The sequence below is a fragment of the Drosophila pseudoobscura genome, chromosome 4 (genome assembly GCF_009870125.1).
Source record: "Drosophila pseudoobscura strain MV-25-SWS-2005 chromosome 4, UCI_Dpse_MV25, whole genome shotgun sequence".
Lineage (NCBI taxonomy): Eukaryota > Metazoa > Arthropoda > Insecta > Diptera > Drosophilidae > Drosophila > Drosophila pseudoobscura.
Window position 1 is genome coordinate 1,414,920 of NC_046681.1, and position 144,179 is coordinate 1,559,098.

The following is a 144,179-nucleotide window of genomic DNA, read 5'->3' on the forward strand; positions in this document are numbered from 1 at the left end:
CCGCACTCCTTCCTGTTAGATCTCACTATAAAACGTATAACTCAAAATTTCGCCCCACCCCCTTCCGCCCCCACAAAGGACGAAAATTTGTTGCATCCACAATATTGCAGATTTGAGAAAACTAAAAACGCAGAATCATAGATAATGACCATATCTATCAGATTTCTGAATCTGGATCAGATCAGATCATTTTTATAGCCAAAAGGAACAAATCAATTTGCAGTGGCTACGCAGCGCCCGACGTCACGCTCAGACTGATTTTCTGTCTCTCTCGCACGCACTCTTTGTCGTGTCGTTTAATATTAGCGGCGTCAGCCGGAGGAGAGCCATACTGACTAAGTATCGGGTATAACTGTAGAGTTGCGGTGTCCGCAGCAACTCACAACGTTCCCCCTCGTTTGATTTGTGTTGTTTGGTACAAGGATTGAGTTTTTCTTTCTCCAACTTTCACTTTAACGGCTATCGAGGCAGGACTGTAACTGTTAATGAAAGTTACATAGAAATAGAAGGGCTCAGAAGGAACCAAAAAAAAACAATGACAATTAAAGCCACACTATGCTACAACATCTTGGTTCGGATCCGTAGCGGCATTTTCTAAGACGTCGCAGAAAGCGAGCTAGCGGAGCATCCGGGCAGGGCCCTGGGCCTGGGTCTGCTCGGAGGTTGTGGATGGCGCAAGGATTGTGGCCGGTGGAGGTTATGTAACCGGGCAGGTGAACTGTCCAACGATTTCCAAAGGAGAAAAAATCTCGGCCCCACACCAAGGTCGGCTCCCGAAGAGTAATCCCTTCAAGGGTGGGAGTTTGGTGTGGGGGCAGAACTATGGATGAGCTGGGTGGGCTACCGCTCGTGGCCAGGGCCCTATGGGCGACACAGTAATAAAACCACAAGGGCTAAGATAAAAATCGCATTTTTCCCTACAGTGCACTTTAACATACCGTTTTCCGACTTTTCCACGGAGACGCGAGTGTTCAGGTCAGCAGTAAACAATTTCCGCGGACTGTGCCAACGCCGGGCGCTCCGGTCCCAACTCGTTCTCGCGCGCGAGGAGGGGCGCTCGGGAGATTTTACGATCCACGATCCACCCTGTGCTCAAGCCATCATAGAGTATAGATCATAAGGCTTAGCTTAGTTACGTTTCCACCCCCGATTCAAACGGTCGAACTACCGCGCCCCAGTACCAATCACGAAACACAGCTGCTTTTTATTTCTCGCGACGGCTTCTAAGAGGTTCACTGGATCAACGATTTTGACGTTTGGAGAATAGATCTTCGATCCGCCCCACTACAAACACTATGTACCTATATGTATATTGTGCCTATAAATACATTTTTATAGGCCAAGCGTTTAAAAAAATTAACAATAAGACTATAACATAAATTGAGAAACAAGAAAACAAAACAAATAAAATCGCAAAGTATACACAAAAAAACAAAAAGATAACATAAAACTTCCACAAAAAAACTGTAAAAAGTCAACTAAGCCGCCTTAGTTAAATGCATATAGCGCAAAAACGGGCACCTGATATTCATAGCTAAGAATATTGAAACAATACAACATTTGTCTGAACTAAGGCAGAGAAGGGGTTCCCAACTTTTACTTTAGCTAACGAAACAATATTAAGTTAACAACAACACAGACAATAACACTGGAAACAGTTAATTATTAAAACTAAACTACAGTACATTATATCGTAAACACAGTTGTATTGCATAGTAAATACATTTTTCAATATTCATTTTAAAACGCAATATTACCTGTCGCTTATATGTAGTTTTTTTATATTTTCAAATCGAGAGCTCACTTTGTAATAAATTCATCTGCACAAACTCCACATGCATTTTGGGTCTCTCTTTTCGAGCTTTTCGTTATTTGCACGAATGGAATAAAGCAAAAACGAAATCACCGATGAATAAAATATTCATTTCAGAAATAGTGAAGACACATTTGGAGGCAAAATTTCAACTTTTTGATTGATTTTTTTCCTAATGGCCTATGAAACCGTCCATTGTGCAACCGTTGGTTCCGCACCAGCCGACTCCAGAGCGCCTCATGGGCCGATTTCCGCCAGGAATTCCTAGCCTTTTTCTTGCCTCCCCGGTACTTCGAGCAATTGGAAGACCAGATCAGGGACCGCAAACAAGCTTAGGGCGAACCGTTCAAGAATTTCGTCATCGAGCTCCGGTTACTCATGCACCACGCCGGGTACGACGACGCCAAGGAGCTTAGCCGGATCTATGACAACACCCTCCCAGCGTACCAGCTGTACGTGCGAAGGCACGAACTGAGAAGTATGACGCATCTCGCTTCTAGCTCTTGCTTAAGCCGGTTGTGTTTTTTTCTTGCTCCCGCATTCTCCGCCCTTTGCCTAAATATCATACAACATTGTTGTGACTTTGTTTTGATACATTATCGCATCTCTTTAATTTGATTCTACTTTGTGTTAACCACCAGTGTTTTATTAGTAAACAAGTATTTAATATAAATTCAATATTGCAATCGTAACGCATCGGACACGTACAGGCAATTTGTTATTGTTTTTTTGCTCAGTCTGCTTTTCGTTATCGCTTCTGCGGTGTGCACTGTTCTCGCGCATCAGCGTTTGCATCGCCCACACTCTCTCGTGAGCATAAGCGGGCTGCTCGCATTGTTGCTCTCACTCTCTCTGGATTGCTTATACTCTCCCTCTCTGTGGACTTTTCTTTTGTGTCTCTGCTTTGGTGAGTTTACTGCTCGTTTTCTGCACTTCGTTGGATCATCTGCTTTGAATTATTGCTGCTGCAGCTGATTGTCTGGCTCGCTCTGCTGTCTGCTCTCCTACTTTACCTGCGATCTAACTCCGCTCTTTTATTATTCGTGCACAGTGATTCTACTGCTGTCAATAATGGCAATCGTTTGTAGTGCAAAGAAATGTGAATTCGGTGGTGTTATCATTGGTGATTCATTTCTTAGCTGCTGGTTGTGCGACAATTTTGCCCACATAAAATGTGCTGGTGGTGGAAATTTTGGCCGGCTGAATGATCTAATCTCGAAACGCATGGGCCTGTCTTGGTCATGTCTGGCTTGTCGGGAGATTGAGGCCGAAATGCGCACATTTATGAGACAGACTCGAACTGGGTTTCTGGATGTCCGGAAACAATTTGTTGCTCTCAACGAGAATTTTCTTGCCCTTGAATCACAGTTTCTTGGGCTCAAACTCTTGAGCGAATCGCCTAGACGGAAAATTCCGCATAATGATACCAATCTCTTGCAATCTAATCCGATTGGTACGCCTGCCTCCCACCTTTATCCATCGGCAGCATTTCCGCGTAGTCATGACACGCCGTTGTCTGTAAATCCGCCAACGGTGGCTCCGGAGTTCTTTACACCGAGCAATGTGGCCGTCACTTCTGACGCGGTGAGTGCTCCTAGTGCGGGTGTGCTGGTTGCTGACGACGTCTTGCCAACTCCTGCTCCAATTCCTGCTCCAATTCCTGCTCCAATTTCTGCTCCAATTCCTGCTACAACCATTGCTGCCAATTCCTCTGCCCTTGGACCGAGATCTCTTTTAGGAGTGGCTCCACCATCTCGATCTCGCTCGGGACTTCAACTTAGAGCAGTGGTCCCTCGGAAAGCAATATTTGTTTCTCGTCTTATTCCTGAGGCTACAACAGAGGATGTTAAACAACATCTTTCCTCTAAACTTAACACTTCGCCTGTTGATATAGTTGTGACTAAATTTACATTTAAACATAAGCGCAACATATCATCATTTAAAATTCTTCTCCCTGATTCTTTACTATCCAGTTCTCTATAACCGTCAATATGGCCTGAGCACACAATTGTGCATGAGTTCCTTCTCAAAGATTCGAACTCGAATCCAAGAATAACCGAACATGCTCCAAAAAACTGATGTACTATTTTTCCATGCACTATCAGAACGTTCGCAGTTTGCTGGGAAAGTGGCGTCAAATTTATACTAATAGCGCGTCCTTTGATTTCGATGCCATCGCGTTTACCGAAACCTGGCTTAACTCCTCTGTCAATGATCATGAAATTTTCATTGATAGTTACACTATTTATAGAATGGACCGCCCATCTTTTGCAGGTGGGGTTCTGATTGCAGTTAAATCTGTTTTCTCATCTGAGTTATTCCCATTTAATAACATTCACGGAATTGAATTTGTTGCAGTCAAAGTTCGTGTTGGCTCCGCATTTTTCTATTTAACCTGCTCTTACATTCCTCCCAGGTCTGATGCTGAGCTTTACTTACACCACCTCTCAGCAATTAATATTGTTGTTTCTGCATTAGGGTGCCATGATCGAATTATTGTCATGGGGGACTTTAACCTACCATTTCTTTCTTGGCTGCCTTGTGATGACGCTAACCTGTTGTTTCCCAATTGCGATAATGACTTTATCAATGGGCTAACGGATATTTCCCCTGTCCAAATTAATGCCGTTAAAAACATGAGGGACAGACTTCTTGACCTCGTTTTTGTTAACGATGGTTCTCTTGCTACGGTATCTAGAGCAAGTCCAATATCTCTATATATATCCATACTCTACAACACTACTGTATGCTGATGATGTCAAAATCTGTCTTTCTTACTCTGATTGGTATTTGCACACACGCCTTCAACTTGATCTAAATGAACTACTATTGTGGTGTTCAACTAATCTTCTTTTTCTGAACCTTTCCAAATGCAAACTTATGACATTTTACCGTCGCGCTCCTCATTTTGTCCCATATGTTCTAGGAAATCATGTCCTTGAGCGAATTTCGAGTTCAAATGACCTCGGAGTCCTTTTTGATCATAAGATGTGTTTTAACACCCATATAGCTGCAACTGTAAATAAAGCCAAGGGTGTTTTAGCGTTCATCAAGCGTTGGTGCAAGGAGTTTGACGACCCGTACGTTTCGAAACAACTGTACATCTCGTTAGTACGTCCTATATTGGAGTATTGTTCTTGTGTGTGGAGCCCGCAGTATAAAGAACAGCAGGCTGTTATTGAATCCGTGCAAAAGCAATTTTTAATTTTTGCCCTTCGGAACTTAAACTGGGACTCAGGTAGAATCTTGCCACCCTACCGGTCTAGGCTAAATCTTATTGACCTGCCGTCGTTGCACCATCGCAGAATACGCAATGGCGTAATGTTCGTGCACAAGCTCCTTCTTGGGACTGTTGACTCCCAAACTCTCTTGGGTCAGATTGACTTGGCCGTTCCATCTAGACCTACCCGTACTTTTAGGCCTATCCGTCTACCCATATGTAGAACTAATTATGCTGATCATGAATCTTTTAGGGTTTTATGCCATAATTATAACTCCCTCTGTCAAACCCTATCCCCTGAACTGTCTCTTAAAATAATTGCATGCAATATTTATAATCATTTAAATTTAGCTAACTTTTAACTTATCTTTTTCCGCCTTTAGTAACTAAGTACCATTATTAACAGATAATTGTTAATTTAATAAATACATAAATAAATAAATAAAAATTAACAATGTTGGCCCCAGAGTTCGAGAGTATCCAGGAACGAAACGTACCGGCGACCCTCATCCCCCCTCGACAACCACCCAGGTACACGCGGCCAACGGCGCAACAAGTGCAAAACGAAAGCGGGACGAATCGAGCCCAATTCCGAAAACCTTACTGGAACATCTCGGAACCCGCAAAGAAGCCGCACCAGGCCAGCGCTCCAGCACAGGAAGCGGCACATCGAATGATCACTACCGCATCGCCAACCCGCTCGCAGCCTGTCGACGCTGCGGAGAAGCTGAACATGTTTCTCGCGACTGCACCAACCCATCGATCCTCTTCTGTTGGGAATGCGGCAAGCGCGGAACGCACACCGTAGGCTCTTGGCGCCGGGACCCGTCGGGAAACGACTCGCGTCCCCAGCTGACACGGTAACAGCCGGGCACGATGCCTCCTCAGACAACCAACTAAGAAACTCGCTTAATGTACACGACGGCCGGATAATGTCGAGAGTGACCATCGGAGGACGGCGGACGGAAGCTACGGTGGACACCGAGGCGTCCCGAAGCTTCATCAACGCCGACCTCGCCCGGAAACTCGGCCGCGACAACGACCTGCGAGCCGCATGCGTCCCGATATGTTTAGCCGACGGCTCAGCTCGCGAAATAACTCAGATCTTGCTAGCGCACGTCAAACTAGACGAACAAGAGGCACAGATGCCACTCCTGGTACTACCCAATATGGTAGAACAAGCCATCATAGGGATGGATTTCCTGTGCGCCACTGAAACCACAATACAATGTGGTGCCTCCATCTCCAAAGCCCCCAACGCCCCATCCCAAACACGCCGATTATCACCGCGAGCCAAGTACACGCCCCCGGACCCACGAACTCGGGACCTCCGCCGCCAACGAATTCCCCGCCACGACACGAGACAAGAGCACAAAGATCAAGGAACACAGAAACCATGGCCACGACGAGGCACACCAGCCCACTCCAAAAAACCCAAAACTAAGCAAAGCAGCGAAGAAAGCGATCCGGTCTCCCGAGGGCACTGACGCGGTTCTACCAACGAAGGAAAAGGAACCCAGGACGCCCCTCTAGAAGACAACCCGGCCCCAGCAACAACGGCCGCCACGCAGCAGCCAGGCGCCCGACGTACCACCTCCGACCGCCACCCTGGCCCACGAACGCGTCGACACCGCCCTCGACGCGAAAACGACCCCTACGACACCGACCGACCCGCTACTCCCGCGTCCTCTCAGGCAGGAACCGGGAATGGCGATCACTGCCACACGAGGCACCCATCGGAACTTCGACGCACCATCGATCGTCCCCGACATTATGGAACGCCTCCCGGGCAACACCTCGTACGGCGCCGGCATGCGGCCCAGCAGCACGCCTGGAGCCATGTCGGTGACCTTCATCGCCCAAACTAGCCGTTGGTCAAACGCTACGATCGGCACCGAGTCCCGCACGTTCGTACATCACGCTGAGTATAACGTCGCGCTAGCACCCCCCTGGACACACACGAGCCCCCTACTCATGATCGAGGCACCCGCCGTCGTCGCCAGCATAAGCAAATATACTCGCGAAGTCGAACCACCAAGCGCATTCGACACAACGATCCTCCCCGAGAGCCCCGACCACACTTGCGACCCAGGAATCGACGACCCACCCGAGGACGGTTCGGAACGAATCTCCGACCCATGGCCTTCCGACATCGCGCCGAAAATACGGGAATTTCTAGACGAGGAACTGCCAACACTCGCAGGCATCCGGAACAACATCCAGGGAGCCAGTCAAGAGCAAGGGAGACATTACAACCTCCACCGGCGACTATGGTACTACTACGACAACACCACCTCTCAAACACCGCCGAGGGCTTTGCAGCAAAGCTAGCCCTGAAGTTCAACGGCCCCTACCTGGTCCAAAGTTTCCCATCGCCAAAATGCAACATTGCGAAAGCCGGAAACAGAAGACCGCAAATATCAATGACCTGAGAGAGTTCCACGACCACGAGTCCGAAGAATCCACTGATCTACCTGAGAATGCTGACATCGACGAGTAAAGCAACGAGACATTAACCCGACGCCCCAACCACGGCACCACAGAGTCAGCAAAACCCGGGATACCCGACCAAAAGACAGCAACGGCAAAAAGCGAGCCCGATGGCGCGACCACCAATTAATCGAACAGCGCTGACGCCAGCGAGAAAAGTAACGTAACGCTCAAGACCGCGCGACCCACAAATCCGCTGATGAAGCAAAGATAACGCGGAAACCCCAAGGCAGACCACAGAAGAAACCACAAGAGCCCGACCCACGAGTCCTCGTAACTCTCGCCGGGGAAGAAAGGGGAGGGTGTAACGAACCTATAAGGTTTCGATACAATCCTTCACCCAGTCTAACTAAGTCTAACTAAGTGGCTGACACGCCCCGTACGGTTCTCCCTCACCTCGATCGCTCCCGTCTTAGGGACTGCCTCCCCGACCCCATTGTCGGTTCCGGAATTCGGAGTCCCGGCAAATTATAAATATTACTGTAATTTCTGTAATTTCGACCCTGGAGTAGATTGAGAGATGTACCCCAGCCAAGATCGCTTCCTTACAGATGGCGCCCGAGCAGGGACTCCGGGATTCCGTTATGTTTTGGGGCACTAAGGGGAACTGTTGATCAGAAAAGTAAGTAGCCGAGGGCATCGGGACTGTACCACGCGCAAGCGCGGCCAGTCGGCATCATTAGGCAAAGAATAGCTGTATATGTAAGCTGTAAAACCGCGCGTAAGGTCGCCCATTATTCACGTACAGCCGAGGCTGGCTTCCCTAACCTCCCTAGAAATAGCGTCAGCACATGGCCGCCGCCCTACACGAGGAGGAGAACGTCGAGGCGGCAGAGAAAGAAAACCGGCAGAGATCGCTAGAAAGAGAGCGGCACGTACGCGGCGAGCAGCGATTCGTGAGCTGCAGAAGCCGAGCAAGCATCGGAAACCTCTCGAAGACCGACCGTACCGAATATATATTTCGGACTAGAAGCCAGAAGAAAGCAGTCAATGCCCGGCCTTCAAAACGATAGCAGTAAATGCCCAGCCTTCAAAGTGATCGGCCAGCGTTCAGCCATCAACACGGGACGGAATTCAGCGCTTAAGTCAACGAACCCAGCACGACCAGGACCACAAGGACAACTCCAAAGACAATGATAGCGAGTCAGAAACACGCCCGGCTTTCAAAGCGATCGGTCAGCGCCCAGCCATCAGCACGGAACGGGATTCAGCGCTTAAGTCAACGAACCCAGCACGACGAGGACAACTCCAAGGACAACGATAGCAAAGACGCTTAAGGCAACGAACCCAGAACGACCAGGACCACAAGGACAATTCCAAGGGCAATGATAGCAGGGACTATTGACCGGCCTAGCAAGGGTCGATCCCAAGGCAACTTTAAAGACCAACGATAACCACGATCATCGACCAGGACCCCAAGCCGCGACGACGCCAAGGTCGCAACAGCAGGGCGTGCCTCCACGGGGACAACCGTGTTAACCGTACCTACGCCGTGCTGCCGTGACTAGCCCCGAAGACTCCAGTATTCAGTGCGTTACTCAAGGAAAGATTTTCCGGACGGTCAATACGTGATACTACCGCCAGAAACGCGAAAGACCTCTAAGTGCCAGTTCTACCACCGGGCGTCGACATGGGTGTACAGTGGATTTCGTACCGGCGCAAGCACGAACTGCAGGCCATCGCCGCGGAATTCGGCCTCGGTGAAACCGGGACAGTGGTTGCGCAGCCGGATCTCGGCCTGGGGCCTGAAGTTCGACGGACACTCGGATGCGCTGGCTTTCATCGAACAGTTGGAAGAAAGGGTGGGCTACTAACTGGCAAGGCAGAAGGATGGTTTAGGACGTTCCAGATGCAAGGGAAGCCATGGACCGAGTTCCAGAAAGAGTTCTTGGTGTTCTTCCTACCCCCGCGATACTTTCAGCGCTTGGAAGATACGATCCGCTCCCGTCACCAACGACCCCGAGAAGCCTGTCAGGATTACCTGATCGACCTCCGACACATGATGCAACGAGCTCAGTATACCCCAGACAGGATCTACGAGAACCTTCGGCCGGAGTACCAACTGTTCACCAGAACTGACCCAGTTGATAGTAGCGTACGAGACAACGCGGGACCGCGAACAAGCGAACAAACCAGAACGCCATCTTACCAAGGACTCAGATTATCCCCCCGCAGCATGCTACTCCAGACGACACCGGGCCCTCCCGGAACGCCGAGACGGAAAGCCGCGTGGCGACACAGGACGTCGTGGACACACCGTCGCCGGAATTGTGGAGAAGAAGGTCATTTCAGCAGTTCATGCAGGAATCGGCGAGTGCTATTCTGTTGGGAGTGTGGCCCCTCGTTCCAGAGCCAACCGTACCACGGAGAGCCGGCTTCAACGAGGTAGAACGTCCAACAGTTGCCGAGTCTGCTCGGGAGTTCATCCGCGTCTCCCTGTGATCCGCCCCATCGTAGTAGCCCCGGCGCCGTCCGTAGACTCCCTTCTCCAACATTGGAGCCTCAAAATCCTCCCAACGGCGCTGGTGGTCTTGGATACAGTGGAGAAATATCGATAGTTGGCACCATCGATAGTGGACGAGTTTTTCGAAAAACATCGATAGTCTATCGGTAGTTTTCAATACTGAAATAAGTTACAGAAATTTATTTAAAATTAAATTATTTGTTTTAATAATTACTTATATTATTTCTGTATAAGCCAAAAATTCTTATTACATTACATTACACCAATACACTTTTTTCACTGTTTATAGAGCCAACTAAAAAATATCGAACGCTATCGATAGTGACGAGCCACTATCGATGGAGTCTAGACAGTGCCGAACCATCGATAGTGCCATCGATAGGTCTCCACCTCTAGCTTAGAGCAGAGCTGAAACTGCACTGTTAAGCGGCTAACAGAACACTGCGCTCTTACGTTCCGTGGCTCATAAGCGAGTTTTTAGTCACGTTTCTATCCCGCTACAAGCTGCCGTCGTGCACATACTCACTCCTACAAATTTAATATAAAACACTACAATACCTGATTTATAAAAACTTATTAAAACAACTATACCCTGAAGTCTTTTCTTTTCGATATTTTCCCACTCGTCGCTAGATATCAGCTCAACATGAAAAGGAAATTCTGTGTGTAAAACCGATTCTTCCCGCTTTCTTCGGATATCTCAATTTATGACCAGCATTTGTCCGCTTTAATTAATGTTTCTTCCTCGCTATCAGATAAAGATCATATGATAGTTCTTGGTGACTTCAACTTGCCAGGAACTGTTTGGTCTTCGTCAAACGATTCTAATAACCTAGTGCACATGTCGTGACATGACTTTGTTGAAGGCTTGCTTGACCTGTCTCAATTCTTCATTTGAAAAAAGCCTTGGGTAAATTTCTTGATCTGCGCTTTGTCTCGGATCAGACCATAGTGTTGTTAGCCCGAACGATAGATATAGGACTAACTGTATTAGATCGGTCGAGTAGGCTATCTTAATGTGTCCGCTGCTTTCGTAACGCCGAGTTTGCGAAGCTTAATTTTTATTTGTCCGCCTTGTACTTGTGCAGATGTTATAAAAGGCAGAAACATTTTTATACCCGATACTCAAAAAAGTGGATGAAAGAAAATGGATGTGTGTAACGAAGCACTTAAATTTTGTATCCAGACTTCTGTTATATGTCACTGTTACAAGCGTATTTCAAAGCTTCGGTCCGCCCTCACAAAAGAACGAAAATCTCTTGCATGCCAAATTTTAAAGATACGAGAAAATCAAAAGCACAAAATCGTCGAGAATGACTATGTTTTTTAGACGGCAGAATCTGAACCAGATTGTATCAATATTATAGCCAAAATGAAGAAAACAATTTCATTCTCTCTATCTCTGTCTCTCTCTCTAACACACGTTTTATTGCCGGCTTTGCTTGTCGCTTAAGATGAATTCCTAGATCTTAGAGGCAGCAACCAAACTTGGTATCCACACTCCTATGATATCACACCTGCATAAGTGTACTTTGCCCCTTCCCCTTCCACCACCACAAAGGACGAAAGTCTGTGGCATCCACAGATCTCATTCTATTAGAGCTAGAGCAAGCAGACTACCAAGTTTGGATACCAATCCACACTCCTGTTAGATCTCACTGTTACAAGTTTATTTTAAAATTATCGGAACACAGAGGTGGAGCCGGCGACATCAAAGGGATCTACAAATAAATGAGTGGAAAGCACGCCCAAAAAACGCCTCCACATATCAACGTCTCACAGAGATTATACATTTCTTGTGAACGGGATCTTGGCGGATCGAGTTCGACTTCCCAGGCCAAGTCCATTTCGGGTACACCGGCAGCCGGTGGACTACGCTACTGCCTGAGATCTAGGCCGATCAATCATCTTTTTGGTGTCGCTTGTATGAATAACTCATTCTGGGTACCGACATTCCCATAAAAAGATCTAAAGAACCAAGAAAACGTAAAAATGCAATGCATTTTCATGGATTATTTATTGCAAAATTTTTGTTGGGACAAATCGTTTATTATTTAAACTTCTATGACTCCAGTTGAATAAACACCGTCCTTTTCACAAACCGTCCGAGCTATAATTGAAAATTTCTCTGTCAGATTTTGATGACGTCTTGAAGTGGCAGTTGTTATGTTCTTCATCGCTCGCTCAGAGGCCTGGAAAAACAAACAAAAAGAAAAAAATTCAAATTACACTTAGTTCTTATAATTAATTTCAAATACACAGCCCCACAAAAAAAAATGCCCTGCGCGGCTGACCAGAGTACCATAGCAGAATAACGAGTCTCAAGCGAATCCGATGTATTCTTCAAATACGTTGTGAGAGGGACCGACGGTATCGGGCCGGCAGTGGCCCAGCGCGTGGCCAAGTATGATCAAGGAGTAGCGCTCTCGGGCGTCTCCATGACAGATCGGAAACGGCGAGATTGTGACGGCAGCGGCCCAGCGCATAACCATTAAGGTCTTAAAATTACGCCATTGCACATGAGGTGAAATGACCTATTTAGCAGGAGAAAAGCGCATTTTTAAACTGCGGAATTTCAAACAATTTTTTAGCGTAGTTTAGAATTTATTTGGAATTCGCAGCCGAGTCAGAGCCTGAGCAAGCCTCGCTAGCTCGAGGCGAGTAAGGAAAAACTCTTTGTATGCAGAGTAGCGTGTGGCGGTCGTGGCGTACGCCGAGTCAGAACCCCTAGCCGTAGCAGCGGGGATACGTCTCGAAGCCTACGATTGACGAGAGCAAATAAGCTAAATATTAAGATACTAATAAACATCAGCAATTACAAATCTGACCTAGGATTCCCCAAAATAAACAGGGTTATTGTACTCTGGTCAAGTGTTGGTGTTAGAAGAGAACGAGGGACACAGCGTCGTCTGAAGGAGATGGGCTCAACGGCAAGGACACCTGCCAAAACGTCACTTCTGAATAATCAAATTATGAAAGCTAGCATAAATTGGTCTAAAGAAAAATCAAATGGGGGTGAATCTGAGTGGTCACGAATCATATTCTCGGATGACACAAATTTAAATCCAATTGGACTCGATGGGTCACGCACAGTTCCCCGCAGAAGAGGAGAATGCTATTCCGAAAATTGCTGCATTGCCACCGTAAAGCATTCGCCTTATATTATGATGTGGAGATACAAACCTAAACATAAAACTGAATCACTAATAATGACTAGAGATTTGGTGAATGCAAAAAAGTATGAAGAAATTATGCGAATTGGAGTTGTGCCCAATATGGAATCAGAGATAGAGAAAAAGATCTTATTTTTTAGGACGATTGTCATCGAGCGCACACTGTGATTCTTTAACGTTTTGCTACTTTTAACTAGATTCGACTATTTTTTAACGACAGATTAAACTTTTGAAGGCGAAATCGGACATTAAGTCCTTATATTGGCCAGGTAACAGCCTCGATCACAATCCGATAGGTAAGGTTTACCCCCCTTATGACTGCCAAAATAAAAACGCGGAGCTAAAAACTATGGTTTAGTTAAGAGAAATTATAGAAGATGTTTGGTTTGAGGATATAACGGAAAAATATCTGAAGGCCAAACGATGTGTAGTAAAAGCCAAGGGGGATATTTTAAAATAATCAGGTTTACTTTTCATTTCGTCAACGAAAATGTTTTCGTTTTGAAAACGAATAAATCTTGCGGAATTTGAAAACGGGAGCCCCAATTTATGTGTATTCAAAAGTAAATCGAAAATCTTTTGTGAATATGACAGCAGGTTGTTATTGCAAAAGCACAATTTTTAATTTTTGCCCTTCGAAACTTGGCCTACCGGTCTAGACTAAATCTAATTGACCTGCCGTAGTTGCTCCATCGCAATATGTAGTGGGGTAATGTCCGTGCACAAGCTCCTTGGGTCAGATTGACTTTGCCGTTCCACCTAGACCAACCCGTACTTTTAGGCCAATCGGCTTACCAATATGTCGGTCTAATTATGCCCAACATCAACCTTTTAGGGTTTTATGTGCCACAACTATAACTCCGTCTGTCACACCTTATGCCCTGAACTATCCCTTAAGCTAATAGCATGTAATATTTATAATCACCTAAATTTAACAAGTTTTAACTTCTCTTCTTTCCTCCTTTTGTAACTAAGTTCCATTATTAGAAGTTAATTCAATAAATAAAAATACTGAAATTTATGTCCACGCGATTAAGCAGATTTCAAGTTGAGCACAAATTGCAGCTTACGACGATCGATGGGAAAGTGTTCAATGTGATTGCAGAAACAGAATCGCAAACATGCGGCATTTGCAAGGCGACGCCCAAAATTATGAACGACTTAGATGCCATTAACAGATTACCACGTAGCAATGACCTTCTGCTATTCGGCTTGTCGACCTTGTATAATTGGATTCACATAGATTATCAATAGACCTCGGAATTTGCATATTTTTAAAGGATTAATATAGAAAAATTCTGATGACACTAAAGTTCGTTTCATGAAAAGTATATGTTGAGAAATGAGCCTCGTAATTTTTAGTTCAATGTTCGTGTATATTACAACTGCCCTATTCATACGCTCATGAGTGTATTGCACCGCTTAGGTAACTATTTTTACGCGCATAGCTGTGTTGTTATTGCTCGTGTCCAAAACATAGCTGTAATGTTCTCACACGTATAGCTAAAGCTATGTGTACCGTTTTGCATTGGATATTGCCTGATATTTTAATTCCCTTTTGGCTCGACTTCTTTTGTGGAGTGTGTAGGCCGTCTAACCCGGGAATTGTAGTGACCAATATCGGTGCGTGAGTGAACTGTCTAGGTATAAAAACACAAGCCCGGCGATTTGATATAACTCTTTTTTATTAGCTGCGCGTCTGTCTCTCACAATCGCCATTTACAAAGTGAACTTACTCTATTCTCGATGTTTCTTATCCGATATCTCACTATTGGTATTTCCCGCCGAGTGTATCGATGGTGCGGTAAATACCAATGCGCGCTGTATGCTATTTTAAATACTAGTTGAATGCCTCACTAATTATTACCTTGCTACAAGTGGAAGTTAGTCGAAATCTCTAGATGAACCCAACCGCACGCATAGTTTATACCGCCGCATCATAGACACCCCCGCTATTCATATACATGTGTAACATAACCACCCATATTAAATAACTGTTAAGCTATTAAGCGTTTTTAATAACTATTGCAGTTTGAAGTTAATGAAAGTCGAGAGGCTGTTTATAATTCACAATTTATTTGCATATGTAAACCAACTTATCGCGTATGTACCTATGGGGATGATGGGGGAAAGGTTGATGCGACTATGTTAATCTAATAGCTGCGACGATTAGCTCAAGACTGCCCATGCAAGGGCTGACGGGCCAAATTGCCGGGCCCTATGCAGCAAGCTTAGACGCGAGCGAGAGCGTAGGATAGGCCGAGAGCGTTAGAGCTGCTCGGGGACGCTGTTAAGCCGAGTACGAGAGATTGCGACATAAGGAGACGAAAGAATTCCGCTGCATGCGCATATGCGGTAGCAAATGATCTTTGCAGTGGGGGCATTGGAAACGACAACACCAAAATGCATTTCCTTTGGGCCGCACTACTGGCAATATAAAATATTTAAGCTGCTTGACCCGACAATAACCAATATATGAAAATAAATAAGCTCAATATATTAAAAGATTATACAGTCCACTAATTCATAACCAGTAGATTTGAAAATCAGGATTTCTTTTCAAAATTGCTTCAAATTTCTTTTTTTAATCCATTCCAAAATCATTAGTTTCCATTGGTTTCCATTAGTTTTGTCCACTGACGTTTCTAATGGCAGCGCCTTCGTTTTCAATGCTCTTATTATTTCGGCAACTCTCTCGAAGTGGGATTTTATATATATGAATTCTTGATGTAGTTGTGGGTTTTCTACCAGCTCCTTCGCCAGCTTAATGGATTCAGCATCTTCTGGGTTCAGTGTTTCAAGAACCTAAAATGAAAATTTAGAATCTTTTTATTTACCAAACTAAAATTTTTGTTTGTTGACAAACATAGTACCTCTTTTATTTCCTCCATGTTATCTACATAAAATGATGCCGCCTTCAACCATGTACCCCATCTGGTTATGATCGGTTCTGGTGGTAACTCCTTATTGAGTATTTGTTTGTAGCGTTGTACTCTGAGCGGAGCTTTTATGCACATTTTTTCACACAGGATATAAACGAATTAGCGACATGAAACGATGTTCTTACTTTTTCAGCTATTAAATTTAATCCGTGTGCTAAACCAGAAATATGTATGAGATTCGGATACAAAACTTTTACCAGCTTTTGTCATATATGCCGCAGCATCAGTTAAGAGTAACAAAACATTCCCGTGAGGCCACAATATACGAATGCTGTCGTTCACTAATCGAGAAACAGTTGCATTATTTACTTCTTCCAACTGTTTACAGGACAATAAAAATGAGTATGAAGATTCCTTTTCGCTTTATGTTCTTATAATCAAATTTGCGACATATCGCCCTTGCTTATCCGTAGTTTCGTCCACTGATATCCAAACGTTTTCGTCTTTTATACTTTCGCGAATTTTTTGGATAGATTGTTGGTAGGATTTATCCAAGTAACTCTTTCTGAGAGTACTCTCATAAGGAATTTGTTGCCCGGCGTATTTTTTCAGAAAATTATTAAAGGTACCATTACTAAGCACATTCCATAGTATATTTTCCGCAATCAACTCTGTACAAAAAAGCAGCTTGATGTGTTGCTGGAAGAAGGCGCATTTTCGTTGGATGCTTTGGACCTTCTGTGAAGTGCAGTAGCAATATGCTGCTGCAATTGAAATTTTTTTCGCAAGGAATCTAAAACAGTAAAAGTTTTAGAACGTACGCAAAAGACTGAATATTGAAAATTCACCTTTTTGTCACAAGTAGCACAAATTATATCATTTCCAACAGTTTTAAAACACTTTTCGGAAAGGCGGTTAAACCATTTTCCTAACAAATTTCTTTTATACCTGTTGATTTTCGGCATTCCACTACAATTCGCTTCGAAGACTGTAGACAAGTAAAGTAACAGTACAGTAAGAGAAAGTAGTATTGCTTCAATATTTCGATGAAATTCATGTGCATATATTTTGCATATTTTTGGCATATTTTGTTTGCATATATTTTGCATATGTTTTGCATATTTTCGATATGCATTCAAATTCGTTATATTTGACTAATCAAACGTCTAAATAAAAATTTTAGTAACAATCTGATGAAAATATGCAAAATCCGAGGTCTAGCTATCAACTACCAATTTAAAAGTGGTTGATCCGTGCCTCAGATAAAAGCATAGTTTATCAACGAAAGGCAGCTATCAGAGACAGGTTCACAGTCGAAATGTTATTAATAATAAACATTCCCATGCAAGGTTCTGGCAACAGCAATAGTGTTGTTAGAAGATTGTTACGGGTGGAAGGTTTTTTGAAAATTCACAATTGTCTGCTCAAATTACCGAAGTAAACCATGATCTAATAAAAAATATCGGGAATACGCATTGGAAACCGCACAGATTTGTATACAAGAATATCCAAGGTTGTACATGCCTTGCTTTGTACACAAAATACAGAACTTTGTACACGGACGGACAGAACTCGGCTATTAACACTGATCAAGAATATATGTAAATACTTTATCCTCTGCCACCAAAAATCTAAATACTCTTCAAGTGGAGGGTATACAAATACTTTTTGGATACGAAAAATTAAATTTGAAAATTTGTGGAAACAAATATGTGTGAATCGGAAAATGTACGGTAAGCTTCTAGACATCGTAGTACCACGTTCTCGAGCAGACTACATTTTGGAAGATTTTTATTTTATAAAAATGTCTTTAGTCGTTCCGAAGTTATTAATTCAAAAGTTAAATTTTTGCAGCTTAGAATATATGAAACCTTTGCTAGTACCTCAGGAATAGTAGGAATTGTCTGAAAGTAAGAACAGAGCAAGACACAAAGCGTGTTTGTCGTGTCGGCTGTATAGAGCACTCGAGAGAACAGAAAATTCATAATCATAGAGAATGGCCACTTCTACCATATTGTAGAATTTGGATCACTATAAGAATAAGCAAACTATTTCCCGTCGCTCACTGACCTCCTGAGCCGCCAGTGTGAGCCAAGTGGCTAACTCAATCACCATTGTGATTGACTGAGTATTTGTTATATGAATAGAGTCAAGGTCCTTTGACAAGACTCATAACATTCTAGCTCGTTTTAATTTTTTCAGCTTATTTCATTTTATGTCATATCCACTTACCTGTATGGTTAAAGCTTTAGTTAAGTAAACTTCATGCTGTGCAGTTGGAAGATTTAGATTTAAAGCTCGAGATGATCGTGATTGTGTGACAACCATAGAGTATATATCTATAGCTGCGTTTGCCAGTAGGTTTAATATAAATTGCTCGTTTACTATATTTTTATTGTAGCGTAATAATAGCACTTCAACTGATTGACCAAAAAGGTCTATACATTCTTCAGTTTTCTTGGCATAGGGCTGAAGCTCAGGAGCTACGTGAGAACTTAAATCACAGCCACCTAGACCAACCTTAGATGCAGCACGCTTTGAAGCTTCTTTAAATATTAAGCCCAAATTAGCTGATGGATTCTTAAAAGCACTTTGCAGTTCTTTCAAATGAGATCCTGCGTATTGAATTCCGGTCAGTGCTATAAACAAACGAAGAATGTCATTTGTGCCTTCAAAAATCCGGAAAATTCGTAAATCTCGCAAAACTCGTTCAAGTCCAGCTTCCACCATGAATCCCATACCTCCCAGAATTTGAATAGCCTCGTCGCAAACGTACCAGGCACTTTCACTTGCATATATTTTTGATATAGCGGCTTCTAAATGGTAGTCTTGACTCCCATTGTCCATGTTTTGCGATATAGTAAATGCCATAGATTCTGTGGCATATTGAAGTATGCTCATTTGTGCTAATTTTTCTTGAATAGATCCATAGTTCTTAAGTTTTTGTCCAAATTGGACACGGTTGTTAGCATGAGAAGTGGCAATTTCAATGCATTTCTTCATCGTTCCGGAGAGCGTTGCTCCCATTCCAAAGCGACCATTATTTAAAATATTCATAGCAACCTTAAATCCGTCCCCTTCCTTTCCAAGAATATTTTCAATAGGTATTTTTACGTCCTCAAAGTAAACTTCCGCAGTGTTTGATGCTTTAATTCCCATTTTTTTTTCTGGTGGACCATTTGTAACTCCTCCAAAGGATCGTTCCACAATAAACGCAGTTACCTAATTTGAAAAACAATACAAGTGTAAGTTCGATGTTACAAACTGTTACAAAAAAATTTAAAAACAATCAAATCTAGTTTCGGGGGTTAAAAATTGTACACAAAAGTCAATCATAAGCCGAAAAATGTAACCACTACTATATGTCAAGGACGGTAATCATTATAAACTATATTTTGAAAATACCACAATAAATTCGAAATTTTAATTTTAAGTGAACACTAACACTAGGCAACAAAATCAAACTTTTGTTTACTCCACGAACCAAACCGAATTTTTCTGATAGATCTGGGGGTTTACAAATTAATTAATTGTGTTGCTTTTTCTAAGAAAGGTTCTTTTTTTAATTTTTCAAAAATGTTGCGTATAGTGCTTCCATTTTCACATAATGTTAGTATCTTTCATCTTTCAGAAAAAGTTGATAAAAATTATTTCTTGTGTTTTCATATTTTATTTGATTATGGGCCTTTCCGCGGGTCGCGAAACGCTTTTTCAGTACAAACAAGTTTTTTTATTTTGGCTTAATTTAGTAAAATGCAGAAATCTGCGAAACATAACGGTGTATTCTAAAGTGACCAATCATCTTTCTTATAGGAAAAAATATTTGTACTATAAAAATACCAAAAATTCGGTATTTTTGGTATAAGAGAAATTTGGCTTATTTGAATACGTTTTCAAATCAAAGTTAATAAAATTACATGCCAATTGGTTAAATTAGTTATTCAGTTTAGAACCTAATATCGGGACACAGGTATATGCAACTGGGTTTCATTTAGCTTTTAATTATTTGGTTGTTGGTGAACTTTTCCACGGAAATGCCATTCTGGCAAAAAAAAAACAGCTGCCCTCGTTGCTTCAAAAATATACACCGTGATAAAAATTTATTTTTTCATTTGCTTATTTGGAAGCAATACTATTGCAGAAAGTGCGCGATTTAAGAAGATCAAGACATCTTGTATGCAACACTTCTGTATTTAACATACCTGACGCGCTGCGAGTAACAGCATGAATGTATTTCTTGCCAACGTTCCGACAACCAAATCAGACTGCATTAACTGTTTTCACGAAAACGTAAAGTGTTGTTGCCCTGACCAATTATTGTCGAGGTTGGTATAAGAAAAAATTATTTGTAAAAGCACAAGCTAAATTTCCCTGGTAATGCTGTCAAATGTTAATGCATCAATAAGTCTTCTATTTTGTTTTCCTTTTGCAATTAAGATTAGTTTTGTTGTTTTTCTGTTTACTTTTAATTTCAAAATCTGGCGGAATGTAAAAACGGGGGCACCAACTTATGTTATGTCAAAAGTAAATCGGACAAATTTTGTGAAATTGAAAACCGAGAAATAAAACATGAAATCTGTTGAGTATTTCAAAAATACCCTCTTACGAAAATTAATCAAAACATGTCGGATGACAAAAAGATATGTAATAATAATATTTAACAGAAAATTGTTGACTGCCTTTTTGTATAAGCAACTGACATAAGGAATGTGGATTTTCGAAAGACGAAATATGCAATTTGTTGAGCGTAATGAATAATAATACTTATGTAAAATGAATTATTTCTTAAATAGACATGAAAACGCAGCGCGCCCTTGACATGAAGCTTAATGTAATCTCAATGAGAACTGTTTGCATTGAAATGTTTTGTTAATTTTATAATACATTTTTCCGGACTGTTACAAAAGTGTTCCTTATTCATAAGATTAAAAAGGTAAGATTTTAAATTAAAACAATTTTACCTTGTCTTTTTTTTCACCTGTTTTTAAATCCACGAGTTCAGTCTGCGCGAAAACAGTCATAATATCAGCTATTCCACCATTGGATATCCAGATTTTGGAACCGTTTAGCACATAATATTTTTTATCGTCACTTTTTACTGCACGGGATCGAATTGATCCTGCGTCCGAGCCGGAAGATGGCTCAGTGAGTGCAAATGCAGCGTATACATGTTCGGTGGATACTTTTGGTAAGTATTTTTCCTTTTGTTCAGGTGTTCCATACAAAAGTATTCCTTTGAATCCGATACTTTGGTGTGCGCCGATCGTTATTCCAAGTCCTAAATCGTTGGCACCAACTATTTCACAAAGTCTTCCATACTGCGTATTATTCAGACCCAAACCACCAAAATTCGGGGGCTATGTTATAAAGAAAAATAACGAAAAAATACGATTATTTTATTCATATTTTGATAAAAAATTATTAAATTCAATTTTTGTAATATTTCATAGTACACTGAAAACATGTTTTAAGAGCTGAAAGCTTTAATAATTCTACATAGTGATACATAGCGGTACAAAAAATCTTGGAATTGAACCCAATTTTCTGATAGACTTGCTTCTCCGAATATCAAATTTTTGTTAAATGCAATTGTTTGTTTTTCTATGATTATTGTTTATATGGGCATTTCCGGGAAAAAGTCCTCCAAACCAAATAATTAAAAGTTAATATAAACTCATATTAATATACTTTTGTTCCGATACTATTTTCCAAACAGAATAAAACTTAACAGTTTTAAGCAATTGACGACTAACCAGGCAGTGCTCGTTCTCAATAAAGAGTCGCTGGCCTTGATAGAGGCAGCAAAAGGCGAGCTTAACTTCGGCTTCAGCTCGGTCCCCATCAAGGTGTACAAAGCGGACGCGGCGGCCGCGGCGCTTGCTGTCGTCAACCCAGACGTGCAGGATGTCGCTACGGAGCTCGATGCGCCTGAGGACGAGCTAGAGCCAGACCAGGAAGGCTTCTCTTCGGAGACGGAGCTGATGCTCGACTTTGAGTCAATGTGCCAGAAGATAGTCTCAGACGACTCGGACGCAGACATCACGGTGGTGGAGAATATTGAAGATGGTCCTAAGGATCCTTCAAATAAATCTCCAACACTGAAGCGGCATCGGAGCCGACGTAGTCCTGATCCAGGAGCCTTGGGTGGTAGGAAGCCAGTTCTGTGGATTGGGGGCGATGGAATACAAGATCATTGTATCCCAAAATGAAGGTAAAATCCGTACCTACATACTTGCGAGAAAGCACTTAAATATATTTCTGCTCCATAATTATAGCGATGGCGATAACACGGCGGCAAGCCTAGAGCTAAACGGGAATCATCTCAGGCTGGTGGCGTCCTATATGGCCCACGAGGAGGATTATCCTCCCAACAACCTTGTTCGCAAAATAGCCAGCGACAGCGAAAGGACGGACAAAGACCTACTTATAGGTTGCGATGTCAACGCCCACCACACCCAATGGGGGAGCAAGGACACGAATGTAAGGGGTGAGTCACTGCTCAACTTTATCCTGAACTCAAATTTATTCATTTGCAACTGCTAGACACAATCAAGAGCTGGAAAGTCCTAGGAGACCACTCCTTCTCAGACCACAGGTATATCGAGACGATATTATCCTTCGAGATCCCCAAACCCACCGACCCATGGCAGTCAATAAGATTCTATGCGACCTGGAAGACGGGGCTGTAAAGTGGTGGCATACGCGGACGACGTTGCAATTATCTTCGCGGGGAAATACCCCCAAACACTATGCGACCTAATGACCGCAAAGCTTGCTCGATTGTCCGTATGGACAGAATCGCGCGGATTGGGACTAAATCCCTCGAAAACGGAACTCGTGTTATTCACAAAAAAATACAAGGTCCCGCCCCTCAACCCCCCAATACTAAATGGATATAGGCTCTCCTTCAGCGACAGTGCCAGTTACTTAGGGTTGGTAATTGACAAAAAGCTTAACTGGAACCTGAATGTCAAGGATAGGGTGAAGAAGGCAACAACAGCATTCTACACTTGCAAAAAAGCTATCGGCCTAAATCGACCTAAACATAGTCCTATGGATATATCTGGCAATAGTCAGACCTATAATACTTTACTTAGTTACTGTCTGGTGGCCTGCCCTAACAAAAAGGACGATCACCAATCAGCTGAGCAAGGTTCAGCGAACGGCCGCCCTCTGCATTAGTGGAGCTCTTAGAACTACACCAAATGATGCGCTAAACGCTTCAATTGTTTCTTTTTCTATGATTATTGTTTATATGGGCATTTCCGGGAAAAAGTCCTCCAAACCAAATAATTAAAATTTAATATAAACTCATATTAATATACTTTTGTTCCGATACTATTTTCCAAACTAAATAAAACTTAACAGTTTTAACCAATTGACGACTAACCAGGCAGTGCTCGTTCTTAATAAAGAGTCGCTGGCCTTGATAGAGGCAGCAAAAGGCGAGCTTAACTTCGGCTTCAGCTCGGTCCCCATCAAGGTGTACAAAGCGGACGCGGCGGCCGCGGCGCTTTCTGTCGTCAACCCAGACGTGCAGGATGTCGCTACGGAGCTCGATGCGCCTGAGGACGAGCTGGAGCCAGACCAGGAAGGCTTCTCTTCGGAGACGGAGCTGATGCTCGACTTTGAGTCAATGTGCCAGAAGATAGTCTCAGACGACTCGGACGCAGACATCACGGTGGTGGAGAATATTGAAGATGGTCCTAAGGATCCTTCAAATAAATCTCCAACACTGAAGCGGCATCGGAGCCGACGTAGTCCTGATCCAGGAGCCTTGGGTGGTAGGAAGCCAGTTCTGTGGATTGGGGACGATGGAATACAAGATCATTGTATCCCAAAATGAAGGTAAAATCCGTACCTACATACTTGCGAGAAAGCACTTAAATATATTTCTGCTCCATAATTATAGCGATGGCGATAACACGGCGGCAAGCCTAGAGCTAAACGGGAATCATCTCAGGCTGGTGGCGTCCTATATGGCCCACGAGGAGGATTATCCTCCCAACAACCTTGTTCGCAAAATAGCCAGCGACAGCGAAAGGACGGACAAAGACCTACTTATAGGTTGCGATGTCAACGCCCACCACACCCAATGGGGGAGCAAGGACACGAATGTAAGGGGTGAGTCACTGTTCAACTTTATCCTGAACTCAAATTTATTCATTTGCAACTGCTAGACACAATCAAGAGCTGGAAAGTCCTAGGAGACCACTCCTTCTCAGACCACAGGTATATCGAGACGATATTATCCTTCGAGTTCCCCAAACCCACCAACCCATGGCAGTCAATAAGATTCTATGCGACCTGGAAGAGGGGGCTGTAAAGTGGTGGCATACGCGGACGACGTTGCAATTATCTTCGCGGGGAAATACCCCCAAACACTATGGGACCTAATGACCGCAAAGCTTGCTCGATTGTCCGTATGGACAGAATCGCGCGGATTGGGACTAAATCCCTCGAAAACGGAACTCGTGTTATTCACAAAAAAATACAAGGTCCCGCCCCTCAACCCCCCAATACTAAATGGATATAGGCTCTCCTTCAGCGACAGTGCCAGTTACTTAGGGTTGGTAATTGACAAAAAGCTTAACTGGAACCTGAATGTCAAGGATAGGGTGAAGAAGGCAACAACAGCATTCTACACTTGCAAAAAAGCTATCGGCCTAAATCGACCTAAACATAGTCCTATGGATATATCTGGCAATAGTCAGACCTATAATACTTTACTTAGTTACTGTCTGGTGGCCTGCCCTAACAAAAAGGACGATCACCAATCAGCTGAGCAAGGTTCAGCTAACGGCCGCCCTCTGCATTAGTGGAGCTCTTAGAACTACACCAAATGATGCGCTAAACGCCATGTTATGCCTCTAGAGCCTTGACCTTGCAGGGAAGGAGCGGGCAGAAATGGCAGCAATACGTCTTAGGGACTCTGAACAATGGGTACCTCAACATAAAGGTCACTCATCAGATCACTAAAAACAACATGGTCCCAGCAAGAACGGACTATCAAGTTCCAAGGGAGCACACGGCGACTCCATTCAGCACAATCATAGAGACGAATGGCTCGAGGGACTCCTCGGCCCAGACGGGGCCAAAAGCATCTTCACGGATGGCTCAAAGCTGGACGGCAGGGTTGGAGGAGGAATCTACTCTGAACAGCTAAACATAAGGCAATCTTTCAGGCTGTAGCGTCTTTTAAGCGGAAGTTACAGCAATCAGGGAGGCTCTGTACTGCCTTCACACGATTACCGCCACGGCAACCAATCTAAACATCTACAGCGATAGCCAAGCTGCAATCAGATCGCTTAACGCGATCTCCTCGAACTCGCCTACTGTGGCGAAGTGCCGCAGATCTCGTCACGAGATGGCTCAGCAATTTGCTATCAGCCTTATATGGGTCCCGGGCCACCGGGACATCGAGGGCAACTGCATAGCGGACGAGCTGGCCTGATGCACTACTACTACGACCCGCCTTCTCCAAGATAAGGAGGATATTTGTATGCCTATGGCCACCTGCAAGCTCATCATAAAAGAGCAGTACATGCGACTAACAGACAACAAATGACAAATAGGGCCACGTTGTCGCACAGCTCGGCAAACATGGCCGACCATAGATAAGAAGCGAACCGCAGAGCTCGGCAAACTAGGCAGGGAAAGGTTCAGCGCAGTCATGCGTTCCCTCACAGGGCACTGGCTAGTAGGCACCCATGCAAGTAGGCTGGGCGCCCCATACAATGATTTCGGCCGCAGCTGCAGAGACGAGGACGAGGAGGAGACAGTGGAACACCTGTTCTGTTCCTGTCCAGCGCTCAGCAGAAGGAGGTTACAACACTTGGGCTCTGCCTTTCTGAACGACATCTCAGAGATGTCTACATTATGTCCCAGAAAGATCGCAAACTTTATAAGAGCATCGGGATGGGGCAACTGTTGACATGAAATCTAACTTGCAGGGAGGGAATGATCCCAAGCCGTATCACAACGGGCCGAAACCGGCCTAAGTGTTCCGGGCTCCGAGGGAGCTTGGCAGCCGGCTCTACCTAACCTAATGCTCGATATTTTATTTAGCGTACGTTCGGGAACATTTATTCATTACTACTAAGCATAGAGCTAACCAAATCATATCGAATTGCAAAAAAAATATTGGGAAATGTCGTGGAAATGCCCATATGTATGTAACTTAAGTTTAAAGAAATTTTCAATTCAATCAGCTCCCAAAACAGTTATGCTACATTTGAAAACAGAAACAGTATAATATAAAATACTTGTTCATTTTATGATACTGCGTTTTTCTTTTTCTCGTATCTTTAAATATGTGGATATCACAGATTTTCGGGGATTTTATAGGTGCAGAAGGGGGTGTGAAAAATGTTGAAATGCACTTGGTTCAGTCTGATATCAAAGAAGAAGCAGGGAGGGAATGATCCCAAGCCGTATCACAACGGGCCGAAACCGGCCTAAGTGTCCCGGGCTCCGAGGGAGCTTGGCAGCCGGCTCTACCTAACCTAATGCTCGATATTTTATTTAGCGTACGTTCGGGAACATTTATTCATTACTACTAAGCATAGAGCTAACCAAATCATATCGAATTGCAAAAAAAATATTGGGAAATGTCGTGGAAATGCCCATATGTATGTAACTTAAGTTTAAAGAAATTTTCAATTCAATCAGCTCCCAAAACAGTTATGCTACATTTGAAAACAGAAACAGTATAATATAAAATACTTGTTCATTTTATGATACTGCGTTTTTCTTTTTCTCGTATCTTTAAATATGTAGATATCACAGATTTTCGGGGATTTTATAGGTGCAGAAGGGGGTGTGAAAAATGTTGAAATGCACTTGGTTCAGTCTGATATCAAAGAAGTTTGCTAACATAAGCCGGATTTTCAAGCTCTTTTAGTCTCTGAGGTCTAGATGTTGCGGAAGAACGGACTGACGGACGAACATGGCTATATTCACGCGGCTATTGATGTTTTATGTACATATTTCCATTATTTCATTCTAACGCCAAAACAGAATTGTTCGGTCAAACTCCCTTAAGGAACAAAGTACTCAAATGACCCTCGTAAAATAGAGAGCCTACGCTCCCTTTTTTGTATTTACTCTCACCATTATTGTACTAAATTCACCACTGTATTCTCTCTCTTATGCACAGTGCTCAAGCCCTAAGATTTGTAATAAATAGTTATTGCCTAATGCTCAACTGGGTCGATCGACTTTTCGCTTTCATATATAGACTTAAATTTGTGAATTAACATGAATGCGGAAAACGCTCCGAGTATAAACAAAAATGTTGTGTATATTTTAGGATCGATCTAATGAGAAAACTTGTACTTTTCGTTAAATTATAGTTGTAATCGTTCATTCTCTTTCGTAGATCAGACGCGTTTTTTCCGCATATTTTCCCTTTGTTTTACATAAAAAACCGGTGTGTTCTTAAATAAACATTAAATACCTTCCTAACTCACCTACTATCTGGAAATCTATTCTATTCCGCGAGGTCATGCCTTTTGATTTGTGTTTAATTATTATTTATTAAACTTAAAATTGTTCGGCGTCGGGTTGTTATGTTTGTGTTGTTGACGTGAGTAAATTACATTGCATTACAGCTCTCGTCTCTCGTCTTGTAGCTTTTGTTGTTTTATCACTCTCCCGTTATCACCTCAACTTCAATAACTGTTCTTTCTCTCTCTCTTTAAACTTTCTGAGCAATAGCGCTCTCTACTCAGTACCGCTCGCTATAACCGCTCTCCACTCTGCTCTCAATTTTTACCAATTCCACTTTGAGCGTCGTCTGGCACATTGGTCTGATACCAATTTTTTTTTTGAAATTTTCTTTTTTTTCGTAAATTTTCTTGAGCAAATAAATAAATAATAAAAATGGACTACGCTGTGGTCTGCGCCAAGAAAACCTGTAGATGCTCACCTGCGTGAGTGATGCTATAGCTAAACTTAACGGGTTGCGAGGCATGCCGTGCGGTGGAGAGTGACATGGTCATATTTATGAGGAAGACGCGGAAGGGCTTTAAGGAGCTGACCGTTGGCTTTAAAAAGCAATACGATCGGCTCCTAGCCATGGAGTCTCAATTTGGCAGTCTGCAACTGCTGAATGAGTCTCCGAGGCGTAAAAAGGTCACTCCGCGGGATCTGCAAGTGCTACCCGTCACTCAGCCACAGCTACTAGGCCTGTGGTGACTAAACCACTGGTGGGAGACCCACCAAAACGACAAGTTTTTGTTTCACGGATGGCCCCTGACCTCACATATAATGATGTAATTGCTTTTATTCAAAGCAAAATAAAAGCCGTGGGTTTAAAAGTGGAAAAATTCAACTTCTCTTATGACAGGGAGATAGACTCGTTTAGGATAAGCACCTCCCCAACTCAATTTGACACCATTTGCTCCGAAAAATTTTGGCCGGAGCATTTGGTGGTGAAGGAGTTTAAGGCTAAGAAGAAGAATAGGCTCCCCATATCCCTTACAAATCTTTCCAGTGTGCCACCCTCAACCTAAACTTCCCGTCTTGCTTCCACCTTTCCAAAAAACAAACTTCTCTTTTAGTAACCCATCAGAATGTAAGAAGCTTGCGTAGTAAGCTCAGCATTCTTTTCCGAGATAGTGTTGCATTTGCTTCCCACGTTATTGTGTTTACTGAAACCTGGTTAGAGCCGGACTTTCTTAGTGCAGGGAGGGTTCTAATTGCAGTGGACTCTTACTTCACGTCGGAACACTTCACAGTCCAAGTTCAACAGGAACTGGAATTCCTGTGTGTAAAACTGATTCTTCCCGCTTTCGCTATATTCATTACTTATATATAAGTAATCGTATATCCCACCTTCTTCGGATATTTCAATTTATGAGCAGCACTTGTCCGCTTTAACCGCTGTTTCTTCCTCGCTATCTGATAAAGATCGTATGATAGTTCTTGGTGACTTCAACTTGCCAGGAACTGTTTGGTCTCTGGTAAACGAGTCTAGTATCCTAGTGCCCATGTCACGACATGACTTTGTTGACGGCTTGCTTGACCTGTCCCTGTCTCAAGACAATTATGTGAAAAGCTCCTTGGGTCGATCGCTTGATCTGTGCTTTGTATCGGATCCGACCATAGTGATGTTAACCCGAGCCCTTCCGCTCACTATACCTGAAGACACCTACAATCCTACTATCGAAGTGTCGCTAGATATAGGATCAACTTTATTGGATCGATCGAGTAGGCGACCTGAACGTGTCCGCTGCTTTCGTAAAGCCGAGTTGCGAAGCTTAATAACCCCATTAGGGATTTTGATTTATCCGCTTAGTACTTGTGCACTGATGTCATAAAAGGCACAAACATTTTTTACAATGCTCTTGGAACATTTTTTGATTCTTGTGTCCCGCTTTCTTGTCCGATTAGATCTGGAAAACTCCCTTGTTTTACAAAAGAGTTATCCAGTCTAAAAAAACTTAAAATCAAGACTTCATAAACAATTTCGAGAAGTGGGTTCTCCTACTTCTCACTCTCGCTATGTAATAGCTCAGTCAAACTTTTCAGTTATTAATACTCAATGCTATAAGAACTACCTATCTCGATGCAGGATACGTTTTTCTAATGACCCTAAACAGTGTTACTGTTTAAGTAAGCGTAGAACGTCCGCACACCCATCCTCGCTATCATTTCGTAAAACGTCGGCAAATAATGATCAGGCAATTACCGATCTTTTTGCCCAGTTTTTCCAAACCACCTATTCTGAGGAATGCTACTCTGGTCATCCGTACTGTTCTTTACTTTAAGATCTTCGACTAGTAAAGCCGGTGTTTTCACCGGGTCCAGACGGGGTTCCAGGTTGTGTACTCAGTTACTGTGCCGAGGCTCTGTATGGACCCTGGCTTAAGCTATTCACCCTGTATATCGATTCTTCTTGCTTCCCCCCGATCTGGAAGGAATCGTTTATAATTCCTCTCCATAAAAAAGGTAGCAGGTCTGACGCAAAAAATTATAGAGGTATAGCAAAGTTATCCGCTATTCCTAAAAGGTTTGAGAACTCCGCACTTGCAACATCTCTGCAAGTCACTTATATCTCCCAATCAGCATTGATTTTTGAAGCGGCGATCAACCACCACGAACTTGTTAGAGTTTACCTCTTTCATTATTAAAGGCTTTTAAGGTAACTTACAGACGGATGTTATTTACACCGACTCTAGTAAAGCATTCGACTCTGTAAACCATTCCCTTTTCGCGAATAAACTTGACTTTTTAGTGTTTCCGCCCAACCTCCTGAGATGGATTTCTAGCTATCTTTGTTCCAGGTCTCAAAAAGTCTTCTTTAAAAACTCCAAAAACTCTTAAAAAAAACCAGTAAAGGTTTCTTCGGGAGTACCACAGGGCAGCCATCTAGGCCCCTTACTCTTCACACTCTTTATTAATGACTTGCCTTCAGTATTAACATACTCTCGAGTACTTATGTATGCGGATGATGTTAAACTCTGCGTCCAGTACAAGGACATTTCATTTCATTCTCGCTTGCAATCCGATTTCAATAGCTTTCAGTCATGGTGTAGTGCAAACTTGTTACACCTTAATGCTTCGAAAGGCAAAGTTATGAAATTTCATCGTTCTAGCCTATCGTTTGGTTCCCTATACCCTATTTGGTGGTTCTCTTGAGAGAATTACCCTGGGGTATGATCTTGGTTTTATGTTAGACCCCAAGTTAAAGTTTTCCGAACACATTTCTACCATGGTAAATAAGGCCATGGGCGTGCTTGGGTTTATAAAGAGGTGGTCCCAAGCCGTATCACAACGGGCCGAAACCGGCCTAAGTGTCCCGGGCTCCGAGGGAGCTTGGCAGCCGGCTCTACCTAACCTAATGCTCGATATTTTATTTAGCGTACGTTCGGGAACATTTATTCATTACTACTAAGCATAGAGCTAACCAAATCATATCGAATTGCAAAAAAAATATTGGGAAATGTCGTGGAAATGCCCATATGTATGTAACTTAAGTTTAAAGAAATTTTCAATTCAATCAGCTCCCAAAACAGTTATGCTACATTTGAAAACAGAAACAGTATAATATAAAATACTTGTTCATTTTATGATACTGCGTTTTTCTTTTTCTCGTATCTTTAAATATGTAGATATCACAGATTTTCGGGGATTTTATAGGTGCAGAAGGGGGTGTGAAAAATGTTGAAATGCACTTGGTTCAGTCTGATATCAAAGAAGTTTGCTAACATAAGCCGGATTTTCAAGCTCTTTTAGTCTCTGAGGTCTAGATGTTGCGGAAGAACGGACTGACGGACGAACATGGCTATATTCACGCGGCTATTGATGTTTTATGTACATATTTCCATTATTTCATTCTAACGCCAAAACAGAATTGTTCGGTCAAACTCCCTTAAGGAACAAAGTACTCAAATGACCCTCGTAAAATAGAGAGCCTACGCTCCCTTTTTTGTATTTACTCTCACCATTATTGTACTAAATTCACCACTGTATTCTCTCTCTTATGCACAGTGCTCAAGCCCTAAGATTTGTAATAAATAGTTATTGCCTAATGCTCAACTGGGTCGATCGACTTTTCGCTTTCATATATAGACTTAAATTTGTGAATTAACATGAATGCGGAAAACGCTCCGAGTATAAACAAAAATGTTGTGTATATTTTAGGATCGATCTAATGAGAAAACTTGTACTTTTCGTTAAATTATAGTTGTAATCGTTCATTCTCTTTCGTAGATCAGACGCGTTTTTTCCGCATATTTTCCCTTTGTTTTACATAAAAAACCGGTGTGTTCTTAAATAAACATTAAATACCTTCCTAACTCACCTACTATCTGGAAATCTATTCTATTCCGCGAGGTCATGCCTTTTGATTTGTGTTTAATTATTATTTATTAAACTTAAAATTGTTCGGCGTCGGGTTGTTATGTTTGTGTTGTTGACGTGAGTAAATTACATTGCATTACAGCTCTCGTCTCTCGTCTTGTAGCTTTTGTTGTTTTATCACTCTCCCGTTATCACCTCAACTTCAATAACTGTTCTTTCTCTCTCTCTTTAAACTTTCTGAGCAATAGCGCTCTCTACTCAGTACCGCTCGCTATAACCGCTCTCCACTCTGCTCTCAATTTTTACCAATTCCACTTTGAGCGTCGTCTGGCACATTGGTCTGATACCAATTTTTTTTTTGAAATTTTCTTTTTTTTCGTAAATTTTCTTGAGCAAATAAATAAATAATAAAAATGGACTACGCTGTGGTCTGCGCCAAGAAAACCTGTAGATGCTCACCTGCGTGAGTGATGCTATAGCTAAACTTAACGGGTTGCGAGGCATGCCGTGCGGTGGAGAGTGACATGGTCATATTTATGAGGAAGACGCGGAAGGGCTTTAAGGAGCTGACCGTTGGCTTTAAAAAGCAATACGATCGGCTCCTAGCCATGGAGTCTCAATTTGGCAGTCTGCAACTGCTGAATGAGTCTCCGAGGCGTAAAAAGGTCACTCCGCGGGATCTGCAAGTGCTACCCGTCACTCAGCCACAGCTACTAGGCCTGTGGTGACTAAACCACTGGTGGGAGACCCACCAAAACGACAAGTTTTTGTTTCACGGATGGCCCCTGACCTCACATATAATGATGTAATTGCTTTTATTCAAAGCAAAATAAAAGCCGTGGGTTTAAAAGTGGAAAAATTCAACTTCTCTTATGACAGGTAGATAGACTCGTTTAGGATAAGCACCTCCCCAACTCAATTTGACACCATTTGCTCCGAAAAATTTTGGCCGGAGCATTTGGTGGTGAAGGAGTTTAAGGCTAAGAAGAAGAATAGGCTCCCCATATCCCTTACAAATCTTTCCAGTGTGCCACCCTCAACCTAAACTTCCCGTCTTGCTTCCACCTTTCCAAAAAACAAACTTCTCTTTTAGTAACCCATCAGAATGTAAGAAGCTTGCGTAGTAAGCTCAGCATTCTTTTCCGAGATAGTGTTGCATTTGCTTCCCACGTTATTGTGTTTACTGAAACCTGGTTAGAGCCGGACTTTCTTAGTGCAGGGAGGGTTCTAATTGCAGTGGACTCTTACTTCACGTCGGAACACTTCACAGTCCAAGTTCAACAGGAACTGGAATTCCTGTGTGTAAAACTGATTCTTCCCGCTTTCGCTATATTCATTACTTATATATAAGTAATCGTATATCCCACCTTCTTCGGATATTTCAATTTATGAGCAGCACTTGTCCGCTTTAACCGCTGTTTCTTCCTCGCTATCTGATAAAGATCGTATGATAGTTCTTGGTGACTTCAACTTGCCAGGAACTGTTTGGTCTCTGGTAAACGAGTCTAGTATCCTAGTGCCCATGTCACGACATGACTTTGTTGACGGCTTGCTTGACCTGTCCCTGTCTCAAGACAATTATGTGAAAAACTCCTTGGGTCGATCGCTTGATCTGTGCTTTGTATCGGATCCGACCATAGTGATGTTAACCCGAGCCCTTCCGCTCACTATACCTGAAGACACCTACAATCCTACTATCGAAGTGTCGCTAGATATAGGATCAACTTTATTGGATCGATCGAGTAGGCGACCTGAACGTGTCCGCTGCTTTCGTAAAGCCGAGTTGCGAAGCTTAATAACCCCATTAGGGATTTTGATTTATCCGCTTAGTACTTGTGCACTGATGTCATAAAAGGCACAAACATTTTTTACAATGCTCTTGGAACATTTTTTGATTCTTGTGTCCCGCTTTCTTGTCCGATTAGATCTGGAAAACTCCCTTGTTTTACAAAAGAGTTATCCAGTCTAAAAAAACTTAAAATCAAGACTTCATAAACAATTTCGAGAAGTGGGTTCTCCTACTTCTCACTCTCGCTATGTAATAGCTCAGTCAAACTTTTCAGTTATTAATACTCAATGCTATAAGAACTACCTATCTCGATGCAGGATACGTTTTTCTAATGACCCTAAACAGTGTTACTGTTTAAGTAAGCGTAGAACGTCCGCACACCCATCCTCGCTATCATTTCGTAAAACGTCGGCAAATAATGATCAGGCAATTACCGATCTTTTTGCCCAGTTTTTCCAAACCACCTATTCTGAGGAATGCTACTCTGGTCATCCGTACTGTTCTTTACTTTAAGATCTTCGACTAGTAAAGCCGGTGTTTTCACCGGGTCCAGACGGGGTTCCAGGTTGTGTACTCAGTTACTGTGCCGAGGCTCTGTATGGACCCTGGCTTAAGCTATTCACCCTGTATATCGATTCTTCTTGCTTTCCCCCGATCTGGAAGGAATCGTTTATAATTCCTCTCCATAAAAAAGGTAGCAGGTCTGACGCAAAAAATTATAGAGGTATAGCAAAGTTATCCGCTATTCCTAAAAGGTTTGAGAACTCCGCACTTGCAACATCTCTGCAAGTCACTTATATCTCCCAATCAGCATTGATTTTTGAAGCGGCGATCAACCACCACGAACTTGTTAGAGTTTACCTCTTTCATTATTAAAGGCTTTTAAGGTAACTTACAGACGGATGTTATTTACACCGACTCTAGTAAAGCATTCGACTCTGTAAACCATTCCCTTTTCGCGAATAAACTTGACTTTTTAGTGTTTCCGCCCAACCTCCTGAGATGGATTTCTAGCTATCTTTGTTCCAGGTCTCAAAAAGGCTTCTTTAAAAACTCCAAAAACTCTTAAAAAAAACCAGTAAAGGTTTCTTCGGGAGTACCACAGGGCAGCCATCTAGGCCCCTTACTCTTCACACTCTTTATTAATGACTTGCCTTCAGTATTAACATACTCTCGAGTACTTATGTATGCGGATGATGTTAAACTCTGCGTCCAGTACAAGGACATTTCATTTCATTCTCGCTTGCAATCCGATTTCAATAGCTTTCAGTCATGGTGTAGTGCAAACTTGTTACACCTTAATGCTTCGAAAGGCAAAGTTATGAAATTTCATCGTTCTAGCCCTTTTTTGGTTCCCTATACCCTATTTGGTGGTTCTCTTGAGAGAATTACCCTGGGGTATGATCTTGGTTTTATGTTAGACCCCAAGTTAAAGTTTTCCGAACACATTTCTACCATGGTAAATAAGGCCATGGGCGTGCTTGGGTTTATAAAGAGGTGGTCAAAGGAATTTGACGACCCCTATATAACAAAGACTCTATACCTCGCTTGTTCGTCCGATCTTAGAATACGGCTCCTGTGAATGGTACCCTCAGTACAAAGTACACCAGGACCGTATAGAATCAGTACAGAAAAACTTTTTACTCTTTGCTCTGCGGGGCCTTAACTGGGATGCGGGTGTGAGACTCCCATCTTACTCTAGTAGACTACTATTAGTAATCCTCCCATCCTTAGTTTACCGTAGATACTTGCTGTGATATTTATGCACAGCTTGATCAGGGGTGACATAGAAAGCCCTCATCTGTTGAGCCACATGAACTTCACGATTCCTATTAGACTGACTAGAAATTTTATACCGTTGTTCCTTCCACTTTGTAGATCGAATTATTCCTTGCATGAACCGTTTAGGGTCTTATGCTCGGATTATAATTCCCTCTACCATATTATATCCAACACTAATTCTCTTCCTCTTATTAAATTATTAATCCTTACACACCTTTCTATTAATTAGTAACGGTAGTGGTATTTGTATTTTGATTGCATGCTTAGTTTCTTAGTAAGTTTAGTGCTAATTTTCCTCGAACGTTAGTCTAACAGCTATCTTTCTTGCATGCTCGCGTTCGGCTCGGCTACGCGCCGCGCGTTATGCGGCAGCGCCCCTCGGTCGGTTGGGCGGGAAGAGGGCTGCGTTTTGCCTGGGATCCGCGCGTAAAAGCCTTCCGCTGGTTTCACGGTGGCCACTTGACGGTGCAGTAGCTGCATCGCGTCTTGAAAGATGCAGTCATTGCATGTCAACGTCCAAAGATAATAATTCTATTTAAAATCCACAAAAAAACATTCTAATCTACTTATTATTACGCGGTACTCAAATATTATTATAATCTATACTATATCTGCGATTTCCAAACTTTCATTGTATTGGTTTGTTTGATGGCATATTAATTTTTTATGTTATGTTAATTTAAATGTTTTACTTTGTTTTCTGGCTTTAACTTATTACGGGTGAAATTTTCGAGATGAACTTTCGCAGTCTAATATTCTTTCGGCTATTGATGCTGATCAAAAATATATATTCTTTATAGGGTCGGAACGTTTCCTTCTGGACGTTACACACATCCTTTCACCACAAATATAATATACCCCTATAGGCTATTCACACTGACGACCATCGACCATCCATTTCGGGGATGGTCCGTAAGGTTTTGCCGTTCAATTTCTCAGTTAGTCCGCCATCCATTTTGGATGTTCCTAAACCGCACGTTTCTATGCGATAGTTAGCCGATGGTTTTTAAATGCAACTCTGAATAATTGTCACTCACAACGAAAAAATGGTTATTACTGCGAAAACGTAAACAATGATTGTGACAAAATAAACAAAAAACAACAACAATCATGCTCAATGGCTCGGATGCATTCAAGGCTGGCGATGAGATTGAATGCGGCATGGCCGAGTCTGCCAGGCTGAAGTTGCAAGTGTGTGGCGAATAAATGGCAGACGACTGCCAACATAGAACAAATATTGGTATGCTCTGTAATTGCTTTGATGTGCATAATTTATTCTTTAATAGTGAGTTTTTTTCGAACATTATCGAGTCGAATCTGGACGGATCATGTAGCTCCAGCAGAAGAACCTTCACAGGAAGAAGGAAGAACATGATATGAGGCAGGAAAAGATAGCCTCATCCACACGCAAAAAAATTCCAGAATGATTTATTGGAAGTGCTGAGAAATATAAATAAATAAGTATTTGCATTATGGTCTAAACAATATTTTGCGATTGCAGATCGTATCTGTTCTGCTGACTGATTAAAATCACCAGAACTGTTGCTGTTATCGGGCTGTTCGCATATTTTGCTGTTGAAACACGGCCGAAATAATTGCTACATCTTCATCAACCAAAAATTAATAAATCTTCCGCGCAAATTTAATGCACTTGTTATTGGCATTAGCTGTTTTTGACGGATGGTGGATGGTGCCAGTGTGAATCGGAGTTTTACATCTGTCAAAAAATCCCACCATTCCCCCGGGATGGACTCAGTGTGCAAAGCCTACTAGACTCCTTATGAGTATCGGGTATAAACATATTCAACTTAGTATTATAAAGTTCCTAGACATCTTAGGATGTCTTTATCAAATTGTTTTTCTATAAAAACCAAGCTAGCTGTTTTTGTTTTTTAACAGAATTTTGCGTAAGCGGGAACATGTATAAAAACGCGAAACCCGGCTCCCCCTGAATATATTCAAGAAACTTTTTGAGCTTGTCTCAGAAAAACGGACATATCAGAAACTATTAAATGTTGTATGTTGTAATTGTATTGTTGTATGTTGCTATATACATTTTTCACGAATTCTGTTGTAATTTAAAACTATCAAGCTTTCAAATATATTACCACTTGTAATGCGAATGCACCCAGTTCCCATAACGCGGAGAGGATTTTTTCGTCTACTTTTCCAGACTCATCACTTTGGGCAGCATCATTAATTTCCTTAAATGAGTAAAGTTGTACTGAATGTTTAATATGTAAAGTAATATACATACAGAAAAGAAACGTTCAAAAGGGCCTATTAGACTGCAAGTCGATTCCTTTTGTTCCAGGCTTAGCACATCGGGATATGGAAAAACTTGCTTGGGAACTAAGGACCGACGAAAAATATTAGCCATGAAAGATTCATTCTCCTTTACAGAAAATTGTTTTGAATCACGGTTTGTGCTTAGTTTGAAGTCACTAACTGAAAGCCGTCTGGAAGTAATAAATATATAATATAATATAAATATACTAGGTGATCCGGCAAACATTGTTTTGTCATGTATATTATTTCTAGGAAACATTTTTTTCAGTTCAATAAAAATAACTTTCTACTATAAGTATGCAGGGATTTAATTATCAAATATAAGATTACTTAACAATAGAATTTGGTTCTGTACTGATAAGTAAACCGTGCAATAGTTCAAGTGGTGTTTCAATTTCGATTGTTTGTACTTTTCCTGATCTCTCTGAACTCATCCCAACTGGCTCATTTTTAAATTTGAGTGCATGACAATGCGGGCCTTCCTTTTCAAAAGTACCAATAACCTCTTTTGAACGAGCATAGTATTCAATATCAGGCTCACACTGGAATGCTAGTCGAAAAAAACATTTTTTATGTAATGCTCGATGAAATTGTTGGCTTTTTTGGTCAATTCCTCTACGTTTGTTGCATTGTTGGTCAATTCTTCTATGTCTGTCGACTATGTATCTGCGCGTTACTCTCCGTTCTAGTTGCCTTTGTTCATTTCGTTCATCTCGGGCCTCTTGCGATTGTGATTCACGTAACTGCTCCATGCTCAAGCGCTCATTTGCATTGTTTTCTTTGATTTGTTCACCTGAAATTCGTACTCTTATATCTCGCATGGTTCTAGACTTGATGGTTTGACGACTCAAATTGGCCCATCTGCGACTTATTGGCACTTCTCCGAAATGGCTCGACCGATTTTCTTGAAGTCGAGCGACATTCATGCTGTCCTAAAAAGACCCAGTTAAAGTCGTTAGCCGAGGGGATTGAGCAGAGGCTTTGTTACTATTCAATCTTTCCGGAATTCCGGCCATTTACGTGTGAGGATGCTGGGTGGCATGAAGGCAAGGTGAAAGCGGAGAGCAAGTCCCCAGGGGCACTCGGGGCACCCAGGGGCAAGTGGACAGGGGCGCCGAGGACAGTCATGTCCCTCGGGACAAATGGCACTTGGTGGAAAACGAGCTCCAAGACAGATTCCTGCAGATACTGGAAAATGACGGACCACCGTCAACGTGTGAGGATGCTGGGTGGCATGAAGGCAAGGTGAAAGCGAAGAGCAAGTCCCCAGGGGCACTCGGGGCACCCAGGGCCAAGTGGACAGGGGCGCCGAGGACAGTCATGTCCCTCGGGACAAATGGCACTTCCTGCATGCAGATTCCTGCAGGTGCTGGACAATGACGGACCACCGTCAAACTGTGAGGATGTTGGGTGGCATGAAGGCAAGGTGAAAGCCATCGTCTGCCAAGACGCTCGCTCTGCTAGAGGCTGTTAAATGGGAAGATGTTCCCAGCAGACCGAGAGCCAGAGCATGGGTCTCGGAGAAGCCACATAGCCGGAGAAGATCCTTAGGCTACTGCAAATCTGCAATCGCCAACTTCTTACCGCCGATTGGTTGGAGGATGTAACAGGACAGAGGTGTCAAATCATCCTCGTTCTAAACGTGAAGTCGCTGGAGCTCCTCACTTAAACAGACGGAATAGTAGATTACGGCTACATGATGGTTCTCATATCCTCCTAAAAGTGTGACTCTAGAGGTAGGCATGCGGAGGTCGACTCAGACCCGCAGCTGTCTGTGATTCGCAAGGGGGAGGCCCCGACAACGGCCCCCAAACCGGCTCCGGATGTGTCGTTCGTGTCCGACGAACAGGGGTCTAAGTCACATCGATGTCGTGGAATAGGTGGAGTCCCCCGATAGCGACCTCGAAAAAACAATGGTGGAGTTGAAAGTCATTTAGGAATGTCACACTCTTGCCGACAAACCTCCACCATTATTAGGCAGCATGCGCTGCTCTACTGTTCCCCCTAGCCAAGGGTGCCCTGAATCCTCGGAAACTGGGTTTACAGTCTGAGGACTAAAATTTCTACATTCACATATATAGGTCCTGACCAAGCTGATCGCTCCCTACGCGCCCCTCCGAGCGCTAATAGCAGACTGCGGGGCCAAGGACATCGGCCTAATTGCAGAATACGACGCCAACGCAAAACCTTTCAGGTAGAAAAGCACTGATACAAAAATTAAAGGTGAGTAACTTTCCAGTTATCTACTGACCACTCATATGGTCTTAGAAAGTGATACCACCTTTATTATTAAGAATCGTAAGGAGGTCATGTACCTCACTTTTGCCTCTCACGAGATAAAAGGGAAAATTGTATCCTGACGGGTCTTCGAAGAACACTCTTTCTCGGACCATAGGAACGTTGAAACTGTATTCTCTTTTTCACTACCGAAACCAGTTCCCTTTCCTCTCTAAGTCTCCACCTAGCCAGGAGTTTTTCAGGGAGGCCACGACCCACGCACCGTCGTCATAAAGTATCGCTCTCGGTCGATTGGGCGGGAGGAAGACTGCGTTTAGCGCATCCGCGCGTAACAGCCCTCTGTTGGTGTCACGGGCCACTTGATGGTGCAGTAATTGGATCGCCACTTGTAAGATGCAGTCATTGTATATCAACGTCCAATTAAAAAATATCAATTCTGTCGAAACTCAAAGCTGTTACTTAAACCTAGCCGCAGTATACTGTCCACCGCGCTTCCCCGTTTCCGAAGCAGAATTTTTAAAGCACATAGCAAAAAGAAGCACATAGATCACATGCCCCGAAGGAGCGGTTAAAAATAGCCAGCCAACCAAACCGAATGGAATGCTTTGATAAAATCAGTGTAAAGAACATCCGTCTGTAAGTTTCCTTGAAAGCCTTTAATGCTAAAAGAAGCGAACTCTAGCATATTTGTAGTAGTTGATCGTCGCTTTATAAATCTATGCTAACCTTCTGACAGCCAATTATGATTTTCACATTGTCTATGTATATCGGGAAATATGTTATCGATGAGAGTATATTGCAAGGCGATGATTGTGCAGAGGTCCGTCTGTAATTTTATGCATCAACTTTCCCATCGCCAATATCTAACAGTTGTTTAGAGAAAGTTTCGGCAGATGGATCCTGAAGTATTTTAACGCGCATGTTCACTGTCAGCTGTGCTTTTTTAACATTACGCCACAGTCGCGATGATTTCAAGCAAGCGCTGATTTCATCAGCGTACGTCATACATGGAATAAAGGGAAGTGTTTGTCTAAAATGCTCGACAAAATTGTTGGCGTTTTTCGTCAATTCCTCTACGTTTGTTGCATTGTTGGTCAATTCCTCTATGTCTGTCGACTATGTATCTGCGCGTTACTCTCCGTTCTAGTTGCCTTTGTTCATTTCATTCATCTCGGGCCTCTTGCGATTGTGATTCACGTAACTGCGCCATGCTCAAACTATCATCAGCAATGTGTTCTTGAATTTGTTCCCCTGAAATCCGTACTCTTATATCTCCCATGGTTCTAGACATGATCCATTGACGACTCAAAGTCATCATCTTCCCGTCCTGATTCCACCCTTCCAAAAAACTAACTTCCTTTCGTAACCTATCATAATAGAGGCTTACGTAGAAAGCTAAGCATTTTTTTCCGTGATAGTGTTGCATTTGCTTCCCACGTTATAGTGTTTACTGAAACCTGGTTAAAGCCGTACATTTTTAGTTCCGAGGTGTCAACAGGTCGGTACACAACTTTTAGAAAGGACCGTTCGTCTCGTCGTGCAGAAGGGGTTCTGATTGCAGTGGACTCTATCTTCACGTCGGAACACTTCACAGTCCAGGTTCAACAGGAACTGGAATTCCTGTGTATAAAACTGATTCTTCCCGCTTTCGCTATATTCATTACTTGCTCGTATATCCCACCTTCTTCGGATATCTCAATTTATGAGCAGCACTTGTCCGCTTTAACCGATGTTTCTTCCTCGCTATCTGATAAAGATCGTATGATAGTTCTTGGTGACTTCAACTTGCCAGGAACTGTTTGGTCTTCGGTAAACGAGTCTAGTATCCTAGTGCCCATGTCACGACATGACTTTGTTGACGGCTTGCTTGACCTGTCCCTGTCTCAAGTCATCCATGTGAAAAATTCCCTGGGGCGATTGCTTGATCTGTGCTTCCTATCGGATTCGACCTTAGTGTTGTTAACCCAAGCCCTTCCGCCCACTATACCTGAAGACGCCTACCATCCTACTTTCGAAGTGTCGCTAGATATATTACCAACTGTATTGGATCGGTCCAGTAGGCTATTTGAACGCTGCTTTCGTAAAGCCGAGTTTGCGAAGCTTAATAACATCATCAAAGATTTTGATTGGTCCGCTTAGTACTTGTGCACTGATGTTATAAAAGGCACAAACTATTTTTTACAATTCACTTGGCCATTTTTATACCCGATACTTAAAATGAGTATTGGGGTATATTAGGTTTGTGGTGAAAATGGATGTGTGTAACGTCCAGAAGGAATCGTTTCCGACCCCATGAAGGATATATATTCTTGATCAGCATCAATAGCCGAGTCGATTGAGCCGTCTGTCTGTCCGTCCCTATCAGCGCCTAGTGCTCAAAGACTATAAGAGCTAGAGCAACGACATTTCTGAAAATCTGAACCAGATCATATAATTATTATAACCAGAATCAAGAAAACAATTTCATTCTTTCTCGCTCTGTCTCTCTAACACACAGGTTTCATGGTCGGTTTTGCCAATTGCAAAATGTGAGTTCAAGGATCTCAGAACCTATAAGAACTAGAGCAACCAAATTTGGTATCCCCACTCCTGTGATATCGGACCTTGACCGTTTCGTGTCAAAATTTCGCCACACCCCCTTCCGCACCCGCAAAGGACGAAAATCTGGGGCATCCACAAATTTCAGAGACTATTAAAGCTAGAGTAACTAAATTTGATATCCACACTCCTGTTAGATCTCACTATAAAACGTATATCTCAACACTTCGCCCCACCCTCTTCCGCCCCTTACAAACGACGAAAATCTGTGGCATCCACAACATTGAAGATTCGAGAAAACTAAAAACGCATCAGATTGCTGAATCTGGATCAGATCATTTTTATAGCAAAAAAAAAATCAATTTGCAGTGGCTACTGTCTCTCCCGCACGCACACATTGTAGCTTAATGTAGCCATACTGATAACATATGGATGTACATATGTATCGGCAAAGACTATACCAAGATGTTGCATGAGGAACAATGAAGCATGAGGGCGCGCGGGGCTATTACTTCAATTCTCTTTTACGCTAGCTTCGCCTCCAAAATGCTACTCGGCTTCGTCAATGCCTCGGTCAGCGGCGAATCAGTGTGTCTCGAGAGAAAGAATACAAAAACAAAATATGAATCGTCTGCGTGCCGATGTCGCTGATGTCTTTGGCGCGGCACAGTGGGACGGAAATAGTAAAAAAAAATTGTATGAGTGCTTTAGATAAATTTAATGTACGCATATAGCGAATAGCGAATTTTCCAATCGAATTTTCAAGATAGTTTTAGTTTAGAAGATATAAGCACTCATTTTTTCAGTGTGCAAATATTTATTGAACTCATATTCACTAACAAATTTAGCAAGCTGAGACGGCCAAAGGTCCCACTGTGCCGCTCCAAAGACATCGGCGATCCGCGACCACCGCTTCGACGGTGCTGAGGCTCGAGAGTACAGAATTGCCGAACAGACGAAACCGATGGGCAGCGGGGTCGCGGTAGAGACGAAGTACAGGCGAAAAGGGAATTGAAACCCCGCGCGCTCCCTCGTGCCTTTTGGGTTCTAATGTTAGGACCCGCCATAGAACAGCTTTTTGGTCACTCATGCAACATCTTGGTATTTTATAGTCTTTGGTATCGGGTATAAAAGTAGAATTGCAGTCGCAGCAGAAACTCACAACGTTCCCTCGTTTTTATTTTTATTTTACTTGTAACCTACAAATTAATATTTGCTATGCCCTCCTTATTGTGTATAACATTTTTCAACCTACATATTTTGATTCGATTTATCCCATTATTTCCTCCACTCCTCTGTTTTATAATGCTTTAATTTAATATTAGTCAAAAATTCTCGATTCCTTTTAAAGTCAGGCGAATGAGCCCAAGGAGTCATCAGTATCATGGGGACAGTATTAAATTGGACATTTCCGAGTAATTCCCGATGTTGAGGATGGTTCTTTGAGTTAAATCATAAACTATTTTTGATCAAAATTTTTGTAGAATCATTGTTGGAGGTTTTCTTTCATCGAATTCCCAACACCTGCGGCTGATCTACGGGCCTAGGCTTGTCCATATCCTTATCCATGCAAAACTCTATCTTGCAGGTTCTTCATTAATTTTTTCTCTCTGTAGTTGGTTTTCTCCAGACATATGCTTTATATCGGATCCACAACCTCGGACTATAATCTTGTTGACCTTTCTTTTGACACTTTTGAAATGAAGAACCTGCAAGATATATGTACATAGTTATGCATGAATGATGACATGGGTATGTTAGGGCGCGTAGGCCAGACGCTGGTGTTGGGAATTTTATTTTCTTTGATGGAAATATGGATGGAAATATGGATGGAAATATGGAATACATTATCTATCGATACTTGAAGAAAATCTCCAACAAAGATTCCGCAAAATTTTGGATAAAAGATAGCTTATGATTTTACCAAAAGAACGATCCTCAACATCAGGTATTACTCGGAACTGTCCAATTTTATACTGTCCCCAATTGACGACTCCATTGACTCAATGGCCCGACTCTAAGTACATACATATGTATGTACATATATACATACATATGGGCATATCATTAATATCAGATTCAGCTGTCAACGATCGAAATACAAAAATGATGATTTTTGACATAATGATTGATTTGAATATTACCTGAATATAATCGAATGTACTGAACATTTCGCAAATTGTATAGTCTTTAGCTGCCACATATTTAACTACTTATTATATGTAGTTTGGACTTTGTACAATAGAAGTAATGTGAGGGATGGAAAAGTTTCGATGTCCAACATGTCGGGTATTCATGAAATGGATTTGGGCACACCATACAGTATATAGATGTGCCAGTTCATAACACGAAATCGTCACACACTGGCTAGCGCGTTCAGTACCCCAGAGTACTGACGCGTCATCATGAGAGAGAACGCAGAGAGAATATCTTTTCATGGCTTAGTACACACGCAATATGTTTGCTTTTTTCAGATTTTTTGAACTCTCTCAGGTCTGGTTCTGTTTTGCCACCAGCATGTTTTAGTGTATGGGTGCACATGCATTCTCACGTACTTTGCGTGTGTGTGTTTACTATTGCTGGCCGGTAGAACTGAAATTTGAGTTTGGTTCTTGTTTTGGGTCTTTTGCTGGTCTGACCTACCGCCACAAAATAAATGAAGAATGGGCAGGGGGTGGTGGTACGGTACACTAGGGCGCGGGAAATAAAATAAAAGCTGTTATTTGTTTGATTTATACCAAAAAATATAAAATATTACATAATATATTTACACATTTATTTCCTTATTTTAAACAGGTTGACTGTAAATTATAAAATTTATGTAAACGCCGTCGGTTCTCGACTATATACAATAAAATAATTGCACATTTATTTCCTTATCTTAAGCAGGTTGATTATAAATTATAAAAATTATGCAAACGCAGCCGGTTTTCGGCTTTTTTGTTTATTATCACTAAATAAATGATGTATCTAAATATACAATATAAGAAAAAATATATATATGTAAGAAGGAGTGGGTCAGCTGGCCTATTGAAGGGGCTGCGGGGAGCAGCAACAGCAGTAATAACAGCAGCAGAGGAACAGCTGATGAGCAGCAACAGCAGTAGTAACAGCAGCAGGAACAGCAGCAGGTGCAAAAAAACTGTGCATTTGACTCTCGGAAGCCGCAAGCAGAGGAAGCGAGACAGCGAGTGGGTGAAAAGAAGAACCGAGAAAAAAGGGTTGTTTCAAGCCGACTGACCACAGGAGTATTGCGCAGTATAATTATAATGGAAAATACAAGTGGACCACCAGCCGGCAATATGCAGCAAAACGAAGGCCCAAGTGGATCAGAAGCAAACAGGATCAATCGCCAGAAAAACGAGGAAGCGATGAGGTCAACACTCCTAGAAGAAAACACACAGACGCTCCAACAGCTGGTTCAACTACTCTCGATGAAAATAAATGCTGATGAAATAGACAAGAAAAATGATGCAAAGCTGGTAGTGGAAAATTTTGCCAAAATTATTCCAGAATTCAACGGAGAAAATATGTCGGTACAGCAGTGGTTTATTAACTTCGAGCTAAACGCTGAAGCATACGGACTAAATGACAAACAAAAATACGTGCAAGCCCGAGCAAAAATGACAGGTACAGCCGCTCTTTTTCTCGAGTCCACAGCAGTGTATGAGTACGGCCAATTGCGTCACCAACTTTTACAAGAGTTTGAGTGTGAGCGTTTATGCAGTGCGCAAATTCACAATCAATTGTCTATGCGAGTGAAGATTGCCGGCGAAAGTTTTCACGAATATATACTACAGATGAAACGCATTGCTGCACGTGGGACAACAGACACGGAGTCGGTGATTCGATACATTGTCGACGGACTGAATTTAAAAACGGATTATAAGTACACCTTGTATGGATGCAGCTTGTATCAGCTGCGAGAGAAATACGAAATCTACGAAAGAACGCTCGCGATTGATGGGGGCTTCGCCCCGAAACAAAAAGACTCACAGCCGTTCGGAAAGAAGTCCAATTTCACCAAATATGAAAGGAAGCAGCACTGCTACAATTGTGGATCCCAGGAGCATCTACGCAAGGATTGCCGAGCTGCATTAAAGTGTTTCCGCTGCAATCAAACTGGACACATGTCTAAGGATTGCCCGAGTGCCGCTGCCGTAAACGTTGCATACGCGGAAAAACGCCTGAAGTCTCTAAAAATTAACGACGTGCAAGTCAAGCGGCTCATAGACACCGATGCAGATGTTTCCCTATTAAAGATGTCAGTTTTCGGCAAAATGAGTGGTATCCATCTGCAAGCCAGTTCGTCAACTTTGAGGGGACTTGGAAACAACATCACACGCTCCGCTGGGCAATTTACGGCAGAAGTGGAGATCGACGGAATGCGACTGGCACACAAATTCCTTGTGGTGGCCGATCATGCCGTCGGATGCGAATTGTTGCTTGGACACGACTTTATATCCAAGTTCACAATGACAACAACGCCAGGAGGATATAAGTTTTCTCCCCTGCCGGGGCAGGAAACTGAGGACACCAAACAGATATTATTTACAACGTGGTGGAAGCAAATACTGACATAAACATTCCATCGCAGTTCAGAGATGCCGTCCAATCAATGATTCAGGACTGAAAAGAAGCAGACTGCAGTGTGCCCGATCATGCTGAAGATCGTACCGGACGAGAAAATAGCGCCGTTTTGACGTTCGTCAAGTCGAGTGGCCATCAGCGAAGCCGACGTTGTCAAGCAGCAGATCGATGAATGGGCCAACGCTGGGATAATACGACGCTCATCATCAAATTTCGCCAGTCGGACTGTAATTGTCAAGAAAAAGGATGGGAGCAGCCGGGTCTGCGCGGACAATCGTCAGTTGAACAAGGTGGTCTTGAAAGATTGCTTTTCCATTCCAATCGTTGAAGAGGTGCTGGAAAAACTGGAAAATGCTAAGGTGTTCACCATCATGGACTTAGAAAATGGGGTTTTCCACGTTCCTGTGGAAAAAAGCAGCAAAAAATCAAAAAAATCAAATCAAATCAAAAGTCATTAGAAAAAGAAATAATAACCGACGCTCACAACGCAGGACACTTTGCCGCTCAAAAAACAATGCATACCGTACAGCAGAGCTATTGGATTCCACATCTGGAAGGAAAAGTAATGCAGATCATAGGAAACTGTATGAAATGTATAATCTACTACAAAAAGATTGGCAAAAAAGAGGGATTTCTGCATCAATTCGACAAAGGATCACAGCCGCTGTATACTATACACGTGGATCACCTTGGGCCTATGGATGCTACTTCAAAGCAGTACAGGTACATCTTCGCAATGGTTGATAGCTTCAGTATGATCATATGGATGTATCCCACAAAAACAATAGGAGAAGACGAAGGGAGTGGTCTGATGTATTTGGTAATCCGGCACGCATAGTAAGCGATCGTGGAGCAGCATTTACATCTTCAAGCTTTGAGGAGTTTGTCAAGGAAAAGAACATCGAACACATATGGAGCACCACAGGGGTACCAAGAGGAAACGGACAAACGCGTAAACCGATCTATTCTGAGCATCATTTCCAAATTGTCGGAGGAGGAACCTGGAAGATGGTATAAGTTCGTACCGCAAGTTCAAAGGGCTATTAACAGCACTGTTCACGTGTCTACAAAGCGTTGTCCATTTGAGCTGATGGGCAAAAGATGCGACAAGAGGCAAAAGAAAATATTCAGCAGGCCCAGGACAGATACAAGGAACAGTTCGATAAAAAGCGGAAATGCGAATACGGATACAAGGTCGGAGATCTCGTAGCCATACGTAGAACACAATTTGTAACCGGAAGAAAGATGGCCAGCGAATTCTTAGGGCCATACGAAATAACCAACGTGAAACGAGGCGGACGCTATAATGTTCGGAAGGCAGCAGACGTCGAAGGACCAAGCAACACGACCACAAGCAATGATAACATGAAACTATGGAGCTTTTATGTAGAAAACGAGGACGCATTGTCATCAGGGACTGATGACTAATCAGGATGACCGAGTGTAAGAAGGAGTGGGCCAACTGGCCTATTGAAGGGGCAGCGGGGAGCAGCAACAGCACTAATAACAGCAGCAGAGGAACAGCTGATGAGCAGCAACAGCAGTAGTAACAGTAGCAGATCAACAGCAGACAGAGAAGAAGAGGAACAGAGCGAAGCAGTGAAAAGGAGAGAACAGCAGCATACGGACGCGACTCAAGCAGCAGCAGAAAATCAGCAGTAATAAGCCGTAACATTAAGAACTTTTGTAAGCACACATACCAGGCCACCGCGATAATAATACGAATAAACAATACTCTAAATAATATCTTACATATATACTTAAATAAATATGCATAAATATAAATGGAATTGGTTTTACATATATTTGTGGAAAGAAAAAATTCAGATGCCGGTCGCACCTTGAATACTCTCATGGAGTATATAATATAAAGTCTGTGTTTTCATGATAAGAGGCCTATTTGAATACTGGAAATACGTTTTAAGCTATACTGTAACTGCAAACGGTATAAAACACGAAGCCATTTTAACTAAAGTGACAGCTAATATTGAATAAGTACAAGCCACGAGCAGCTATTTGCGACGAGGGCTCAAATAATAGAGCTGTTTTCAGAAGACTGTGAGTCGACATTAAGAACCTCTACGATAAAAACCCATTTAGTTCGCCAAACTTCACTTAAATAAGCCAGATTCTTTTTGGGAGAATGTTATATTTAGTGATGAGTCTAAATATAATATATTCGGACATGATGGACGATCCAAAGTATGGAGAAAGGAGAATCAAGCCATGAAAGAGAAAAACCTCATTCCAACAGCGAAGCATGGCGATGGAAATGTAATGGTTTGGGGGTGTATAGCATCAGCTGGACCTGGGCAAATGGTGTTTATTGAGACCCAGATGGACAAACACATCTACAAGAAAATTTTGAATGACAATTTAATGCCGAGTGTTGAAAAATTGGGTCTTGAAGCGAAGAATTTCATGTTTCAACAAGACAATGACCACAAACATACCTCGTATTTGGTTCAAGAATGGCTGTTGTATCAGTGCAAGCAGTTAAAAACGCCGCCGCAGTCACCAGATCTGATCCCCATAAAGCAAGTTTGGGATTTGCAAAAAAAAAAAAATTAGGACACATAAAATTTCCTCCAAGAACATCCTTAAAACGGCTCTGATGACGGAATGAGAGAAAATTAATCCAAGTGAAACCAATCATTTGGTAAAAAGTATTCCCCCACGTCTAAAAGCTGTTATTGAAGCTAAGGGCGGCCCCACCAAATATTGAAATCAGAAAAAATTGGGGACAATAAGTTTTTTTCGTAAAAAATAAAAAGTGTCCGAATAATTGTTGTGCGCAACACTTTTTGATACTTTAAATTTTTTTGGATATGCCAAAGGTTTTTTTGTTTTTTAGATTTAAAATTAGTAGTAGTAATATCCATGTTCATAATGAAATACAAATTTTTTGTCAAACTTAAATACTTTTCAAGTTATTAATGAAAAAAGTTGACATAGACGAGTGTCCGAATAAATGTTGTGCTGACTGTATATCCTCTTTTTATAGAAATAAATATATATATTTATGCATATTTATTTTAGTATACATATGTATATATATTTTTTCTTATATTATATATTTAGATACATCATTGTTTTGCATAATTTTTATAATTTATAATAAACCTGTTTAAAATAAGGAAATAAATTTGTGATTATATTATTGTAATATTTTATATTTTGTGGTGTAAGGAAGCGATCCTGGGCTGGGGTATATATCTCAGTCTACTCCAGGGTCGAAATTACACCCACATTTGCCGGGACTCCGTATTTCGGACAGACGATGGGGGACGGGGCAGCAGTCCCGTGGACGGGAGCGGACGTATCATGGGACGTGGCGGTTGGTCCCACCGAGAGCACTCCGGTTATCGCCGAATAGCGCCTTCAGAACCCCACCGAACTCGGGATCAATGCGGGGGCCTTTGCTATGTGATAATACCGACAGGTGTCACCGAGAGTACCCCTGCTACCGCCGGACAGTACTTACGGGACCCTGCCGGCCTAAGAATTACTACGACGCTGAAAGTGGAACTTGGCTATGCGGGAATACCGACAAGTATCGCCGAGAGTACCTAGGCTATCGCCAGACGGTACTTACAGCACCCTGTCGGCCTAAGAATTACTACGACGCGGAAACGGGATCTTTGCTATGCGGAAATACCGGCAAGTATCACCGAGAGTGCCTAGGCTATTGCCGGACGGCACTTACGGGACCCTGTCGGCCTAAGAATTACTACGACGCGGAAAGGGGAACTTTGCTATGCGGGAATACCGACAAGTATCGCCGAGAGTACCAAGGCTATCGCCGGACGGTACTTACGGGACCCTGTCGGTCTACTGGGATCATACGGGGCGCCAACAGGTGTCACCGAGAGCGCCTAGGCGATCTCCGGACAGCGGCTTAATGTACGAGCAGCTATTTGCGACCAGGGCTCAAATAATAGAGCTGTTTTCAGAAGACTGGGAGTCGACATTAAGAACCACAGCTTTAAAGTTCAAGATAAAGAATTATTTGCGATTTACGATGTTCCACATTTGATTAAATCGCTAAGGAACATTGTCCGAAATATAAATCTTTATACCCCTGATGGCGTTGTTTCATGGAAAATAGTCGAAGAACTGTTAGAAATCGACAAAACTGTAACAACAAAGCATATATATCCAAATAGCTTTGAAAAAATTAAGGTCAAATATGCCAATCAAGTGTTTAGCCATAGTGTGGCCGCTGCTCTTCGAACAATGATTAGTTCTGGAGGCTTCTTAAAGTGCAAAGAAAATGCAGAAGCGACTGCTACATTTATTGAAAAAATTAATAGATTATTCGACTGTCTTAATAGTCATGTCCTCTACGATAAAAACCCATTTTGGAGTGCACTACAAGACAAAAATCTTGTCCATGAGACCCTGTAGGATATGCGAAAATATTTTGAAGAATTTAAATATCCACAGGAAGTCTACTGCATAAAGGGTATGACTTTAAAAATCAACTCCATACTTTCATTGGCTCAAAATGTTTGGAGTGAAAGTGCTGAAGTTTTTTATAGTGCTAAATCCAAATTAAACCAAGACCCTTTAGAAAATTTATTTTATTTAATCAGATCTCGCGGTGTTACCAACAATAATCCAACTACGTACATATGAATTTAGTAAAATGCTTTCTATGAAAGTTCTAACTTCCACTACAGTATCTGGGAACTGTTCGCCCAATGAAGATTTTAATTAACATTATAAAAGATAATGTGTCAAGTGAGTCGGCATCAGAGTCTAAAACTTTTGATGACCATATCTTGATTTCCACTAACGAAGATGCATAGTTAGTACTTTCGATAGAAGCAACAGATTTAAGTATCCAAACCGGATTTAATGAGAGCATTAAGATATTATGCAGGGTATTTATTGCATAAGCTGCTGAAAAAGTATGACTGCAATAAATGCTCTGAACTTTTAAAATTATTTAATACTCAATAAAAATGTTGGCTATGTCAGCAGTAGTTTGAAACTTAAAGCTCCTTCTGAAAATTTTTGTACATTAGTTAAAATTTATTTTGATATATTTAATCGGCATTTGGAAACAAAGTCTCACAAATTAAAAAGAAGCAGAGTCCAAAAATGTTTTAATTTGAAGGTCAAAAATAGATATATATGCAGACTGGTTTAAATTTTCCGATCCGTGCTTTGTACACCGAAATCATCTGCTCAATCAGTTTGTATTGATTTTGATTAGAAAAAACTGTAAATGGCTAGTAGATAGGATGATAGGGAATCAAAATGCAAAATCATACGAGAAGAAGCTCAAAATGTTGCGGCAGTAGGATTTTTTATTTCATTTTGTAAAATTTATGTATAAGTTTATTATATGTTGCTTATTATACCCGATACTCAAAATGAGTATTGGGGTATATTAGATTTGTGGTAAAAGTGGATGTGTGTAACGTCCAGAAGGAATCGTTTCCGACCCCATAAAGTATATATATTCTTGATCAGCATCAATAGCCGAGTCGATTGAGCCATGTCTGTCTGTCCGTCTGCCCCCGTTGCCCCGCCCACTTCCGCCCCCACAAAGGGCGAAAATCTGTGGCATCCACAATTTTAAAGATACGAGAAAACCAAAGACTGCGGAATCTGAATTGGATCGTATCATTATTATAGACAGCATCAAGAAAACAATTTCATTTTTTCTCGCCCTGTCTCTCTCTAACACACACGTAGCATAGGCGGCTTTCCTTAGAGTAAAACATTAGCGCCTAGATCTCAGAGACTATAAAAGCTAGAGCAACCAAATTTGGTATCCACACTCCTAATATATCGGACCGAGACGAGTTTGTTTCAAAATTTCGCCCCGCAAAGGATACAAATCTGGGGATATTCACAAATCTCAGAGACTATTAAAGCTAGAGTAACCAAATTTGGTATCCGCACTTCTGTTAGATCTCACTATAAAACCTTTATCTCAAACTTTCGCCCCACCCCCTTTCGCCCACACAAAGGACGAAAATCTGTTGCATCCACAATATTGCAGATTTGAGAAAACTAAAAACGCAGAATCATAGATAACGACCATATCTATCTGGTTGCTGAATTTGGATCAGATCAGATAATTTTTGTAGCCAAAAGGAACAAATCAATTTACATTGGCTACGCAGCGTCCGACGTCACGCTCAGACTGATTTTCTGTCTCTCTCGCACGCACTCTTTGTCGTGTCGCTTAATATTAGCGGCGTCTGCCGGAGGAGAGCCATACTGACTTAGTATCGGGTATAACTGTAGAGTTGCGGTGTCCGCAGCAACTCACAACGTTCCCCCTCGTTTTTATTTTCATTTATATGTATCTAACAGATTTAATTTTAGGCGGGGAACATGGATGTGACTTAATTACTTAAAAGTCTTGAAATTAAATCATATCAAGTCGACTCAAAGGTCAGATTAATTTTTGACCCCATTTAATATATAATGGCCTCCTCGAGGTGTTCCCTGGGTACCGATCAATTTTTGTTGTTTCGTGCGTTCCATAGATTGGAAACTGCATAAATCCTTTCACCTGTACTATTACCTTTCTGACCGACAACGGTTGCGATTCGGAGCGTATCCAGCTGCGAAGCAAATAAAACACTCCCAACGGGTCAAAAGTAATAGGTACAAATATATAGAATGAATACGAAAATTCCGTGAAGACTTACGTACGACATGTAAGCAATACATTATGATTTTTACCGAATGCATGGATAAGCTATCACAGACGTCTAGTGCTCGTGGGGAATCGTCAAATCGTCCCTAAAGAAAAGCATGAGAAATCTCCAGCAGGTCTCAAAAAAAGCATCTGATCCAGCAGTCCTCGAAGGATTACAGCAAACTGCTTTCACTATGTCGCCGACAAAAGGCCATAGTAGAGTCCGTTAAACGCACTCTGAAACAACTTTCAGAGACGGAAGGACGCACATCAAGTGATTTGATAAAATCACTATGGACTCAAGCACAGGAGGTCCACTTCACAATTCATGAGGAATACGAGGACCCAGTGGAAGGAGGATATGACCTGGAATCCTACATAATACTGGAAAGTAAGGTCCAAAGAGCATTGGTAAAATCAGAATCACCAAACACAGATAACGTGCAGCTTCCACGCATCAGCCTCCCGAAGTTTGGTGGGGATCTATTAAAATGGACCCAGTTCTTCTTCTCATGCATGGTTTATGAAACTACGGTGAAAAAGATGTGGCAGAAAGATTGATCCGACATATCGATTTAAACAATAATCCCAGAGATGTGTCGAATACGGTACTGAACCGCTTCCTCAATCACCAAACAATTAATGACGATCCCAAGTCATTAAAAGAGTTGTATATAACAACCATAGAATCCTTTGCAACACTAAAGGGATTGGGCATCAATATATCTACATGGGATCCACTATTGATTGCCATTATCAGAAACAAACGGGATGTTACAAAAAAGGCCTTTTATGAGCAATCATTGGAAAGCTCAAAGGACATTCAGGCGTTGGACACGATGCTTCAGTTTTTAGAGCAAAGAATTCGAGTTCCAGGGACCGGTAAGCAGCCACCAAGGAGAGAGCCAAGAGGCACGACATGTTCATCAGCAAGCACATGGAAAACACGAGCACCTTTATGCACATTCTGCAAGAATTGGCTTGTTATTTGTTATTTATTTATTAAATTAACAATTATCTGTTAATAATGGTACTTAGTTACTAAAGGCGGAAAAAGATAAGTTAAAAGTTAGCTAAATTTAAATGATTATAAATATTGCATGCAATTAGTTTAAGAGACAGTGTTTGAGATGCCAAGCTTTTTTGGCACCTATGTATTTCAAAATAAAAAGAGATTTTGGGTTAAACTTTATAATTCGTATTTAATCTTGGTGGCTTAGCGGAAGCCGATTGCTTGCTATTGCCAGATAAACTTTATGCGAGATCGATATGCAACCAATGCGCAGAGGGGTTAGCATAGAACTAAACTATAGACGACGGCGTTAGATCAAAGTGACTGCCGAAGTGGCGGCAGCAGATCAAAGTAGTTGCCGAAGTGGCGGCGGCAGAGAGCCCCTTTAGCGGAAGAGCGCAGCAGCTCTGCAGAAAGTCAACGCTTTACAACATATGTAGGCGGCTCTCTATGCTCATACAACAATAATGTTAAAGTTACGGTTATTCTTCAGCGGCTGGCCCGAACATACTCCCCCCGTTGTGAGCTAGTCTCTCAACAGATTCCTTAAGGGGCAGCAAACATAGCCGAGTGACGGCCCTCCTGATGTTTCCTGAGGATGTCTTCAGGTCAGCGACGCGACACACTCCGTCCTTGCCGAAAACGACATCGACCACTCTAGCCAGTGGCCAACGCATTGGAGGAAGATTTTCGTCCTTCACCAGAACGAGGTCGTTCTTGCAGATGTTTTGCGCGGGGGTGCGCCACTTCGCGCGCTCTTGTAAAAGAGTGAGATACTCTTCGCGCCAACGGCTACAAAATATTTGTTGTAGTTGGGTGACCCGCTGCCAGCCATCCAGACGATTGTAGTTCAGCTTCGTTAGGTCAGGCTCGAGGATTTGCTCATGGGGGCCGCCTAAAAGCAGATGAGCAGGAGTCAAAACGTCTAAATCATCAGGATTTTCTGAAAGCGAGAGCAAAGGGCGAGAGTTAACAATTGCAGTGATCTGACAGATCAGAGTGCGCAGCTCGTCGAAGCTAAGCACAGATGGTCCAACTGAGCGGTACAAGTGATATTTTGCGGTCTTCACGGCCGCTTCCCACAACCCGCCAAAATGCGGAGAGCGAGGTGGGATGAAACGCCAGTCGATCGAGTCAGCCAAGCAGGATTCGCGGACCTCCTTCATATGCGGTTCGCTCAGACAAAGCTTCTTTAGCTCCAGAAGCTCGTTCTTGGCGCCAACGAAGTTGGTCGCATTGTCCGACCAAATTTGACTTGGCCTTCCTCGAGTGGAAGTAAAACGCTTTAGTGCGCCTAGAAACTATGCGGTGGTCAAATCCTTTACGAGCTCCATGTGTATAGCCTTAGAAGTGAAGCAGATGAATACGCTAATGTAGCACTTGATCGGAGGCCTTGTGCGGATTTCTGATCGGTAGAAAAAAGGTCCACAGTAATCTACTCCAGTGACTTTAAAAGCTCGAGATCCTTCCAAACGTTCCTTAGGTAGGTCTCCCATGATGTGTTCGACCATGCGCGGCCTAGTCCTGAAGCATCTCACACATCTGCTGACGACCCTTGACACTGCCTTAACACCTCCAATGGGCCAATATTCCAGCCGAATTTTGGATAGCAAGGAGCGAGGTCCGGCATGGAGGTTTCTTTCATGGTAATATCTTATCAGCGCAAAGGTAATGGAATGTCCCTTTGGCAGAATGAGCTGTGCTGAGCGTCAAATCCTAGCGACGAGTTGCCAAGACGACCTCCAACTCTAAGTAGTCCAGAATGATCAATGAACGGGTTGAGCGAACTAATAGAACTGGATTTCATGACTTGACCATTGCGCCGAATCTCCTTTGTCGAATTAGAAGATGCGTTCCTTGCCGAATATCAGAAACGGTGAGTCCTGGATGCCTAAGACGATGTATAAATTTATGCATGTAGGCGAATGTGCGCTGCATGCGAAAGAATGAATTCGCAAATTTGCATCCGGACGTGAGATCGGCATGTGGAGACGTGATTAGCAATCCTCTCTTGCGAAACTCCAAAGTTGCTATGTTGTTAGATGGAGATACAGGCCAATTATCCTTGGAGCCTAGCAAAAAGGATGGGCCGTGAAACCATAGCTCTGACTGGATAAGATGGTTGGGAAGCGAGCCTCTCGAGAGAATATCAGCAGGATTTAAAGATGTGGGAACATAGCGCCATTCCATGGCTGCCGTCAACTCCTGAATTGATGCCACTCGATTTGCCACGAAAACTTGAAATTTAGCTGGCTAATCCAAGATAATGCTGTTGACGAATCCGACCAGCAATAGAACCGACCTGTAAAGATTCCCATGTCCTTTACATTCTGCATGATTTTCGCAAGCAAATGGGCTCCACTTAATTCCAGCTTAGGAATCGATATAGTCTTTAGCGGCGCCACTCGCGACTTTGAGCACAAAACGTGGCTCGAAGACTGGGCTTCCCTGGACACGACATACACGCAAGCGCCATATGCTTCTAAGCTGGCATCACAGAATCCGTGAACTTCTGTAGCCACACTAGAACGAAGAACCAAGCGAGGAAATGAGATCCGAGAAATGCTTGCCAAACTATTTCTCAAGTCCATCCAAGTTGAATGCAACGCTGAGGGTAGGCTTTCATCCCAATCCAAATTTTCTCTCCAAAGCTGCTGAAGGAAGATTTTGCACCTGACAATGACTGGATTTATCAATCCAAGAGGGTCGTAGAACCGCGCAATCGTAGATAAAACCGACCGCTTTGATGGCTTTGAGGTTGTGTCCAGTGCGGACAAGGCAAAAAGCAGCTGATCCGAAGCAGGGTCCCACGCTAAGCCGAGAGTTTTGGCTATGTCGCTTCCATCATTAAACTTTAAGAACTTCTCTATGTCATCTTCAGGGGTTCCCTCAAGTACTTCCTGGTGACTGGAGCACCATTTCCTAAGTCTAAAGTTACCACGGGACAGTAAAGCTGATGTTTGGTGCATCTTGTCCATGACCTGTGCGATCGAATTTCCGCCCGAAATAAGGTCATCCACGTAAAACTCCTGCCGCAGAGCAGCTGAGCCAAGAGGGTAGGATTCACCCTCGTCGATGGCCAGCTGGTGCATTGCGCGGACCGCTAAAAATGATGTAGCCCTCGTCCCGTATGTGACGGTGTCTAATGTGTAGACTTGAACCTCGGACTCGATGGAATCTCGCCATAGGATGCACTGATACAAATTGTCGGGTGGAGACACTCGTACGCAGCGGTACATTTTACAAATGTCCCCAGTGAGAGCGACTGGATGTGTTCGAAAGCGAATCAATATGTTAAACAATGCAGGCTGAATAACAGGGCCTGTCACATCATTTAGAGAATATCCAGTTGATGTAGCTGCGGATCCATCGAAAACGACACGGAGTTTTGTCGTCGTACTGTCCTCCTTTAGGACACAGTGATGAGGCAAGAAATATTTGCAGAGGCTACGGGAATCAGGGTTGACTTGGTGCATATGATGCAATTCAATGTACTCCCTCATAAAGGCGGAATACCGCTCCTTGAGTGTAGGATTACGCTCCAGTTTTCGCTCCAGACTGATGAACCGTCGATAAGCCTGAGCATAAGATTCTCCTAAACGATCAGTATTGTTATTTAGCGGCAGACGAACTGCATACTCCCCGGATGGCAACCGTGAAAGGTGGCTTACGAAATGTGCTTCACAATCGTCTTCTTCTTTGGTATTCAACCCAACCTCCACACAATTCTCGACTTCCCAAAACATACGAAGAGTTTTATCCAACCTTGCTTCCATCTCAGCTATCGAATCTGGACAATTGTGCGTGGCCAAAAGCGCCGAGCTTGATACCTTCTGTCCACCACCAGATACGATCCACCCAAGCCGGGTCTTCTGCAGAAGAGGCAGTCCATCGGTGAGTTTGATTTGCCCTACGCAGAGGAGATCATAAAAAACGCTCGCACCAATAAGAAGATCAACCCGTTGAGGATTGAAAAATGCAGGATCAGCGAGCTGAATGTTAGGTGGAATACGCCAATCGGATACATTTACTGCCATACTTGGTTGAGAATCGTTAATCGTGGGGGCGATGAGAGCAGTAAGCGTAGTTGTGTAAGCAGAGGTGCGAGAATGCATACAAATGCTTATGGTGGATCCCTCAGTAAAAGCGCTGGTATCGCCCAGCCCAGACACAAGTGCAGACGATTGAGTTCTCCTAAGCTGAAGCTGCTGGGCGAACTGGGTGTGACGAGATGCAGCTGCGATCCTGAATCTAAGATGGCACGACAAGGAACTAAAACGCCAGACCGATTCTTCACGAGAACCACGGCTGTAGCCAGAAGCACGACATCAGAGTGAAAACCTTGGGCAGCAAGAGAGGTAGACGAAGGTAGAGACGAGCTGCTAGCAGAATTTTGAGCAACGGAAAGAGTGTCCGGTTGAAAGGCCAGATCGGGAGGAGTAATACCTGGGCAGCCTTGTGTTGTGGGCTGTATACTAACGAAGTGCAACAAACTATGATGCCTACCGCCGCATTCTCGACATTTTCGACTATTCCATGCGCGGGTCCGGTGCCCCGGTTTTATGCAATTGAAGCATAGGGAAAGCTTCTTCACTTCTTTGTGGCGCAGCAACGGTGAGAGATTTCCGAATATCTTGCACGAGTATATTCCATAGCCCGCTGAGTGGCAAAAGACGCATACAGACGGGTCGGCGGAAGAGTTGGAAGCTACAAACGTTTTCTTAACCTGCGTATTGGAATGGTTTTTTACCACCTGATCGCTACTAGCGTGTGTCGCTGTAGCATATTCCAATCGCTCCATTTTCTGGCAGCGTTGCTGCAAGAATTCGAAGAATTCCTCTGCGGTAGGTATAGCATCCGACGATGTGTGCTCCTCCCATTTGGTTTGCGTCTTCGAATCCAACTTCTGCAGCAGCATGTTGATGACCATGAATCCTGAAATCTCCTCAGCAGTTCCCTGGCTATTGCCAGATAAACTTTATGCGAGATCGATATGCAACCAATGCGCAGAGGGGTTAGCATAGAACTAAACTATAGACGACGGCGTTAGATCAAAGTGATTGCCGTAGTGGCGGCAGCAGAGAGCCCCTTTAGCGGGAGAACGCAGCAGCTCTGCAGAAAGTCAACGCTTTACAACATAGGCGGCTCTCTCTGCTCATACAATAATAATGTTAAAGTTACGGTTATTATTCAGCGGCTGGCCCGAACAGTTATATTATATTATATATTATTATAATTATTTTTATTATTATTATATATATATATATTTACTATAAAGTTTTTCTTATTTTTTTTTTTAAATTATATTTAACATAAATTGTACCATGCTTATCATTAAGAAATTTTTGAAAATAGGTAACTTGTAATAGATGCAGACCCTGAGTTCGTTGAACCAGTTAGAAACCAAGAGCTAGAGACGGAGGGACCAAATCAAGTGACAGCTCCGTCCGTCAGTCGGTACGTATACGGAACCAATCTGTAGAAAATATAGAAAGAAGAGTTGAATTGAGAACACAACAGGGGCAAGTGGCCAACACTTAGACCAAACGGAGACGGTGTCAAAGATATAGGGCTACAGAGCAGGCACAAAATACCGTCGAACATGTACTGAGACGGACAGACTCTCGCATTAGACGTCAGGAGCAAGTGGCCGATACTGTGCGTCGGTCGAGACGAAGACAGGACTCGGACTATAGGGCACGAGAGCAAGAACAGAATACAGGAGAACATATAGTTAGGCGAACAGACGCACTGATTAGACACGAGGAGCAAGTGGCCGATACTGTGCGTCGGGCCAGACGTAGACAGGACATGGACTATAGGACAAGAGAGCAGGAACAGAACACTGTAGAACATATAGTTAGTCGAACAGACGCACAGATTAGACACGAGGAGCAAGTGGCCAATACTGTGCGTCTGTCTAGACTTAGACAGGACTTGGACTATAGGACAAGAGAGCAGGAACAGAACACTGTTGAACATATAGTTAGGCGAACAGACGCACAGATTAGACACGAGGTGTAAGTGGCCGATACTGTGCGTCCAGACGTAGACAGGACTTGGACGATAGGAGAGGGGACTACAGAGAGGTGACAACGCATACGTTTAAATAATGACACTGACGTTTAAAACACTCTGGCACGCCAAGCTGCTCGTGCCGCAGCACGACAATTAGAAATTGACGAACTGTTAGTAAGAGAGTTAGCCAATATAGGAGCGATAGCAGCAATAGAGATGAGCAAAATTTAAGAAACGCCTCCCGAATGCTGCAGGAACGAACAAATATCTCCCAGAAAGATAGGGCTCGGATAGAACCCAGAATCAGGCTTAGTGGCCTAGAAGCTCTAAAAGTAGTTTATAACAGGAATGTAAAGCTGGGTCCTGATCAGGTTGGCATGAAGCCGAGGTTCTTCAGCCCCACCTCAAACGCAGAAAAGAGTATCTTCATGCTTTCATGGCTGAAACCATTAGACCTTCCAAAATTTTTGAAGCACTTCGTTATTTAGTTACCACAGATTTATATAAGAAGCATAATGTCGTAGTTAACGAGCAATGGATCTCTGGTTTCACATCCGACATTGTTCCTTTCGTAGCATCTCAAGCAGACGCAGCTTGAATGCAGAATAGATATAAGAATGTAGGTACGGAGCCAGCCCATCCCGATGAGGAAGTAGAAGCCGAAGAGCTCAACCCTGGAGGTCAGGAAACTCTGCTTGAAAACAACATACCATTTGATGATAGGATTATCAAAATCGCACCAGGTCAAGGCCAACGACCTCTCGACGTGATTCTAGACATTGACTCCCACTATTTATGCAGGCGTCAAAAGACAATCTTCGCAAAGTTTTACAACCATTGTTAGATCAAAGCTTCCAGATCTAGATAGGAGAGGTTGTAGAACTGATAAACTATTCATCAATTATAAGAAGTTGAAACCCAATAAGATTCGAAATAATATTTCAATCTGCTTACGTAAGCGGAGCACATATAGTGCAGTAACGACAGCTAACGCTCTTAATGAAAATTTCATAGGGAGCTTATTAACCACGATAAGGCATACAGGGTTCTTTGCGATATTCGATCGTCTCCGGCTCACTGGGAGGATGAAAAGAAAAAGGCCATGATTCGTCAGTTCGGCCTGCCGACTTTTTTCATTACACTGTCTGCTGCTGAAAAGCGGTGGCCAGTGTTGCTTGTTTTGCTAAAAAAAAAAAGTAGATAGAGAGATCTGTTCGGAGCAGAACCCAGCCGATCAGCTGCTTACCAAATAGCACCTAATTCTTGGCCCTCAGCCGCTTATTTTGTTTGTTACTTATGTCTATGTCACTCATTTGTTTGTTAAAGCTTTGCGCTTGCTTGCCCTGCTAAACGCTCTCTGCCAGCTCGCTCTTCGCTATCTCCGCTTTGCGTCTGCCTACCGACGTCGGCCGAGCGAAGCTGCGCTTAGCGATCGGAGCGGCAATGTAAAGAGCAGGCAAGCCACACTTGCAATTTGGATGTCACTCATTAAAGAACATATCGCAATTTTATTTCTGCGCCGAGTTTTATTTAATTGAAATAATTAGTCGGCCGATTGGGGATAAAAAACATTATCTCCACATAAAATTTCGTGACCCCGACGTGATCTCTGAGTTGCAGTGTCAATTAATTATCATTCGCGATCGACATTCGTTAGCCTTAACAAATTTTCGGCGGTTAAGCACAATTCGGTGCTAAAACATACTTACATACACCTACATACACGCATTGCTGGCTATTAATTTCTCTGTCGCGACAATTCGGTCAGTGCAGTGCAGCGAACTCACTAATACACACAAGCTGAGTACAAAGCGGAATCGGACAGCTCGCACAGCCGCACAGCTAAAGGCATTAGCTGTAATCCCTTTGCTTTCGGTTCGCACGTTTATACGTATACAGGGTGTCTTTTTCGGTCGTGCTGAGTGACTCTTTTAAAACCTCAACATGGCAGCACCTGAGCCTACCAATGTCGCGAACGCAGCAATGCCGAGTGATGTAGATTTCTACAAGCACAAGGCCGAGTCCGTCGCGCGCCAACTAAAGGCCATGGATCGCTTTTTCACCAAGGAAGAGCTCGCCGAGTTAGATGAGGCAGAACTTCAAGCTCGCTTAGAACAAATCGAGCGAATGAATGCCGATTTCGATGCCGCTCAAACGAGCCTTGAAAGGCTGGATTTCCTGCAGTTAGCCCATGATGCCCGGCTGGACTTTTCGAATGTTTATGTCAAGGTTAGGTCCAGGCTGTCGCGGGAGTTGATGGCCGCTCGCACGGTAAATGTTGCCAATTCAACAGCTCGGCATACTCTCGAGGGAAATTCGTCGTTGTTCGCCTATAATAGTATAGGCCGTTCTCGAATGCCCGAGTTGCAGCTTCCGCGATTCGGTGGGAACTACATGGATTGGCCAGAATTCCACTCGATGTTCTCGACAATGGTGCACAAAGACCATCGTATCCCAATCATCGAAAAATTCCAATATCTTCGTGGATGTCTAGATGGTGCTGCGCTGGATACGATTCGTTCCTTGGAACTTTCTGAGGAGAATTACGACAAGGCGTTGAATTTGCTAATGTTGCGATTCGATAATAAACTGCTACATTTTCAGGCACACGTCAAGGCTATTTTCGGGCTGCAAGGGGTGGAGAAGGGCTCAGCTATCGGCTTGCGCGCGCTCAGCGACAAAATCAATTCGCACTTGCGTGCACTTCAGACCTTGGCGACCCCGCAGGAGATTTCGGATGGGTTGCTGATCTTCATCATAGGCACGAAACTGGACCACAAAACAAAGGAGAAATGGGAAGAGAACTTGCCGACGTCAGGATTGCCTCGGTGGTCAAGCATGGCCTCATTTTTGGAAGCGAGATGTCGGATGCTGGAGAATTTGGGATCAGCCATGGCAACAAGTCCTAGTCAACAGGTGGGAGAAGACAAACCTGTCACCCTTATCACCTCCAGTAACGACCATCCTAACCCCATATGTAACCATTGCAATTCCTCCGAGCATTACATATCTAGATGTCAGGCATTCCTGAATCTCTCTGCGTTTGAAAGGTACAAAGAAGCAAAGAAGAGCCGCTTGTGTTTGAATTGCCTCAACAAAAGCCATGAATTGCAGAGGTGCAGGTCAGGACTTTGCAGGCACTGCCAGGCCAAACATCACACGCTACTCCACATTCCATCGGGAACTGGTGCTTCATCTTCCTCTTCACCGGCCGAGGAATCGATCCAGGAAGAGGCCGCGACTGTGCTTCTAGCAAGCGGGTGTTCTAGCCCTCCCCCCTCGATCCAGAAATCTCAGCCTAGCCAGAACGTGTTGCTACCTACTGCCCTCGTCCATGTAACAGATCGTTATGGAGCACTTATCCCATGTCGTGCCATTTTGGATTCTGCATCACAGGCAAACTTCGTAACATCTAGACTTGCTGATCAGTTGCAGTTGGATCATCGCTCGTCTTATGTTCACATCTCTGGAATCGGAGATTCCATTCTACCTTCGAGCAAGTCTGTACATATAGTTGTACAATCCCAGGACGCAAGCTATCGAGCTTCCTTCGCTGCAATTGTCACCAACTCAATTACGGAAATGCAGCCTAACTTCGGCCTAGACGCAAAGGATTGGCCCATGCCGAATAATCTAAAACTAGCTGATCCTAATTTCTCCAAGCCCCAACGTATCGATCTGTTGATAGGTGGTGGTTTGTTCTTCGATTTAATGTGCTTCGGACAGATTCGACTATCAGACCAATTGCCAACATTGCAGGAGACAAAACTTGGTTGGATAGTGTCAGGAAGCATTGATAGCTCGGAGAACAAGCGTGCAGTTTTAGCCGCTTTTGAAAATTCCTCCTCCATCTCTAATGACGATTTTCGGGCCACAACGCTGGAGTACCAAAACTTAGAGCAGCAATGCAGGAAGCAGCTGCTCAAGTGCCAGGTGCAAGTGGAAAAACTGCGATCGGAGAATCAGGAACTGCAGCGCGAACTTTTCAATATATTAAAAACCTACTGGTGAGAAATGAGCCTCGTAGTTTTTACATGTATATTGCGATTGACCTATTTACACGCTCATGATTGTAGTACACCGCCTAAGTAACTATTTTTACGCGCATAGCTGTGTTGTTGTTTACTCGGGTCCAGAACATAGCTGTAATGTTCTCACACGCATGGCCAGACCCGCAGCTGCACACGCACACAGCGATGCGTTCCGTTGTTTTGCATTGAAACCGTCGCGTCGAGTCTTATCGCGTGATCTTTCAATTCCCTTTTGCTCGACTTCTTTTCGCGGAGTTGATGCAGTAGAAACTTCGAGACGAAGCCGCCCGCACGCATAGTTTGTACCGCCGCAGAATCGAACCCCCCGCTATTCTTGTAATATAACTGTACTATAACCATCAATATTAAATAATCAATAAATAATAAATAAGCTCAAGATATAAACGATTATACAGTCCACTAATTCATAACCATAACAAATTTTGGTCCTTCGAGCCGGATCTCCGCGTTAGAGTTTATTTATATACATATTGAGTGATACCGTTACCCGCTGTTTGCCATGAAGGCCCTAGTGCATCGTCTAATTCAGCAACGTGGGGCCTGCAAATCCCAATTAACTCGCGTGGCTGCGGAGGCTCAAGAGTTTGTACAGTCATGTACTTCTGTGCAAACATTAGAGCACAAGTTGGACCGACTTGTTGCAACTTTCAACCGCTTTATGGAGCTGTCTGAAGAGCTGGTCCAATATAATGCTGAAGATGAATACGTGGATCCGGATTTGGACATCCCCGAATATGAGAAAAGGTTCTTTAGTGCGCATAGTATCTTCACTGAAGCCATACGTGACCGGAGCAGTCACGAGACTGAGCACGACAACTCAAATCTACTGCTATCGACCACTGTGGAACGCTTATTTGAGGGACAAACTCAACTTCTGGAGAGGATTCGGGACTCATCGGGAACTACAGAGCTGCAGTTCGAGAAAATACGCATTCCGACGTTTTCGGGCAGATACGAGGATTGGTGTCAGTTTAGTGACTTGTTCTTAGGCTCAGTCGACAAGAAGAGTAGTCTGTCCAAGTGCCAAAAGTTTCATTATTTGAAATCCTATCTGGATGGTGAAGCGTTGTCTCTGATAAAACATATTCCCGTATCGGATGCCAATTACCAGGACGCATGGGAGAGGCTCGAAAATCGCTACAACAAGAAGTCACTGATTGCTCGTTCGTTCATTCAAAACTTTCTTTCGTTGCCAACCGCAAAGGGTTCAAACATCGCCGAGTTGCGTAAGATAGTCGACACCGCTAACGAAAGTATACGTGGTCTACATGCGCTGAGCTGCGACAGCCGCGATGTGTGGCTAATCCATATCTTGCTCTCAAAGTTAGACCCGGAATGCAAGGAAGCGTGGGCCACCTCCAGTGAATCGTGCAAGGAAAATGTGACCATAAATGACCTGTTCGGCTTTGTCTTCGCCCGTTGCGATGCACTTGAGTCTTGTCAAGATCCAAAGCTAATCCAGGATACACACACGGTGCTGAATAAACGTCGTGCAATTTCTCATCATGTGGACGTGCCAAATACGTCTGCTCGTGATTGTGTATATTGTCACGAGCAACACAGTCTTTATGCGTGCACTCAATTCAAGGCTCTGGATGTTGTGGACCGCCGCAAGTTCGCAAGGGATGGTCATTTGTGCTTCAATTGTCTAAGCCGATCTCATCAAGTCAAGAAGTGTAATTCCACAAACACGTGCCGTCTGTGTAAGCTGAGGCACCACACTCTTGTTCATCCAGAGGACATACGCTCTGTCACGGCTTCCGCTGATGTCAACAACTCCGCTGACTCACCCTTCCGCTCGTCCAGTTTCCCTGCTGACGCTGATCCTGCCGTTGTCAGCCATCATACATTGGAGAGGAAATTCGTGGCCAAGAGTCAGGCCATATTGCCAACGATTTTGGCCACTATAGTCGACTCCTGGGGCAACGAGACCACCTGCAGGATACTGTTGGATACTGGTTCGACTATAACGATGGTCGCCGAATCATTTATTCAACGAATTGGTTTGCCGCACACCCACGCTCGTATACCAGTGGTTGGTCTAGGCGCAAATCCTGCTGGGGTTACTAGAGGTCGCGCCACATTCACGCTGCTCTCCCGCACAAGCTCGGCCTCAGTGGTGGTAACAGGTCTGATTATGAACACTTTAACCTCCTCGATTCCAGCCCAGAGGATCGAGTCTAACACACCGATGTGGAAAAGGATTCGTGATCTACCCTTAGCGGACCCTACATTTGGTAAACCAGGCGAAATCGACGTGATCTTAGGAGCTGATCAGCTTTGGAACTTGTACACTGGACAACGCAAAGAGTTTGGTTCTGAATATCCTATTGCAATTCATACTAATTTTGGTTGGGTCATTACAGGCAGCTACCATCTCAGTAGTGATGCTCACAACCACGCACTAGCACATCACGCGCACGAGGATCTGGACACTTTGGTTCGATCGTTCATGGACATGGAACGAGTTCAACCAAGTGACGCTACCATTGATGCTAGTGATCCCGCTGAGCAACACTTCGTTCATACGCACGCCCGCAGAAACGATGGCGTGTACATCGTCCAATACCCGTTCAAGGAATCTGCCCCTCCGATGGGGTCCACACTGCCACAGGACATTTATAGTTGGCTGAGCTCGGTCGACTGGAACGAACCACTACTCGCGCAGCTATGCGCACGGTGGCAACAGTTTGTAGCCGAAGTTCATTTACTGGAAAGCTGTCGCATACCCCGCTACCTATCCTCGCCACTTCAAGCAACGGAGCTGCATGGATTCGCCGATGCGTCATCTCATGCATACGCCGCTGTCATCTACAGTCGCGTGAGAGTCAATAATGACTACGCTGTAACACTGATCGCCGCAAAAACCCGGGTGGCACCCATCAAACCTATCTCCATCCCACGGCTCGATACTTCGTGTTGGTCAGACTCCGAAATTGTACTACATTGGCTCTCATCACCCCCACGGACTTGGAACACTTATGTTTGTAATCGCACGGCTGAGATTCTAGAAGCTTGCCCACGTAGCTGCTGCCACGTAGCTGCCCACATTCGCACTGAGGACAATCCCGCGGACTGTGCATCACGCGGACTTCTACCAAAGGATCTGGTGGAACATCAACTGTGGTGGAATGGACCACCGTGGCTTTCCCAATCACATCGCAATTGGCCACCTGCTAAGGCCAAGTTCGCACTGTCGACTGAGGACGCTGAGCGGATGGAAGTAAAGGTCAAGCCCCAAGTTAATCTACACATTTCCAATGAAGGAAATGATCTTAACTGTATGATCAAAAAAGCGTCCTCCTGGTCACATCTCTTGCGGACACTTAGCTATTGCTTTCGGTTCGTACATCGTCTTCGTTGCAAGGACCGCCTGTCATCATTTTTATCGTCATGGGAGCTTCAATATGTCCGCTCTAGGGTAATCAAACATGTCCAGATGGAGTTCTTCCAAGTGGAGTACAGACAGCTGAGCACTGGACAAGCCCTTTCTCAAAAATCCAAGTTGATTCACTACACTCCATTTGTTGACGACCAAGGAATTCTGCGCGTAGGAGGACGCATTGGAAACTCGATGACAACCTATGACGCAAAACATCCCATACTTCTTCCAAAGGAATCACCAGTCGCTGTTTTAATAGCTAGACACCAGCACGTCACATCGTTACACGCTGGAGTCGAGTTTATGTTTCACACGTTGAGACAGAAGTATTGGATCCTGGGAGCCCGTAACATAGTCCGCAAAATTGTATTCAACTGCAAGATATGCTTCCTCCAGCGCAAAGGAACGAGTACACAGCTCATGGCTGATCTTCCCGCCGTTCGCGTTCAGCCCACCCGCTGCTTTCTACATTCTGGATTGGATTACGCTGGACCAGCTACCATCAAGACATCAGCAGGTCGGACACCGAAGTTTGGCAAAGCTTGGTTTGCCATCTTTGTTTGTCTGTCCACCAAAGCAATTCATATCGAGCTCGTCAGTGATTTGACGACTCCTGCATTTATCGCCGCTTTCAAACGTTTTTGGTCTCGACGTGGCCCTATATCCGACTTGTACTCGGACAATGGCACAGCATTCCATGGAGCCAGAAAGGAGCTAACGGAGATGCAACGGATAGCTGTATCTCAAAGTCCAGACGAGGAAATTGCTAATTTTCTGACGAGTCAGGACATCAACTGGCACTTCATTCCGCCATATGCCCGGCACTTTGGAGGTCTTTGGGAAACAGGCGTACGATCTATCAAACTCCACCTTCGCCGAGTAATTGGTAGCAGTGCGTTAACCTTCGAGGAATATTCAACAATTTTAACTCAGATTGAAGGGTTACTCAACTCTCGCCCACTGTGCGCGCCCAGTGATCACAGCTTGGATCCCCTTACCCCCGCTCATTTTCTTACAGGTCAACCTCACATGTCGGTGCCGGAGCCGTCCTTGTTAGACGTCAACATTAACAGACTGCAGCGTTGGAGACAACTGCAAGCCAAGGTTCAAGGATTCTGGAAACGTTGGAATCTGGAATACCTTACTTCCTTGCAACCTCGCACGAAATTGCAGCAGGAGTCCAACGACATAACCGTGGACACTCTTGTGGTACTGAAGGAGCCAAATCAACCGCCTAGCAAGTGGCTGCTTGGGCGAATCACCGAAGTTCATCCTGGCCAAGACGAGAGAGTTCGAGTGGTCACCGTCAAAACCGCCCGAGGAGTGTACAAGAGGCCTATTACCAAACTTGCTGTGCTTCCCTTGTTCTGAACAGTCGTTCAGGGGGGCCGGTATGGTGAGAAATGAGCCTCGTAGTTTTTACATGTATATTGCGATTGACCTATTTACACGCTCATGATTGTAGTACACCGCCTAAGTAACTATTTTTACGCGCATAGCTGTGTTGTTGTTTACTCGGGTCCAGAACATAGCTGTAATGTTCTCACACGCATGGCCAGACCCGCAGCTGCACACGCACACAGCGATGCGTTCCGTTGTTTTGCATTGAAACCGTCGCGTCGAGTCTTATCGCGTGATCTTTCAATTCCCTTTTGCTCGACTTCTTTTCGCGGAGTTGATGCAGTAGAAACTTCGAGACGAAGCCGCCCGCACGCATAGTTTGTACCGCCGCAGAATCGAACCCCCCGCTATTCTTGTAATATAACTGTACTATAACCATCAATATTAAATAATCAATAAATAATAAATAAGCTCAAGATATAAACGATTATACAGTCCACTAATTCATAACCACCTACATATCCACGCTAAATGAAATTCAACTTTCAACAATTTCTACATTGCCAAATTGCCTGCCATTCTATGCAATTACAGAGGTTCCCGATGATCAAGACGTAATCACGACAAGCCGCCTTCGTAAAGAAGCGCCGATTGCTGCGTTCGACGAGCATCCCAGCGTAGCCGCCAGCTGCGCCCAAGCAAGCATCTTCAAGAGGGCCGTTGGAAAAATAGCGGTTCTGCCCCTTCAGGATGGATCTGTAGAAAGCCTTTGCCTTCCAAAGGGGGGTGAATGTTCGGAGCAGAACCCAGCCGATTAGCTGCTTACCAAATAGCACCTAATTCTTGGCCCTCAGCCGCTTATTTTGTTTGTTACTTATGTCTATGTCACTCATTTGTTTGTTAAAGCTTTGCGCTTGCTTGCCCTGCGTCTGCCTACCGACGTCGGCCGAGCGAAGCTGCGCTTAGCGATCGGAGCGGCAATGTAAAGAGCAGGCAAGCCACACTTGCAATTTGGATGTCACTCATTAAAGAACATATCGCAATTTTATTTCTGCGCCGAGTTTTATTTAATTCAAATAATTAGTCGGCCGATTGGGGATAAAAAACATTATTTCCACAAGATCATTAGCGAAGAAGAAGCAATGAATCTACCCTACACCGAAAAGGAGCGTCTTATCAGGGCAGACCCAGTTACTTGTGCTAGGTATTTCGATTCGATACCTATTATCGCGAAATTTTAAAAGTTATGAGGAATCGGGAGGGCATTTTCGGAAAAAAACGGCATGTTTTGGCTGAAAGATGCCTCAGCAGTGGACTTAACCAGTACAGAATCAATTTCAACAGTCATAGAATTCATAGACTCTGAATTAGCTCCGTAAGGACATGTCATGTCTTAAAAAAGCCAATAAAACTGGAAAAAAAGTTTGTAGATTCGGTATTCCATACTCTTCAATGCCCCAAACGGAGATATTGAGTCCACTGAGGAAACTCCAAACCTTGATTTTCACCAAGTAAATTTTAAGAAAATTCAAGACCCCCTAATTTCTGATCAATCCTCTGATATGATTGATTACTTGAGCATATTTCAGAACTTTCTTTCGCACGAACAAATGGGCCTCAATTATGAGGACTACAAATATGCAATTTCTTCTGGTTTGAGGAAACCACACATTTTCTAAAAAGGTCATTTGCTGAATTTGCGTTAATGCTTATAATAAACACATCCTTTCAATGCAAAGGGCCAATATCGATATCCAATACATTTTGGACCCTCATGCATGCTGTAGCTACATTATAAATTATATAAATAAAACCCAAAGCGGGTTTTAAAAGCTTATGCGCGAGGCGGCAAAAGAAGTTCAAGGGGGGCAATTACACGATAAGACAAAAGCTACAGCAAATTGGTCACAAATTTATTTCTGGCACTGAGATATCCGCTCAGGAAGCCGTATATTGTTGTCTAGCATTCCGTTGACCGGAACTAGTAACAAATGTGTTCAAGTAAATACTTTCCCTCCAGAGTTACGAGTTTGATTGCTCAAATCCACAAGCATCCTACAAAATATACATCAAGAGTCCACTGAAATATTCGTCAAAGGATTGCTGGAGCGGTATGAACAAAGACCAACTGATCTTGAGGGCCTATGTTTAGCCGATTTTGCAGCATATTATGAATTTTCTAAAAGCGGGAAAAGAACTATCCAAAATAGAGATGATGAAGAGGTCGAAGAAAATGAGGCACTAATAGAAGTTTCCCTCTCCGCGATAATAGTGGTTTTATTAGGGAAAGAACTAAGCCGTCCATTGTAAAATATATGAGGTTTAATATAATTACAGATAGGTCAAAATATTTTAGAGTATTAGCTATGTTGTTTTACCCGTGGAGAGATGAAGAGAATGATTTAGTGAGCGTAAATTGCGAGGATCTTTATAATAATCATCAGGATTTTAGGAGATTTAGAAGACGCGCTTAGGAGAGTCATGTAAGCCGAAGAGAATAGGGAGGAAGGTGAAGAGGTAGTTGATGAGGCAATTGCTGAGGAGTTTATGGCTAAGCGATTCCAGAAATAAGTTCCCAGATAAATGTTTTGAACTTGAATGACCAGGCAGCGGATCAAGATAGAAGTATACGATTAATTAAGCTTCCTCCTATTGTTTCCCTTAATATTTTAGCTAACTCGATTAGATCGCTTAATTTGAAGCAAAACACCTATTTCACCCATGTTCTGAATAATGTGAGAAATAAGGCAGTTTTTTATGAGTTTGTAGGTGGCGGCGCGGGCGACGGCAAGAGTAGAACCATATCTAGAATTTTTCAGACCATTTCCCAGGAGTTTAATCGTAGACCAGGATATAACCCAGAAACTGTTAAAGTTCTGCTGTGTGCTCCCACAGGAAAAGCTGCATTTGGTATTGAAGGTGCCAAACTTCACTCAATGTTTTCTTTACCTCTCAATCAATCCAACCATGTTTTAAAACAATTGGGTCGAGATTTGTTAAATACCTTGTGGTCAAGATTTTTTGATCTTAAAATTCTTATAATTAGTTAGTTAAAATGTTTTCATATTTGGATAAGCGCCTAAAACAAATATGTCCAAAGCCCGAAAGTCCTTTTGGTGGCATTTCTGTTATCGTGTATGGCGATCTAAGGCAGTTATGCCCAGCAGGTGATCGTTGGATATTCAAATCCTCATCAGTAGCGCATAATCCATACAGTGCGATAGTTGCCTCTAGTCTCTGGGATGGCTTTAAGTTTTTCGAACTTACAGAGATAATGCGACAGCGAGATGATCAACCTTTTGCAACCGAACTAAATAACATGGTTTCGGCCGCAATGACGTCAGAAGATATTTAATTGCTTAGGGACCGAATAGTTCACGGCAGTGAAGCTTCAAGAGATGCGATCCACTTATTTTATAGCAATAGCGAGACAGATAAGTACAATAAGGAGAAGCTATCATCGATTATGACTGCAGAATGTACTTTAATAGCTTTAGACTCCATCAAAGCCGAGCATCTTAACCCAGAAATCAAAAGCAAATATCTGGACTCTGTTAAGAGTTTCAAAACTTCGAATACATAAGGCTTGTGCACTTCATTGGTTCTTAAAACCACGGCTAAATATATGATGACAGTCAATGTAGATACATCAGATAATCTTGTTAACGGAACCACTGGTGTTTTAATGAGGATAGCTCTCAGCTCATCCAATACTCCCGAACTTCTTTGGATACATTTTCTCGAGAAGAGCGTAGGAGTTAACGCACGGTAAAAGCGCAGCCATAGTAACGAATCTTCATGAACCCCAATTCAGAAAACTACAAAAAGTTTTCAATACCTTCAGAACGAACAAGTTTCTATTGACCGAAAACAGTTTCCGGTTGTAGCTGCAGAAGCTATGCTATTCATAAGAGTCAGGGAATACAGCAAAGTGGTCGTCCACACTTCATCCAATACACAAAGAGAAGCATTGTATGTAGCATGTAGTAGGGCGAACGGACTTTATATCGTTAGACCACTCATTCCTTCGAGACCCAAGCGGGACTGTCCTGTCGCGAAAGAGATGGAGAGTTTGCGTTCCGCTAAGTTACTTCACACCCACTTCGATTGTTTACTCAATCCGTCCGAATTCAATATTTTCGATGTCTGTTCTGATCAGCTAATGCTCAAGACTTATATTTTGTGCTTCGTTGAGGCTACCACATACTCAAATGAAGCTTATAATATTCCTGGCTTTTCCGCAGCAATGAGGTTAGATTGCCAGTCCATAGCCAGCGGAGCTAGACCGAAAAGAGGCATTCTAATATTCGTTAGGATGAACTTATGAATCATTGTAGTATTATTGAAATTAATCGATATTAATCGGATTCCGGGAACTTAGCATCTCCAGCGTTCGAGTATGCTTTGTTTAAGTACAAATCTGTCGGTTTTATTGTTATTGTTCTGTAAATACCACGTATCCGTTGCGAAAGTTCGAAGCAGAATTTGAGGTCTTATTGCAACGGTACCCATTTTTAGATAGAAATTCCGTAGTGTTAGGAGATTTTAATTTATGCCTTCGTTCCCTTTCAGGCTGCTGTAAGAAAGTTTATGAATTCCTGTCAGAAAGGAATTGTAGGTCATTGTTAGATTTGGCCTCGTCCACAACCAATTGCGATACGCATATTGACTGGGCGTTTTAAAAAATTTCCGATAGCAGGCCCAGAATTTTAGTTAATTTTAGAGAGGCAGAAGATTATATTTTTTTGGTAATCAGGAATTAGTGTAAACATTTAATATTTTGTATTATTTAGCCGTATTCTTAATTATATTATTACTTTAATCTTTACTTTTGTTAAAACTTTTTTTATTCTTATTCGCTTTATTTTTTTAATTAAGTTTGTATTAAGTAGGTTTAATATTAATCATTTCTATGTACATAGGTATTCATGTTAGTCTAGATATTTTATATAAAGGATTGGAATGCTTTTTTTAATTTTTGGGGAATATGGAGCTTAAAAATGCTTTTAAAAGCAGCTCAAGTCGACTAGTAGGTCCCCAAAATTATATTTTGGCTAGAGCGACCACATTGCATCATGATGGCATCCCCGTGGTGTTTCCTGGGTACCATTTAGATGTATTAAATTGGGAGCTAATTCGAGCGGCGTTTACGTATAAAATATATTTTATGACTTACATATGTAGATCATAAGCTATGTGAGGGAGCGTACGCTCCACCCACATTTTTTTGCCCATCAACTCGCCGGCATTTTCCCATTAGAGGGACCCGAACCTACTTTATTAGAATTAAGATTTTTGACTTTTCTTCGTTTTCTAGGTTTAAGCATTGACTTTTCAGTTTTAGGTTAAAGGGGAGGAGAAGGCCACGAAGGCTACGTGGTATTAATTTTATATAGTATAAGGCCCGAGGGGTCTCTAAGCTCTAGCTTTTTATCTTCTTTAAAGGATGGGGGGGCAAGTCGCGATCACGGCGGGCGCCACTGGCTTTTCAGAACCAAAAAACCAACAACAACGGCGCAGCAACGGCCAAAGAGAGACGAGGAATACGCCGAGATTCCGTTCTCTTTCGTAGTGATCAGACGTGTTTTTGTTTTGCACTCCGCATTTTTCCTTTTGTTTCGAATAAACAGACGGAGTTTTCCTAACTAAATTCTAAATATACTTTCTAACCAGACAACAATCGGGAAACCTATTCATTTACGGTAGTGCATGCCTTTTGATTTGTGTTAAAATATTATTTAACTTTTTATTTTTCGGCGTCGGCTTGTGTTGTGTTGTTGCAGTGAGTGAGTATTGCATTGCAGTCCGCTCTCGTCTGGTAGCTTTTGTTGTCTTATCACTCTCTCGCTATCACCTCAACCTCAATAACTGTTCTTTCTCTCTCGCTCTTTCAACTTTCTGAGCAATAGCGCTCTCTGTCTAGTAGCTCTCGCTATAACCGCTCTCCACTCTGCTCTCTTTTTTTTCTTACCAATTCCGCTTTGAGCGTTGTCTGGCACATTGGTCTGATACCAATTTGTTTTGGAAATTTTTAATTTTTTTGATTTTAATTTTTTTTTTGCAAAATTTTCTTAAGAAAATATTTGAATAATAAAAATAAAATGGAATTCGCTGTGGTCTGCGCCAAAAAAACCTGCAAGAAGCAGTTCACTCACGATCAGCCAAATGTCCCCTGCTGGCTCTGCGACAGCGTAGTCCACGCAAAATGCGCGGGATTTTCTGGCCTCGTGAGCGATGCCATAGCCAAACGTAATGGCTTGCATTACAGTTGCGAGGCATGCCGTGCGGTGGAGAAAAACATGGTGGCTTTCATGAGGCAGACGCGGAGTGGCTTTGAGGAGCTGACCGTTGGTTTCAAAAACCAATACGATCGGCTCCTAGCCATGGAGGCTCAGTTTAGCGGTTTAAAACTGCTGAATGAGTCTCCGAGGCGCAAAAAGGTCACTCCGCGGGACCTGCAAGTGCCAACCGTCACTCAGCCGTGCGCCGCCGAAAAACTGACTCCGACCACTCAAGTGTGCAGCAGTTGATCTCGTTTGCCACTCCAAAGGCAACGAAAGCTGCTGGCGATGCAGATTCGGTAGCCGAATTCATCGCCTCGGAGAATGTGCAGCCAAGTACGTCTGCTGCGTCCGTGTCCGTGGTGTCCGCAAGTTCACTAGTTGTCCCGTTTATCCCGATCCCACCAGTAAATAGACGTTCCGGACCTCCGGATATTGCCACCACAGGTACTAGACCTGTGGTGACTAAACCACTGGTGGGTGTCCCACCAAAACGACAAATTTTTGTTTCACGGCTGGCCCCTGACCTCACATCTAATGATGTAACTGCTTTCATTCAAAGCAAAATAAAAGCCGTGGGTTTAAAGGTGGAGAAATTTAACTTCTCTTATGCCAGGGAGATAGCGTCGTTTAAGATAAGCATCTCCCCAACTCAATTTGACACCATTTGCTCCACCAAATTTTGGCCGGAGCATTTGGTGGTGAAGGAGTTTAAGGCTAAGAAGAAGAATAGGCCCCCCATATCGCTTCCAAATCTTTCCAGCGTGCCACCCTCAACCTCAACTTCCTCTTCCTCAACTTCCCGTCTTGCTCCAACCTTTCCAAAAAACTAACTTCTCTTTTAGTAACCTATCAGAATGTAAGAGGCTTGCGTAGTAAGCTCAGCATTCTTTTCCGGGATAGTGTTGCATTTGCTTCCCACGTTATTGTGTTTACTGAAACCTGGTTAAAGCCGGACATTCTTAGTTCCGAGTTTTGGGAGGTCGGTACACAACTTTTAGAAAGGACCGTTCGTCTCGACGTGCAGGAGGGGTTCTAATTGCAGTGGACTCTTACTTCACGTCAGAACACTTCACAGTCCAAGTTCAACAGGAACTGGAATTCCTGTGTGTAAAACTGATTCTTCCCGCTTTCGCTATATTCATTACTTGCTCGTATATCCCACCTTCTTCGGATATTTCAATTTATGAGCAGCACTTGTCCGCTTTAACCGCTGTTGCTTCCTCGCTATCTGATAAAGATGATAGTTGATGGTAAAGTAAAGTAAAGTATGATAGTTCTTGGTGACTTCAACTTGCCAGGAACTGTTTGGTCTTCGGTAAACGAGTCTAGTATCCTAGTGCCCATGTCACGACATGACTTTGTTGACGGATTGCTTGACCTGTCCCTGTCTCAAGTCAATCATGTGAAAAATTCCTTGGGTCGATTGCTTGATCTATGCTTTGTATCGGATCCGACCATAGTGTTGTTAACCCGAGCCCTTCCGCTCACTATACCTGAAGACGCCTACCACCCTACTTTCGAGGTGTCGCTAGACATAGGACCAACTGTATTGGATCGGTCGAGTAGACTACCTGAACGTGTCCGCTGCTTTCGTAAAGCCGAGTTTGCGAAGCTTAATAACCTAATTAGGGATTTTGATTGGTCCGCTTTGTACTTGTGCACTGATGTCACAAAAGGCACAAACATTTTTTACAATGCTCTTGGCACATTTTTTGATTCTTGTGTCCCGCTTTCTTGTCCGATTAGATCTGGAAAACCCCCTTGGTTTACCAAAGAGTTATCCAGTCTAAAAAACTTAAAATCAAGACTTTATAAAAAATTTCAAGAAGTGGGCTCTCCTACTTCTCACTCTCGTTATGTAATAGCTCGGTCAAACTTTTCAGTTCTTAATGCTCAATGCTATAAGAACTACCCTTCTCGTTGCAGGATACGTTTTTCTCAGGACCCTAAACACTTTTACTGCTTCGTAAACAGTAAGCGTAGAACGTCCGCACACCCATCCTCGCTATCATTTTGTAATACGTCGGCAAATAATGATCAGGCAATTGCCGATCTTTTTGCTTAGTTTTTCCAAACCACCTATTCTGAGGAACGCTACTCTGGTCAACCGTACCCATACGGATTACCGAGGTCGAACGGCATTTTCAGTCCCTTGTTAAATGAATATTCCCTACTTCAAGATCTTCGACTAGTTAACCCGGTGTTTTCACCGGGTCCAGACGGGGTTCCAGGTTGTGTACTCAGGTACTGCGCCGAGGCTCTGTGTGGACCATTGCTTAAACTATTCACCCTGTCCATTGATTCCTCTTGCTTCCCCCCAATCTGGAAGGAATCGTTTATAATTCCTCTCCATAAAAAAGGTAGCAAGTCTGATGCAAAAAATTATAGAGGTATAGCAAAGTTATCCGCTATTCCCAAATTGTTTGAGAAGGGTTTAACTCCGCACTTGCAACATCTCTGCAAGTCACTTATATCTCCAACTCAGCATGGATTTATAAGTCGGCGTTCAACCACCACGAACTTGTTAGAGCTTACCTCTTTCATTATTAAAGGCTTTTAAGGTAACTTACAGACAGATTTTATTTACACAGACTTTAGTAAAGCATTTGACTCTGTAAACGATTCCCACTTAGCGCATAAACTTGACCTTTTAGGTTTTCCGCCTAACCTCCTGAGATGGATTTCTAGCTATCTTTGTTCTAGGTCTCAAAGAGTCCTCTTCAAAAACTCCCTCTCTTTACCAGTAAAGGTTTCTTCGGGAGTACCACAGGGCAGCCATCTAGGCCCCTTACTCTTCACACTCTTAATTAATGACTTGCCTTCAGTAATAACATACTCTCGAGTACTTATGTATGCGGATGATGTTAAACTCTGTGTCCAGTACAAGGACATTTCATTTCATTCTCGCTTGCAATCCGATCTCAATAGCTTTCAGTCATGGTGTTGTGCAAACTTGTTACACCTTAATGCCTCGAAATGCAAAGTTATGACATTTCATCGTTCTAACCCTTTGTTGGCTCCCTACACCCTATTTGGGGGTTCTCTTGAGAGAATTACCCTGGTGGATGATCTGGGTGTTATGTTAGATCCCAAGTTAAAGTTTTCCGAACACATTTCTACCATGGTAAATAAGGCCATGGGCGTGCTTGGGTTTATAAAGAGGTGGTCAAAGGAATTTGACGAACCCTATATAACAAAGACTCTCTATACCTCGCTTGTTCGTCCGATCTTAGAATACGGCTCCTGTGTATGGTGCCCTCAGTACAAAGTACACCAGGACCGTATAGAATCAGTACGGAAAAACTTTTTACTCTTTGCTCTGCAGGGCCTTAACTGGGATGCGGGTGTAAGACTCCCATCTTACTCTAGTAGACTATTATTAGTAAACCTCCCATCCTTAGTTAACCGTAGAAAAATGCTTGGTGTGATATTTATGCACAACTTGATCAGGGGTGATATAGACAGCCCTGATCTGTTGAGCCGCATAAACTTCACGATTCCTATTAGACTGACTAGAAACTTTATACCGTTGTTCCTTCCACTTTGTAGATCGAATTATTCCTTGCATGAACCGTTTAGGGTCTTATGCTCGGATTATAATTCCCTCTACCATATTATATCCTCTACTAATTCTCTTCCTCTTATTAAATTACTAATCCTTACACACCTTTCTAGTAATTAGTAATTGTAGTGGTATTTGTATTTTGTATTTTATTGCATGCTTAATTTCTTAATAAGTTTAGTGCTAATTTTCCTCGAAGGTTAGTCTAATATCTATCTTTCTTGCATGCTCGCGTTTGGTTCGGCTACGCACCGCGCGTCATGCGGCAGCGCCCCTCGGTCGGTTGGGCGGGAGGAGGGCTGCGTTTTGCCTGGGATCCGCGCGTAACAGCCTTCTGCTGGTGTCACACGGGCCACTTGACGGTGCAGTAATTGCATCGCCTCTTGATAGATGCAGTCATTGCATGTCAACGTCCAAAAAAAAAAAAAAAAAAAACAATATTAACCCAACAACAACGACACAGCAGCGGCCAAAGGGAGACCAGGAATACGCCGAGAACCAAACCCAACAACAACGACGCAGCAGCGGCCAAAGAGAGATGAGGAAAACACCGGGACCCAGCGAGCCGCTGGCATCGACGCAGCAGCGGCAGAAGAGAAACGCCGAGAACAGAAAGCCGCCGGCATCGACGCCGCAACGGCAGAGGGAAGCGCTGAAAAGATAAGATCACAGCATTAACGCAGCCACGGCAGAAGAGGACCGCTTAGAACAGCAATCAAGTTCAGCAACGACTCAGCAGCAGCGGAAAAGAGAGGCGAAAGTCACCGGCGCAGCTGCAGACGCCGAAAGAGAGGGGAGACAACGGCGCCAGCCTTCTGCCGCAGCGAGTATGACGACGCTAGCCGCCCACGCTGACGCTAGATCGGTAGAGCCAGCAGAACGCCGGCTCTGAGCTGGGAAAATGTGGAAAAAAAAGTTCGATTGGGAGCAGTCATAGGAGTCGGACGTGTTTGCGGAAAAAATTCGAGTGGCTTGCGAGAAGTAAAACACGTGGCGGACCGGATCCACGCCAACACGATCAGTGATACGAGGAAGATCCCGCATCAACGCTGCACTCACGGGGAAGTGGAGGCTTTCGACAAATACAAGCGTGGGAGTTCGGGGGTAAGCGAGTCTCTGGACGTGTATACGGGCTGCTGAGCGGTGCGATAGGTAGGGAACCAAGAAAGAATAAAGTGAAATGTAACGAATATAACGGAAACATAGCCTGACCTCAAACAATCTATACACTAGGGAACCTGGAGGCCCGAGGCTTCATCTTCTCTGCCCTTCCATCCAGTAGTTCGTAGCCCGCCGGATCCTGAGGCCGCTGTCCGGCGATTGCCTAGGCGTTCTCAGGTAACACCTGTCGGCGTTCCCTCCGCATGATTCCCTCCAGTAGTCTGTGACCCCGCAGGGTCCCGAGGCCGCTATCCGACGATCGTCTAAGCGCTCCTGGTGACGCCTGTTGGTGTCTCGTCTGATCCCAGTATTTCCCTAGGTCCCGAAGGGGCTGTCCGGCGAGTGCCTAAGCCCTCTCGGCGATACCAGCCCTGTATGATAAAGACTTTCGCAGTAATGTTTAGCCAGATAGTGTCCCGACATGCGTCGGCATTCCCGTATTCGTAGTAATTCTTAGTTCGGCGGTGTCCCGTAAGTGCTATCCGGCGATTGCCTAGGCACTCTCGGCGATGCTTGTCGATATACCCGACCCTTGTAATAATTCTTAGGCCGATAGGGTCCCGTAAGTACCGTCCGGCGATAGCGTAGGTACTCTCGGCGATACTTGTCGGTATTTCCGCATAGCAAAGTCCCCCCCTTTCCGCGCCGTAGTAATTCTTAAACCGACAGGGTCCCGTAAGTACCGTCAGGCGATAGCCTGACCGACGGGTTCCCGTAAGTACTGTCCGGCGATAGCCTAGGTACTCTTGGCGATACCTGTCGGTATTATCGCATAGTAAAGACCTCCGTATTCATTCTGAGTTCGGTGGGGTCCTGAAGGCGCTATTCGGCGATAACCTGAGTGCTCTCGGTGAAACCGACTGCCACGTCCCACGCTACGATCGCTCCCATCCGCGGGACTGCCGCCCCGTCCCCATCGTCGGTCCGAAATACGGAGTCCCGGCAAATTATAAATATTACTGTAATTTCGACTCTGGAGTAGACTGAGATATGTATCCCAGCCCAGGATCGCTTCCTTACAGCTATTACTATACTTTTACGTATTTACTGACTGAGTATCGGCTATAAAGTATTTCTTATTTCTACATGTGTTTCTTTAACTCTACTGGTCTTGCGTGACCCCTTTGTGAGCCCTGCGTGGCCTGTTATAGCTCACCTTCACTCCTACGTTTCTTGCCCCTCGGGTTGGGCCCATACCACCTCATCCACCCTGGGTTTCCACGCCCTTCTTCGCAGATTGTAAAGCCTGGCCTGGTCCTGGAGCGCCCCTTCCAAGTTGCGCCGCCCCAGTTGGTACAATTCCTTTAACTTCCTTACATTTTCGTCAGGCGCTTCCGTTCCTTGTCCCGTACCTATCGTTTCTTCCTCGTAATGAGCCCTTGACAGTCGGGGCTCCCTTCCTTGCACCACGAACGCCGGTGAATATCCTGTTGAATCCGACACTCCCGAGTTCATTGCCAGCATTAGCTCCGACCACTTTTTGTCCCAGCACCTTTGATCGCCGTCGTTAAACTGGGCTATCATGGTTTTCACCGTCCTATTCGTTCGCTCTGTCGGATTTTCCTGCGGCGTGTAGGGCGCCGAGTATTGGTGACGGACCCCCAGCTGCTTCCTCCCTTCTCCACATAGACCGGGTATTTTTGGGATTCTTTTTTTCATTTTTTCCCTCATGCCCTGGATCTATTTGCATGGGGGCTCGTCCGTTGGTTGCGTCTCCTGCTCTATCCGGCGGCATCGCTCCCCCATCGGTTGTCTGGAGAATGCGTCGGCGACCACTTTGAGCTGTCCCTTTCTGCTGTAGCTCTAATGTCCATCTCGCCACTCTCCCCGATGTACTCGCGATGCTGTTTAGCCATTTTAGGGCCATGTGGTCAGTGACCACTTTGAAGCGGTACCCATCCAAATATTGCTTCAATCGTCGGTTGGCCCACACGATGGCGAGGTACTCCTTCGCGGTTGCCGAACTATTCCTTTCGGCTCCGTTTAGCTAGCGTTCGAAATCACTCGTTCTCCTCTCCCCGCCTCTTGCGTGAGGATCGCACCCAGACCATAATCGCTGGCATCCGTCCATAGTGTCCACTTGCCATTCTTCTTCTTCATGGCTTCTTGACGGCTCGATGCATCCCATCTTCAACAAAACGTCTACCTTCTGGTTGATCTCGGCCTGCATTTTGGGGTTCTTCGGATAGTATCTTTGTTTGATCGGCTGCAGATCACTCATGGTAATTGTGTGCACCGCCACATTGGATGCTCCATTGATCTTAGAGAACGCTTCCATCTCTCGGGCCAAAAATTCCTCGACTGGCTCCTCTCTTGCTGCCACTTCCTGCCTTCTGTCCGCAGCAATCTCGGCCGCGGCCGATGCCTGGGTTGTTTCCGCATTCGTGTCTGGTTCGGGGGCCTTGTCCCCGACATCTGCTTTTGCCACGGACAGCCTCTCCTCCTGACTTCCACCCTCCCGATCTATGGCATGGATCATCACCCTGTGCCCTACACAGGTCACCACTGCCCCGACCGCGCTGAGGAAACCCACCCCAAAACCAATTCGTCTATCAGACCCGTTAGCACGAGTAATGCCATTGGGATCTCCTTGCTCCCAAAGGCTACCTTTACTACGATCTGGCGTGTGACATCCTGGCTGCGCCCATCCGCTAACCTCACCCGTTTCTTCGCTGCCGCCTGCCTTCACCTCTCAGTCGGTCGGCCAGCTCGCGGCCCTGTATCTACCGTGGCTCGCAGCTCCATGGCCGCAACTTCCACTACTGCGGATAGTTGCGCTTCTTCGCTGGTCATCCTGCCGACTAGGTCAGGTCGCCGCCGAGCCGCGGCATGGGTCGCGAGGCCCACTATTCCTCATCTCCAGCAGTAGGTAATGGGTCGGGCGTTGCACTCCCGGCTCCAATGCTCCGCGCTCCCCCTCCTCCGGCATGCCTGGGCCGACCGACGACACGCCGTTTTCTCAGCCGGCTTGTTAAAGGGATTCGCTGCCCGGCCTTAAGTGTCGGGTTCTCCCTTTGGAATTCTATGCGGTCCCTTTCCAGCACCTCGAACTCGTCAGCCAATTTCATCATGGTGTCCAGATCCCTGCACCGGTGTGGCCTCATTTACGCCCTCAAGTCTGGTATTCAATTCTCCCGTATCAACTCCGTTTGCTCCTCCTAGGGACATTTCAGGAAGACGGGGCCTGGTTCTGGGTTTTCCGTGATCTACCGCACTTTCACTTTCCGCACTGTACCGCGTTGATGTTCCGCGCTAGACGAGATATAATGCACGCACTTCGACTCCGACGCCGCAGACTCCTTTATAGCCGCTCCTTAACGGGAACTCCGCCCGGCGTCGGTATTTTTCCATCCTCGTCTCGCGGCTTCCACGGCATTCGCCACGGGACCGAGCCAGTGGCGTGATCCCATGACCTTATTTGGTTGGGCCGCTGCCGGCCGGATCCCACCATCTCCTCTGCCTCTTGTCCATCCCCCTCTCAGAGAGCGAAGGCCCATCCTCTCTGGGCCCTCGGCCATTTCGTCGCATGCGGATATCCGCGGTATCCGGACTGATCCTCTGTGAGAACCCTGGTTCCTCACTCTATATTAAGCAAAAACAGCTTTGCTTAAACTGTTTTGCTTTCAGGTCATCTCATCCGGTCCCGCAACAATCGTCGAGAGACATGCCGAACCTGCCATGGGCAGACCTGCAATATTACAAAAGCTTACAAATAGATGTCCTGTTTGGAGCCGAAATCTTTCCATACATACTCTTGAGCTACTTACCGACAAAAATCTGTGGGTCTCTCATCGGGTAGGAAACCATTTTCGGGCCATTGCCAAATACGGTACAAAGCATGGTCTATCTTATCCTTCTCCACGCAAACTTCCACCGAGTTAGAGACTCCGTTAGACAAACTCCTCACTCCCCATTCATTGTCCAGCAAGTATGGGCTGCTCTTAATGGACCGATTCCACCATAGTCCTCGCATGGGTGGCAAAGCCCACGTGCCACTGGACCGCGTTAGTGGCTAACAGAGTGACCAGGATATCTATTCTTTCACGTTTCATCCTTATTGCCCACGGTGTCCTCAAAAGACCGGTTGTAACGGTCGTTCTCATTCCAGTAGAACTTTTGCACTTGTCCCATTCACAGCTCCTTACTAATACTTGTTTCGACTTTTCTATTCCATACTAGTGTTCCACAACCAGACATGGCCCCACGTCTCCGCTCCAAATGAACCATGGAAAGCCGACGTGCTCGAAGGATTAGATCGCACCGTTGCCGGGTCTGCCGAGGAGTCTATCCTTTGTGGACCTGAGCCTGAGCCCCGAGAAGAGCCTCCGAGCCGTGCTAATTAATAAGTATTGCGGGAATTGCCTCGCTCACCAACACTCCAGCAGTGGCAAAGGCGGGCTGTACGGGTGTGGGGCAAGAACAGCGTCCCAAGCTGAGCGCCGCCCTCGTCTACCCCTGTGCCGCCCCGTGGTACGGACCCCAGCGCCATCCGTCGACTCCCTTCTACAACATCGAAGCCTCAAATTCCTTCCGACGGCGCTGGTGGTGTTGGATACGAGTTCCAAAAATTTCGGGACAGCGGCGCTCATTGACCCATGCACGCCCGTGGGCAGAATCTCGGCCAGCGCCTTTAAGTTGCCCACCACTCGTACAGAGGACAAGAAGGTGTATACCGCGATTATACGCGCCAAAATGAGTGACTTCCAGATGGAGACGGTGCTTAAAGTCGAGCTCCGTTTGCGCATCCGCACGCCGCTCCGTCAGCTGAGCGATCCCGTCCAGACGCGGTTCGGCCACAATCTCGCTCATTTTGGGAGCAGACGTCTACCCGAAGATGATCCAGATCGTGTCAGGGGCGTGCACCCAGCCATAAGCCCCCAATTGTACTTTGGGGGCATTACACTATGACAGGACATTATTAAGGCAATGTAGCGTAAACAATTGAATTAACATGTTGATTAAAAATATTTCGTTTCTTTTTATTTAAGAATTCCCTAGTACAACCAAAAATTGCACTTTTTTTTCATATTTCGAGGAATACACTTTGATTGCAGTTATTGGGTGTGTTTTTGTCCTTTTAAAATAACAATATACTTTGATAACTTAGAGATGACATTTTTTATGTTGTCAAATCAATAGAAATTATGCGCCCACTACTATTGTATGGTTGGACTGCCGAAAGGGATTCAAATGTATTACTGTCAGTTGTTTGGCTTATTGGTGTTTTTTCGGAAGTAGCTGAATGTGCGTACCAATCAGTAACAGCTATTAAATTCTTTGAAAAATTGCAGTTCTCTTGATTATATTCTTTTGGGTGGATTTGAGAATCAGAGAATGTATTCGATGTATTTAAAGATACTAGTGACTGATTTGATTTCGAATCAGCAGCGCAACGACTTAAAACTGAGTTAGCCTTGTAATTGGAAAATATATACACAGATTGTTGGAGCGGTTTGATGGTGTTATCATCTAATGTTTGTGGTTCCATATGAAATTTTGTTTGGCTTAATACATCAGCTTTTTTACTGGACAGTCTGTTTTTATGCGTAAGTGATATTATAGCAAGTGCATCAGAACCAAGTATTTTCGGATACACAATAGTTTGCTCCTGTTGCTCATCATCTGATGAGCATAAATCAATAGTGTCTAGAATGACTTCGCTAGATGGCGAAATTCTCCAATTAGAGTTAAGCGAATTATTGCGAGTAAGTCTAATGTTAAGTTTTGCATTTGTAATGGGAATTTGATCTCCAAGTACATGTTCAGAAATTTTTTTTAATCTGACTGAAATTGGACGGCATTGCTTAAGTAACGGAGAATTCAGAAACAAAAAGTTTTGAGTTATATCTCTCCGTTTTCCAAATTGACGACGGGGAAATGAATATATATGAAAATTATGTTCGTGGGATTTTTTAAAAGTACAATGAATGTGGTTACCGCTTGTTTTTTTTTCGAAAAATTTTTGTTTAGTACTTGATTTTAAAATTAAGGGAGTGTAACAAAATCGGTCAAGACGTTCCTGCCTCTCGGACATATATTCCACAGATACTGTTTGTTTTGTAGTTCTTAATAGTTTCTGTCCTGCTGGTGATGATATTGGGATAAAAGAACATCTATTAAATGAGTGTACGTTTCGATTTCTTCGCGATGGTAGCCGTCTATTTCTCCCCGTTGAATCCATGAATTTTTCTTCACTAAATAAGTATGTTTTTTGTATATCATTAGGAAAACGAGATTCCGAAAATTTAGATTGAAGGCTAAAATTCAAAAGAAAAGCATTCCGCAATTCGTCGTTTTCATTTTTTCCTTCATGTTTAATTTCAGGCTCCGGGGAGTCGCAGACTATTACATCATCCTCCATGCAACAAATATTTTCGTGTTCCTGCAATGAACAAAATAGGCAGAGATTTATATTATTAACCGTCTATATTTATGTTATTATACCCGATACTCAAAAAGAGTAAAGGGGTATATTAGATTTGTGGTGAAAGTGGATGTGTGCAAAAGTCCAGAAGGAACCGTCTCCAACCGTCTTGATCAGCATCAATACCCGAGTCGATCGAGCCATGTCCGTCTGTCCGTCCGCATGAGCGCCTAGTGCATCCACAATTTTAAAGATACGGGAAAATGAAAACCGGCCTCTCTCTCTCTGTATCTATGGTTTAATTCTTGGTTTCTTGGCTACTATATATTAAATGCGTTTTCTTGGCTTCTATGGCTTGCGCCAGACGAGCCGCTTGTAGAGATGGACGCCCAGGTATATTAGGTTGTGCTAACGTGGTAGCCAGGGAGGGGTATAAGGCTTCCGCCAAGCTCACTTGGAGCTGTTAAAGGTCCATTGTGTTGCCGCATGGGCATGCCTAGGCCGTGGAGAGAAAACTGTTCCAGACTAAGTAGTTCCAACCGAAGGCTTAGATGAATCTGGACAAGATCCCGGGTTTGAAAGGGTCCCAAAACTCCGTGAGGAAAGGAGCCCCGAGAAGCCGAAGACCTCTAATACCCAGGGCCGGGCAATGGCAGTAGAAGTGGGTGACCGACTCTTCCTCTTCCCCTTAGCGACAACTTCTGCAAAAGTTATTGCGAGGGATTGAGAGTATAGAGGCGTGAGGGCCGGTCTATATAACTCCGCCGATCGCTTTTTCGAGCGACATGTCCATATCGATTTCAAGATTTTGCAGAAAACGGTTTGCTGCCATCCCGTTTGCACTTTCCTCGAATATTTCGTGCGTGAGAAGCACGTAGCTAAACCCATCTCTACTTGCTCCCTATCTGATAAAATAGGTATCGTAGCAACCTGCCTGCCTTCCCATATATGTAACTATGTCCGGGGACATATATAAAGGAAGAGATCTAACTGTTCTGCGATCACGTTCGGTGAGTTTGACGATATTGACCGCATTCGCGCACTGATTCGCACATCTCCCAGTCCTCCCTAAGTGGGATTAATACCTAGACTACTCTCCCCCCTTGGTAGTTTCGGCAGTCTCGTCAGGATTACCGACTCATATTCTGAGAGCGGAAAGTGTTGCTACTTTCTTTTTTTATTTATTTATTAAATTAACAAATTATCTTTTAACAAAAGGCGAAAAAAGATAACTTAAAAGTTAGCTAAATTTAAGTGATTGTAAATATTGCATGCAATAAGTTTAAGAGTCAGTTCAGGGAATAGGAGGGAGTTATAATTATAGTATAAAACTCTGAAAGGTTCATGATCGGCATAATTAGACCTACATATGGGTAAACGGATAGGCCTAAAAGATCTAAAAGGCGCACACTCAAAACATTGCTAAAATATGTGGTAATCTGCGAGACCGTCAGCACCTTCGTTAATTGGGCTTCTGTTCTCTCGCACCCTATAGTGTTTTCTTGCGTACCGTCCGTCGTATTATTGGTAATAATGCTTCCAGAAGGGTGCATGGCTCCTATTGGCTACCGTGGTATACGAAGGGTCTTGTGAAATATAAATAATAATTTATATAAATAATATAAACGATTTCGTAAGACCCTGTGGACTGTGTGAGGTATGTGCAGCATAAGAGGGAGTTTGCTTTTGTTAAGCAAATTTTTGTGCAACCAGTATATTGCCGTCGTTGAAAGGGTACTTAAAATTAATTCCAGGCCGTTTGGGCATTTCATAAATTCAAAAGGTCGACGAGCTTTTTTCATTTAACTATGAGCCTGGGTAACTTAAGCGCTAATACGGATAGTGGTATAGAAAACCTTTTTGCTTCTTTTTTTAACTTAAACGCTATTCCCTCGGTGGTCAAAATCGGCACACTTAATGTATCAGAGGTGGATATTTTGGAGGCAATGATGAGTTCGACAATTCTAATAAAACCGACTGGGATGGCATTTCTGCCTGCCTTCTTCGCAGCTGTGATGTTGCGTTCTATCAACCTTTCAAAATTCTCTTCACAAATTCGCTGCTAACGGGTCGGTTTATTGGCAAGTGGAAAGCTACCACGATTACGCCAATTTTTAAGAAAGGTGCCAAAAGTCGAATCTTCAATTATCTCCAATTGCCAAACTCAGCAATGTGTCAAAACTTCTAGAGCGAATCATTGCCAGAAAGATCACTTTTCTCATGAGGTCGTACATTACCGCAAGTCAGCATGTTTTTATGCCGGGTAGAACCACTAATCTCATCGATTTCGGTTATTTCTGCCCTCATACTTTTGAAATGCACTCTCAAGTAGATGTTGTGTATACTGACTTTGCTAACGCCTTTGACAAAGTCTCCCACTGTGCCTTAGGGAGTTAATTTAGGTCATATCTTGAGCGACGAGAGTATGTCGTATTGGTAAATGGAAAGCCTTCGGACCCATTCTTGGCTACTTCCGGCCTTATACAGGGAAGTACACTTGGTCCACTTCTGTTCTCAATTTTTATCAACCACAGATCTCTCAGCATTCAAGCTTCTGAGCATCTGCTTTATGCTGATGATCTTAAAATCGATCAAAATGTATCCTTCTTCATTGGTGCAGACTTAATTCGCTCCACCTGTACGTTACAAATGTTGCTTACAATCTTCAATGTGCTGGCCTCATATTCTGTCGACGGAAATACTTGACAAGACCCCTGCTTGTCCGACTCAAGTTTTTTTTTTTTGCTGAGCATCTGAATTTTATATTGCCAAAACCCTATGCTATGTTTGGCTTTGTTAAGCGCACTTCATCCCAGTTCAAGGACCCATATACGAGGCTTAGTTTGTACTCATTCCTTGTGCGCTCGCGCCTTGAATACGCTTTCATGGTCTGGAATCCCGCTAGGGTCGTTCAAATTTCACGCATTGAGAGATTGCAAAGAAAGTTTCTGAAATTTACACTCCAGCCTGTGCCCTTTTTCATTCCGGTGCAGTCTTATAAGTGCAGATGTCGCCTCGTGCACCTCTCCTCTCTCGAGGATCGAAGGTCCATTGCGGCTCAGATCTTTATAAATGTCTTTCTAATGGGTAGTATCGATTGTCCTGACCTGCTTAGTGGGATTAGCTTGAGTCCGACCGCCAGGAGCCTAAGGACCTATTATGGCTTTAAAGAGCCCATTGCGCTTTGGCAGCACAATGCGCTGCCAGCTGAGATGAGTTTTGACTCTTGCCAGGGGAAGAGAGCCGTCAGACGGTTGCTTGTAGATCTATTCCTTTTCCATAATTAAGTAATTAACTCATAATAACTCACTTCACCTCCACCTTACAGTCTTCCGTCGAAACCTACCTAATATTCATATTTCCCCCTTACACCATTCGACATGGGCCAACAGTATATTATTTTCACAGCTTCCCCAACGAAAGGCGCCTTTTAACGAGGGATTGTAATTAAATTGTAAGTGAATTTATTTTCCCTTTTTTCGGTGCAGCTATGCAAATGCAAAGCTCGCGATAAGAAATTTCCGCATTGTCTTGCATTTCTCGCATTCTTTAATGCATTGGACCTTAAAAGATATGTACACTGACCAACACAAAAATAATTAATCTTGGACTTTGATTGCGGATCATTAGTATTACAAACGCATCTTTCGGGCCTGATGTTTGTATGGCTTTAATATGCTTTTGATAAATTCATACTTTTTGTTATTTTGTACCTATATATATATGATATTTTGTATTTTTTTTATGTAAGATGAATGTACATATACCCTCTCTTTTATATATATATTTTTGTTTCTCTCTATTATTGATCAAACATGAACATATTATCATCGAAACCATGCCACTTTCGGCCCCTTGCAGAATGTTCAAACATAAACATGTTATTGTACACATTCACTCATGTATTCAAAAAAGGGATCTCTAAAGAAATCACATAAGTAGATAAGTAGTGACAATTCGGGGTAAACAAAGATCTGTAGCCCATTAAAAGTTACTACTAAAATAACCCTAATGTAAGCATGCACTCAAATAGACACCCGCCGTAAAATGTATCCTTTGCGTAGATCTAACGATAATTATAAAATACAAAATTGTACCTCCTACCTCATGGTCATATATAAGGCTCTGATTTTAAGAATACAAAATTATACAAATATTTCTCGTATCTTGCTTTCAACAGAGAGTTACATTGACGGATCTCAGCGCAAAGCCGAACTGTGTGTAGAAAACCAGCCAAGAAAAAAATCAAATCTCTGAAAGCTAATCTATATAATTCATCTCTTTACTGCCAATAAAAATTCTACAATGAAACATAGACGGCCATTTAAATAAAAAAAAGTTATAAAGTTTATCTTTTCCGCTAAACAAATGCAAATCAGATATAATACCACTTCAAGAAACACATCTGCACAACACACAACATCCGCACAAATCGAACAGCACATTCAATAATATTGGAAACTTCCTATGATACATCCATAACGAGGGGGAACGTTGTGAGTTGCTGCGGACACCGCAACTCTACAGTTATACCCGATACTAAGTCAGTATGGCTCTCCTCCGGCAGACGCCGCTAATATTAAAAGACAAATATTAAAAGAGTGCGCGTGAGAGAGACATTTCAGTCTGAGCGTGACGTCGGGCGCTGCGTAGCCACTGCAAATTTATTTGTAGCTGATCCAGATTCCGCAACCGGATAGATATGGTCATTATCTATGATTCTGCGTTTTTAGTTTTCTCGAATCTGCAATATTGTGAATGCAACAGATTTTCGTCCTTTGTGGGGGCGGAAGGGGGTGGGGAGAAATTTTGAGATATACGTTTTATAGTGAGGTCTAAAAAGAGTGTGGATACCAAATTTGGTTACTCTAGCCTTAATAGTCTCTGAGATTTGTGGATGCCCCAGATTTTCGCCCTTTGTGGGGGCGGAAGTGGGCTGGGCAAAGTTTTGAAACATTCTTGAACAGTGACATATCACAGAAGTCCGTATATAAAATGTCGTTGCTCTAGCTCTTGTAGTCTTTGAGCACTGGGCGCTGATAGGGACGGACAGACAGACAGGGTTCAATAGAGTCCGGCTATTGATGATGATCAAGAATATATATACTTTATAGGGTCGGAAACGATTGCTTCTGGACGTTACACACATCCATTTTCACCACAAATCAAATATACCCCTTATTTTGAGTATCGGGTATAATTATGCTGGCTAGAAACATCAACATAGACACAGAGGAGTTGAAGGAAAAGATAATCGATGGAATTCCGGCTTCGGGCTCACAAGATCAGGCTTGCATTCAGTGGAAATCCGTCTTCCGCGGCGGAAGCCATATGCCACACAACCGCAAGTCTCGGCAGATACTGCAGCTAACATTTAACCCCATGTTGCGCCAACTGCAACTCACGAGGTCTTTTCGACAAGGACTGCACTAAGAGAAAAAGCCTAATCAACAACAATTATGTAAGATACTGTAAGATTTTCTTATGCAATAATATTGCATCCCTATTAGAGGCAGCATGCCTCATAGACTCAGGGAGTCCAATATTGTTCGTTACGAATAGTTTAATCACTACGAAACCCATCTTGGAGCCAGTTTCTGTGTCATATTTTGGGCTGAATCGAAGCCAATAACATAGAATGTTGTTTTTTCAGTTGAACGTGATATCGAACGAGTCTATGAGTCTTGGTGTGGTTCTTGGCAGTAGCTTTATGAATGCATGCGAGTTAAATTTGGACCTAAACACTTTAAAAAGTTTATGTTAGACGCTACAACTGAGGAAGGTAGTAATCAATTAAGTAATTATTCAGTATTACCGATTGTAAGTAATAAAATGCAAATTAAAACAATGGGTAAACGTATGAGTATAGAAATAAACGAAAAGTTTTGTGAAAACGCCAATAAAATAGTTAAAGATGTGGTGATAAAAAAAAACAGAAGCTGATAACATTGTTAGTGAAACTGTTAGTAAAGAGATGGATGCTATTGTTAGTGACAGAATTAGTAAAGAGATTGATGAAATTGTTAGTTATACCGTTAGTAACGATGATAGTGAAATTATTAATAAGGCTGTTAGCAAGTAGGTAGTGAAGCAGTTACTAAAAATTTAATCGATCATACCAACATTACAAGACTTTGATTAAGGACAACTATCCCATACCCCTCAATAAAATATACATCGTTCGGGACACCTTTAGGACCATTCTTCAGAATGCCGTAGGGTCTGAAAACGCCATTAGCAGTGTGTTCAGTCACAGACATATAATTAATTAATATTACGGAATACACAGTGCACTCTCATACGCAAATACTCATAAATACAATTGTCCATGTCGCTTCATGTGAATGAATATGACGACACGAAAATTACATTAGCAACTAAGAATATACAATAGCACTTGTAAACTCGAACCCACCAAAAAGGATCAAGCAATAAACTATTTACTTTATTTTATTGCTGCCAAGTACCTAAGTAAGTGCACTGAAATGTAACACCCGCACAGAGTAAGTGCACCCTATCTAAAAAAAAAACACTCAAAAGGAACCTGTGCGTTCCTTCCCATAAAATAAGAGTACCACTGCTAACTATATAAGGATATGCATTTGTTTAATAAAATTCAGTATCAGAAATAGTACTGCCTGTCACTCATTTCCCATCGCAATCATCAGAGGCTGTCGCCGTGTCTTCAGAATCTTCCTTTGCGAAACGTAGGATACCAACTCCGCAGTCCAACTGGTTCAACTTCTAGTTGCGACGACCAAACTGTAGACGATTTATGTAGAAATGCACTGTGATGCAAGCGCTTTTGGCTTCGGGGCACTGTTACTTCAAAAGAAAGACGACGGAAAACTGCATCCAATTTTTTATTTTTCTAAGCGAACAACTGAAGCGGCATCAAAATATCACAGCTTTGAGCAGGAAACAATGGCCATTATTTACGCATTACGCAGGTTTCGCATATATTTATAAAGAAAACGGTTCAAGACTCCACAATAAGAGCAATGATTATACGAGAGTTCACGTTTCGTTAAAAGACTGCTCTAAAGTCATACAGCAAACCCAAATGCATTATTTTCATATAAAGGGAGTTGCTTCACATCAAACGAATTCGACGAGTTCATGAGAGAGACTAACAAACACATTAAAATTGCTACAGGATCGCCTCAAGTAAATGGTCAGGTGGAAATAGTCAATAGAAGCTTTCGGTCAATGATAGCGAATGGACAGACTTTCGGAAAGAATTCCTAGAATTCTTCCTGCCCCCAGATACTTCCAGCGGCTGGAAGACACCATACGAAGTCGGGAACAGAAGCCCAAGGAATCCTTCCGGGATTACCTTATCGAGTTGCGTCTGATGATGCAGCGAGCCCAGTATACTCGGGAACAGGAACTCGAGCGAATCTACGAAAATCTCCGTCCGGAGTATCAAATGTATACGCAGACAAGATTTCCGATCACTCACAGAATTGACCCAGCTCGTCTCGGCCTACGAAACCGCGCGGGACCGAGACGCACTCCGCAGAACCATCGACCCCGTGCCGCCTATCCCGGCAATGGAACCAACCCACAACGAGGCAACACACACGAGACTCCCGGGAAAACCGAGATCACCAACCGAGGAATCGGCCAGGAGCAAGAGCAGGCGATCGATGTACAACGAGCCTGCCGGAACTGCGGGGAAAATGGCCATTTCAGTGGTGCGTGCACAAACCGACAGAAGCTGTTCTGTTGGGAATGTGGCCACCGAGGGGTCCGGACCATCAACTGCTGCCGGAAACCAGCGTCGGGAAACGGATCGGGTCTCCGCCCAACTGGGACATGGACGGAGGCGCGCACCCCGGAACAGGAGAAACCCACCCATTAAGCATGACCGGAGGAAGGATCGCTGCCCTGGTGGACATCAATGGGAGAGCATTTGCGGCCACCCTCGACACTGGAGCAACACGATCCTTCATCAGTGAGCGGCTGGCGAAGGAGATAGGGACGACCGAGAACAGGCGAGAGGTGAGGAGAGATCACCGAGATCAGAGAGACCTCGACGACGGACTACCAACTGGAGCCATTAGCCGACGCCGAAATAGACCGGGAACGAAACCCGTTTCGCCCAGCCGACTCGGATGACGAGAACGCGATCTTGGCCGCCATTACCGCCCGGGAACTGGAGGACCTATCGCCGTGGCAGCAAGAAAATACCCAGCAGGCATCACAGACGCAGAGCAGGACCTAAAACCAATTCGAAGCGAATGGAGACCCACGATCGGGACGCTCGTGATGCTACGCCAACATCACCTGTCCAAAGCGGCGGACAACTTCGCTGCCAAACTGGCTCCCAAATATGAGGGGCCTTACAAAGTAGTTAAATTTATTTCTCCCACCATAGCACAACTCCAGAAGCATACGGGAAGACAACGACGAACGGCCGGACTAGCCGACCTCAAGGCCTACCACGACAACGAGCACACACTCACCAGCGAAGACAACGAAGACAACGATGACGACGACCCCAGCACGACGACCCCACCCAGCACCCCAGGCCAAAAAGGCCTGGCACGGTCCAGCGCGGGCCAGGCTCGGGAGTGATCTCCGGGGGCTGAGCCAGACCGGTTGTGCGGCGGAAGCCAAAATAGATTTGAAAACTAGCCGTGACCGCGCCGTGTACGCAATAAGCCGCACGCGGTGAATAAAAAACCAGCTGTGACCGCGGTGTGCAAAGGAAGCCACCGACGTGACGAGGACCGGCCGCCGGACCCAAGGAAGGGAAAGCAAGGGTGAGCCACCTCACGTATGTGAGCTCTGGGGGGGATAGATCGGTGCAGTAGGCAGGGTGTACGCACAGAACCAGAAGTTTCCCAAAAACGTAAATTTTTGTCATTTATTCCCCCCACAATAAAGACGACCGTAGGAGTCCCTCAGCCCCACCCCCTCTCTTCCCTATTCCCTGGGGGCCCGGCGAAGGGGATGTGAGTCGTGGATCATGCGGCATCCACCAAGCTGGACTTCCCTTTCCCATACCTGTCTCCCCTGGGGACCCGGCGATGCTGGATGTGAGTCGTGGATTCACGCGGCATCCGCAAAGCTGGGTTCCCTCTCCTACACCCTCGCCCTGGGGGACCCGGCGATGCTGGATGTGAGTCGTGGATTCACGCGGCATCCGCAAAGCTGGGTTCCCTCTCCTACACCCTCACCCTGAGGACCCGGCGACGCAGATGTGAGTCGAGGATCATGCGGCATCTGCTAAGCTGGGCTCCCCTCTCCCCTACCCTTCCGACCCCTGACCAAAACCCCCTCCTCCCGCCTCGCATGACCCCCAACGCACGTCTCGGCAGCTCCCCAAGCACGGGTTCACCCGCGCCTCGATCCACCCCACGGGTGCGCTTTCGCTGCGAACGGCTCTCCCCTTAGGTCCTCACACAACAAATTTTGCTGTGGGGAAGGACCGGGCCCTGGACAGACTGAGAAGCTGTACGTCGGCCTGAGAACTTCCTTACAGATGGTGCCCGAGCAGGGACCCACGAGGGGAGAGTCGGTGAGCATAGGGGAGAATTGAAAAGCAGTGAAAAGTGAATAAAGAACTAAGCAGCAGCAGAAAACTTCAAATCAGGGATTAGCAGCCCAGAATCAGAATCAGAGAACTTTGGCACGCAACGGCGACAAAGCGAGCAGCGGTAGAACAACGGAGCAGCGGGGGACAGAGGGCGATCGCAGAGGAGCAGCTACATGGCAGAGGAGCCCTCGGCCACAAAGCCATGGCCACGGCCAATATAAGGCGGAGCAGGAACACCGGTCGGGACAGTTGTTAACGAGCAGTCAGACAGTCATTACCGAACAGTCAGGCAGTTGTTACTGAGCAGTCACACAGTTACCACCGAGCATTCAGACAGAACCTTTCCCTGTATCGCGCCACGTATCCTTCGACAGAATCATCCAACCCAGTGCTGTGTATCCTAGTACAGGATCACCGATCTAGTACAGTTCCACGTATCCTTCGACAGGATCATCCAACCCAGTGCTGTGTATCCTAGTACAGGATCACCGATCTAGTACAGTGCCGCGTGTCCCTCGAACAGGATCCCTCACCCCAGTGCCGTGTATCCTAGTATAGGATAACCGATCCAGTACCTCGCCACGTATCCTTCGACAGGATCCCCCCACCTCAGTGCCGTGTATCCTAGTATAGGATCACCGATCCAGTATCGTGCCGCGTGTCCTTCGGACAGGACTCTCCACCCAGTGCCGTGTATCTTAGTACAGAAGCCCCAGACCCAGTACCGTGCTGATAAGGACTCGTACCGGTGCCCCGATTAGTGGAACAGGATCAGGATGAACATCCGCTGGATAGCGTCCCGCAGGAAGGACGAGCTGCAGAGCCTGGCTAAGGAGTTTGGACTAGGAGAAACTGGGACTGAAGAGGACCTACGGAGCCGGATCACCGCATTCATCGCACGCCCTGGGCACCCCGAAGCCGTGCAGGCAAGGCTGGACGAATTGGCTTCGCACTTTGGGAACACACCGAGCCCCAGGGACCACCGGAGTCCAGCCACGTCACCCGGGCGAGAGAGCCGCACGAAGATGGAAGACAGCAAGGAGGGACCAAAACTGCGATTAATTGTACCCGAGCTGCCCAGCACGAGCCAAGGATCCACCCACGGATACCGCGAGTCAGAAACCGAGACACCGGCCGCCCAGGACGAGCAACCACAACGAGCTGCCCAAGGACCACTCCAAGGAACCAGACCAGAGGCGTCCAGCAAGAACCACGCGCCAGTACCCACTACCGCTGGAGCCCTGGCCACGCCTAGCCACCAGACATCCACGGAAGGAGATCAGCCACGTCTTCCTCAGGGACATCGGGTCTCACGCCCCGGAGGGGGTGTGATCTTGTACTCGTTACTGGCGGACAAACTCCGGAAATGGGGATTTACTTTCGACGGCCACGCGGACCCACTAGCGTTCATCGAAAGGCTCGAGGAGCGAGTGGAATCATACGGCGGGAGCTAAGAGTAGCTGCCGCGAGCCATCTCCGGTCTCCTTACAGGTAAGGCCGAAGGATGGTACCAAACTTTTCAGATGCAGGGTCAGAATTGGACAGACTTTCGGAAAGAATTCCTAGAATTCTTCCTGCCCCCAGATACTTCCAGCGGCTGGAAGACACCATACGAAGTCGGGAACAGAAGCCCAAGGAATCCTTCCGGGATTACCTTATCGAGTTGCGTCTGATGATGCAGCGAGCCCAGTATACTCGGGAACAGGAACTCGAGCGAATCTACGAAAATCTCCGTCCGGAGTATCAAATGTATACGCAGACAAGATTTCCGATCACTCACAGAATTGACCCAGCTCGTCTCGGCCTACGAAACCGCGCGGGACCGAGACGCACTCCGCAGAACCATCGACCCCGTGCCGCCTATCCCGGCAATGGAACCAACCCACAACGAGGCAACACACACGAGACTCCCGGGAAAACCGAGATCACCAACCGAGGAATCGGCCAGGAGCAAGAGCAGGCGATCGATGTACAACGAGCCTGCCGGAACTGCGGGGAAAATGGCCATTTCAGTGGTGCGTGCACAAACCGACAGAAGCTGTTCTGTTGGGAATGTGGCCACCGAGGGGTCCGGACCATCAACTGCTGCCGGAAACCAGCGTCGGGAAACGGATCGGGTCTCCGCCCAACTGGGACATGGACGGAGGCGCGCACCCCGGAACAGGAGAAACCCACCCATTAAGCATGACCGGAGGAAGGATCGCTGCCCTGGTGGACATCAATGGGAGAGCATTTGCGGCCACCCTCGACACTGGAGCAACACGATCCTTCATCAGTGAGCGGCTGGCGAAGGAGATAGGGACGACCGAGAACAGGCGAGAGGTGAGGAGAGATCACCGAGATCAGAGAGACCTCGACGACGGACTACCAACTGGAGCCATTAGCCGACGCCGAAATAGACCGGGAACGAAACCCGTTTCGCCCAGCCGACTCGGATGACGAGAACGCGATCTTGGCCGCCATTACCGCCCGGGAACTGGAGGACCTATCGCCGTGGCAGCAAGAAAATACCCAGCAGGCATCACAGACGCAGAGCAGGACCTAAAACCAATTCGAAGCGAATGGAGACCCACGATCGGGACGCTCGTGATGCTACGCCAACATCACCTGTCCAAAGCGGCGGACAACTTCGCTGCCAAACTGGCTCCCAAATATGAGGGGCCTTACAAAGTAGTTAAATTTATTTCTCCCACCATAGCACAACTCCAGAAGCATACGGGAAGACAACGACGAACGGCCGGACTAGCCGACCTCAAGGCCTACCACGACAACGAGCACACACTCACCAGCGAAGACAACGAAGACAACGATGACGACGACCCCAGCACGACGACCCCACCCAGCACCCCAGGCCAAAAAGGCCTGGCACGGTCCAGCGCGGGCCAGGCTCGGGAGTGATCTCCGGGGGCTGAGCCAGACCGGTTGTGCGGCGGAAGCCAAAATAGATTTGAAAACTAGCCGTGACCGCGCCGTGTACGCAATAAGCCGCACGCGGTGAATAAAAAACCAGCTGTGACCGCGGTGTGCAAAGGAAGCCACCGACGTGACGAGGACCGGCCGCCGGACCCAAGGAAGGGAAAGCAAGGGTGAGCCACCTCACGTATGTGAGCTCTGGGGGGGATAGATCGGTGCAGTAGGCAGGGTGTACGCACAGAACCAGAAGTTTCCCAAAAACGTAAATTTTTGTCATTTATTCCCCCCACAATAAAGACGACCGTAGGAGTCCCTCAGCCCCACCCCCTCTCTTCCCTATTCCCTGGGGGCCCGGCGAAGGGGATGTGAGTCGTGGATCATGCGGCATCCACCAAGCTGGACTTCCCTTTCCCATACCTGTCTCCCCTGGGGACCCGGCGATGCTGGATGTGAGTCGTGGATTCACGCGGCATCCGCAAAGCTGGGTTCCCTCTCCTACACCCTCGCCCTGGGGGACCCGGCGATGCTGGATGTGAGTCGTGGATTCACGCGGCATCCGCAAAGCTGGGTTCCCTCTCCTACACCCTCACCCTGAGGACCCGGCGACGCAGATGTGAGTCGAGGATCATGCGGCATCTGCTAAGCTGGGCTCCCCTCTCCCCTACCCTTCCGACCCCTGACCAAAACCCCCTCCTCCCGCCTCGCATGACCCCCAACGCACGTCTCGGCAGCTCCCCAAGCACGGGTTCACCCGCGCCTCGATCCACCCCACGGGTGCGCTTTCGCTGCGAACGGCTCTCCCCTTAGGTCCTCACACAACAAATTTTGCTGTGGGGAAGGACCGGGCCCTGGACAGACTGAGAAGCTGTACGTCGGCCTGAGAACTTCCTTACAGATGGTGCACCGAGAGTCGGTGAGCATAGGGGAGAATTGAAAAGCAGTGAAAAGTGAATAAAGAACTAAGCAGCAGCAGAAAACTTCAAATCAGGGATTAGCAGCCCAGAATCAGAATCAGAGAACTTTGGCACGCGACGGCGACAAAGCGAGCAGCGGTAGAACAACGGAGCAGCGGGGGACAGAGGGCGATCGCAGAGGAGCAGCTACATGGCAGAGGAGCCCTCGGCCACAAAGCCATGGCCACGGCCAATATAAGGCGGAGCAGGAACACCGGTCGGGACAGTTGTTAACGAGCAGTCAGACAGTCATTACCGAACAGTCAGGCAGTTGTTACTGAGCAGTCACACAGTTACCACCGAGCATTCAGACAGAACCTTTCCCTGTATCGCGCCACGTATCCTTCGACAGAATCATCCAACCCAGTGCTGTGTATCCTAGTACAGGATCACCGATCTAGTACAGTTCCACGTATCCTTCGACAGGATCATCCAACCCAGTGCTGTGTATCCTAGTACAGGATCACCGATCTAGTACAGTGCCGCGTGTCCCTCGAACAGGATCCCTCACCCCAGTGCCGTGTATCCTAGTATAGGATAACCGATCCAGTACCTCGCCACGTATCCTTCGACAGGATCCCCCCACCTCAGTGCCGTGTATCCTAGTATAGGATCACCGATCCAGTATCGTGCCGCGTGTCCTTCGGACAGGACTCTCCACCCAGTGCCGTGTATCTTAGTACAGAAGCCCCAGACCCAGTACCGTGCTGATAAGGACTCGTACCGGTGCCCCGATTAGTGGAACAGGATCAGGATGAACATCCGCTGGATAGCGTCCCGCAGGAAGGACGAGCTGCAGAGCCTGGCTAAGGAGTTTGGACTAGGAGAAACTGGGACTGAAGAGGACCTACGGAGCCGGATCACCGCATTCATCGCACGCCCTGGGCACCCCGAAGCCGTGCAGGCAAGGCTGGACGAATTGGCTTCGCACTTTGGGAACACACCGAGCCCCAGGGACCACCGGAGTCCAGCCACGTCACCCGGGCGAGAGAGCCGCACGAAGATGGAAGACAGCAAGGAGGGACCAAAACTGCGATTAATTGTACCCGAGCTGCCCAGCACGAGCCAAGGATCCACCCACGGATACCGCGAGTCAGAAACCGAGACACCGGCCGCCCAGGACGAGCAACCACAACGAGCTGCCCAAGGACCACTCCAAGGAACCAGACCAGAGGCGTCCAGCAAGAACCACGCGCCAGTACCCACTACCGCTGGAGCCCTGGCCACGCCTAGCCACCAGACATCCACGGAAGGAGATCAGCCACGTCTTCCTCAGGGACATCGGGTCTCACGCCCCGGAGGGGGTGAGATCTTGTACTCGTTACTGGCGGACAAACTCCGGAAATGGGGATTTACTTTCGACGGCCACGCGGACCCACTAGCGTTCATCGAAAGGCTCGAGGAGCGAGTGGAATCATACGGCGGAAGCTAAGAGTAGCTGCCGCGAGCCATCTCCGGTCTCCTTACAGGTAAGGCCGAAGGATGGTACCAAACTTTTCAGATGCAGGGTCAGAATTGGACAGACTTTCGGAAAGAATTCCTAGAATTCTTCCTGCCCCCAGATACTTCCAGCGGCTGGAAGACACCATACGAAGTCGGGAACAGAAGCCCAAGGAATCCTTCCGGGATTACCTTATCGAGTTGCGTCTGATGATGCAGCGAGCCCAGTATACTCGGGAACAGGAACTCGAGCGAATCTACGAAAATCTCCGTCCGGAGTATCAAATGTATACGCAGACAAGATTTCCGATCACTCACAGAATTGACCCAGCTCGTCTCGGCCTACGAAACCGCGCGGGACCGAGACGCACTCCGCAGAACCATCGACCCCGTGCCGCCTATCCCGGCAATGGAACCAACCCACAACGAGGCAACACACACGAGACTCCCGGGAAAACCGAGATCACCAACCGAGGAATCGGCCAGGAGCAAGAGCAGGCGATCGATGTACAACGAGCCTGCCGGAACTGCGGGGAAAATGGCCATTTCAGTGGTGCGTGCACAAACCGACAGAAGCTGTTCTGTTGGGAATGTGGCCACCGAGGGGTCCGGACCATCAACTGCTGCCGGAAACCAGCGTCGGGAAACGGATCGGGTCTCCGCCCAACTGGGACATGGACGGAGGCGCGCACCCCGGAACAGGAGAAACCCACCCATTAAGCATGACCGGAGGAAGGATCGCTGCCCTGGTGGACATCAATGGGAGAGCATTTGCGGCCACCCTCGACACTGGAGCAACACGATCCTTCATCAGTGAGCGGCTGGCGAAGGAGATAGGGACGACCGAGAACAGGCGAGAGGTGAGGAGAGATCACCGAGATCAGAGAGACCTCGACGACGGACTACCAACTGGAGCCATTAGCCGACGCCGAAATAGACCGGGAACGAAACCCGTTTCGCCCAGCCGACTCGGATGACGAGAACGCGATCTTGGCCGCCATTACCGCCCGGGAACTGGAGGACCTATCGCCGTGGCAGCAAGAAAATACCCAGCAGGCATCACAGACGCAGAGCAGGACCTAAAACCAATTCGAAGCGAATGGAGACCCACGATCGGGACGCTCGTGATGCTACGCCAACATCACCTGTCCAAAGCGGCGGACAACTTCGCTGCCAAACTGGCTCCCAAATATGAGGGGCCTTACAAAGTAGTTAAATTTATTTCTCCCACCATAGCACAACTCCAGAAGCATACGGGAAGACAACGACGAACGGCCGGACTAGCCGACCTCAAGGCCTACCACGACAACGAGCACACACTCACCAGCGAAGACAACGAAGACAACGAAGACAACGATGACGACGACCCCAGCACCAGGAAAACCGCGAGTTCATGAGGGCCACTTATGGAAGTGCGCTGCCGTAATGTCCTCGCCCCGCAAGGGGAAACCGCGTCCACAATCAGTAAGATAGCTTAACTCCCCTTAAGGGATTAGAGTAAGAAATAGCCAGAAACTAGAAAATGCACCGATCAGTCCGGGCGGACTGCTCCCAGCGTTCGAGGAGATGCCCGAGCTAAATACGCAGCAGGAATGGCCAATCGCCCCAGTCGCCTGGCAGGTAAGCACGCCTGACCGCCGCATCCCGCAAAGCCTGTTGGAAGGCGCCAGCGCTCAGGCAAACGCGGCGCGTCACGGGCGCAGCCGGATCCGCAGCCTAGAACACCACGACGGCCAACGCTTCCGCGTATGCATCAGCGGAAATTTGGTGCGCATTTCACCGCGCCCCACCCCGAAGTAGGAAGGGAGTGTGAAGGCATAAGCCTCCACAACACTAACCACGACACCATCCCCTGGAGGGACCGCCCCGACGGCTTGTTATCTAATTTCATTATTTCATTATCACTTTTTATCCGATTCTTAGTACTTCCATTATAATTAGTATTACTTAGACAACGAACAATGAATCCTTAGTTTCCCCAATTAAAATAAGAAATAGGCTAAGAAAACCCCTAAAATAGTGAGGCGCTTTACTTATTAGCAGCGAAGAGATAACACGAAAGAGAGACGCCTACTACGGCCACGCAGCAAAGAGAGCCGACATGGAAGAGAAGGAAACAAAGAGACTCGCCGATCGCTCTTACGCCCACGCAGCCAAAGCAAGAGAGAGAACGGCCGAACGCAAAGGAACGGCATGCAAGAGAGCGAAGCGGCAGAGAAGCCGCCGATCGCCCACGCAGCCGAGGCCGACAGCCGAAAGCTGCGCAGCCACGAAGCGGCAGAGAAGCTGCAAAAGGTAAAGCAGAGGCCTGGCACGGTCCAGCGCGGGCCAGGCTCGGGAGTGATCTCCGGGGGCTGAGCCAGACCGATTGTGCGGCGGAAGCCAAAATAGATTTGAAAACTAGCCGTGACCGCGCCGTGTACGCAATAAGCCGCACGCGGTGAATAAAAAACCAGCTGTGACCGCGGTGTGCAAAGGAAGCCACCGACGTGACGAGGACCGGCCGCCGGACCCAAGGAAGGGAAAGCAAGGGTGAGCCACCTCACGTATGTGAGCTCTGGGGGGGATAGATCGGTGCAGTAGGCAGGGTGTACGCACAGAACCAGAAGTTTCCCAAAAACGTAAATTTTTGTCATTTATTCCCCCCACAATAAAGACGACCGTAGGAGTCCCTCAGCCCCACCCCCTCTCTTCCCTATTCCCTGGGGGCCCGGCGAAGGGGATGTGAGTCGTGGATCATGCGGCATCCACCAAGCTGGACTTCCCTTTCCCATACCTGTCTCCCCTGGGGACCCGGCGATGCTGGATGTGAGTCGTGGATTCACGCGGCATCCGCAAAGCTGGGTTCCCTCTCCTACACCCTCGCCCTGGGGGACCCGGCGATGCTGGATGTGAGTCGTGGATTCACGCGGCATCCGCAAAGCTGGGTTCCCTCTCCTACACCCTCACCCTGAGGACCCGGCGACGCAGATGTGAGTCGAGGATCATGCGGCATCTGCTAAGCTGGGCTCCCCTCTCCCCTACCCTTCCGACCCCTGACCAAAACCCCCTCCTCCCGCCTCGCATGACCCCCAACGCACGTCTCGGCAGCTCCCCAAGCACGGGTTCACCCGCGCCTCGATCCACCCCACGGGTGCGCTTTCGCTGCGAACGGCTCTCCCCTTAGGTCCTCACACAACAAATTTTGCTGTGGGGAAGGACCGGGCCCTGGACAGACTGAGAAGCTGTACGTCGGCCTGAGAACTTCCTTACAGATGGTGCCCGAGCAGGGACCCACGAGGGGAGAGTCGGTGAGCATAGGGGAGAATTGAAAAGCAGTGAAAAGTGAATAAAGAACTAAGCAGCAGCAGAAAACTTCAAATCAGGGATTAGCAGCCCAGAATCAGAATCAGAGAACTTTGGCACGCGACGGCGACAAAGCGAGCAGCGGTAGAACAACGGAGCAGCGGGGGACAGAGGGCGATCGCAGAGGAGCAGCTACATGGCAGAGGAGCCCTCGGCCACAAAGCCATGGCCACGGCCAATATAAGGCGGAGCAGGAACACCGGTCGGGACAGTTGTTAACGAGCAGTCAGACAGTCATTACCGAACAGTCAGGCAGTTGTTACTGAGCAGTCACACAGTTACCACCGAGCATTCAGACAGAACCTTTCCCTGTATCGCGCCACGTATCCTTCGACAGAATCATCCAACCCAGTGCTGTGTATCCTAGTACAGGATCACCGATCTAGTACAGTTCCACGTATCCTTCGACAGGATCATCCAACCCAGTGCTGTGTATCCTAGTACAGGATCACCGATCTAGTACAGTGCCGCGTGTCCCTCGAACAGGATCCCTCACCCCAGTGCCGTGTATCCTAGTATAGGATAACCGATCCAGTACCTCGCCACGTATCCTTCGACAGGATCCCCCCACCTCAGTGCCGTGTATCCTAGTATAGGATCACCGATCCAGTATCGTGCCGCGTGTCCTTCGGACAGGACTCTCCACCCAGTGCCGTGTATCTTAGTACAGAAGCCCCAGACCCAGTACCGTGCTGATAAGGACTCGTACCGGTGCCCCGATTAGTGGAACAGGATCAGGATGAACATCCGCTGGATAGCGTCCCGCAGGAAGGACGAGCTGCAGAGCCTGGCTAAGGAGTTTGGACTAGGAGAAACTGGGACTGAAGAGGACCTACGGAGCCGGATCACCGCATTCATCGCACGCCCTGGGCACCCCGAAGCCGTGCAGGCAAGGCTGGACGAATTGGCTTCGCACTTTGGGAACACACCGAGCCCCAGGGACCACCGGAGTCCAGCCACGTCACCCGGGCGAGAGAGCCGCACGAAGATGGAAGACAGCAAGGAGGGACCAAAACTGCGATTAATTGTACCCGAGCTGCCCAGCACGAGCCAAGGATCCACCCACGGATACCGCGAGTCAGAAACCGAGACACCGGCCGCCCAGGACGAGCAACCACAACGAGCTGCCCAAGGACCACTCCAAGGAACCAGACCAGAGGCGTCCAGCAAGAACCACGCGCCAGTACCCACTACCGCTGGAGCCCTGGCCACGCCTAGCCACCAGACATCCACGGAAGGAGATCAGCCACGTCTTCCTCAGGGACATCGGGTCTCACGCCCCGGAGGGGGTGAGATCTTGTACTCGTTACTGGCGGACAAACTCCGGAAATGGGGATTTACTTTCGACGGCCACGCGGACCCACTAGCGTTCATCGAAAGGCTCGAGGAGCGAGTGGAATCATACGGCGGGAGCTAAGAGTAGCTGCCGCGAGCCATCTCCGGTCTCCTTACAGGTAAGGCCGAAGGATGGTACCAAACTTTTCAGATGCAGGGTCAGAATTGGACAGACTTTCGGAAAGAATTCCTAGAATTCTTCCTGCCCCAGATACTTCCAGCGGCTGGAAGACACCATACGAAGTCGGGAACAGAAGCCCAAGGAATCCTTCCGGGATTACCTTATCGAGTTGCGTCTGATGATGCAGCGAGCCCAGTATACTCGGGAACAGGAACTCGAGCGAATCTACGAAAATCTCCGTCCGGAGTATCAAATGTATACGCAGACAAGATTTCCGATCACTCACAGAATTGACCCAGCTCGTCTCGGCCTACGAAACCGCGCGGGACCGAGACGCACTCCGCAGAACCATCGACCCCGTGCCGCCTATCCCGGCAATGGAACCAACCCACAACGAGGCAACACACACGAGACTCCCGGGAAAACCGAGATCACCAACCGAGGAATCGGCCAGGAGCAAGAGCAGGCGATCGATGTACAACGAGCCTGCCGGAACTGCGGGGAAAATGGCCATTTCAGTGGTGCGTGCACAAACCGACAGAAGCTGTTCTGTTGGGAATGTGGCCACCGAGGGGTCCGGACCATCAACTGCTGCCGGAAACCAGCGTCGGGAAACGGATCGGGTCTCCGCCCAACTGGGACATGGACGGAGGCGCGCACCCCGGAACAGGAGAAACCCACCCATTAAGCATGACCGGAGGAAGGATCGCTGCCCTGGTGGACATCAATGGGAGAGCATTTGCGGCCACCCTCGACACTGGAGCAACACGATCCTTCATCAGTGAGCGGCTGGCGAAGGAGATAGGGACGACCGAGAACAGGCGAGAGGTGAGGAGAGATCACCGAGATCAGAGAGACCTCGACGACGGACTACCAACTGGAGCCATTAGCCGACGCCGAAATAGACCGGGAACGAAACCCGTTTCGCCCAGCCGACTCGGATGACGAGAACGCGATCTTGGCCGCCATTACCGCCCGGGAACTGGAGGACCTATCGCCGTGGCAGCAAGAAAATACCCAGCAGGCATCACAGACGCAGAGCAGGACCTAAAACCAATTCGAAGCGAATGGAGACCCACGATCGGGACGCTCGTGATGCTACGCCAACATCACCTGTCCAAAGCGGCGGACAACTTCGCTGCCAAACTGGCTCCCAAATATGAGGGGCCTTACAAAGTAGTTAAATTTATTTCTCCCACCATAGCACAACTCCAGAAGCATACGGGAAGACAACGACGAACGGCCGGACTAGCCGACCTCAAGGCCTACCACGACAACGAGCACACACTCACCAGCGAAGACAACGAAGACAACGATGACGACGACCCCAGCACCAGGAAAACCGCGAGTTCATGAGGGCCACTTATGGAAGTGCGCTGCCGTAATGTCCTCGCCCCGCAAGGGGAAACCGCGTCCACAATCAGTAAGATAGCTTAACTCCCCTTAAGGGATTAGAGTAAGAAATAGCCAGAAACTAGAAAATGCACCGATCAGTCCGGGCGGACTGCTCCCAGCGTTCGAGGAGATGCCCGAGCTAAACACGCTGCAGGAGGAGCAGGAATGGCCAATCGCCCCAGTCGCCTGGCGGGTAAGCACGCCTGACCGCCGCATCCCGCAAAGCCTGTTGGAAGGCGCCAGCGCTCAGGCAAACGCGGCGCGTCACGGGCGCAGCCGGATCCGCAGCCTAGAACACCACGACGGCCAACGCTTCCGCGTATGCATCAGCGGAAATTTGGTGCGCATTTCACCGCGCCCCACCCCGAAGTAGGAAGGGAGTGTGAAGGCATAAGCCTCCACAACACTAACCACGACACCATCCCCTGGAGGGACCGCCCCGACGGCTTGTTATCTAATTTCATTATTTCATTATCACTTTTTATCCGATTCTTAGTACTTCCATTATAATTAGTATTACTTAGACAACGAACAATGAATCCTTAGTTTCCCCAATTAAAATAAGAAATAGGCTAAGAAAACCCCTAAAATAGTGAGGCGCTTTACTTATTAGCAGCGAAGAGATAACACGAAAGAGAGACGCCTACTACGGCCACGCAGCAAAGAGAGCCGACATGGAAGAGAAGGAAACAAAGAGACTCGCCGATCGCTCTTACGCCCACGCAGCCAAAGCAAGACAGAGAACGGCCGAACGCAAAGGAACAGCATGCAAGAGAGCGAAGCGGCAGAGAAGCCGCCGATCGCCCACGCAGCCGAGGCCGACAGCCGAAAGCTGCGCAGCCACGAAGCGGCAGAGAAGCTGCAAAAGGTAAAGCAGAGGCCTGGCACGGTCCAGCGCGGGCCAGGCTCGGGAGTGATCTCCGGGGGCTGAGCCAGACCGGTTGTGCGGCGGAAGCCAAAATAGATTTGAAAACTAGCCGTGACCGCGCCGTGTACGCAATAAGCCGCACGCGGTGAATAAAAAACCAGCTGTGACCGCGGTGTGCAAAGGAAGCCACCGACGTGACGAGGACCGGCCGCCGGACCCAAGGAAGGGAAAGCAAGGGTGAACCACCTCACGTATGTGAGCTCTGGGGGGGATAGATCGGTGCAGTAGGCAGGGTGTACGCACAGAACCAGAAGTTTCCCAAAAACGTAAATTTTTGTCATTTATTCCCCCCACAATAAAGACGACCGTAGGAGTCCCTCAGCCCCACCCCCTCTCTTCCCTATTCCCTGGGGGCCCGGCGAAGGGGATGTGAGTCGTGGATCATGCGGCATCCACCAAGCTGGACTTCCCTTTCCCATACCTGTCTCCCCTGGGGACCCGGCGATGCTGGATGTGAGTCGTGGATTCACGCGGCATCCGCAAAGCTGGGTTCCCTCTCCTACACCCTCGCCCTGGGGGACCCGGCGATGCTGGATGTGAGTCGTGGATTCAAGCGGCATCCGCAAAGCTGGGTTCCCTCTCCTACACCCTCGCCCTGGGGACCCGGCGACGCAGATGTTAGTCGTGGATCATGCGGCATCTGCTAAGCTGGGCTCCCCTCTCCCATACCCTTCCGACCCATGACCCAAACCCCTTCTCCCGCCACGCATGACCCCCAACGCACGTCCCTGCAGCACCCCAAGCACGGGTTCACCCACGCCTCGATCCACCCCACGGGTGCGCTTTCGCCACGAACGGCTCTCCCCTTAGGTCCTCACCCAACAAATTTTGCTGTGTGGAAGGACCGGGCCCTGAGACAGACTGAGGAGCTGTACCTCGGCCTGAGAACTTCCTTAAAACACATTTAGAGCAAACCATGCAAAGGTTTGATCAGGCTAAAATGGGAGAGTGTAGAATGAGAAAGGAAAAAATGGAGTTCCTCAGTAAAAAACTGAGCTCAAAAATTGAGAAGTCGAGTTTGACTTTGATATTCAAAGCATGTTAAGCAACCTAGAAGTTAGGATGCAAACCATAGCTGAGGGAAACAGCATGGATACTAAAAGGGCAACGATAAAAAAAGAAGATATCGATTTGCCTGATCTTCCGAAAGTGAAAGTACTCACATTCTCGGGCGAAGAAAAAGAGTGGGACGGCTTTTCACAAATATTTTGTGAATTAATTCATAACAGAGATAGTCTGAGTACATCTCTAAATTTCAATTATTTGAAAATCGCGATAAAGGGTGAGGCACGGAGTATGGTAGCTCACCTTTTAACTGGGCCGCTGGAGAATTATAATGGCGCTTGGGAATTGCTGACCAAGCGGTATGAAAATAAACGAAAAATTTTTTCAGATCAGCTGAATCGTTTACTATACTTACCAATATTAGATCACGATTCAGCGAAACATATTAAATGGTTTTCTGATTCTGTAAATGATTCAATACTTTTAATCAAATTAAAGGCACAATTAACAGAAGAAGTGATGTGATTTTCGCGCACATAGTGTTGAAAATGTTCAACAAAGATACCTTACAATTATATGAAAGTCATTTAAAAAGGACAAAAGAGATCCAAGCATTGCCAGATGTAATGGAATTTTTAGAACATCGGTACATTCTCTTTACACGTCGCAGGATAAAGAATTGGAACCGTTGAAAAAATTAGTGCAATGTGGTAAAATAAAAGAAAAATGGCAGGACATACCATAATTCACTGCTATAAGTTTAATGAAATGAGTCCGATAGATAGAGGCCAGTTTATTAAAAAACAGCGCCCTTGCACAAAATGCTGTAAGCATGATATGTATAAGAAATTTTATGTGGGATTTGTAAAAAACCTCATCATACGATGCTCCATATCCCCTACGAAAAGAGGGAAAATGTTAACACTTGCTTAACAAAAGAACAAGCGTTCTTAGTCACAGCACTTATAAAAGTAAGGTCAAGAAATGGTGGCTGTCAAAGGCTTAGAGCTCTCATTGATTGTGGGTCGCAATGTACCATAATTTCAGAAGAAGCTGCGCAAATATTAAACTTAGCACGAAAACGAGCGAACACCGAGGTAAGTGGAGTGTCATCTACAGACTCTTGCTCTTCAAAGTACACAAATTTACCTTATCGGTAAAAACTCGTGATTGAATCAATTATTCTTCCGAAACTGATCCTCTAGCTGAACACTCTACGAGGGTGACGGCTGGGCAATGGACACTGCATTACCCCGGACAAGGGTAATGCACTGTCGCTTGCTTTGTCCGGGGTAATGCAGTGTCTAGCTAAGGCTATGGTCCGGCGTCTTCCCGATTCAAAGTCAACAACAACAAAAACAACTCACTGCGTAGCCTGCAAGTTGAGCCGCACAGATGCCGTAGTCGATACAGACACGGATCTGGAGAGCGTGCTCTCTCTAAGCAGGACGGATGAAGAGAGCCTTCTCCGCTCGCCGGAACCAGGCACCAGCTCCCTGCGTAGGGAAGGGCCGAAGCGTTCCAAGGAGGGGATGAAGGCCAAACCGCTATACAAAGCGGCCTTCAGGCAAAGCAGACATCTCCCAGGAGGAGAAGGTCAAGCTAGCCTGGGCCGAGCAGAGAGTAGAGGAGGGTCGGCTACACTATGCCCAGATGCCACAGATGAGGGCGTCGAATGGCGAATATGCCAATAAGGTGGAGGAGATGATGGCCACCAAGAGGCAACGCTCGACTGAGAGTGCCATTAAGGACACTCCAGCGAGCAAGCGGCAACGCGGGCCCAAGAGTGCAGCCCCTCCACCGAAAGCGGCCAAGAAGCCAACGAAGCCGAAAGCGAAGGTCAGCGAGGTGACCAAACGACACCTGATCGTGGCACTCATTGACCGCAGCGAAGAAAACGGCAAGATGTCAGCGGCACAGTGGAAGCTGGTGCACGCGCGTCTTGTCGACGCACTCTTTGCACAGATGGAGGAAGACCCCGCGGCCCCAATGCCCACGTTCGATGGTGCTGGGTGGCTAAATGGGGTTAAGATCCTGAAGTGCAATGATGATCCAACCCTAAGGTGGCTGACGCGTACGGTCTGCCAACTGGAGGCGATGTGGGATGGGGCCAAGCTGGAGGTTGTGGACCGGGAGCTTATCCCGTCCAAGCCTAAGGCGAAGGTACTCTTCCCCATCACAATCCAGGGAGACCGAGCGCTGAAGCTCCTTCAGCGGCAAAACGCGGACGTGCCAACGACCGATTGGAGGATCCTACACATTGGTAGCCCACTACCCAACGAGGGGAGCCAGTGTGTGATCCTCCAAATAAACAAGGAAGCAGAGGATCTGCTATACCCCAAGTTCGGGAAGATGGCGTGGGGCATGGGTAGCGTCTACCTGCGCCTCAAAAAGCGCCACCCTGAGGACAAGGACGCGCATACTCTGCAGGCAGGCGAGGTGGAAAAGGACCTAGGTCTCGAGTCCATCGTGGAGGCCGCCCAGGGTCTTGCGCTTGAAGACGAAGAAGAGGAAGACGGTGACCTGACGCTGGTAGTCAACCCGTCAGGTGCAAGTGAGCCAGCCACCCATGCTGAGTGTGCTGCAGCTCAACTTGCATACTCATCGCCATGGAGCAAGGGCTCGCCGACATAGCTCTAGTCCAGGAGCCCTGGATTGCGACAGGCAATTCAGTGGCCGGACTAAAGTCCTCAAATCATAACCTGTTCTACTCAACATCGGTAAGCAGGAACAGAACCGTCGTACTCGTACGAAAGGGAATCCATGCTTACCTTATGTCTCATTACAGCACGGATGACCTGACGGTTGTGATGCTGGAAAGTGAGGAAAAGCGCCTTCTGGTGGCTTCCTGCTACATGGCTCACGACAGACCCGCACCACCCGACGAACTCAGGAGCCTGGTGACAGAAGCCGGCACCAAAAACTATCAACTCGTCATCGGGACGGACGCCAATGCCAACCACAATGTGTGGGGAAGCACCGACATCAATGATAGAGGTCTATCTATATATATAGGTCTAATCTATATATAGAAAACGTCGGGGAGGAGCACAGACTCCTACTCAGGAGCTACAAGAAGAAAATACGTAAAGCACAACGGAACTCGTGGAGGACATTCTGCTCCAACATCGAGAAAGTACCAGAAACCGCACGGCTACGGAAGCTGCTCTCTAAGCAGCCTACCATACAAAGCCAATTAAAAATGACGGACAGTGGGCAGAGGGCAGTGATGAAGCCCTAACAGCACTAAATGAGGAACATTTCCATGGTTGCAGCGAGGTCACTGATGCCGAAGAGCACCAGGACCTAACAACCGAGGAACAAGTAACCTCCTAGGTTGCAGACGGGTGCAATTAGAGTGGGGCACCGCTTCCATGGTGAAAGAGGCACACAGAGGCACACCCCAGGGTGGAGTCCTGTCGCCCCTCCTGTGGAATCTGGTGGTCGACGACCTCATCAAGAGATACGAAAGGAAGGTCCCAATAATAACAGCTTATGCAGACAACATAAGCATACTTATTACGGGTGTTTGCCCATCGACCCTCAGCTCACTAATGGAACGAACACTCAGGGAGATACGCGAGTGGGAAGGGAAATGACCAGATCAACTGATTACATGACCCCCCAAACATGCCTCTACGTAAAAACAACCGCATCTTTGGGACCTGAAGACTGGAAAATTGGAAGGGACCGAGCTGAGCACCTCAATATATACACAGACGGCTCCAAGATGGAAGGAGGAGTAGGAGCTGGCCTATACTGTACAGACCCTGAGATAAGGCTGTCATATAAGCTACAGGACCGTTGTAGCATATTCTAGGCAGAGGTTTTTGCCATCAGGAAAGCAGCAGAGGTCGCTCTTCTCACTGAAAGAGCACACGATGCGGTCAACCTATTCGTCGACAGCCAAGCGGCGATAAGATCTATGCAAGCGTCCGCGGTCAGTTCCAGAAGTGTCTTGGCGAGGAGGGAGCCACTAGATACCCTAAGCACGACAAAGTCAGTGCGGGTTGGGTTCCCAGCCACCAGGGCATCGAAGGAAACGAGACGGCGGACGTACTAGCTAAGGAAGGCGTCGGGCTGGCGAATACGAGAACCGAGAACGTGCCTGTCTCCCTTAGAACATTGCAAAGCGATCTATAAAAACAGGCCGGATCAGAAACCGAAAGTAGATGGAGGAGTACCACCGCCTGCAGAACCTCGAAAATCATGTGCAAGGACCGCAATGATAAACTCAGCCACTACCTGCTGCACCTACCACGGAAGGACTGCAGACTATTAGTGGGAATATTAACGGGCCATTGCCTGGCTGCGGCGCATGCAACAAAGCTGGACATCACAAACAGAGACAGTTGTAGGAAATGTGACGAACCTGGGGCAACCGAAACCCTGGAACATCGCATCTGAAACTGTCCTGCTCTCTTAAGGGCAAGGAGGAAGTACCAGGGCGCGCCAGTGCTGGCATTACTGGAAGATGCCTCCAAGAGGACGCCAACAATCAACAATATTTGCATATAATTTGGAGAGATAACCCAAACGAAAAGTTAAAATATTATAAACTTACAACCGTTACGTTCAGCTTCAGCACCAGGGTGTTTGTTGCAATAGCTGATAATTGCAAAAATCAAGCAATTAGGGAAATCATTAAGAAAGATTAAAGATCATTAAGAAAGACCTGATGACAGGTGCCGACACGATACTGGATGCTAAAAAACATGTAAAGGAAGTAACCCGGTAGTTTAATAAGGTTGGGTTTAACTTAAGAAAGTGGATAACAAATATCCCAGAAATTATAGAAGGCATTAGAGATGACTAAGAAAATAAAGTATTAACCATTGTGTTCAGGCCAGCAGTAGACAGTTTCCGCGCACTGTGCCGGCACGCGCGCCTCGGTCCCGGCTCGCTCTCGCGCGCTCGGACAGGGCGCTCGGATCCACAATCCACGATCCACACCAAAAAGCACCATAAGGCCATAAAGCACCATAGAGTTAAGTAGTGACGTTTCAACCCCCGTTTCAAACGCACGATCGCGCGACTCCCGGAAATAAATAATACCCATTTACCACAAAGCACCACGGAATTTTCTTTTCTTGCGACGGCTACAGGAGGTTTCACTTCATCATCCATATCGTCGTTGGAGACTTGAGCTTCACATCCGCAACCGTACAAACATTGGTCCTTCGAGCCGGATTTTCGCCTTCCCCATAAGGAGAAGCTCACCCCAGCCAGCATCGGCGGATCGCTCCAAGTTCAAGATAAGTAAGCCCAACACCAATGCAGTGATTTTGTCCAAGTTTTCCATCCCAGTCCGAGTTCCCGTGGCATATGTACATACATATGTATCCATTTCTCGCTCTAGCTCCAAATTAAACCATACTTCGTTCTGCCAACGGTTGTGGCCACCTACTTCTCCAAAGGTTTAATTTGATCCGAGCAAGCTCCTGCGGTCAACCTCCGATCCAGTGTATATATTCCTACCTCTCCCAGCTACCCGCTGAGCTTTGGTTGCTGACATATGCACATGCATACAAGCACATGTACACATCGCAACGCAATCCAAGCGGCTGACAACAATCATAAATTCATATTCTTGCAATTATATTGTTGTTTTTTTTCCATGCTCAACGTTCCATAGTTTTTCGGTTTTATATAGAGGTATAGCAAAGTTATCCGCTATTCCAACACCTCTGCAAGTCACTTATATCTCCAACTCAGCATGGATTTATAAGGCGGCGATCAACCACCACGAACTTGTTAGAGTTTACCTCTTTCATTATTAAAGGCTTTCAATGTAACTTACAGACGGATGTTATTTACACCGACTTTAGTAAAGCATTTGACTCTGTAAATCATTCCCTTTTAGCGCATAAACTTGACCTTTTTGGGTTTCCGCCCAACCTCCTAAGATGGATTTCTAGATATCTTTGTTCTAGGTCTCAAAGAGTCCTCTTCAAAAACTCCCTCTCTTTACCAGTAAAGGTTTCTTCGGGAGTACCACAGGGCAGCCATCTAGGCCCCTTACTCTTCACACTCTTTATTAATGACTTGCCTTCAGTATTAACATACTCTCGAGTACTTATGTATGCGGATGATGTTAAACTCTGTATCCAGTACAAGGACATTTCATTTCATTCTCGCTTGCAATCCGATCTCAATAGCTTTCAGTCATGGTGTTGTGCAAACTTGTTACACCTTAATGCCTCGAAATGCAAAGTTATGACATTTCATCGTTCTAGCCCTTTGTTGGCTCCTTACACCCTATTTGGGGGTTCTCTTGAGAGAATTACCCTGGTGGATGATCTGGGTGTTATGTTAGACCCCAAATTAAAGTTTTCCGAACACATTTCTACCATGGTAAATAAGGCCAGGGCGTGCTTGGGTTTATAAAGAGGTGGTCAAAGGAATTTGACGACCCCTATATAACAAAGACTCTCTATACCTCGCTTGTTCGTCCGATCTAAGAATACGGCTCCTGTGTATGGTGTCCTCAGTACAAAGTACACCAGGACCGTATAGAATCAGTACAGAAAAACTTTTTACTCTTTGCTCTGCGGGGCCTTAACTGGGATGCGGGTGTAAGACTCCCATCTTACTCTAGTAGACTATTATTAGTAAACCTCCCATCCTTAGTTAACCGTAGAAAAATGCTTGGTGTGATATTTATGCACAACTTGATCAGGGGTGACATAGACAGCCCTGATCTGTTGAGCCGCATAAGCTTCACGATTCCAATTAGACTGACTAGAAATTTTATACCGTTGTTCCTTCCACTTTGTAGATCGAATTATTCCTTGCATGAACCGTTTAGGGTCTCATGCTCGGATTATAATTCCCTCTACCATATTATATCCTCCACTAATTCTCTTCCTCTTATTAAATTACTAATCCTTACACACCTTTCTATTAATTAGTAACGGTAGTGGTATTTGTATTTTGATTGCATGCTTAGTTTCTTAGTAAGTTTAGTGCTAATTTTCCTCGAACGTTAGTCTAACAGCTATCTTTCTTGCATGCTCGCGTTCGGCTCGGCTACGCGCCGCGCGTTATGCGGCAGCGTCCCTCGGTCGGTTGGGCGGGAAGAGGGCTGCGTTTTACCTGGGATCCGCGCGTAACAGCCTTCCGCTGGTTTCACACGGGCCACTTGACGGTGCAGTAGCTGCATCGCCTCTTGAAAGATGCAGTCATTGCATGTCAACGTCCAAATATATGAATAAATAAAATAAATCAGTGCGTCTGTGTATTTAACTAATGATATTGCCAACAAAAATAAGACACGATCCATACATACGGCACAACATATGTATTTATTTTACATATACATACATACGTACGCATTTTAAATTATACATATTGTATATAAAACGGTTATCCACCGTTTTAACCGTTGTTTTACATCTCGTCAAAAGGTTGGTTCGTCAACCCAAGCCACGGTACATAGCACTTATATCCATACGCACACACATACAAGCAGCAGCAGCGGTGCATTCGTTTCGTTTTCCATTTCGCTTTCGCTTCTCCACCGTTTGCTTGCGTTGTTGTTGGTGGGAGAATATTTTTCGGTGCCGCGCTTGACCGTAACAGAACGCCAAGTGACGCGCTACCCTGCACTTCGAGGGTATATTGTTTTCAACATTCGTTTTGCAACCGACTCTATATAGGGGTACCTTGTGCATCAATATCATTGCTTATTAGTCGCTCTTGGTTGGACATTTTTTTATATGATAGTAGTATTTTATATTTATATATTCCGGCAACCGGTGCCCGACTTCTACTATATACTAAATACTCGCGATAAATTCCGCCAAGGCCACATATCCACGGTTCGTCGTTCAAAGCTTCCACTTCTCCATTTCCGCTCACCTGCTTTGCGACTCTGATACGCGTTATAGCAAATCCATCAGCCAATCATGCCCACTGGTGAAAAGAAATCTCGCAAGAAGTTTAAGCAGGAGAGTTCGCTGAGTTTGACCCATCCACCCAGCTCCAACGGCTCAATCACTACGCCCACACCTTCCCGTCCGGCCCCAGCTGAGCGAAGTCCGACCACGTCCAGGGCTCACACACCACATGCCTTTGAGGCCTTGTTGTTCCCCTCGGTCGTCCCTCGCACGGTTCCGAGCACTATGGCCCAATCGGCCGCCAGTTCCGCACGGTCTAAGTTTGCCTTGGCTGCAAGCAGACTGACACGCTTCGACCAGAAGATCAGCGCTCCTGATGCTAGCACACCAACCCGCTCGCTCTCCCAAGTCCATGGAGAGCAACTCTGAAGCCTGTGGGCGAAGGTGGACGCGGAGTTCGAGGCCTGTGTGGAGGCGATAACGGAAGTAGATCCAGAGGGGGTAGCTGACGCCCAGGGGATGTACGATGACTGCTACGCGGTCTACGCGCAATGCCTTGCCGAACTGAACGATCAGCTCGAACCCCGGACTGTCCCTCACACGCCTCAACTGGCCATTCAAGTGCCGACTTCCGGCGGTTGCCATCTTCCTCCATGTGACACTGAAGTTTTCAGTGGGGACTACCAGCAGTGGCCCACGTTCCGAGACCTGTTCACCAATATTTATATAGAGAACCCGAGGTTGGCTCCAGTAGAAAAACTGTTCCACCTCAACAAAAAAACGAGCGGTGAGGCCCACGACATAGTGGCACAGGCTCCACTCACGAACGAAGGATTCGCATCCGCATGGAGCGCCCTCCGTGAGCGTTTCCAGAACAAGAGGCTGATACTCAAAGCCCAGCTGAAGATCCTTCTCAGTCTGCCCCAAATCCGCACCGAGTCAGCTGCAGCGCTAAAAGAGCTTCAGAGGGCCGTCCACAAGTGCCTTACGACACTCAACCACTCCGAGGTCTCCACAGACAGCATTTTCGCTGACGGAGTGTTAGTGTACCTCATATCCGCGAAGTTGCCGAAAGCGACTTTGGAGCTTTGGGAGCAGTCCGTGACACACAAGTCCGAAATTCCCACCTGGCACGCTATGGACAAGTTCCTGGCGGAGCGGTACCTGTCTCTCGAGGTGACCGAGGACGGACATCCAGGCATGGAGACTCAGGCCCACTACAGGGCGAGTCTATCCATGTCAGAGAGTTCAAAGGGCAATCCCAACCCATTCCGTTCCCAAGGGAGCCCTGTTGCAAGGCGGGTTCAATCATTCGGAACAACTGTGGATCCGAAGCGGAGAACGTGTGATCTTTGCTCCAAAGAGAACCATCCGATCCGGGTATGCCCTCAATTCTTTCAGATGAGACCTGATGCTCGCTCCAGCTATATTAAGCAAAAAATGCTTTGCTTAAACTTTTTCGCAAGAGGTCACCAGATTCGTGAATGCCAAAGCGCCCACAACTGCAACACGTGTGGAGACCGGCATCATACGCTGCTGCACCGTGGCACTCCAGTTTCCAGCCAATCCGTGCATTCCCACTCGCCCAGGCACAGGTCTCGGGCCTCAATCAGACAATATCCGCTCAGTCCAAGAAGCTCTGCCATTTTTTCATCCGCTCCCCGACTAAGCCGGGCTTACACTTGGACGCCACAGCCTATGTCCTGCCGAAACTATCAGGCAGCCTTCCCTCCCATTCGATCCCGCAACACTCGTTGCGAGACTTGCCGAACCTGCCATGGGCAGACCCGACATTTTACGAAAGCTCACAAATAGATGTCCTGATTGGTGCCGACATCCTTTCATCCATCCTCTTGAGCGGCTCACAGACGAACATCTGTGGATCTCTCCTCGGACAGGAAACCATTTTCGGATGGGTTCTTACAGGCCCAGTGCCAAACACGGTACAAGGCAGGGTTGCATTCTTCTCCACGCAAATTTCCACCAAGCTAGAGACTCCGTTAGACAAACTCCTCACAAAGAATATAGAAGAATATATAGAAAGCGAGTCGGATTCGTACTGCGAAAGAAATTTCCTCCGAACTACGTCAAGAATGCCAAGCGGGAAATACGTCGTCACGACACCGTTTCGCGACCCAGATCATCTCATCTCGCTGGCCCAGTTCCTAAGAAACGAAAATCGCTTGAAAAGAAACAGTCCCCTACAAGAGCAGTACGACACCGTGATCCAAGAATACCTAGAGCTTGAACACATGACAGAAGTTCCTCCGACTCATGGGTCCTCAACCTACTACCTTCCGCACCACGCTGTCTTCAAGCCTGAGAGCACTACCACGAAGGTCCGGGTGGTATTTAACGCATCCAGCCCGTCGACCAACGGTGTGAGTTTGAATGATCTTCTGCACGCCGGCCCGGTCCTCCAATCTGACTTGACCCTCCAGATCCTAATCCTATACGTTTTCAACGCGGACATCACCAAAATGTATCGTAAATTTGGGTTGACCCGAAACACACCCCTTTCCAGCGAATATTATTTCGAAACAAGGAGGACACATCCGCGACTATGAACTTAAGACCGTAACCTTCGGAGTCAATTGCGCTCCTTTTCTTGCCATTCAAGTGTTGCAACAGCTAGCAAGCGACGTTCAGTCCAGATATCCGAAAGCGAGTCGTATTATCCGGTCATTCATGTATGTCGACGGTCCGGCTAGGACGGAGCGGATTCTACCGATGAGGCTCGACTAACGATCCGCGAGTTGCAGGCCGCTCTTAGCTCTGCACGGTTTCCGCTGCGGAAGTGGACTTCAAACCACAAAGCTATTCTGGCCAGGGACCGTAATCATTATAAGTTATATAATAAAAATTACTTGCTAATGATCATATTTCAATTTTTTACGATTTTCTTCACAGATAATCATTATTTTTGAGTAATTTGATAGAACTTTGGATTAATCATTATTCTTGATCAAAAAAAATAAAACTCAAAAATAATGATTATCAATGATTTTTATTTTTTTCGCTTAAAATAAAAATCAACAGGAATTTACGGCTTCTGTGTTAGAATGTTCGCCAATATTATTGCATATCCTTGTCAAAGGACCACAAAGCTACACCCTGCGCTAAAATTTTCTTTTTGAAAATACATTAAAATTTTTTTGTTATTTTTGGTTTTGTTGTCGGAAACACGTTTAATTAATAAGTATTAATTAATTTTACAAAAAGTAATTTTGACAATGATTCGTCCGCGAGGTTGCATCTCTGATCACTGAGCATCATTTTGAGTGCCGAATGCATCCATGCAATATGGACTGTATTTCAGTACAGAGGTTTTGGGATGTGTGCGATGTTTTCAGCTCTATCAGGCCTAAAGTTTGTACACATATTGCACAGTGATCGATGAACTGGACATTAACCCCAAGAATTCCGCGATTGCATCGTGTGGCCGTGTCCATTTTAAGGCAGAGGATTCTGTTTTTGAATGTTTTGACCATGTCGCATTTAATTTGGCTGTACTTTTCCTCGACTAAGCTCATAATATTTCTGGAAGTTACAGTGGGCATATCCAAGCCGCTAAATATGTGAGCTGTTAACGCCTTAAAGCCTTTTGAGTCAAGTACAGCAAACGGAAGTTTTGCGGCAGTCACTAGGTCAATACAGGCATTCTTGACATCATCTTGCCCCATTACCCCCGAAAAATTCTTTTTCTTTTCGGGCACTTCGGTTTTTTTGTTTTCGGCCAAGGTTTCATATTCGCCTTTGTGCACCTTTTCTAAGTGCCGCTTTAGATTGCACACAAAATTTCCACTCAAAGTCAATTTGCAAATTTTACACTCAGAAACATTACTTTCCGCGTGGAATGTAAAAAAATTACGCGGAATACAATTACGTTTGCGACCCATCTTGAAACGCGACTAAGAATAATCTCCAAAAACTAAGGATCAATGCATTAACACTCGCGGCTTAAGATAAGCAATTCTAAAAATAGATAAATAAATTGCATGAGCGTAGTCAAGCGCAAGTAAGTCTTCGTAAGTCTTCTTCCCCCCTCAGGTACGACTATGAGCAACTAGCTTTCCTTATCTTTTATTTGTTATTGATAAATAAATGTAGTAGTAACGTAGTTTAAATAAATACAAATATATATATTTACATAAATAACAAAATTAAATGCTGAGATTTATTTTGAGCGAAATATAATATATAAAATTTAATATAATATATTAATTAATTATTTTTTAAATTTATTTTCAAAAAGAAAATTTTAGCGCAGGGTGTAGCTTTGTGGTCCTTTGACAAGGATATGCAATAATATTGGCGAACATTCTAACACAGAAGCCGTAAATTCCTGTTGAGTTTTATTTTAAGCGAAAAAAATAAAAATCATTGATAATCATTATTTTTGAGTTTTATTTTTTTTGATCAAGAATAATGATTAACCCTAAGTTTTATCAAATTACTCAAAAATAATGATTATCTGTGAAGAAAATCGTAAAAAATCAAAAGTTTACAAATCATGGCGGCAATGCAGAGATTGTACAAAAATAAAGATTTTGGTGTAAATAGTGTTTTTCTAGGTCCATTAAAAATAAGAGATTTTTTTATTAAAAAAAAACGAAAATAATGATTATTTACGGTCCCTGATTCTGGCAAGAATTCCGAGTGCTCATCTTCTCCACACCGATTTTTTGGAGATGGTGGAAGAGAGCACAGCTAAGACTCTCGGGATTCGCTGGAAAGCGACTTCAGACGAGTTTTTTTTGTCCCTCCCGAGTCAGCGCCTGAGTCGTCATACACCAAGCGAGCAGTTCTGTCCCAGATCGCAAGGCTGTTCGACCCCGCGGGGTGGTTGGCCCCATTCAATGTCCGGTCCAAGATCTTCATGCAAGAAATCTGGTTGCAGGACCTGGGATGGGACTATGAGCTTCCAAGCGAGATGCGCCAGCGCTGGCAAAGTTTCCTGCGGAGCTACTCCGCCCTCGACCAAATCCATATTCCAAGATGGGTCGGCTCCCGGCCAGCGGTAAAAGTCGAACATCATGGGTTCTGCGATGCATCAGAGAAGGCTTACGGTGCCGCCATCTACGTGCGCATTGAGATTGACCGTTTGGTCGAGTTGCAGCTTCTCACAGCGAAAACGCGAGTCGCACCCGTGAAAACCGTGTCGCTCCCCCGGTTAGAGCTTTGCGGTGCAGTGCTTTTGTCCGAAATGGCGGCGGCTATCCTGCCGAATATGCCTGGAACAGCAAGTACGAGCTGCTATTGCTAGACCGATTCCACCATAGTCCTCGCCTGGCTGGCAAAGCCCGCGTGTCACTGGACCACGTTCGTGGCCAACCGAGGATATCTCAAGCGACCGATATTGAGAAGTGGGGCCACGTTCCATCCGAACAGAACCCCGCGGACTTAGCCAGCAGAGGCGTGCCGTTACAGGAGTTGGTGGATAACCAACTCTGGTGGCACGGACCAGTTTGGCTGTAGAGCGGCCGAGATCAATGGCCGGCACCAGTTAGTAACTCCCCCGTTATGACCTTAGAGCAGCGAACTGTAAAGGCCTATTTCGCAATCAACCCAGCCGAAGACTTCCTCGAACGATTCTCCAATCTGGAGAGAGCTCTACGAGTCCGATCATATTATCCTGCGCTTTACCAAGCGCTGCCGGAAGTTAGCCACCGCGCAAAAGGGCCATCTTACGAGCGGCGAAATTACCGAAGCTGAAAAAACTCTTATCCTAGAGACGCAGCGTAGAGAATACCCCGAGGAGTACCGCTGCGTAAGCGGTAAGCGGCCAACGCCAAGGTCATGTTCTATCCTGAACATGAACCCTTTCCTAGACCGCCATGGGTTGATCAGAGCATGCGGCCGTATCGCAGGCTCTGAAGTGCTAAGATACGACGAACGACATCATTCTCCCATATAATTGCGATTGTCTCGCCTTCTCGCGCAATTTACGCGCCGGATAACTATTCATGGCGGCAACCAATTGATGGTGCGCCTCATTCGATCAAAGTATTGGATTCCAAAGGTTCAAAGGCTTATGAAGGGGGTTGTGAATTCCTGCAAGGTCTGCGTAATTCACAAAAGGAGGTTGCAAACCCAAATGATGGGAGATCTTCCAACCGAGCGGTCGTCCTTTTCCAGACCGTTTACGCATACAGGGATTGATTACGCGGGTCCTTTCGAAATACGGAACTATACAGGGAGAGCATGTCTGATCACGAAGGGGTATGTGTGCGTATTCGTGTGCTTTTCCACTAAGGCGATACATTTAGAACCCACGTCCGACCTCACCACCGAAAAATTTCTCGCCGCTTTCGCTCGGTTCGTCGCAAGGCGCGGAATTCAGATAATGGAAAAACTTTCGTTGGTGCAGTAATCCTGCTTTCCAGTGACTTCCTTGACGCGTTTAAGGACTAGGTGACTGATGCGCTGTCGCTGTCTACCCTGTCTACCCGAAGGTGATCCAGCCCGGGTTCCTTGCGCGTGAGGACGGCCCGCCGGTGGCCCAGAGCACCGTTTTTGGATGGATCGTGTCGGGGGCGTGCACCCAGCCATAGGCCACCCAATTATACTTTGCAATCCTGCAAGGGGGGAGGCACTGTGCCGGCTCCGCGCGACTCGGTCCCGGCTCGCTCTCGCGTGCTCGCAGGCGCGCTCGGATCCACAATCCACGATCCACACGGCGCTCACGGCAGAAAAAGCACCATAAGGCATAGAGTTAAGTAGTGACGTTTCAACCCCCGTTTCAAACGCACGATCGCGCAACCCCCCGAAATAAATAATACCCATTTACCACAGAGCACCACGGCATTTTCTTTTCTTGCGACGGCTACAGGAGGTTTCACTTCATCATCCATATCGTCGTTGGAGACTTGAGCTTCACGTCCGCCCCCCTACAAACACATTGAGGAGAATGAATCCGTCAAAACCTTAGGACTACAATGGGAACTGGTTAAAGACGAGTTTAGGTTCAATTTCCACTATGAACCAATTAAGAAAACAAACAAGAGAATAGTATTATCTACCTTAGCCAAGATGTATGACCCCTTAGGCTGATTGTCTCCAGTGACACTTGTCGGAAAATTATTCATTCAAAAACTTTGGCTAGCAGACAAAAATTGGGATGAAGAATTATCAGAACAGGATACTGGGGAATGGAATTCGTTTAAAAATAGTTTAACAGAGTTAGAGAGCATTCGGATACCAAGATGGCTAAATTCTCAGCACAATAAGTCGATGCAAATTCATGGGTTTGCCGATGCATCCGAAAAGGCTTATGCTGCCGTAGTGTATGCCAAGGTAGATAGTTCTACAATTATAATAGCCAGCAAAAGCAAAGTTAATCCAAAGAAGAATCGGAAAACTATTCCAAAATTAGAACTTTGTGCAGCACATCTTCTGGCAAAATTAATTCAACGGGTGAAAGTAGCGGTTGGAAGTAATGTAGAGTGTTATGCCTGGAGTGATTCTACTATTACTCTAGCCTGGATAAAGAATGGAGACAATAAAGACAAGTTTATCAGGCGTCGAACTGACGAAGTAAGAAAGATTAAGGAAATCAAATGGGGACACGTTAGAACTGAAGACAATCCAGCAGATGTAGCATCAAGGGGCATTAACGCAGATAAGCTAAAAGATTTTAAGATTTGGTGGAAAGGGCCTCAATGGTTGGCGAAATCTAAGAAACATTGGCCAAAAGAGGAAATTGAAGAAAAATTAGTTGTTGGCACAACAATGGTAATAGCAAAAAATAACATTTTTTGTGAATTATTACAAAAATATTCGTGTATGCATAAACTAGAAAGAGTCATTGCATATGTATTGAGGTTTATTCAAATCAAAACCAAAAAAAAAGAATTTCCTTCATTTTTGACAGTGAAGGAGATTAAGAGCGCCAAAGCATTAATAGTAAAACAACAACAAGCTATCCAATTAGGTTCCGAAATAGCTAGCCCAATTAATAAAAAGGCAATAGAAACAAAAAATAAACTATTAAGCTTAAATCCGTTCTAAGATAAATACGGATTGTTACGAGTTGGAGGTAGATTGCAAAACTCCAACGCGGAATTTGAGGTTAAACATCCCTTGATTTTAGATAAGTGTCACTTGACGTCTTTAATTATCAAGAATGCACATAAAGAAACATTGCACGGTGGAATTAATCTGATGCGAAACTATATCCAGCGAAAAATTTTGGATATTTGGGCTAAGAAATTGCTTAAAGAAAAAACTTAAAGAGTGTGTCACCTGTGCTAGGTATCGACAGAATACTGCAGAACAAATTATGGGAAATCTGCCGAAACAGGGAAGTACTCAGCGATCTTACTTCAGATGCATTTCTAGCTGCACTTAGAAGATTTTTCTCAAGAAGAGGAAAATGTGCAAACCATTTTTTTTTTGATAATGGAACCAACTTTGTGGGAGCTTCGCGCAAATTAGACGAGGAATACCAGAGAGCCCTCAGAGACAACATTAAAGTGTTCCAATATTAGAAAGAGAACAGATCGAGTGGCATTTTATTACCCGGGCAGGACCTCACTTCGGAGGTATTTAGGAATTACCACTTAAAAAGGGTAATTGGGGACAATAATTTAACCTATGAGGAAATGGCAACTCTATTATGTCCAATTGAAGCGGTACTAAATTCACGTCTTTTGTAGACAGCTACAAATGATATTGACGATCTGGATGTATTAACACCAGGTCATTTAATATAACTAAAATTTGTCCATTAGCTCGAATTGAATCAGAAGAGCAAGACTCAGGAATGACTCCAAAAGAGACCAGAAGTACTGGTAGTAGTAAAAGGTAATTCAAATTTCGTGTATAGGAAGATAGCAAAGACAAGATCATTTTAGGTCGAATTAGAAAGGCAGGGTTGTTGGCTCATCAAAGTTCCAGTAAACACTAATGCTAGTAATGCTAATAATCTTCCGAAACAAGGAATTTTAACAATAATAAATGATTGTACTGTGCGAACCGATGTCAAAATACTAGTACCTCATCACAGTATTCAAACAGAAAGCTACGAACCAATTTCATCCTTTTATATAAGTAATATAAGCAAAATACCAAAAATTGCTTGGAATCCATTAACAGTGCCATTAATTAACCATACAGAAGAAATGGATAAGTTAAGAAACGAAATAAAATTGTTAAAGGAAGGTCATCATGACTTAAAAGGACTTAAGTCCATCATGTATCTGGACATGCGGCCTTGATTATCGGAATCATAATAATGATAATATTAATAATCTATGCCATAAGAAGAATTAAAGTAGCACGAAGACTGCAAACGATAGGACTTCCCTACCCACTGTAATTGACTGTAAATGATTATCTGTACTTGTAATTATAGCTACAAAGAAAATGTACACAAAAAGGTTCACAAGAATCAAAATACAAAACAATGCCACTTTTGGCCCTTTGCAGAATGTTCAAATGTACCCATCCACTCATGTAACAACACCGAACTCTAAAGAAATCACATAAAGTAGACAAGTTATGACTACACTGGTGTAAACAGAGATCTGTAACCCATTAAAACGACAACAAAACACAAGTGGAGAAAACACTTAACAAATGCGGTCCTAAAATAAAACTAATGTAAGCATGTACTCAAATAGACACCCTCAGTGAAGTGTATCCTCTGCGTAGGTTTATAGACTACCAAATTTTACCTCCTACCTCATTGTCAAATCATATATAAGGCTCTGATTTTAAGAATAAAATTTAGTTTGAATTTACAACTCAACTCGCAAATGTCTAGACTTTTCTTTTAAGGTCTTAACAATTATCTTTTATTAAAAAAGTAAAATTTGTCTATCTAATTAATTTAGTTTTCACAGTTATAAAGCTTATGTAAACTAATATCATCGTAAGTGAAAAAGATTTTGTCTTCGTCATTTTTCTTACGTGTAATATGTAAATCAGAAATTTTTTGAATGAAAATATTATTTTTTGTGCTCTGCGCCGTTTTTGACCCGATAAAGTATATATTGTAACGAATGGATGATTAGAAAATAGTTCGGACCGGACCTAAATTCTCCCGAATATAAAGCTTCCTCTTCCTCTCATTCCTAAAGCCTTCTCTGTTTCTAAATCTGAAATACGAACCGTAGAAACGTAACAACTGGTGTCAGAAAAGAGAATTTTGAGAATAGTTAAATACGGATAGTTAAAAGTTAAGCAGTTGAAGAGGGAATTGACTGAGCGGGGCTTACCGATGAGCGGTTTGAAAGGCAACCTGCTGTTACAACCTGCAATGGTGAGAACAGCCTCAATGTTGAAGATTATGAGTTTTTGGATGAGCAATGCTCCAGGGCGACAGTGGTGGAGAACAGTCCGGCGGCGGACAATGGCCAATTAATGGCGATGTTGCGACAGCAACAGATGACAGTGAAAATTGAAAGTCAAGGTGTGGCTTTAAAAGGGTCAAGGCAACCAACAGCAACAGGTGATGTTGCAGATAAAGACACAACGCTTGATGAGGGAATTCGGCAAGTGGAAAATCGCCAATTGGAATTGGGGTTTCCTGAAAACACCAAGTCAACAGCCAAACCGAAACTCGCTACACCTTGTTTTGATGGCATAACAACAATTGTTGTTTTCATGACAGAATTCGAAATGTCAGCGTCGAGGAATAATAGGACGGAAGCTTTAGTGCTTTCCTTAAAGCGCTTGGCTGCTGAGGTGCTGCAATCGTGCCCTGGAACGTTGATATGGAGCTGACCATTTTCGGGAAGTTCATCGCATGGAACTGAAGGGCAGGGTACAACGTTACGGAGCGTCTCTTCAAAATTTCGCGATCGACATAGACCGACTTTCTGGAAATATACAAGATCAATAGTTTTATAGACGCTATTAAGATATAGCTGAAAGAATCACCAGAGAAAATAATGGTCTCATGATTTGCAAGTCTCACTATTAGAGGCGTAATGGGTGGAAGTGAATGTGTGAATTAATGATAATTAAAAGGGATTTAGTTAATGGAAATGTGGAGCATCTGAATGGGATACGACTACAAAGAGTTACAAGGGGAACGCGCAAATAATGGGAATAATTAGTAGGAAATTAATTAGTAGTAGAAGACGACATCATAATTGGAGTAGATTTTATGACCCATTATAGTTTTCCACTGGACTTGACGGAAAAATTTCTAAGATATGAGAATGCACAATTACCTATATGAGAAAAAGGTGACAACGGGTATGGGTATGTGAGACAAACGCATCGCACAAGGAAATGGCAAATAAAAAGATCGAAGATGCAGTTCAGGCCGAAACCGGTAACAGCAACAGACGTAACAGTTAAAATTAAGTAGAAGCTAATATTAGTTAGAGTTAGATGTTGAGTCCCGAGAAAAACGGAATAGACTACCAGAGGCGTTAGATCGTCACTCTCACCGGAAGTGAAAAGTTGCAATATCTGTCTTCAACCCGCATGAATATTCGCCGTACGAGGACATCTGGAGGAGGTTTTCGGATAGTATCCGTGCCGTCCCTCCGTCTCGATGAGCGCCTAGATCTCAGAAACTATAAAAGCTAGAAAAGCTCAATTTTGTATCTAGACTCCTGCGATATCACACTGTTGCAAGTGCATTTCAACATTTTGCCACGCCCCTTTCCTCCCCGACGAAAGTCCTCTAGCTGAACCCTCCACGAGGGTGGTGGCTGTGCAATGGACACTGCATTATCCCGGACAAGAGTAATACACTGTCGCTTGCAGTGTCGAGCTAAGACAATGGTCTAGCGTAAGCTAGGGCCAATGATAGAGGTATTGGACTGGACGTTGAATTCTTTGCATTTGGGTGTAGTACATATCTTCTTGAGTTATTACCAAAAAGATTTTTTTTTGGTTTCGTCGCTCCATAATATATTATTCCACTGTTTTAGACCCATCCGTTCCATACCATGCCAAATGAATTTTTGCAAATTGTTGCCTCATCTTAAAATTATTAACTCGGAGTAAGGGATTGTTTCGGTCTATCCGTCTATAAATCCGCACATTGAAGTTTACGACGAACCAGCATAAATTTTATTGCCAATTTAAGCGGAAATAGCCTTGGAAGATATGAACGGCACCTTTTTTTAAAGGCTGATGATGTGTCTGTGGTTATTGTTTGCTTTCATCCTAGATTTTCAGTAAGCATTTTTTATTTTAAAGCGTTCTGAACAAATCATACCGTAATCATACCATACTAGACACTTACCGAAAGATTTGTCGTATTTTTTTTTTTAAGAATCTTATTATACCCGATACTCAAAATGAGTATTGGGGTATATTAGATTTGTGGTAAAAGTTGATGTGTGTAACGTACAGAAGGAATCGTTTCCGACCCCATAAAGTACATATATTCTTGATCAGAATCAATAGGCGAGTCGATTGAGCCATGTCTGTCTGTCCGTGTGTCCGTCCGTCCGTCTGTCCGTCAGTCCGTCCCCTTCAGCGCCTAGTCCTTAAAGACTATAAGAGCTAGAGCAACGATGTTTTGGATCCAGACTTCTAAGATATGTCACTGCTACAAGAATATTTCAAAACTTTGCCCCGCCCACTTCCGCCCCCACAAAGGGCGAAAATCTGTGGCATCCACAATTTCGACGATACGAGAAAACTAAAAACGAAGAATCGTAGGAGATGACTATATCTTCTAGAGTGTAAAATCTGAACCAGATCGTATAAATATTATAGCCAGAATCAAGAAAACAATTTCATTCTTTCTCGCTCTGTCTCTCTCTAACACACAGGTTTCATGGTCGGTTTTGCCAATTGCAAAATATGAGTTCAAGGATTTCAGAACCTATAAGAGCCAGAGCAACCAAATTTGGTATCCACACTCCTGTGATATCGGACCTTGACCGTTTCGTGTCCAAATTTCGCCACACCCCCTTCCGCCCCAAAAAATGAAGAAAATCTGGGGCATCCACAAATCTCAGAGACTATTAAGGCTAGAGTAACCAAATTTGGTATCCGCACTTCTGTTAGATCTCACTATAAAACGTATAAACGTCCGATCTCAGAATTTAGCGCCACCCCCGTCCGCACGCACTCTTTGTCGTGTCGCTTAATATTAGCGGCGTCTGCCGGAGGAGAGCCATACAGACTTAGTATCGGGTATAACTGTAGAGTTGCGGTGTTCCCAGCAACTCACAACGTTCCCCCTCGTTTTTTTCTTCAGCAGTGCAATGCTCTTTGAGCAGACCAAAAATACACATCCAGCACAAACTTAAGCTTACAAGGGTACATTTTTGATTCAAATGTTTTGCAAGACTGCAACCTTTAAAAATATATAAAATTGACAGCTATGCATTCAAAGGCATTCGAGCTGTTTCATAACAAATTAGCACGATACCTATGTACTTATTATTTTAACCAGTAGTGTAGATATGGTTATCGTTCTACAGTCTTATATCATATGTAAATATAGTTAATAAAAACTTACCAATATAGCTTGTTTAGAATAAAGTTCGGCATCACAATTGTCGCAAAGATATATATCAAAAGGTGGTGGTTCCACCATCATATGTTGTAAATTATCAATAGATGTAGTCAAATTTTTTTGTTGAAGTAACAAGCATTTTCTATTTTTTTGCTGTCTGTCATATGACTGAAATATAATAAATTAATTTAGTTAATTAAGTTAAAGCCATACAAAATTCCGAAATTACGAAAACTTTTTCTGCTACAAATTTTTGATGCTAGCTTTTTTATACCCGGTACTCAAAATGAGTATTGGGGTGTATTAGATTTGTGGTAAAAGTGGATGTGTGTAACGTCCAGAAGGAAACGTTTCCGACCCCATAAAGTATATATATTCTTGATCAGCATCAATAGCCGAGTCGATTGACCCCTGTCTGTCTGTCCGTCCCTATTAGCGCCTAGTGCTTAAAACTTTGCCCCGCCTACTTCCGCCCCTCAAAGGACGAAAATCTGCGGCATCCACATTTTTAAAGATACGATAAAACCAAACCGCAGAATCGTAGAGGATGACCATATGTTCTAGAGTGTAAAATCTCAACCAGATCGTATAATTATTATAGCCAGAATCAAGAAAACAATTTCATTCTTTCTCGCTCTGTCTCTCTCTAACACACAGGTTTCATGGTCGGTTTTGCCAATTGCAAAATATGAGTTCAAGGATCTCAGAACCTATAAGAGCCAGAGCAACCAAATTTGGTATCCACACTCCTGTGATATCGGACCTTGACCGTTTCGTGTCCAAATTTCGCCACACCCCCTTCCGCCCCAAAAAATGAAGAAAATCTGGGGCATCCACAAATCTCAGAGACTATTAAGGCTAGAGTAACCAAATTTGGTATCCGCACTTCTGTTAGATCTCACTATAAAACGTATATCTCAGAATTTAGCGCCACCCCCTTCCGCCCACACAAAGGACGAAAATCTGTTGCATCCACAATATTGCAGATTCGAGAAAACTAAAAACGCAGAATCATAGATAATGACCATATCTATCAGATTGCTGAATCTGGATCAGATCGGATCATTTTTGTAGCCTAAAGCAAGAAATCAATTTGCAGTGGCTACGCAGCGCCCGACGTCACGCTCAGACTGATTTTCTGTCTCTCTCGCACGCACTCTTTGTCGTGTCGCTTAATATTAGCGGCGTCTGCCGGAGGAGAGCCATACTGACTTAGTATCGGGTATAACTGTACAGTTGCGGTGTCCGCAGCAACTAACAACGTTCCCCCTCGTTGTTTTTATATCTATTATATTTTATATTCTTTTTATAATATCAAGATAAAAATTTATGGTTTTTAAAAGGTATTTTTCTCAAAATACTGACTTTGTAAATTATTGACAATCCATTATTCAAATAAATTCTCAAAATTTTCAAACAGCTGCTCTGGCTGCGACCTTTGAAAATTTAATAAGTGAGTAATATCAATTAAGTGGTCCAGTCCAATATACAGAAACAAAAACTGACAATCGAACGTATGCAGCAACGTTTCGCATTGTCTTACTTTTTTACACACCAGTTCACGGCCACGTACTCTAACTGTAAGCATTAAAACATTGAACAATAAATCCCTAAATTGAAATCTAATTCGGAGAAATATTTTTCGTAAATGTGGAATCAGAGCCGCCGAGAAAGCTCATTGGCCTCCAATATTACTAAAAACAGAAATGGATTTTGATCTTGGGTTACAAATTTGCACAATCTGCAAATTGGGTATACAATTTTTTGTTATTAATAAATTAAATGTTAAATGATAATTTTTGAAGTTATTAAATGTAAAACAATTCGGGTTGTTTTGTATTATATCCACGGATGCATCTGACGCACGTTATAATAAACCTCTAATATATAATAATATATGCCGTTGGCCGAGATTGGTTAAATTTTAGGTGATTTTTTTTTTAGTTTAATAATAGTTTAATAGAGTTTGTGGTAAAATTGTATTAAATTTTACATCCGATACTCAGTAAGCGTGCACATTACACGATAACTATGTGTGTGAAAGAAAGAGAATGAGTAAGCGCGTGGAAGGCGTTGCGTAGCCACTGCAGTTTCATTTGTTCCGTGTGGCTATAATAATAATAATCTGATCTTGTCTAGATTCAACAATCTGGTAGACATGGGCATTCCCTTTAATTCTGTTTTTATATCACAGATTAGTTAGATCAGTTAGTCTTTTGTAAGTGCTGGGCGAAATATTTAAATAAGCTTGTTACAGTGTAATATCACAGGAGCCCGGATACAACAATTGTTTGCTCTAGCTCTTATAGTCTTTGAGAGATAGGTGATCATCGGAACGCATAGACGGACAGACAGAGATAGCTTTTTGACTCAGCTCAAGAACATGTATACTTTATGGAGTTGGAAACGCTTCTTTCTGAGTGTTACAAAAATTCAAATCCATTATAAAATTAATATATCCTTATAGTCTTTGAGTATCAGCTGCAGAAAAGCAAACATACGGAAGGACAGTGCTACACACATGATCATAATAATAGGTACACACCTACGTAGGCTTTAACATAACAATAATAGTTTTATTCAATATTTTCAATATTTTAAACTTAAAATTAGTTCTCACGTATTCTTTAATTGTTTGTTTTCAATAAAATAAACTTGTTTATATTATAGGACATTGTTATAAAACAAAATAGATCCAATTTTACTTCTCAGTAAATATCAGGCTTATCAAAATAAGAGGTACAAATTAAAGGTTGTTATGAATCAAATTTTTTAACTGATTATTGTTTTTTTGTTTTTCTTAATTAGTATTTACAAGTTTATATTAAGTGTGTCCAGCACTATTTATTTCTTTTATTTATTTATTCTGTTTTTAGCCTAATAATCATTTTTGGCATACTTTTAGAAGGCGTTTGGCGGGTTTCTATAGGTGGCTTATACTACAATTTTTGGACGCCCTCCATAATTATTGCATATTTAAAATTGAAAATAATAATAATAATTGGCTAATAATTTTGTTAAATCTCCCCACAAGTTTTCGATTGCATTTAAGTCGCGAGATTGAAAATGTAAATTTTGTTCTTCCTTAAAAGATTTGGTCAAAAGCTTTGATGTGTGCTTTGGGTCGTTTTCTTTTTGAAATACCCAGTTATAGTTTGACAGTTTTTTTCTGAAACATGGATTAAATTTCTTTCCTTTAGGGTATTTCCTTCTCCACATTTTCTATCCGGCGCTTCCTGCGCAGTCTTTGGGATCTTTTCCAAAAGTTTGCCTGATAGTTATATTTTTTTTGGCGCATAAGTGGGACCGTTCTTGCTTTTCTTCCTGGAAGCCGTTGTTGTAGTCGTCTACTGCTGAATGGGTCTGACTTATATGAATAGTTCAAGACTTTAATGGGTCCTTAAATTAACCAAACATACATACATTTCATTCATTTGGCAACGGCCCGAAGAGACTAAGTGCCAATCGAACTTCTCCCACTGTAAAATTAGTGACTAAATGAATGACAAGGAAATATAGAAAGCTAGAAAATATATATATATTATATGGGTATATATATATATAATATTTATTTATATCAATATAAACACTTCAAGTACGATAAAACTAATTATTATTAAAAACTTTCAACGTGTACCTATTAATATTCTCATGAGTGTTTATTGAAATAGGTATTCTTTCTTATCGAAAATGTATAAATATAATGTGAAATTGTATAAAAACAAAATACTAAATAATACTCGGCTATAAAAACCGCTTCAGTTCTCTGAATCTAACTCACTTAAGGTAAAATTCATATAATAGCAGTGGCGCTGAACTGAATAGGGTCGACAAAAAACTACAACGAAAATGTCTTATAAGTACGTGTCCTAAAACCTATTCACAAAGCGGCACTGTATAACGGAAGCTAGTGGACGGACGATTAAGCAAACCTTAAACATGTAAAAATACGTAAAAAAATTAATTAAAAATCGTTTAATATATGTACTTACCATGTTTTCATTCCGAAATGTTACCAACAATTTGTTGTTTCTTCTATCATATAGCGAGGTTGTTGAATTATAATTGTTTATAAATCTTAAGCTTGCATGTTCATATGCAGCTAAATCATTACAAAATCGTAATAAAAATAAGCTTTTGTGAAATTGATAGCAAATTACTACAATTTCTTTCATTTTTTCCATCCAGCTCTATAAGAATAAATAATAATTCATTAATATAAATAAATAAAACTGTAGACAAAAGTATCTATGGCCGAAGCATTGAGTTAGAACTTTACTTAGAGAATTATTTCGTGAACATCAGATTTTACTGATAAGCCACACTTGGACAGCAACTCTGTCAAACATTTTAGATACTATTGATTTAATGGAATATCATACTAGTCTGCATACTACCGTCTGCATACAAAGTCCGGTTGCTTTAGTCTTTAGTGTATGACATGTTTTCGCTTATTAATATATTCCTTCCTTCTGGCTGTTAAATACGTATGATATAAAACCATTGCTTAATCGCGTTCCGTCAAAAATACTTATTTATTATACAATATTTTGTTGTTGGGTAGTTTAACTACTAACAAATACATTTGGGTGCACGTTGAAAAACAGTTTAAAGTGCAAATTCAGTGAGAGTGCGGCTGGAATATTTATAGACAAATTCCGGTACTTAAGCGTCGAATCTCTCATTCTCTGCGCAGCTGCAGCCGCGGTTCTTGACTTTTCGTGTTTTGCATTCTCGCTCTCGCGTCTATACATCGTCGCTGAAGCGGTATTTCATTTTCCGTTGTTGTGTCGAATTGCACAACGACTAACATGGACAACGATCCGAATACAGGCGCGGGCGGAAATATTGTGGTGGCTAATTCCAGACTGAGTCTGTATAAGCGTAAAAGTCATCGATAAGTTGACCGCCGCGGAAGTCGAGGTGCGCCTTGATATGTTGGCAGAAATTCGAGAGGAATTCAATAAGGCCCATAATGATTTGGAGGCTCTCGATCAAAACGAGATTGGGGGTGAGCTGCGTGAAAACTTTGATACTTTTTTTCATATCGTTGAAAGCTGAATTGCTGGCTGCTGTTGAAGTAAGCCAGTCACACACCGCTGCTCATTCAACGGCTCTGTCAAACCATTCCGGACATAGTACCATCATCATGGATCACAAGCAGCGACTTCCTGAGCTAAAGGTGCCTAAGTTTTCTGGTGGATACGGTGAGTTTTCGGATTTTATGGCAATGTTCAAATCGGTGATTGAAGCGGATGCAGACATCAGTGACATCGAGAAATTGCAGCACATTCGCTCGTCTCGCTGATGCGGCTTTGGATTCGGTTCGATAGTTGGAGCTCTCCAGTGCCAATTATCGTGCGGCTCTGGATATACTTAATAAACGCTTTAATAAGAAAAGACTTGTTTTCCAGGCACCCATCAAGAAGATTCTTGGGTAGACTCGCTAAAAGATTCTGATAAAAGACTTCGGGAGTTTTCGGATGCAGTCAATTAACACATGCGAGCGTTGCAGACATTGGGAACTGCTGAGGAGATTTCAGGATTCATGGTCATCAACATGCTGCTGCAGAAATTGGATTCGAAGACGCAAACCAAGTGGGAGGAGCACACATTGTCGGATGCTATACCTACCGCAGAGGAATTCTTCGAAGTCTTGCAGCAACGCTGCCAGAAAATGGAGCAATTGGAATATGCTACAGCGACACACGCTAGTAGCGATCAGGTGGGAAAAAACCATTCCTATACGCAGGTTAAGAAAACGTTTGTAGCTTCCAACTCTTCCGCCGACCCGTCTGTATGTGTCTTTTGCCACTCAGCGGGCCATGGAATATACTCGTGCAAGATATTCGGAAATCTCTCACCGTTGCTGCGCCACAAAGAAGTGAAGAAGCTTTCCCTATGCTTCAATTGCCTAAAACCGGGGCACCGGACCCGCGCATGCAATAGTGGAAAATGTCGAGTATGCGGCGGTAGGCATCATAGTTTGTTGCACTTCGATAGTATACAGCCCACAACACAAAGCTGCCCAGGTATTACTCCTCCCGATCTGGCCGTTCATCCGGACACTCTTTTCTTCACTCTGATGTCGTGCTTCTGGCTACAGCCGTGGTTCTCGTGAAGAATCGGTCTGTCGTTTAAGTTCCTTGTCGTGCCATCTTAGATTCAGGATCGCAGCTGCATCTCGTCACATCCAGGTTCGCCCAGCAGCTTCAGCTTAGGAGAACTCAATCGTCTGCACTTGTGTCTGGGCTGGGCGATACCAGCGTTTTTACTGAGGGATCCACCATAAGCATTTGTATGCATTCTCGCACCTCTGCTTACACAACTACGCTTACTGCTCTCATCGCCCCCACGATTACCGATTCTCAACCAAGTATGACAATAAATTTATCCGATTGGAGTATTCCATCTAACATTCAGCTCGCTGATCCTGCATTTTTCAATCCTCAACGGGTTGATCTTCTCATTGGTGCGAGCGTTTTTTATGATCTCCTCTGCGTAGGGCAAATAAAACTCACCGATGGACGGCCTCTTCTGCAGAAGTCCCGGCTTGGGTGGATCGTATCTGGCGGTGGACAGAAGGTACCAAGCTCGGCGCTTTTGGCCACGCACAATTGTCCAGATTCGATAGCTGAGATGGAAGCAAGGTTGGATAAAACACTTCGTATATTTTGGGAAGTCGAGAATTGTGTGGAGGCTGGGTTGAATACCAAAGAAGAAGACGATTGTGAAGCACATTTCGTAAGCCACCTTTCACGGTTGCCATCCGGGGAGTATGCAGTTCGTGTGCCACTAAATAACAATACTGATCGTTTAGGAGAATCTAATGCTCAGGCTTATGGACGGTTCATCAGTCTGGAGCGAAAACTGGAGCGTAATCCTACACTCAAGGAGCGGTATTCCGCCTTTATGATTCCCTGATTCCCGTAGCCTCTGCAAATATTTCTTGCCTCATCACTGTGTCCCAAAGGAGGACAGTACGACGACAAAACTCCGTGTCGTTTTCGATGGATCCGCAGCTACATCAACTGGATATTCTCTAAATGATGTGATGATGACAGGCCCTGTCATTAATTAAAGGGATATTCTTTTTTGCCATAAAATTCAATGCGCCACAGTTCTCAATGAATGGTGGATATTCAATGGTATTGAAATTACCTTGAAGCCTTTATTCTTGCGCGTCGAATACTATATTTCTTGAACTCTACATTGAGCTGAAAAATTTCAGACTGCCAACCGAGTCGTTTCACGGGCTGCCTCTTTTTGCTATTGTTTTTGAGAATTAAGGCCTTGTAGGGAAAGATTAGATATTCTAGGTAGCAGAGTTATCAACCATACTGGTTAACATGGTCTGGTTGATATAGTAGCTGATATTCAACTATTTTATTTATTTGTTTAGTTAGCCATTGTCTGCTAGAACGCTCGCTCGATTGCCCTCTGTATACAGGCGATCGATAAAACCTGCCCCTCCAATAAATAATATATCCAGCATGCCTACCGGAAGGTAAGACCCATCGAAACAGCCCTACGCCACTACCACATCTATCAACAAAGCGTCCCTTAACCGCAGGGAGTACACCCTGGAAGGATTTCCTCTATATAGAAGTAAGGCACCTTTAACAACACCCTCCAGACAACCATTACGGGTGCACTGATGGATTTGAGGGATGATTCCTGGAAGGTGAGTCTAATTAATCGTCGGCAGACGTTGTGTGAGTGCATGACAAGTACTCTCATGAAGGTTATGGAAATGCTAGCTTTTAGCAACAATGATAAATATCTTGGTTTGATAATCGACAGAAAGCTCGATTGGAAATTGAGCATAGAGAATAGAGGGTAAAGAAGGCCTAAAATGAAAATGATAAAAAAGGGGAATGACACCGTATATAGTTCGGTGGCTCTGCACCGCCATCATACGACCAATCATGCTCTACGGAGTGGTAGTATGGTGGCCAGCCCTGGCAGATTGGCATACATGATTCCCGACATTCAATTCCTAATAATATCTTCTGCAGAAGTTGTCAGGACGAAGAAAAGTCAATTCGCCACTGCCCGACCTCTCCAGCTACCGCATTAACCTAACCTAACGTAATCTTACATCTTCCTTTCCTGCAACTCCCGAAGAAGTATAACTACATATTTTACAGCCAGAAAAAAACGTATATATTCTTAATCAGCAGGGTACTAGCAAAGACTATACAATACCAAGATGTTGCATGAGCGACCAAAAAGCTGTTCTATGGCAGGTCCTAACATTAGAACCCAAGAGGCACGAGGGAGCGCGCGGGGTTTCAATTCCCTTTTCGCCTGTACTTCGTCTCTACCGCGACCCCGCTGCCCATCGGTTTCGTCTGTTCGGCAATGCCTTCACCAGCAACGAAATAATTCTGGACTCTCCAGCCTCAGCACCGTCGAAGCGGTGGTCGCGGATCGCCGATGTCTTTGGAGCGGCACAGTGGGACCTTTGGCCGTCTCAGCTTGGTAAATTAGTTAGTGAATATGAGTTCAATAAATATTTGCACACTGAAAAAATGTTAAACTTTGAGTGCTTATATCCCCTAAACTAAAACTATCTTGAAAATTCGATTGGAAAATTCTCTATTAGATGCGTACATTAAATTTATCTAAAGCACTCATACAATTTTGTTTACTATTTCGGCTGAGTCCCCACTGTGCCGAGCCAAAGACATCAGCGACCACGCTGCCCTACGGTTTCGGCACGCAGACGATTCATATTTTGTTTTTGTATTCTTTCTCTCGAGACATACCGACTCGACGCTGACCGAGGCATTGACGAAGCCGAGTAGCATTTCTGAGGCGAAGGTAGCGTAAAAGAGGTAAAAGGTAGCGTAATAGCCCCGCGCGCCCGTACCATGAAGCGTCAAACGAAAATTGAAAAATAATTTGTTCCTCATGCAACATCTTGGTATTGTATAGTCTTTGGTACTAGGCATCTTAGCCTCGAATCAAACGTTCAAACTGGTTTTTACTTAATTTTTATATTTAATGCCAAAAACAGACATTTAAAATAAATTTAAAAAAATATGTTAATGGGCTTTAGAAAATGTTCAAGATAAAAACTACTCCAAGCTTCCAAATTGCTCTAGGTGTTGTGAAAATTACATTCAGAAAGATTGATTTGTAGCGTGCAGTTTCGCTGTTTACGATATTTACGGTATTCGCGTTCAGTGTACATTTACAAGTATGTTTAATGAAAGTATTGTCACTTGTTCATTGTCAATATACTTTTGTTTAATTTAAAAAAAAAAATTATTCTATAAATATTTACCCCAACAAAATCGTTTGGTTTTTTTAACGGAATTCCAAAAGGTGCGTTTTCCGGCCACCACTCGGGCTCACTGCAGTCAATTTTTTTTGGTAAGTTTATATGGCCCAAAGAGCACTGTACCATAAATGGAATAAAACTTTCTAATTGTGATTCGCTTATTTTTTCAAGCGACGTGGGGTATCCATTTGCAAACAAAAGCGGCAAATTGGATATCATATTATGCTGAGCTTTATCTCTGTCATCCATTGTCACTAGAAGGTATTTAGAATTAATACTATTAGTTAATAAAAAATATAGACAAATTATTTGTTAAGCTAATATTATTTTTTTATACATATGTACTGTGTTTATCTTTTCTGAGAACTTTGTCGAAAATATTTGAAGGTTTTAAAAGAGTATATTAAAATTGGACAGAAGCTTGTAACGAATCTGGTATGAACATTAATATGGGAGTTGATCTAATGATATATATATATATCTATATATATATATATCTCAATTTCACAAAATCTGCTTTTAATCATTTCACAAAATCAGACGGATTTTGCATAGTATTTAAATCAAAGTTCGAATGAATATTTTACAAATATATTTGTATTTTGTTTAATCATTAATTCATTCTTTAATCCTAAAATAAAAAATTAACGTTCCAGGTCAAATAGTTTTTTTCAATGGTTCTCTAATGTTCATAAGGATACAAGCAGTGTTTTTGGCACAAAATCACATGACACGGAAGAACAAATGGTACCAATGCGTGTTTTATACATAGATGTAATTAGGGTGGCATTGTGGTTTGGGGTGACATCTCTTATTATGGCTAATATTCGTCTAGGATTAACATTAAATTCTTTAATTTAAAATGACTAACAAAAATGCTGTTTTTACTCTCATGATTTAAATATTATAGAGATCGTATGGAGATAGCTTTTGCGTAATGTATGAATCTTGTAGAGAATTTAAATATGTTTAACACAAATATTTTTATTAAACAAAAACCTTTGACCTAGAACGCTTAAATTTTATTTTTTTTATTAAAGAATGAAATATATATATATATATATATATATATATATATATATATATATATATATATATATATACAATATATATATATATATATATATATATATAAATATTAAAATACAATCTAACCTTTAAGTGCTAAGCTATGTTGCCTGTTATATATATATATATATATATATATATATATATATAACAGGCAACATAGCTTAGCACTTAAAGGTTAGATTTCTCGCACCATTTTCTTATTTTATCCTAGCATCGCTATGGAAAGCCTTTGAAGAGGGCACAAACCTAACAATTCTTTCTGTACCAATAATTATGTTCGTCACTGAACATAATTTTGTCAAATTTTGTTAAAATAATAGCACTTTGTAATACATCTGCCATATTAACGAGATATACATATGTACAATAGGGTTGGGCTTAGTTATAAAATTTGAAATTTGGAAAATGATTCCTATGGTAGCTATACTATATATCGCTCTAGTCGGATAGAATTTTTGTTGTGATTTAGAATATTAAAATACAATTCATACTTTAAAAATTTCATCTCGATTAATTAACATTTAAGCCAACAACAACTAGAAAACATACCCTGCTGCTAGAAAAATAAACTATCAAAAGACATGCAAGGTCAATGATCCCATAGATGTACTTAGCTATTTAAGTTAATGTGATAAAATGTGATACCTCAAAAGTCAGCGTAAACTCTAATAATTATGCGTACAATTTCGGAATTCGCGATTACCGTTATTACTTGTTCTAAAATATAGGTTGGAGGGAAAATCCTACCGAGAAATTCCTTCTACGACAATTGTGTGTCTTCGGGCTCCATATTGTCAAAGCCCCGGTCCGGCAGATCACCGTTGTTGACAGAACTTGAGAAAAAACGTATTGTCCAACTGGTGCCACTAAATCCAAGGCAACTGGAGGTTGCATAACGTTTCTCCAAAGTTTTATCTGAAGAAACAGTCCGACGCATGTATGTATGTACTATCTGACGCAGACTTTTGAGGTGTCACATTTTTGTTATGTTTTTTTTTCCTATTAACTTGTTTTATTTAACAACAAAAATAGATATGTAAGTTTATAAATAAGCAAAGAAGATTATAAAAAAAATCGTTGCCCAAAGTGCCTTATATTAAAAGTTCTCCGCAACTGAACATAAAAATGTAGTTATTTTTCTAAGTGTACGCAGAGGTATGTATGCGAGCAAGTGTATAGAGACGGCAACGCTTCCTTCTGGGTGCTATACACAGTGTAATATGTATACACATACATACATATGCCCTTTTTGAGTATAGAGTATAAAAAGCGGACGAAAAGCTTGGCGATTTTAATCCACATTGCTCGCACTCGGTTTTTAGTGATTCGGGATGAAGGAAGGATTCGTAATGACCAAAGCATTAAAGAGGCAAGAGTATAGCATGAGATTGCACAAAATTTTGTGGATTCATGCAGGACTTTAATGTGGTTTTTCGTGATTCGGGATGATCCAGATGCCGATCAGATTTGAAGGCAGATTTCGTTATGATCTGTATACAATCACAGATATTGTGTTACTTTACGACCTTTACACTTACTAAATAGACAATAGAAAATTTCATAAGACTCGGTCCAGCCGTTTGGGAAGAGTTCAATATTTGAGTTCAAGAGTTCAACACAATATTAGAAGATATTATTTATTTTAATGAAAAAAATCTTAATCAAAGATTGCATAGTATGTAATATTTACAATCACCTAAACTTAACAAACTTTTAATATCTCTTCTTTTCTCCTTTTGTATCTAGGTTTCATTATTAATTGTTTATTATATAAATAGATAAATTAAATTAAATTAAAACAACAATTTTAGTGGCTTTTTAAAAACCGATTCCATCTGAAAAGGTTGCCGACCCCTGACAAACGGTTGGTTTTTTTGTGGAGAAGGTCGTGCTGCCAGCATAGCAGTCTGTTAGATATACGAAAAAGATACAGTCAGCACAACATTTATAAATAACTTGAAAGTATTTAAGTTTGAAAAAAAAGTTTTATTTCATTATGAACATGGATATTACTACTACTAATTTCAAATCTAAAAACAAAAAAAAAACCTTCTTTGGCATATCAAAAAAAATTAAAAGTATCAAAAAGGCCACTTTTTTACGCACAGCAATTATTCGGACACTTTTTATTTTGTACGTTTTTTTCGTATTGTCTGTATTATTATTGTACCCAATTTTTTCTGATTTCAATATTTGGTGGGGCCGCCCTTAGCTTCAATAACAGCTTTTAGACGTGGGGGAATACTTTTTACCAAATGATTGGTTTCACTTGGATTCATTTTCTCTCATTCCGTCATCAGAGCCGTTTTAAGGATTTTCTTGGAGGAAATTTTATGTGTCCTAATTTTTTTTTTTTGCAAATCCCAAACTTGCTCTATGGGGTTCAGACCTGGTGACTGCGGCGGCGTTTTTAACTGCTTGCACTGATACAACAGCCATTCTTGAACCAAAAACGAAGTATTTTTAGGGGTCATTGACTTGTTGAAACAAGAAATTCATCGCTTCAAGGCCCAATTTTTCGACACTCGCCATTGAATTGTCAGTCAAAATTTTCTTGTCCATCTTGGTAAATAAGCCAGCTGCTTTTTGGGAGAATGTTATATTTAGTGAGGAGTCTAAATATAATATATTCGGACATGATGGACCATCCAA

General features: G+C 44.5%; 2 protein-coding genes and 2 long non-coding RNA genes across 7 annotated transcripts in view; 1 reads left to right on the forward strand and 3 right to left on the reverse strand.

Moving 5' to 3' along the window:
• Window positions 1-11,985: 11,985 nt before the first annotated feature.
• Acadvl (Acyl-CoA dehydrogenase very long chain) lies at window positions 11,986-44,770 on the reverse strand. The gene is made up of 6 exons (XM_033379475.1): window positions 44,630-44,770; window positions 37,678-37,879; window positions 37,529-37,624; window positions 21,004-21,399; window positions 18,275-19,264; window positions 11,986-12,179 (listed from the first exon to the last, which is right to left on the reverse strand). The coding sequence occupies exons 1-6, from the start codon at window positions 44,686-44,688 to the stop codon at window positions 12,042-12,044; spliced, it is 1,881 nt and encodes a 626-aa protein (XP_033235366.1). The 5' UTR covers window positions 44,689-44,770; the 3' UTR covers window positions 11,986-12,041.
• LOC117183924 (uncharacterized) lies at window positions 15,637-18,268 on the reverse strand. 2 transcript variants are annotated; one of them, XR_004469061.1, is made up of 3 exons: window positions 16,891-18,268; window positions 16,034-16,835; window positions 15,637-15,965 (listed from the first exon to the last, which is right to left on the reverse strand). It is a non-coding gene; the product is annotated as an uncharacterized lncRNA (long non-coding RNA). The 2 variants fall into 2 exon arrangements; XR_004469060.1 differs by having other exon boundaries at window positions 16,034-18,268.
• LOC26533995 (uncharacterized) lies at window positions 36,273-37,624 on the forward strand. The gene is made up of 2 exons (XR_004469059.1): window positions 36,273-36,660; window positions 36,707-37,624. It is a non-coding gene; the product is annotated as an uncharacterized lncRNA (long non-coding RNA).
• Window positions 44,771-85,497: 40,727 nt separating the features above from the next.
• Window positions 85,498-144,179, reverse strand: part of ova (ovaries absent) — a 59,891-nt gene continuing 1,209 nt past the window's right edge. For 2 of the 3 annotated variants that reach the window (XM_033379400.1, XM_033379399.1), the window contains exons 2-5: window positions 140,460-140,710; window positions 135,160-135,357; window positions 131,171-131,335; window positions 85,498-86,933 (exon numbers count right to left, since the gene is read on the reverse strand). In XM_033379400.1, coding sequence (XP_033235291.1) covers window positions 85,671-86,933; window positions 131,171-131,335; window positions 135,160-135,357; window positions 140,460-140,705 — 1,872 coding nt within the window. In that variant the 5' untranslated portion in view covers window positions 140,706-140,710 and the 3' untranslated portion in view covers window positions 85,498-85,670. The remainder of the gene's footprint in view (window positions 86,934-131,170; window positions 131,336-135,159; window positions 135,358-140,459; window positions 140,711-144,179) is intronic. The other variant, XM_033379401.1, reaches the window with a different exon arrangement.

What these genes read in the sequence shown, in the direction of transcription:
- Acadvl (XM_033379475.1), bottom strand. Translation starts at nt 44,688, where the DNA reads ATGTGGCAGCTAAAGACTATACAATTTGCGAAATGTTCAGTACATTCG. An exon ending in GTACATTCGATTATATTCAG is followed by an intron (nt 37,880 to 44,629) that starts GTAATATTCAAA and finishes TATTACTTCCAG; the next exon opens with ACGGCTTTCAGTTAGTGACT. An exon ending in CAGGTGAAAAAAAAGACAAG is followed by an intron (nt 19,265 to 21,003) that starts GTAAAATTGTTT and finishes TTTTCAAATTAG; the next exon opens with GTAACTGCGTTTATTGTGGA.